This window comes from Magnolia sinica, chromosome 17, assembly GCF_029962835.1.
Source record: "Magnolia sinica isolate HGM2019 chromosome 17, MsV1, whole genome shotgun sequence".
NCBI classification, from domain to species: domain Eukaryota; kingdom Viridiplantae; phylum Streptophyta; class Magnoliopsida; order Magnoliales; family Magnoliaceae; genus Magnolia; species Magnolia sinica.
Genome location: NC_080589.1, coordinates 71,737,446 through 71,847,519, shown reverse-complemented (window position 1 = coordinate 71,847,519; position 110,074 = coordinate 71,737,446). Strand labels below are relative to the sequence as shown.

Here is a 110,074-nt window from a genome sequence, read left to right as displayed (position 1 = left end):
TTTCCGAGTGCCTGCGCATCAAGTACTCCGCCAGAGTATTAAATAATTCTCCTTTCTTCGTGTTCTAGAATACGCAGTGACCCACGGCCGAATTCGCATTTTGGCGACGATTCGTACTCATGCTCACACGCACTCTTCAAATGCTACGTGAATGAGTACGGATTCTCGTACTCTTCCAGTGTATCAAACAACTCTTTAGCTTATGTGATGGAGGAGTTATTTGGTAGAATCCAAATACTGCAATGAACGGTTCGTTGTAAAAGTAGGATCGGTGACCACTAATCAGACGGCTTAGATGAAACAGTTAACAATCCAAATTCAACGGTGGTTAGAATTATCTAATCGATATGATTTTGGAACTGCGGCCCATCTGAAAAGGAGCTCATCATTCAGTCCGTTTGATTTGAGGTAAATTCCACGTGTACATCTACAGTATGCATGCATACCGATGATCATACGCCATCAGAGTAGTCTCTCTCGGTAGATTAGGGGCGACCGTCATCTTAAAAGACAACAGCGCTATCGTGGGTTTGTTGACCGACATGGAGATTTTTATGCTCCGTCAGTGTATGAGACTTGATACGCAGGCGCTCAGACACTATACACACGTCATATATCAACATAAATTAAACCAATTAATTTCTGTAAGCCACTGTTTCTGAGTCACAGCCCCTAAATCAGACTTGTTGAAAATTTCTGATGGCTGATTCGGGTGTACATGTTTGTTGGATGGACCGTTGGATGTTTTAATTTTTAACCGTCCAATAAATGTCGACCAATCCGATTGTATTTTCTTTTTAGAGAAATTTCCTACTGTACGAACCATTTATGGCCCCAGCTATTTGAAGCCCCCCTCTTTTTATGCTTGCAAGAATACTCCCTTGTGTACGGCCGACTTTTCAAGGGACCAAAATACCCCCGTCAGTCATTCCTTCCGAAAGCCGATTGACTGGTGTGCGAAGACGAGCGCTGACGCTCCTTGGCCTTATGTATTTATTATATCCACACCGTTCATCCATATTTCGAGATCATTTCAGAGCATTATCGGAAAAAAAAAATCATATCCAAAGATCAACTGGACCGCACCACAAATAGCAGCGGGAAACTTGATTTTCACTGTTAAAAATTTCATAGGGCCCACCATTACATATATTTTCTATCCAATCTATTCATAAGGTCACGGAGACCTGGATGAAGAGAGAAAATAAATTTCATATTGGTTTAAAACTTCTGTGACCCCGAAAGGATTTCAATGGTAGACGTTCAATCCTCCATGGTGTGGTCCACTTGATAGCTAGATCTGTCTTATTTTTAGTATCAAGCCTTAATACGAGTTTGCCAAATAGATGGACGGTTTGGATATAACACATACATCATAATGGGACCCATAAAAGCGGTATGATTACAACAAGGAAAAAAAATAAAATAAAAATTCAGCCTAACTCGGTCGACCCCGACTAGCTGTCCCGCCTGTGTACTTTTCTTTCTTTTTTTTCTTTTTTTTAAAAAGAAGGTTCTCTCCTACATTTTTTCTCTAATACATATTGATATAAATACGTGTATATAAGCATATAAAAAAAACCTCTCTTTTTATTCATTTTTTTCTTTATTCATTAATAAGCATATCTCTTAAACCAAAATAAGTTACTTGACGTAACATAAAAGATTTTGGGGTAGGAGATGACACTTTAGCTAACCAACTTATTTTTCAAGATTCCATCAGGTCAATGGTCGAAAATCCATTTCACTCACTTCGCAATCAATTTCAATCGGTTCGCGATCAATTTTATTTATTTCATTCAGTTCGTGGTCAAGTTCAATTAGTTTGTGGTCAATTTCAATCATTTCATTTCACGGTCAATTCCTTTCACATTCACAGTCAATTCGCTTCACTTCACGGTCAATTTTAGCGATTCCCCTTCACTTCACGGTCAATTCCATGCATTTCACGATCAATTTCCTTTACTTCACGATTAATTCAATGCATTTCACGGTCAATTTGCTTCACTTTACGGTCATTTACATGCATTTCACGGTCATTCTCGGCGATTCCTTGTTGATTCACGGTCATTTCCATGCATTTCATGGTCAATTCCCTTTACTTCAGCTCATTTCCACCCATTTCACGATCAATTTGCTTCACTTCACGGTCATTTCCATGCATTTCACGACCATTCCTGGTGATTCCGTGTTGATTCATGGTCATTTCCACGCATTTCACAACCAATTCCATTCACTTCACGGTCATTTTCATGCATTTCGCGGTCAATTCACTTCACTTCACGGTCATTCTCGGCGATTCCATGTTGATTCACGGTCATATCCACGCATTTCGCGGTCAATTCCCTTCACTTCATGATCATTTCCACGTATTTCACGGTCAATTCGCTTCACTTCGTGGTCATTTCCATACATTTCACGGTCATTCCCGGCGATTCCGTGTTGATTTACAGTCATTTCCACGCATTTCACGGTCAATTTGCTTCACGTCATGGTCCTTGTCATGCATTTCACGGTCAATTCGCTTCACTTCACGATTATTTCCATGCATTTTACGGTCATTCCCGGCAATTCCGTCTTTATTCACGGTCATTTCCACGCATTTCATGGTCAATTCCCTTCACTTCACGGTCATTTCCACGCATTTCACGGTCAATTCCCTTCACTTCACGGTCATTTCCACGCATTTCACGGTCAATTTGCATCACTTCACGGTCATTTCCATGCATTTCACGGTCATTCCCGACGATTCTGTGTTGATTCACGGTCATTTCCACGCATTTCATGGTCAATTCCCTTCACTTCACGGTCATTTCCATTCATTTCACGATCATTCCCGGCGATTCCGTGTTGATTCACAATCATTTCCACGCATTTCATGGTCAATTCCCTTCACTTCACGGTCATTTCCACGCATTTCATGGTCAATTCGCATCACTTCACGGTCATTCCGGACGATTCCGTGTTGATTCACGGTCATTTCCACACATTTTACGGTCATTTCCCTTCACTTCACGGTCATTTCCATGCATTTCACGGAAATGACCGTGAATCAACATAGAATTGCTAGGAATGACCGTGAAATGCATGAAAATGACCATGAAGTGAAGCGAATTGACCGCGAAATGTGTTAAAATAACCGTGAATCAACACGAAATCGGCAGGAATGATCGTGAAATACATGGAGATGACCGTGAAGTGAAGCGAATTGACTGTGAAATGCGTGGAAATGACCGTGAATCAACACGGAATCGTTGGGAATGACCATGAAATGCATGGAAATGACCGTGAAGTGAAGCAAATTGACCGTGAAGTGGAGGGAATTGATCGTGAAATGGAAATGACAGTGAAGTGAAGCGAATTGACCGTGAAATGCCTGGAAATGACCGTGAAGTGAAGGGAATTGACCGTGAAGTGCGTGGAAATGATCGTGAATCAACACAGAATCGTCAGGAATGACCGTGAAATGCATGGAAATGACCGTGAAGTAAAGCGAATTGACCGTGAAATGCGTGGAAATGACCGTGAAGGGAATTGACTGTGAAATGCATGGAAATGACCGTGAATCAACACGAAATCGCCGGGAATGACCATGAAATGCATGGAAATGACCGTGAAGTTATGCGAATTGACCAAGAAATGCGTGGAAATGACCGTGAAATGCATGGAAATGACCGTGAATCAACACGGAATCGCCGGAAATGACCGTGAAATGCATGGAAATGACCGTGAAGTGAAGCGAATTGACCATGAAATGAATGGAATTAATCATGAAGTGAAGCGAATTGACCGTGAAAGTGAAGGGAATTGACCGTGAAACGCATGGAATTGACTGTGAAATGAAATGAATGAAATTGACCGCGAAGTGAATGAAATGAATTTTCGACCATCGACCTAATAGAATCTTAGAAAATAAGTAGGTTGGTTAGCTAAAGTAGCATCTCCTACCCTAAAATCCTATATGGTACGTCAAGTAACTCATTCTGGTTTAAGAGATATGTTTATTAAATGAATAAAGAAAGAAATGAATAAAAAGTGAGAAATTTTTTTTTGTATATGCTTATATATACATATTTATATAAATATGTATTAGAGAATAATGTAGGAGAGAAAAGGTTCTCCTTAAAAAAAAAAAAAACAAAAAAAGCACACAGGTGGGATAGCAAGTCGGGGTCGACCGGGTCAGTGGGACAGTGACTCGAGGTTAACCCGGTCCAAACCTGGTCGACCCCATCTCGCTGTCCACCCTTTTGCAATCGGTGTGTTATGGTTACAGTTATAACTACGTGTAACACCCTGGAAATCGGGGGTCATGCATACACTTAACTCCCGAGTTCCCGTGTATCACTTATACCGATTTTCATCAATATGCATTTAATCCGGTTTAATTACGCAGTCTGGAATTTCCTAGAACATGAAGCATAACCATACAAGTCCATTGAAAGGAAAGAAGATCAACATATACAGGTCCAAAAGAATGTAAATGGGTCGCACATGGCGTTGCCCAACAAAATCACAAAAAGAATAGTATGTCCAAAAGAATAAAGCTAAGTCCACCACTCAGCGATCCAACGACCCATCTACTGAGCCGGCGAAGAGCCACTCATCAACTGGAACTAGGAGAACTCGTCTTTCTCCTCGAGGCTCGCGTCATCAGGCTCCTCGTACTCTGCATCACCTGCATCTACGGGCGAGTCTGATTGGTATTTCAAAACACCGTCCCAGAGTGGGAGTGAGTGATCAACTCAGTGGGTGCTATTAATCTTAAGTTGTAACAAGCATCAGTTATATTATGAATTTAATGAAAAATAATCATTCATAAATACCTAACTGATCTTATTAATGCGTATGCATGATAGATGATATGATGCATGCCCTCGCCACAATACTCCCTCGAGCGACTCCATCTAATGATCGCGTATAACCAACACTCCCTCAGAGTGACCTCGACTGCCGAGTTGCTAACCTAACTAGTGCAATGCGATGATAATGTTAGCTAAGTTCTTAGTTAATTTCATTCATCCAGCAGGTTGGGAAAACTGATACACTCCACGCATCAAATGCCCTGAACTGGTTGCGGTGCCAAGGCCCCTCAATGTGCGAGGCCCGAGCACCGCGATCCTTGATCCCGTCGGGTTTTCCATCCCCGACTTCAAGCACATGGGGAGTGCCGAGAAGAAAAGATCGCTCGCGGTCACTATGGGGAGGCACGTCACCCCAATGTAGGCCGACAGCTCAGACACTGTCCCATTCCACCATGCCCAGCTCACGAGGTGGTGGATTGGTTGCAATTTGGTTATTGATGGGTTACAACGGTTGCAGGGTGTTCTAGGTTCTATACATATATGAGCAAATAGGATTAACAAACAAGGTTGGTCAACCAGTAGACGAAACCGCATGAGTTTAGACAAGTACGTGGTGGAACAGCATCGGGTACAAGCAACCCATGTAGTCTAACTACTGTCACCCACACGCACTCGCCCAAATTCATGGGTTTAGCCTTAAGACGGTCCTACCAACGGGGCTGCCATCACTCTCCTCGTATTCCTGACCAACCCAAGGGTTTAGGTAGTGATGCATAACATGCCAACTAACAAGGTTATCAACTAGCATAAATATTGTCACGTTCTCATACTTCTCTACATACAATTCATAGTCTACTAGCAAGCAAAGCTAACAATATAATAAACAAAGGTGCATGTGTGTTGTGTTGGTTAATGAGGAAGTTAAGCACTTCCTACACCTCATAGAACCAAAATACACAAGAATCAATAAATCATACATGCTATAAGGCAACATCATATGAGAAATCAAGCAAGACATAAACATATAATCATGCATTTTGTATCAAATCATGTGAGAGGCAAAAACAACATCATGTGGGAAAATCAAACAAGAAGTACAATTCCATGCAATTCCAAACAAACCAAACAATTCCTGGGTTTTCCTTAGATTCTCCATATGCATCATCCAAGCAATCAAAATTATTAGACTCATTCTACAATTGGTGTTAGCCACCTAAGGATAATAGTCTGTACTTTAAGAGGAGATTTTCATTCTTTGAGATCTTAGGGTTTGGGGATTTGGGTAAAATCGCCAATTCCTAAATCAAATCAAGAAAGACAACATTAATACCTAGAAATCTTCACTAGGTTGTTCTATTGAAGGGAAAATATACCATTTTTACCTCCGCTTCTTGGCATGGGTGAGTTTGGTGGAGGTTTTGTAGTAGCCACCGATTTGGTTGAAGAAATACCAACCCTACAAGCATCAAGATTTCCCTCACTCACACAAACACTCTCTCACTTCTTCACTCTCCCTTCCTCTCTTCTTCCTTTTTTCTTTTTTCCTTTTCTCTCTTCTCTCTTTCTCTCTTTCTTTTCTCTAGGGCAAAATCGTATGGGGAAAGGGGGTGCCCAAATGATGCCTTTTTATAATGCCAGATTTGGTGTAAATGGCCCCAAGGGCTAGGTTTTTATTATACTAGACCTATGGGAGGGTCTTTCTAAGCTCTAGGGCCCACTATGGGACGTAGGAGTCGACACTGACCGTTGGATAGTTGGCCCTAATGATGATCTACATATGTATATGATAGGCCCGCCATTTGGATGCGCCGATCGACAGATATGATTAGAAGTCTGTTCAACGGTCATCGATAGTCGATCGAGGCCGCGGCTGTACGGATATGAGTAAGGAAATATCTTTACTCCATGGGTAAAGTTTGGTCGTAAACCAACGGTGCAAAATCTTCAACTTTGCATAAGAGTGAATGACCGAATTCACTTAAGTTTCAGTTCATTCTCTTAGGGTATTTGCACTTCTCATGCACTCGTCCTTTAGCTCAAGTTGAGCGATTCTGAACAGCACCCAGGTCCGACTCCCGCGATGGACGTCAAGCCCAATAAGACGGATATTATTCTATGGTTTTGGAACTAGTGGCCCACCAACGAGCGGTCTAGAGCTTGTTCGAAAAATTGGGGCATTTCTGGAATGAATTAGGTATTGAGATTTCTCGTGGGCAATGATTAGGGTTTGGATTAACTATGTTCATAATGTGGCCTATTTATAACTAGTGAAGTGGAGATTTGGTCATGATTACTCTAAACCGTCGGTTTTAGGCTAAAAGAGTAACGGGATTGATTTGATCTATTAGTCAAGATCCAGGCCTTATCTGACTCGGCTTCGGTTAGATCTTTAATTTAGTTATGATTGTCTTGATCAGTTAGCGATGAGTCAGTTAGATTTGGGCCCAATGTAAGTAAATCATAGGGCTAAAGTTGATGTTCAAGTGATCGGGCGGATTCGTTGGCTTACTACGGTTGATAAACCGGATTTGTGCGGTTCTTTACTGGTTCCACCCGTGTATAAACTATCATTAAGTGCTAATGGTCAGTAAGCAATAATATAAGTTAATTACATTTTAAAAAAATTAAGCATTTTCGGAAATCCAAAACAATGAAAATCAAGATGTTACACTACGGCTATGGCTATGATTATAATCCGTAGCCAAAGGGAGCCCAAGCTTTCACAAATCAAAAAAGCCGAAAAAGCAGGGGCATTTTCGACCTGAGAAATGGGGCCGTACAACTGGGGCTTATTCTTGGGAGCTCAAAATAAGTAGGCTTGTTTTTGGGAATGGGCCATAAATGGGTCGTACAGTAGGAAATTTCTCCTCTTTTTATGATATACCGGAACTGAAAAACATAACTTGGACAGTTTAGTCTAGGGTAAATTTTTACCATGGATGGGACTAATCATTCACTTTTTTTCCTCGACCAAAACAAAACTTACCAAACTAGACATCTAACTGTACAAACGAACCTATAAAGACCAAAACACCCATGATTTTTTCAGCTGCTTACCCTGAGCCTTAGGGGTATTTTCGTCCAAAACACTTTTCCATACCCTAAAACTCTATTTTCGTAACTAAGTTTTCGCCTGACCAAAAAAAAAAGGGCATAGTACAGAAGCATCGACGTGCTAATTTTTTCTTTAGTTTGAATTTGTGGTAGACTAACAAGAGTTTCAACCACTGCAGGGCTAGGTACTTTTTTAGTATAGACTCGACGTATTACCTACCTATTTTCATTCGATCCGAAAAAACTTAAATTACTAAACTAGCTACTATTTGTATGGACGAACTCAGAACCCAGTAAGATAAAGATATCCCTATTTTTTCAGCTACTTTACCCTAATAAATAAGAATATTTTCGTTAAAAAATTTACCTTCATATTCTAAAAATCTACTTTAATGAAATAGTTTTAACGCAGCGAATAAAAAGGACATAGTACTGATTTCTCTGGTATGCTAATTTTTTCCTAGGGCCGTGTGTGCGCGTATTTTTTTTTTTTTTAGGAAGCAAAAAAGCATGTAATTTCCAAGTGACTGTGTACATCAATCACACTCCGCCAGAGTATCAAAGCTTTCTCTTGACCGACATGTGAATCACAAAAGCGGATCGCGCGTGCGCACGGACTAAATTCTGTGGGGCCCACCTTGGATGAATGTGTCTTATCTACCCCGTCTATCCTTTTTTTTCATGTCATTTTAGGGGTTGATCCCAAAATCAAAGCTTATCCAAGTCTCACGTGAACTACGCTACACGAAACAGTGTAAGTTGAACCCCCACCGTTGAAATTTCTTAGGATCCATGAAGTTTTAGATGAAGCTGATATTTGTGTTTTTCATTCATCCATATCTTTGTGACCTATGAGTAGGTTGGACGACAAATAAACAGCACCGTTGGCCCTAGGAAGGTTTCAGACGTCACTATCCCCATTATTTCCTGTGGTGTGGTCCACTTGAGCATTAGATATGCTTCAATTTTCGGCCAACACACTAAAATGATATGGGAAAACGGATGGACGGCGTGGATAAGACACATACATCCAAGGTGGGCCCCACGTAACATATTCAATACGCAATGGGCTTCCCAAAATCAGAGCATGTCCATTTACCACAAGCATTTCAGCCGTTGGATCGGGTTGCTATTAAATGATAAACCGTTGATATGATACGCACATCTGTTGATGTATGATATTGAAAAAGAAAAATCTAGAATTGAAATATCTCAGACTCCTTAATTGTTTAAAGGTTTAAGTAACGGCCATATTCAACGAGAAATAGTTAAATGATGAAAGGGCTGAAAATCTTCCAACTGGGAGTAATATTCTTTACTTATATTTTCTTACGTGCCTATCTGAAGCCTATCATATAAACCGCTTGGATCATTGTATCCTAGCAAACTTGGCCAAGGAAGCGGATTGGGTCCGAAACCCGGGTAGGACAATGAGCCGGCTGACTAGATCTCCTGCGGGCCAGTGTGATTAATCTGTTTATTTATGTGGTCCGTCCGTTTTCTAATATCATTTTAAGATATAAGCCGGGAAGTGAAACAGATCCACAGTTGGAAATATCAAAAAATAAAACGAATTAAATTAAGTTATTTTCTTTCACTAGGTTGAATTCCGTGAACATACAATACTCTTAAAGCATGATTCGCCCCCTTATTAAATTGATAATGGGTTAAAGGCGTATTGCTTCAAGGATAAGACAAACCTATTTGGATCCAACGTTCAGCAATAACGAAGGGTCCACCTAAGAATAATTTTAACATAGTAAATTTTTTAGTAGAATAAAAATGAGAATGTGTTAACAGTATTTAAAAATGGAGATGCAATCCTAAGGATTTAATGGATGAAGAGAGATGTGAGTTTGAGATGATGGAATTTGGACCGAAATGGTCTAGTTTATACAGGCGCTAGGGAATGGACCATTGCTAGGTAGCCATTAATGGTTCAAAACATTTGAAAAATATTTCTAACGTTGAATATTAATTTCAGCTGTTTCTAGTCATCGAATTGGAAGATCTGACCGTTGGATCATCATGGCCTGTCCGTTTTCGGACCGTTGTGGATTTCAAGGCTGCTAGTCACTTTTTAGAAATGGCTGATCATTTCAGATTAATAATCCGACCGTTCTCAGTCGCCTATAAAACCTTGACTTATTCTTGACCCATCGTACCTATGCTCATACTAGACCACTCACACCATCTCGCAACGATTCGTGTAAGGTTGCGAGGAAGCGACCCATATATGCGCACATGCGAAGTGCAAAGTACGCCAACTAACACCACTATAGTTACACTGCCCACGCCCGTGTGCACGCGCACGCAACCCAAGCATCACAATCTTTAAAACTCCAAATACGAATATTATACAAACATCCTCATATAAACCGCGATTTTCTTCTTTTCATTTCTGTCATGGGACAAAAGCACAAATCACACTTTTCGATTTGAATTTTCAAAAAACGTTTTAGTGACAAAATTCTAAAATTTTGAAATATTTGATTTAAAAAAAAAAAAAAAACCCACATATTTCAACATCCACGTAAACCACACTATATCTCTTGCATTTAATGTTGTCCGTTTAATACAACCAAGCTTACTATTTGGTGTGGTACAATTAAGCATTGGATTTGCTTTATTTTTTGGCTTATACCTTAAAATAATATAAGAAAATGGATGGACAGCGTGGATAAACAGATACATTACTTTGGGACCCACAAGAGTTTTGGTTATACAGCTTATTATTTAGCCTGTGTTCGGACGCAATACGCTTCCCTCACATACAAGACAATACTGAGCTCGTGTGCTTGAACATACAAGGCAATCCGATCCCGATTCCCCTGCGAAGATGTTGGATTGCATATAAATGTTTCAATGAGTTATTTTCATCCCTAGTATTTTTGGTGATGTAGCGTGTTTGTATTTTAAACGTAAAGTATATATCACGTGGAAGCCATTTTCATCCCTACCATTTTTGGTGACGTGGCACACTTGTATTTTAGACATAAAACAAATATCATGTGGAACTCTTTGTGATGTTCATGTGACTTCCACTCTATTAGTCACTTTCATTGGTTAACATCAGGACATCAGGCTCCACACCACATGAAACGGAAATGTCCCACCACTGAAACTTCCACAGCCTACCATGGTTTGATATGCCATCCAAGCCGTTTATATAGTTATTTTATTTCATATAAAAAAGGCAAATAGCAATCAGAATATGTATTTTATGTCACACCGTCCATTCATTTTGCTAGCTAATTTTAATGCATCCACAGAAAAAAAAATTTTAAAAAAAAATGAAGCAAATTCATATTTCAAGTGGACCCTATTATAGGAAATTGTGAAAATCAAATACCTACAACTGAAAATTATAAGAAATTATGAAAATCAAATACCTAGCACTGAAAACTTATTGGAGACAGTAAGTTTTGGATGAAGGTGGTGCATGTGCTTTCTTTTGTAAGGGAATAATAGAGATTGAAAGCCAACTATTAAAAACTCCTGAGAGACTACAAAAGTTTTAGACAAAGTTGGTATTTGTGTTTTCTCTTCAAATCAAGGTTTGTGTGACCTAATCACTTGGACAGGTGGCAAATAAGCATTGTGGTGGGCCTTGGGAAGTTTTTAATGGTTCTTAATAAATGTGGTCCACTTGAAATTTAGGCCTATAATAAATAGACAACATAGATATAAAACAAATATACCGCGGTGGCCACATAGCCATGGATCTACTAGCATTGGTGGCTCTCTAAATGGAGTCAATCCGTCTATAGTTTGGCTAGTGCGCAACAACTAGCTAGGTGACTAGTGATGGATACTCTCGTAGGCCCCCTACGATGTATGTGTTTTATGCCTGACCTTATAGTAACATTTCCATATATATATATATATACATATATATGTGTGTATATATATATATATATATATATATATATATATATATATATATATATATATATATATATCCAAAACTTTTGTGGCTGCTACCCAGTTTCTAAGGATAGACATTTAATCAACTATGTTGGATCTATTTCATCTGATTGACGGCACGGATGAAACACATACATCATGGTGGGGCCCACAGAGCACTGACCACACAGGGTCACTAGCCAATCCGGGTGGGAATCTTGTAGAGCCATCCTGCAACAGCAAACATGGCTAGCTGATGTATCATCAGGACCGTCCACGTAGTGGGCTACATCATGGATGAACAAATTTTTAAAAATCACATGTACTGGCCATTATGTTTATTCATCATCTTTGCACTAACAGTCCACTGTTATACCTTTTTGTTGTTGTCCGTCTATTTGAAGATCACAAAACGGTGGCTAGGATCATCCAATTTATATAATCTTTGAATCATTTTCCATCCGGATTACGGGAAACTTGAAGGACGTTCCAGATCTAATGTTTAGCCTTACCTGTGTGCTATGGAGAGATAGCTCTACCATATCTCGGTTCTACTGGGCCCACTGGATGACCGAAAGCATCATCAATGGGCAATGGCTCTGTTAGCGTTTGTCTTCTTCCATCAGAAATCCCTCTGCTGGCGTAGCGTTTCGTCCCTCCAGATCATGTACCATACACGTGGCACAAGCCAATCCGAACCTGGCGTCTTGCAGAAACCCGTATTAGTGGGCCATTAATCACACACTTCCTTAATTAAACTCTCTTAACCATTCAATAATTGGATCCCAGAGCATCTGATCCGTTGGTGACCTCTGTATTTTGATGGTTACGTGTATGTCAACGATCAGAAAGTTAAGTTTGTCCAAAGAGTAAGGATTTTGAAATATGCTCTATTCGATCTGTCTAATGAACGGTCTAGATCTACTTAACATGTTCCAGGTGTGGATAAATGACATGTGAGCACGGTGACTCTCGTGCCTCGAGTGGCACTGAATCCTGTCCCGTCAGCAAGAAAAAATTAGCTCCATAGATTCTTCCCTTTTATGCCTTTTTTATTTTTTTGAAAAACTTATGTCACGAAATTTGATTTTTAGGGCACAGAGAGAGGGTTATGGATAAAAATATTTCTAATTTTTAGGATATAGCAGCTGAAAAAAAAAAAAAAGTATTTTTATATATATTGGTTCATACATATAGAGGTCTAATTCGATAAGATAAGTTTTGTTTAAGTCGAATAAAAAAATCACGTCTACGGTAAAAAAAAAATTACTCGGAGCGGATTAGGTGATACCTTGGGCTCACCAAGGACGGTGTGGCACTTACCGTGGGGCCCACTTTGATGTATGTATTATTTATCCACACCATCCATCCATTTTTTCAAATCAATTCACGGAATTATCCCAAAATTAAAGCAGATCCAATTATAAGGTCATAAGACAACAGTGGTGGAAGACTGTTAATGGGCCACAAAAGTTTTGGATCATTCATCCATGCTTATGTGACCGATTGGATGGAAAATAAAACTAAGGAAACATTAAGGTATGTCCTAGCAAGTTTTTAACGGTAAAATGTTCAATCAGCACTGTTTCCTATGGTATGGTCCACATGGTAATTGAATCTGCTTATTTTTTTGGATAATACCATAAAATGTATGCGCCGCGTGGATACATAATAAATACATTAATGTGGGCCACGCAGTCACCAAATCTGCTCCCTTTCAAATATAGACGTATGGGAAATTGATCCGTACGACTCTCCCATCAAGAGGAGCACTATCTAATAAAAAAAAGATACGGGGTCATTGTAATGATTTGGTTTTTGGCCAACTTGAAAATTTAATAATTTTTAGTGTTATTTTTTATTTTTGATTTGAGTGCATATTACTGCATGTATTCATACGTGTTTGTGACTAATGAGTGAGATCAAGCAGATGTGAAATTTTGAAAACATGAACATCAGCCCGCGGTGCCACCGTGAAAAAATATGTATTTTGAATATTTTGAATAGCGTCCCACAGTGCCACCGTGAAATTTTATATAGCAGTTCACGGTGCTTCTTACAGTAACAACAATGTACAAAATTGATAGCTTAAGTATACTAACTTAAAACATATGTATATATTTTTTTATATAATTTTGATTTAGGTGATTTAAAAGATAAATTAAAGCTTGATGAGTCTATTTTCATATAAAATAAAAATCAAACTCAAATGGGTCGATTTTAAGATGTTTTGCAAACAATGCAAAAAATTATTAATTTCAAACAGTTGGTACTTTTGGAATTTTTATAATTTTTTAAAAACTCGAAATAAAATTAAATTTAGTGGAGCAAAAGTAGACTTGTCGACGAATTACCAGAAAAATTATAAAAATAATTCATTAATTAAAATGACTAAAAAAATTACAAGCAATAAACCTATTAAAACTAAAAATTTCTACAACTACAATTTGCTAATGGGCGGGACGTATCATTTCCATCTTAAAGTTTTAGTATTCGGTGTCTTTTTAAGAATTACTTTTAATCATGCTATGAATCATTTTGTATGATTAAAATAGATTTTCTTTTCTTCTTTTTGTATATTTTACTATTTTGTATGATTTACAGTTTAGTTAAATTACAACTTTTAATTAGGGTGATTAGAGTCAAATCTCCATTTTTGTTAATTGTGAAAAAACCACTCTGTGAACTTAGCTAATTCAAACCCTAGTTGCTGCACATAAGAAAATCTCATGATCCAATTCATTTCAGAAATGATATAATTAGCTAAATCATATTTAGGTCACTGGACTCGAAACTATAAGAAGCTATTTGTCTTGGCGGGCTTGACATTCATAACAGAATAAATTGCAGATATCATGTTTCGAATCATTCAACCTGAGCTTGTAAGGTGAGTATATGCGATGTGCGATTGCCCTTAGAAACTATCATAAACTTAAGTTATTTGTGCACGTATGATCTTTTTGTTAAAATTGTGGCTCTTGGACTGTTAGATTGCGAATAAATTAGGGGCACTAACCTAAGTTAATATCTTACACATATTCATATAGCTGCGATCACGATCGACAATCGGTAACCTTCGAACAGACTTCTAATCATACCCATAAATTGACATGCCTGAATGGCGAGCCGATTAAAGTCCTACGTGGATCACCACTTGGGACAACTATCATACAGCATGGATTGACTTGTACATCTCTTATTAGACCCCCAACAGCTATAAATGACCTCCCATAGGGTTGATATACCAAATACTAGGCCATTAAGGCCATTTGCATCACATCTGACGTTATAAAATAGCAAACCCTCGTACATTTCTCAATTCCATACAAATTTGCTATAAAAAGAGAGCAAGAGAGAAAGAGAGAAAGAGAGAAAGAAGTATGATTGTGTATTAAAAATCTGAATTGTTATTGTAATAGATCGAACCTTGCAAATTAAGTAAGTAGGTGGATAGTCCGCTTTGATTGGTTATTATAGACTTATATGGTTGACTGAGGTTGAATGCGGATGATCGAAAATAATTGAAACTAAACGGGATGCTTTACACCCAATGTTGGTTTTGTCCAGGGTCTTTCGTTGTCAATCATATCAATCTAACGCACAAACTGATCATTTATATGCTTAGTAATTATACAACATTTAATGAAATCAGGGATACTACTGTTATTGTTGTTATAAGTCCATTTATAACCATTAGTGCGTTACGATTTGACAAGACTCGTGAGTCAAGAATGATGGTATGAGACACCGTGTTCGAGTTGTCGACCTATGTTGGGATGATGTGTCTGACATATTGGTAAAAAATCGAGTGACGAACCTATCATATTAGTACAAAATTAGATAACGAGCTTTCTCCTGTTGTGACCACTGAGCACTAATGAAGGTTATGAGCCTACTATATTATTGGTGGATTTGATGTCATACCTTAGCTATATTTGTATTTGGGTGACAACCCTTATATTATTTGTTCGTCATTGGGCTTTGAGCACTTACTGTTGTTTAATTGTATGAGTCGGACTTTTGATGTGACAAACCCAGAACATGATCAAGGGATACTGGTGAGGGGCCACTACGTGTCGCCATGACTCTTGTGATCTGGTTAGTAACTTTTGATAGAATGGAGGTGTCCCAACTTCAACAATGTACTATATGAACTAGGATTAATAATTACTCAGTTAATTATGTATATTATGACAAACATTGGTGGGTTATACTATGGGCCAACTATTACACATATGCCTGACGCCTTTGCTAGTGACAATATTGATGTGGAAAGTTGTTTGGATATAATCGGTGGCTTAACTGACTATTAAAGGCCAGGGCATCATTCATGGCTAACTATTAAATACTAGTGCATGGTTTGAATCTCTTTGTTCTTCTTTCGGGATATACATTCAAATATCATGACATACATGCATCTTAAAAACTAGCTTAGGAAGTTGCTTATTTTGTTATGATATCATTAACTATGCTTGATTGTGTTGATGACATGTGTAACTTATAAAATGGTACAACCAAGTTGGCTAGTCACTCATACCCAGGACGGTGTTTAAAATACAAACAAAATGATATTATTTATGGAGCTCGCTTCATTGCCGATATTTTAGGAGTGTTAATAGAAAAATGAAAATTTTACACTTTTATTCATTTTGAACACGCGCGCGCGCACACACACATATATAAGTCTTCAACTAAGTGGATTTCATGATTTAGTTTTGTAAAATGTATAATGCGGCTTATATAGTTTCCATTTGGGCGGATTCCTTGATTAGTTATATATTTATAGGTTTAATTATCGCCGTTTAAACATTGATATCGCTGATTTAAATCTAATCTAATAATTGAACATGGGTGAATATTAACCGGACTTCGCGGGTACATGGGAACTCACACACATACATTTTTGCTAGGTTCACATTCAAATATTCCGAATTAGAATCTCTATACTCAAGTGCTAATTTTTGAGGCGTAACATTTATTCACACGGTTCACCCATTTTTCCATATGATATTAGCATGAGCCCTAAATAAGGCAAATCCAATTCTTAAGCGGTCCATGCTACTAGAAAACAGTGTTAACTGAATGTCCACCATTAACAACTTCCTTAAGCCCACTGTAATGTTTATTTGCCATTCAACCAAGTCACACAGACCTAAACGAAGGGAAAATACAAATATTAAAAACTTTTGTTTTTCTCTAAAGTTTTCGATCCTCATTTAGCTGTAAGTGCTCAATCCTCACTTCTTCTTTCCTGTGGTGTGGTCCACCTGAGATTTGGATCTGCTTTATTTCCAAATGTATGGACGGTGGTGATAAAACACATACACAATAATGGGACCCACGTAGTACTGACAAGCACGACTGGCGGTCGGTACGCAATCCACGTCTTCGAAGCACAAGAATAATTTATTTTTTTTAAAGCTTTCAAGGGTACATGAACATCCAAGATCCAACCGCAGGAATTTTAAATTCGCGAGTATACACGCACTGTCAGTAACTCACACGTAGTACAGGGACAGCGGGAAATTGGGATGGAAGATGTGAAATTTAATTTAGAAATGCATTTAAAAATCATTTAAGGGTATTTGTAATTTTAACTTATCATGCCGATAGGTGGTAAGAGGGAGTTAAATATTGCAATTTATAGATAGCAGGTTTGCTGATTGCACACGCGTGTGATCACACGTGCCAATATGGGATGCTTGTGCTAGATCGGAGCTTTCCATCTACTTGGAGAATATTTTTAGATCTTCTGCCCCTAAAATCAAGCCTTCCAACTCCTCGAGTGGGCTACAGCGTAGAAAGTAAACTGATGGTTTAAACAAATTTTGCTGGCCGTCCATTTGTTTTGTACGATGGGGATCACTTGATGCTTGAAACGATCAGATTTCCGTCAGCGTGGCACACCTGACGGAACGATCAGATCTTGCACAAGCCTTCCATTTTGGCACGTGCGCCTGCGAGTTGATAGGCAGGGCTCCCACCCACGTGTGGAACTAGTAAAACACTAACAAATGGTTTGGTGCTGCCACTCATCCACCGTCCACGTGGCATATATGCATGCTGATCCGAATCCTCCAAATCCTGGGTCCCAACGTAGATGTAGCATGTTTCAAAAATGTAGAGTGATCGGATGATCCTAACCATTCAATTGGCGAAAATCAAGTAGATGGTTGAAAAGATAGGATCAGTGGTCCAAGTTTAATGAGAAAATTCAGATTGTTAAAATCTTTCAGAATGACTTCTAAGTGGGGCCCACAATTTTGATGGGAAAATCGACGTGCACTTATGCCACGTGAACAGTTGCAAGGAACTTCCGTTGGTACAACTACCAGCAAATGCACGTGAAACGCATGGGATCGTGAAAAGCATTCCCTTTTTTTTTTAAAAAAAATATATATATATTTTTTTCTGGAAGCCGATTTTTTAAAAATAAAATCAATAAAAACAGAATATCCTAAAGAGCAGTTGTCCACCTTAGGAGTGTCCCAAAAAGATGGGTTCCATCGGAACCGTTCATTAGTTGGATGGTAAGATTGGTCCATCATCACGTTCTTGCAACGTTATACTTTCATTATGGGGAGGAGTGTACATCGTGTCGAACCGAGTCGAGTTGGCCTAAGCACGACTCGGCTCGGCAACTCGGCTTGGTTCAGTTGGTAAATCGGGCCAGTTCGAGCCAAGTTCAAGCCAAGATCGAGATGAGTTCGCTATTGCAGCATTCTCACAAAGACCTGTACTGCACCTTCAAAATCTCACTATATTTGAGATAACAACAATGGCTTTACGAATATTTTATCAAACACCTTTTAAGCAATATAAAAATCAAGAAAAAGAGGGTGTTAGTTTCACATACATACCTTCTTTGCCACCGGCCACACTTCTTTGAGTCATTTCATCAAACACTTGGTGAGCAACATCAATATCAAAGTAACCGAGTCACCCAATTGATTCATTCCGAGTTCAATTCAAGCTGGGTTCAATCCAAGTCAAGCCGAGCTAGGGCCAGCTCAAACTCATTTTCAAGCTAAAAAAATCAGCTCCTTTTCAAGTTGAGTCAAGCAAGCTAAACGAGCTAGCTTGGCTCATGTACACCTCTAATTGTGGGCCCCACCAGATTTACAACTCCTAGGGACTAGGCTTTCCTGAGTGATATGGACTAGTTTGAGTTAACTCAATTCGAAACTCGATCTAGTCATATTCGACTCAATCTAAAATTGACTCGACTTGGTTTCAGGTATATATATATATAAAACAGCTCACGCCCACATTGTGTGATATTGTCCGTTCTGATGCGTGTCGACCATCAACATCATGCATTTGATGGGTCCCCTCTAAATTATGAGATATCCCAAAATCAGTGTATACGGAACTCGTGGGCCATACCATCTAAAATCATGTGAAAACATGCCAAAAACATATAAAAGCACTTGGTGGAGCCCACGAGTTTTGAATCTTCTTGAAACTTGGTCTAAACCCTCATCCAAGTGGGACACACATAATGGATGGGTGGATTGGCAAACCACATCTCGATGAGCCCAAAAATAATTATGAATATTTTAATGGTGCACGGTCCCTCCCCACTTTTGTATGTGGTGTAGCCCACACAAGTCACGAATTGACTTGATTTTTAAGACCTAGGCCCACAATGGAATGGTGCATGTGGATGATGGGGTAGATGTTCGAAACACATCATGGTGGGGCCCACACGGCTCGACCTCATGGGAAGGTCCCATCAGCTCAAGTGCATACATATATATATATATATATGGAAAGGTACTATGCACTCGACCTCACAAGACCGTCCCATGAGGTCGAGTTGCGTGGGCCCCACCATGATGCGTTTGAACATCTACCCCATCAGATCAGATGCACCGTTCCATCGTGGGCCTACGTCTCAAAAATCAAGTCAATTCGTGACTTTTGGGCCACACCACATAGAAGTGGGGAGGGGCTGCACCGTTAAAACATTCATAATCATTTTTGGGCCCACTAAGATGTAGTTTGCAAATCCAACTTCATCCATTATGTGTGTCCCACTTGGATGAGGGTTCGAACCAAGTTTCAATAGCATTCAAAACTCAAGTAGGCCCCACCAAGTGCTTTTATATGTTTTTGGCATGTCTTCACATGATTTTAGATGGTATGGCCCACCGAGTTCCATATACGGCTAATTTTTGGGATATCCCATAATTTAGAGGGGACCTATCAAATGCATAGTGTTGATGATCGACATGCATCACGGTGGGGCCCACACTCGACCTCATTTCACCTTCACTGTGTGCACAGTAGCCTGCCAGCCATCTTGGAGCCAGCCTACATATGTACCCGCCCATATTTGACTAAGTGACGGGGCGTTACAATATATGTATATATATATATATATATATATATATACATATTCCGACCTTCCATAAAGTTTCAAGGTAGACGTTCAATTCACACCGTTTCTCACGGTGTGGTTTACCTTATCTTTCGATGTGTTTCATTTTTTTGTTCCATTTTAAAATTATCTTTTAAAATGAATGGACGAAGTGGATAAAAAATATAAGTCACGGTAGACCCCACAGAGTTTACTCACTATGCAATCAGCTTCCAAAATCGCCATCGAACAAATGCCGGCCTCTTCAATCTGAGAACAAATCCACCACGGCCCATACATGCACGTGACGTGAGATCCTGATCATTCATCTGGTGTGGTCCATCAGGCACATGCCATGACTCAAAAATCAGGACGTCTTGTTCAATAGGGGACACACATGTAAGTAAAAAAATAGATGTGTTTGTTGCACGTGTGAAGTCCATCTGATGATGAAACTAACTTTTCCTTACGTCCATGGTACATAACATGAAGGTCCTACCTGATGAACGGTCTGGATCACGCCCACACATGCCACACGAATGTATTCATGGAGAATAGGATTCGATGGCTGCAACCGCGCGTGGCCGTAGCGTGGCTCTCGAAAAATGCCGTTGAAACAACGTTCAAGACATGAATGGCGGCTTGAAGTTATCACTCACACACATCAGATTCGAAGTTTCCAGATGTCTCTAGAGAGGAATTACAAGGCTCCAATCATCAGCAGGTGTACACACGCGCAGCATTTTACACATATGATGGCCATGTTTTAGTGATCCAAACCGTTGATCTTCTTTGGAATCCATTTGATATATGTTTCCCTGATTGAAAACAAAAATCAGTTAGATCTAAGACTAAGGTGGGTCACACAGGAGGAACAATGTAAAAACACATCTAGAACAGATAAATTCACATGGCGTGGCCTACCTTAGTTTTGGATCAGGCTTATTTTCGGCCAGTATCTTAGTCACGATGGTGATCACCGAATCAACGGCTTGGATGGCATAAAAACAACATGGCAGCCCAAGAAGGTTGGTATCCCATCTTCAGTATTCCTTGTGGTCTGGCCAGCTGAGTTTTGGCCAAACCTCGATTCATCACTTCCTAACATTAGGTATCGCAACTGATGGATGGGATGGATCTCAGACACACATCACGGTGGGCCCACGGAGGCAAGGTGCTGCACGCTCCGACGCCTCCGTTCCGACCATGCTTGCTATTTGTGGGAAGCGGATTACCTGAACAGAGATATACCTGTGCCAGGGGCTGTGTGGGGCCCAAAGAGATGTCCGTGACAAATCCAGTCCGTCCATCCGTTATGAAACACCACAAAAGTACAGAATTATAAAAATCAGGAAAATATAAAACTTGGGTGGGACACACCATAGAAACATTGGAAACAAAGACATCTACCGTTGAAACCCTCCTGGAGCTAACCATGATGTTTAAATTCCATCCAAAACGTTCATAGGGTTATTACCACTCATTTAAAGTTGAGGAACAAATATCATTCTTATACGAAATTCTGTCACCCCAGGCGTTCAATCCCCACTGTTTCGTTGGTATGGCCTACTTAAGTTTTGAATCTTACTGATTTTCAGATTCCTGTCTGATCGTAGTCTTTCAAAACAGATGAATGGAATGGATTTGTGACTGACATCTCTGCAGGCCCTATACAGTGCAAAGGTATATCTCTCTCTGCCCGGTTCAGTCATTTGACACTCGGGCATAGTACGACACTTGATACGCATGCATTCAAAACATGTACACGTGGCATAAATTAAAAGTTCAGCCCGGCTGAGTAGCATTCCCAAAACTCTTGATTCGTGGACGTTTGTTTTGTTGACATACACGTGGATTGGATGGGACCGGACCGGATGAAGTCCCTACTGTCGGAAGCTAAGTAGGGCCCACCCTACTGTTCGTGAGAAATCCATCCCGTCCATCCATTTTAACAGCTCATGTTAGGTCGTGTTAAAAAAATGAGTCCAGATCGAAAACTAAAAGTGGGCCACACCACAGGAATAAGCGGGGAGGGAAATCCCCACCGTTGAAACCTTCTCAAGGTCCACCATGATGTTTATGTTCCATCCAAACCGTTAATAAGGTCGTTCTTACTGGAATGAACTGAAAATACAAAAATATTAGCCTGATCTAAAACTTACGTAGCCATAAATGTTTTAATAGTCGGAATTCAATCTCTATTATTTCCTTTGGTGTGGCTCACGTAACTTTTAGATCCATCTTATTTTTTGTTTCATCTCATGTCTTGACATCAACTAGCAAAACAGATGGTGAGGATGGATTTCTCACAAACATCAGTAGCCCCCACCAAACTTCCAACAGCAGGAGCTACAAGCAGTGGGAGTGGGACCCACAATTTTGACCGTTGGGCTTGAATTAATTTTGAGAGTGGATTAGGTGAGACCAGGGAATGGATCCACCGAGGTGGGTGGGATCCCTTACTGTGGGGCTCATGTGCCACAAATCCACACCGTGGACAGTTTTGAAAGTTATAGGGCATGATCCCCAAAGCAAAGCAGATCCAAATCTTATGTGGACCATACAACAGGAAATAGCAGTGATTGAATCTCCACCATTAAAAACTTCATGGGGGCCACTAGAATGTTTATATGCCACCCAACCTGTAGATAAGGTCACAAAGATCTAGATGAAGAGACCACACGAATATCAGCTTGATCCAAAGCTTTTGTAGCTCATGAGAAGTTTTTAAGGATCGATTGCCACTGTTTCCTGTACTGTGGTCCACTTGAGATTTGGATTTGCTTCATTTTTTATATCATGACCTAAAATGAGCTTTCAATATAGATGGACAGTGTGGATGTATTTACATACATCACAGTGGGCTCTACAGTCAGGGTTCCACCCACCTCAGCAGATCCGCAGCAGTTCCTGTAACATGGGCCACATGAGATTTTGATCTACTTCATTTTTGGGCTCATGCCCTTTAATAATCTGGAAAAATGGATGGACGGCTTGGATATATAATACGAAAATCAAGGTGAGCCCCACAGTGATGCCGACAACAAACTTTCAAAGAAGAATTTGTCTATTTGCACATCCGGACAAGTGAAAAAAGGCAGGCTTCGGAGTCCTCCATTGGCAAAAGACCATCACTTGCATGAGGGGGCCGAGTAGAAAAAGACAATTTTGCCATTCCATATTTGAATCTTTCATTAGTGAGAACTGTTAGATTGATGGTTTTAATCACCAAACCATGGGGCTGGCCCCATGTGCACCTAGGGTGGAATGGGTCAAGTTTGATTTGGGTCCTCGAGGGGGGGGGGGGGGGTGGGGTCTAGTGGGGGGCTTTAAGGTTTGTTTGATACAAGGGCAACAATGTCATTTCACATTAGTGAATCGAAAGTCCACTTTGTTTTTTTATTTAATTCTACTGTATGAGGGGTTTGGGAAGAAGCACAACTCTTAGGAATTTCTACAAACATATAGGCTGCATATTTGTGCAAACCAACCCACAAAACCACAACAAGCATAACAACAAAGTTTATAATGTAAAGAAATCAGAGGAGAGAGAGAGAGAGTAGAGAGGGAGAGAGATGCACACTGATTTTACGTGGAAAACTTTCTCAATTTGAGAAGAAAAAACCCCGGTGCCATCAAAGAAGAATCCATTATGCGATGTTTAAAGATTACAAGCTTTCTTTTAAGCCTAACTTGAGGATCTTCTATGTAAAAGTCCCCTTCTAGAATCTCTTGATGCAAGAATAAAAACAAGCCTCTCTAGTTTTTTTTTTTTTTTTCTCCTACACACCTCTCTGCAACTCTCTCACTATTCTTATGTGGGAGATTCGCACACATGTAGAGACACACATGCAAAGATACATAAATGTGAAAACATAATACACATGACTTAAATACTCCACCCATCGAAAGGTGGGTGGAGGATGGACCATAACCAACAAGTATGTGTAAAAAAATCTTTAGTTTATATTTACTACATTTATGCATATGAATATTTGAGAGATTGAAAAAAAAAAATCAAATGCCCATACACGATTCCCCCGCCTGCAAAGGTGGAGATCTTGGGACACAATCTCATGTATAGAGATGGGAACACATGAGCGGTGCTCAGAAAATCATTTCACCTCGTCTTATTACTGAACTATGAGAAACAGTTTCATTTCACAAATGCCTCCTGCCAAATCCCATTTTACTCAGAAACAAAAATCGACCTTAGTCCTATGTTCTGACAAGTGCCAAAGACATAATAACAACAACAGCAGCAGCAGCAACAGCAACAACAACAACAACAGCAACAGCAACAACAACTATATCATTAGTCTATAGCACCTGTTTGGACAGAGCGCTAAATCCTGTTTTCGTTGGATTCTAGGAATCCGAAAGTTGGTGTTTGGGTGTTTGGTTCATTGATATTTGGTGTGTACGGTGAGAACTAAAATAGGCTGATTTCCAAATTTCTTTCCTTTTCATCTCCCGCTTGACATGAAATAGATAAAGGACCATCTGAGCAGATTTCTATGCTGCCCATCTAAACAGGGGCCTTAGTATGCAAGAGAGCTTACCTCGTCATTGCGCCATGACCCCTCCTCATACTTGAACCATCTCATGCTGCCATTGTCATTTACCATCCTCTGGCACAAGACGCATGACTCCTTATGGCAGTAGAAGAAGGTCCGTAACCGGGAGGCCTTTGCCTTCTCGATGATCGCTTCGTTGAGCTCCCTGATGATCCTCCTGGACGCAGGGGGCGGGAGGTCCTCGATGAAGAGGCAGTGGGCCACGTTGAGCACTTCAAGATGCTCCATGCAGTCCAAGATGAGGATGAGGGCCTCCATGAAGAGTGTGGAGCACCGGAGGCTCAGGACCTTGAGCTTCGGGAGGTACTTGGCAATGCTCGACGCGAAGAGGACATTGAAGCAGCCCATGACCTTCAGCTGGGTGAAGTTCTTGCAGTTCATGCCAATCACCTCCATGATGTAAGGAGGAGAGCAGATGTATGGCATCGTCATGGATTCGAGCTCTTCCCATTTGCGGATAGCCTCGCAGATCCCGCCCTTTGTGATCAAATCCCAAGCTGGTAGAACAAGGTGTTTGAGCCGCGGGCACCTGTTAGTAAAAAGAGAGACATGTCAACACAACCCCTAAGAAAGATACAGGGAGTACATATACATGGTGTGCCATAAAGGCCATTATGTAAAGGTAATGGTCGCAACCGTTACATGTTATGGGGTTGTAACAGCTGTTACGGAAAAAATGACTTGTAACAGCCGTTACGGCTCGTTCGCCCCCCATAAAGGCCCCGTAATGGTCAATTACGTTGCCGATCTAGGTTTTTCAGATTTTTTATTTTCAATTAAAAAAAACAAGACCGTAGTGGCCATTATGGAGGGGCCTTAATGGCCATTACAGCCTGTATCATAAAGGTAATGGTGGTGGCCATCACAGCCACCGTTACCATTACAGAATATCTTGTACATATAAGAGGAATTACTTAGGCCGTGATGTGTCAAGCATTGTTCTAAGACTCAGTGACTCGACTTGAAACTCTTATGAATCAACTGGAGTTGGTGAGAGTTCCTGCTCACTCACTATGAAACTCACCCATGGGGTCGGCAGATCGTTTTCCCCGGGGAGTTATTTGATACACTAACAGTGTGATGGTTGAAACACGAGCACTGAGAAATTGTACATGTTGAATAAATAAATAAAATCAGAACATCCAAATTAAGGGATCTACAGTCCACAAGTCGCCATCCCAAAATCAGATTTATTGAACAATTATAATGTCTGATCAGTGGACATTTTTTCATATCTAAAATTGGGCCATTACTATTTTTTATTTTAACGGTCTACTAGATGTCCACAGATCAGCCAGCTAGAAAATAGAACCAATGTTATTTTTTGGGTTATGATCTAAGTAGGGACCCACAATTTAGATATTTTAATTCCAGTTGCTTGTATGCCACATTTACAAATTTTCTTAAATCTTACCTCACATTTCATGTCCCTCTTCAGATGTCCCAAATCGGTGCTGGAAAGAATTGAAAGGCTGAGAGATTTCTTGTGGCAAGGTGCTGCTTCTAAAAGCAAATTCCACTTGTTGGAATGGGAGAAGTTTGTAATCCATATGGGGAAGGAGGCACTAATATCAGGTGCTTGGAGTATGTTAATGTAGCTCTGTGGGGAAGTGGGTTTGGAGGTTTGCAGCTGAAGAAACCAGCTTTGGGGGATTGTCATAGCAGGTAGGTATGGCGTCTCTCCGAGAGGTTGGTGGATTGTGCAATCCTCCATATACAAGGCTTCTAACATCTAGAAGTCAATTGCTCGTTTAGCACATAAAATCAAGGGAGGAATTGGGTTCTCCGTCAGGAACGGAGAAACGATCAGTTTTTAGGATGACATCAAGATTGGGGATTCCCCTCTCAGACTGGAATTTCCCAATCTGGCCAGACTATATCCTGCTGTGGACATTTATGTTGCACAATGTTTTTCTGAGGGAGTGTGGCCCCCGCCTTATAGAAGTAATCTCTCTGGTTCCCTGATTCGGCTGCAGTCTCGTCTTCCTGGGGTTTCCGCTCGTGGGCGGGGGGGCAGATTGGTTTGGCTTAGAGACAAGTAGGGTAAGTTTTCAGTGAAATCCTTCTTCAGCCAGATCCCCCATCCCACTTATGGAGGAAATCACCCCCGAAGGTTGCGGCCTTCGCATGGCTTGTTTGAAGAAAAAGGGTTGTCACTATCGATAATGTGCAATAGAGGGCTATGGTCATCCCGAATATCTGCCTGATGTGCATGATGATGCATAGTCAGTGGATCATCTTTTTATCCACTGTCCGTTTGCTTGGAGCATTTGGGCTGCCCTTCTTGACTTCTTCAAAGTCCGTTGGGTCGTTCCAGTTTCCATTGAGGGGCTTTTCTTTGCCTGGCATGGTGATGGCTCGGGAAAGAAAGGAAAATCCTGGTGGTGGATGGCTCTTATCCAGGGCCTTTGGTCTATCTGGGAGGAAAGAAATAATTGATGTTTTTGTAGTTGTAGCAGCCCTTTCTAGGCTGTCCTTAGGAAGGTTTTTGAATCGCATCAGCAAGTGGATGGCCTGAGGGCTAGTCGCTTTTTGGGATGGTGCCCACTATTGTATTCAGTTGCCTTGTGGCTTTCTTAATAAAACATTTTGCTTCTCAAAAAGATAATTTCTTAATGCCTGTGTATCAACTATTAACACTCCGCTGGAATATCAAAGTTCTTCTCTTTGCCTTTTTCCTAACATCCCATCTACAGTGCGAAAGAAAGACTGTCCAAAATTGCTTATACGAATACCATAGCTTTAAATGATCCGGAATTAGTTGTCCTCTTCTCTTTTTCTTTCTTTTTTAAACCATTGAAATGAAACATGAGAAAGTGGCAACTTAAAAGTCCCCTATAACTATGGAAAAGCTGTGGAGCTATGAGAAATGCAGTGGCTCCTGAAGGAAGTAGGATTTCAAATCCCACTCTCCTCACACATGCGAAGGTGGCATTTGTGTGACTTCTGCATCATTCATTTTTGGGCTGCCATGCATACATTTTGGCCCACAGCTAGGCCACACCAGTCATCATGTGGGCCACTACGCGTACCAAAGATTGATGGTTAAAAGATCAACCAATGGTCCACATCAACATACACATGTAACCAGCCTGATGAGTGAACTGGCCTGGTCTACATGGTGGGCCCAACTGATGAATGACTTAGATCCTACCCACTTGTGACGTCAGCATGCATGGGGAGAGCAGAATTTGAGAGCCTACTCTAGCAGGCCATAGTCAGAATTGGGTTAGAGAATGCATGGTACCTTTCAGCAATGTGGATCAAGTGATCATCCTTCAGGTACAGATTGACATGGAAGATGATGCAAGTCACGCTTCCACAGCTGAGGCCCATTGCAATCTTCAACACGCGTGTTAGCTTCTTATTGGATCTATCATCCACCCAAATATAAGGTAGTGTGGGAATCTGTATGAAATTTGATTTCAATATCCCCAGATCAACGGTTTTCCAAAGCAATGGATCTGAACAAGCCAAGCGCCACGAACTGCAAACCCGAGAAATGCCCGAAGTCAACTCGATGACATCAAATTCCTTGAATATCCTCACCAGAATATCGATTTCCATGTCCTCCCATCTCCTCACTAGGGATTTACTCTCCTCCATCGCTCTGCTCACAAAGAACTGAGTGGATTTCAAAGCATCACACTACCTACATGAAAAGGGCAAATAAGGAAAAAGAAGAAGAAAAAGATTAGGAGTTTTAAATGGGCCACTCAAATTGCTAAAAGATAATGGTACAAGACAATGAAAAATCTCATTCTCAGCAATTTCTCAGCATGGGAATATCTCAGGAGATTTTCAGATTTTGATGTTTTTCTCATGATATTATCAGGAAAATCTAGCATAAAATAAAATACTAAAAATATTTATTATAAATTAATAAATAATTTCAAATTTTAAATATGAGCATAAAAGAATTCTTTTTTTACTTTTAATAATTTCACATTGAATCCGCAATAATTTCGTGATAAAAATCACAAAAAATTAAAGAATTCCAAGGTTTTGAAGATTTTGCAATATTATCGTGATAGTATCATTTTGTCAATTTCCTGCATTGTGTGATTTTAAACATCTTGGCGATATTTGTCACAAGGGTACAAACCAATGCAGAAAATTGGGATTTGCGTCATATTGGTCTTTCGATTTCCAAGTTCAACCTGTCCAACTCATGGAAAAACCCACAAATATGTGTATGCATATGAGAAAGGGAAGGATGACATGAAGTTGGCTATATGGTAAATTTGAGTCGTACGGTCCTGAGTTTGAGTTGCGACTCGCCAAAGTCGGCCGGTGTTTGAACCAGATCGGGTACCACCAAATCTGAGTCACAGCCGACTTGGACGAGTCTTGAAGCCATGGTATCAGAAAACAACTGAGAATCTATAGTTTTTTTTTTTAACACACACACTCGCACCCCACATACACTCATGCACTCACACCAGAGTGGGATTTCACCATAATGGGTACTCGAACCCATGACCTCGTGTTGAAAGTCTTGTGAGTCTACCACCGAGGCATGAGTAAGGACCTGAGAATCCTATAGTTAAGACTATTTAGATTCGCAAGATCTCTAGTCTCTTGGGCCTAGAGATCAGAGGACCCTCCTTTTCCGCTCAGCAATTGGATTTTATTCAAAGCATCAACAAACATGGTTAAAAAGACCAAAACAGAACAAAAGAGGCTACCAGAGGTAGACTCTGACTCCAACACAGAATAACTCCACAAAGTTCCGACTTTTGACCCTGATTGTCCAACCAACGGGACACATGATTCCATTTATGAATATGAGTGGCCCACTGGCCCTTAAATGAGCTGATTAGAAACTAAAAAGAAGATCCCTTTCACAATTTCATGAGGGAATGAGAACAATGTCAGGCCTCCCAGGTTCCATATCTAAATAATGGGCGGATATTTGCAGAGAATACACTCCTCACACACAGGCTTGACAAAGAGGGAAAGATAGTGAGATAAACAACAAGTGCTCAACACTAATTTATCCTCCCGAAGTGGAACACAAGGCCTAACTAGAGGATAACTGAACAAAACCATGTGCTCCAAATTGGAGAATTGAATTTGTTTGCAGTTCACAATTTTCCATTAAATGCATGGATCTTTTTTACTACTTTTTTTTTTTTTCGCAAAAATTCGATCCTCACCAAGATCCTTTTATTGGTACAAAGCTCCCAATCCTTAAATCCACCAATAATCGTTTGTTAATTTGAAGTTCTCATGACATGAATTCACAAGATGGGTTGAGAGATTGGGCCCAAGAAGGCTCGGATATAGAACATGAAATAAGAATCAAAGTGGATAGGAAAACTAAAAGGGAAAAAAATCAAATATGAGAATTCTAATGGATCAATCCGATGAACTAACAAACTAAACATATAACAGCAAACCAAATGTGAACCAGCAGAAGAAGAAGAAGAAGAAGAAGATAGGTCGGACTGACGTGAAAAACGCATAAAGCCCACCCAGAGAGGCATAGATCACTTTGGTATGAATGAAATCAAGACAATCCCCAAGTGCTCCAAGACCCATAAATTTTAGATTCCTGATCTGTAAATCAAAACACCCTAAATGCTGCTTAGAACCAATGTTTTAAATATCGATGATATCAGCCGATATATCTCACGATGTATCTTGTATCCCACTTGTGCGCTACGAAACGCACGGGTAGTGCCGATATATCCCACATGTTCAATCTGGTAAGTATTTTCAATTTCTGATCCTTTTTTTTTTTTTTTTGTTGAAATTATGTTAAATCAAAGTCAAATGGTTACAAATCCATTGGTTCTTCATGTTTTGCATGAAAAATTATGGAGTTGGAGCTTTGATTTCGATATTCATTAGTTCTTTATGTTCTCCAAGTTTCTTTTTTTCCTTCAACCAATTGTTAATTGAGACTAATTTAGAAGTATTAATGTTGTACTCCAAACATGCAATCAAGCATCTATGATGGGTAATCTATTGATTTGTCCTTGTCAATTTTCACAAAATAAAAATTATTTTAATTAAAAATTAATAAAAAATATTAAAATATTATTTTTTTCAAAATTTTCAGAAAATAAAAATTATTTTTAATTAAAAATTATTAAAAAATATTAAAAACATAAAGCTCACATGAGCGTTGCTCAGAAAATCTTTTGTGAGAAAATGCCTATGAAGATACTTTTAAAGCTCATCAATCCCCTTACTATTACTTCTTGTAACAACAATATCATCAACATATACTACTAACACAATAACACTTGAGGTGTCTTTCCATACAAAGACGGAATGATCACCATTGCTTTAAACAAAGCCATAGTTCAGCAAAACTTAATTGAATTTGTCAAACCATGCATGTGGTAATTGCTATAGAGAATGCTAGTGTATTGTATTTATTGTGTGTCCTTTTAGTGTAAGTGCATGTGCACACTTCCCTATTCTCCTGCAGTGTACTATATGCTTTTTCATAATAAAATATTATGTGTTAGGGCATGCAAGCCCAACATATCATCTCTCCTAAACTCTCCTCCTCCTTCTCTCTCAATATTCTCATCTCTTCTTCACATTATCCTCATCAAATCTTTTTCTATTTGGTATCAGAGCAAGTTCAAGGCATTTCGCATCCAACAGGTTGAGAGGCGACACGTCACCTTGCTGACGTCAGCGTTGTACGGACGCATGGGCTCTGTTTGAGCTAAAAGTTTAGGGGTTTGATAGATCTTGATTTTAGAAGATTTGTCATGATTTTTTCAGAATTTATTGGATCTCATTTCATGGTATTTTGGGCAAAATAGAGAAATTCGAAAATCGGTTCCAGATTTCGTTTTTCTTCGATTTACCTCAAATCGGTACGCTTTTCTTCGGTTTCTTTGCTCAAGATGGACCGAAATCTTCCTCCCAAGCTATCCATGGTGGATTTTTTTACTTAAGATTAATGTTTAAGAGGTTTTTAACCTCAAATGGGCGTGCGGCTGGGCCGTTTTTCACTCTGTCAGGCCCTATTTGACTGCGTTTCATAGTATTTTGGATGATTGATATTTGTTTGAGGTTTATCTCTTGTTATGTTGAAGGATTGAGTGAGATAGAGTTGTTTGAATCAATCTTTCTTGGCATAGGGGGTCTCTTGGCATAGGTTTATTTCTCTTGGACTCTATTATGGCTGACAAAGGGCCCTCATCTCTTGGCATATGGTCTCTTGAATCTAACCCCTTACAGATTACCTCCATTAAGTTGAATGGTGACAACTATCTTCAATGGGCACAATCTGTAAAAGTATTTTTAGGAGCCCGTGACAAGTTGTCGTATATTTTGGATGATTCCCCAAGCTCTACAGATGTTACCTACAAGTCTTGGACAAAGAGAATTATCAAGTTATTGCATGGTTGTTGAATAGCATGGATTCCTCGATTAGCCACTCAGTGATGTTTTTATCCTCGGCTAAAGGCATTTGGGATACGCTTCATGATATGTTCTCGGAATCTCAGAATTTTTCACGGGTATTCCAGCTTATTCAAGAAATTGGTCGGTTTCAACAAAACTCCAGATCCTTAAAAGACTACTATTCGATGCTTCGGGGTATGTGGGATGAGTTGGATATGTATCAGCATTTTCCTTCCAAATGTAAAGAGGATCATGAACATGCTCATAAGTAACGGGATGATACTCGTATCATGTAGTTCCTCGCTGGGTTGAGTTCTGATTATCTTCACGTTCGCGATCAGATTGTTATGCAGGATCCTCTTCCCCCATTGACGACAGTCTATGCCATGTGTCAGCGTGCTATGATCTCTACTCTTCCTTCTCATTCATTTATGTCACCCGAGCGTTCGGCACATCTTGTTGGCGATCAGTCCTCCCTTGGTCTTCGGGCACCATCCTTGAGCTCAAGGCGCATTTCTGGTTTTGGTGGTCGTGGTAGAGGCCGCGATCTAGATCACAGTCACGGCGGCCGTAGTCTTCGTGGTCGTGGTGGATGTGGACGAGGACGTGATGGTTCCCGCATTTGTTCACATTGCGGTGGAACTAATCACACTATTGATTATTGCTGGCAACTACATGGCCGTCCTACGTATGCCGCTGCTTCTGTTGCTTCCACTGTTGCTTCTGAGACAGTCTTCTACCCCGACAGCTGAGCAGTCTACTTCAGGGAAGTCTCTTATTATTTCTCGGGCGGCATATGATGCCCTTATGCGGCTTCACATTCGGGATATTCCTGAGCCTTCTCACGCAGCTTCGGCCCAGTCAGGTACCGCCCTTCTTGCGTCATCCTCTCCTACCTCCTGGGTCATTGACTCTGGAGCTTCCTCCTATATGACTGGTAAGTTGCAATTCTTTTCTTCTTATTCTTCTTCTTCTCCCACTCAGTATGTCACAGTCGCAGATGGAACCCAATCTCTGGGATTGGTTCCATCCCTCTCTCTTCTTCCTTGTCTTTGTCCTCCGTATTGCATGTGCCTCGTTTTCCATTAAACTTTGTCTGTTAGCTCTCTTACTAAATCACGCAATTGTTCCATCACCTTCTTTCCTTCTTATTGTTTGTTTCAGGACCTACAGACGAAGAGAGTGATTGGTGGGGGGCATGAGCGAGGAGGCGTTTATCTTCTCGATGATACACCTGTTGCCGCTTCTAGTACCCTTTCTCTAGATTAAGAGTCCATGACTTGGTGGCATTGCCGCTTAGGCCACCCATCCATTGCTAGATTGAGACTTTTATTTCCCTCCTTACCTGTCACTAAACCATTATGCTGTGATATTTGTGAGTTGTCTAAACATAATCGTGCTACGTTTCCTCCTAGCTCTTCTAGGAGGAAATCTCAACCTTTTCTTCTGGTTCACTCGGATGTTTGGGGACCAGCTCCGGTTACCTCGACTTTTGGATTTAGATATTTTGTTACCTTTATTGATGATTATTCCCGCATGACTTGGATTTATCTTTTGAAATCTAAAAGTGAAGTGTTTGATGCGTTTAAAGTGTTTTATCATGAAGTGTGCACTCAATTTCATTGTTCCATCAAATCCCTCCATTCTGATAATGGGGGAGAATACATGTCTACTCCCTTTCTGTCCTTCTTGCAGGAACTTGGTATTTTATCTAGGACATCATGTGCTCGCACTCCTCAACAAAATGGTATTGCAGAACGAAAGAATCGTCATCTTCTTGAAGTTGCTCGCACCTTTCTATTTGGTATGCATCTACCCAAACATTTTTGGGGTGATGCTCTTTTAACTGCTACTTTTCTTATTAATCGTATACCCTCACGTATTCTGTCTTATAAATCTTCATTTACTATTTTGTATCCTCGTGATAATCCATTTCCTCTACCACCTAAAGTTTTTGGTTGTACATGCTTTGTTCAAATTTTGGATGGGAGTAATGATAAACTTAGTCCCAGGGCGATTAAATGTATCTTTATAGGGTATACTCGGAGTCAGAAAGGTTATAAATGCTTTGACCCATTGACTCGCAAGAAATGTCTCTGCCGATGTCACCTTCTTTGAGGATCTTTCTTTTTTCTCCTCTCCAGGTCGATCCCTCTGTGATCCTCTTGCGCGTCAGGGGGAGTAAAACTCTTATCCTCTTTCCACTAGTGATCATGGGAAAACTCCTCTCCCCTCTATTCAGCATCCTGTTGGTGATATGGGTGAGCCTAAGCCTCTACGGGTGTATCAGCGTCGAGATAAATCTTCACAAGCTCAGTCATCTACCCTTCCGCTTACTTTGGATGTTGGTTCAGGTGACTCTCCTAACTTGAGTTTAGATCTTCCCATTGCCTTGCGCAAAGGGTCACGATCTTGTACTCTAACACCCCATTAGTAATTTCGTTTCATATGATCATCTTTCACCGTCTTTTCAGTCGTTTGCAGCTTCCCTTTCATCACAGACTATTCCTAGATCTCTCTCACATGCTCTTCAGAGTCCTGATTGGACAAAGGCGATGATGGAAGAAATGTCTGCTCTTGAGAAGAATCATACCTGGGATCTTGTGCCACTTCCTGTAGGCCATAAGCCTGTTGGCTGTCGATGGATTTATACAATCAAGTTTCTTCCAGATGGCTCAATTGATCGCTATAAAGCCCGTCTTGTTGCTAAAGGTTACACCCAGACTCATGGTGTGGATTACTTCGAGACATTTTCTCCAGTGGCTAAGCTTAATTCAATTCGTGTTGTGCTCTCCTTGGCCGTTAATTTATCATGGCCCTTGTTTCAGCTTGATGTTAAAAATGCATTTCTCCATGGGGATCTTACAGAGGAAGTTTACATGTATCAACCTCCTGGCTTTGTTGCTTCTCACAACCCTGTACTTGTATGTCGGTTGAAGAAGGCTCTTTATGGACTCAAATAATCTCCACGTGCATGGTTCGAAAAATTTAGTCAGGCTCTCTTGGAGTTTGGCTTTGTTCGTAGTCATGCTGATCATTCTCTCTTTATATGTCGTCGATCGACGGGCATCATGGTTCTCATTGTCTATGTGGATGATATTGTTTTGTCCGGTAGTGATTCTGCTGGAATGAGGGAGATCAAAGATTTTTTGAAGACCAAGTTTGAAATCAAGGATCTTGGTCCTCTTCGCTACTTCCTCGGAATTGAAGTTGCTCGCTCATCATCCAAATTGGTCTTGTCATAACGAAAATATGCGCTCGATCTTCTCATGGAGACCGGCATGTTAGGGTGCAAGCCTGCTACCACTCTCATGGATACTTCACAGAAGCTTCGACCAGATGATGGTCCTCTCCTTACTGATCCGAGATGTATCGACGACTTGTAGACCGGCTTATTTACCTGACTATTACTCGCCCAGATTTCTCATTTGCAGTGGGGGTTGTTAGCCAATTCATGCAAGCTCCCTGTACTTCTCATCTCACGGCTGTCTACCGCATACTTCGGTATTTAAAATCAGCCCCGGGTCTTGGCCTCTACTTTCAGTTGCATGGTCATCTTCATCTTTCTGGCTATTCCGATACTGATTGTGCAGGTAATACTTTTGATCACCGCTCTACATCCGGCTTCTGTACCTTCCTAGGTGGCAATCTTATAACCTGGAAGAGCAAAAAGCAACCAGTTGTTGCCCGGTCCTTGGCTGAAGCTGAATATCGTGCTATGGCTCATGCGACATGTGAACTTGTGTGGCTTCGCAATCTTCTTGAAGAACTTGGTTATCCTCCTTCGGGTCCTATTCCTCTTCACTGTGACAATCAAGCAGCCATCCATATTGCTCGTAACCCAGTTTTCCACGAGCGAACCAAGCATATTGAGGTTGACTGTCACTTTATTCGGGAGAAAGTCGCTTCTAAGGAAATTGTCACTCCTTTTGTTCGATCTGGGGATCAACTTGCTGATGTTCTTACAAAATCCTTGAGTCGAGATGCTCTTCATCGTGTTCGTGACAAGTTGGGCATGATCAACATCTATGCTCCAACTTGAGGGGGAGTATAGAGAATGCTAGTGTATTGTATTTATTGTGTGTCCTTTTAGTGTAAGTGCATGTGCACACTTCCCTATTCCCCTGTAGTGTACTATATGCTTTTTCATAATAAAATATTATGTGTTAGGGCATGCAAGCCCAACATATCATCTCTCCCAAACTCTCCTCCTCCTTCTCTCTCAATATTCTCATCTCTTCTTCACATTATCCTCATCAAATCTTTTTCTACTATTGCTTCAGCCCATAAATAACATTTTTTTCAATTTACACACTTTATTTGACTCCCCTTGAGCAACAAATTAGGTAGTTGCTCCATATAAACCTCCTCTATGAAATCACCATGAAGAAAGGCACTTTTGACATCTAATTGGAAGAGAGGCTAGTCACAATTAACTGCCACAAACTTGGCAACTGGAGAGAAGGTTTCAATATAATCAGCACTAAAGGATTTGAATATATCCCTTAGCAACCAAGCGAGCCTTTAAACACTCAATCGCTCCATTAGGATGAAATTTAGTAGTGTACACCCATCGACAACCACCATCACGTTTCACGAAAGGTAAACTAGTGAGCATCCAAGTGTTATTCTAAGAGCAACCATTTCCTCTTCCATTGCCTGCTTCCACCTTTTATGTAACAATGCTTCCTAGTATGACTCGTGAATATAATGAGAGGACAAGGATGAACAAAGCTGTAAAAGGTGGGAGATAAGCATTGAAAAGGAGACATTTGTCAATATGATCATCAATACAAGTATGCTTACCTTTTCTCAAGGCAATAGAAACATCAAGAGTATCTAGATCACTAGTCTCGGAAGAAGATATGGTGGATGGCACACTGTGATTGGCCATACTATCTGTATGTTTTCGTCGTAAGTGGACTCACAGTGGAAGCACAGTGAGAATGGTGGGATCAACGGGGGGAGATTGGATTATATCTTTTTCAACTTGAACAGGGACATGCACAACTTCTACATCAAAAGATTTACTTTCTTTTGAGAAGAACAAAGTGGACTTGAAAATGTAACATTTGCACCTACATATTGTCTTCAAAGAGGACTATAACAACGATAACATCTTTATGTCAGGGTGTACCCAAGAAAAAGGCATTTAATAACTCTAAGATCAAATTTATCATGACCCGATTCCAACCGATGAACAAAGAATACACATCAAAAAGCTTTGGGAGCAAAGAAAATAATTGAGTATTTGGAAGTAAATTTTGATATGGTGATTGACTCATTAGAACGATCGAGGGCATTCGATTTAGCAAAAAACATGCCATGAGCACTGCATCACTTCAAAAACTTTTGGAAATATTCATATGGAGTAATAGAGCACAAGTCACATCAAGTAGGTGATGATTTTTCCATTCTGTGACACTTTTTTTGTAGTGTGGGCACACGATGTTTGATGAAGGATTCTTGTTTCAGAAAAATACTATCTAAAGGCATGTCACATATTCTTTGGCATTATCTAAAGGAAAAACAGACACTTTTGAATTAATTTGATTTTGTACTTCCATGTGAAAAGTTTCAAAATAGAGAATAGTTGAGATCTGTCTTTCATTAAATAAATCAAGTCATTCGTGAGAAATCATCAACAAAGGTAACAAAATACTTGTACCATGACTTACGAGAGATTTTAACCGGTCTCCAAAACATTTGAACGGATTAAAAAGAACGGAACTAAATTACGCTTTTCCACACGTAGAAAAGTAACACGATGATGTTTACTCAACTCACACACTTCACAATCTGAACTTGGCACAGATGACAAGGAAACATTTTTAAGAATCTTCAGTATGGATGACCGAGACGGCAGTGCACTAGTAAGAAGAGATATTCTTCTATACTATTGTACCAACAACATCATGATTAAGATAGTACAACCCATCATGTTCATGTCTTTCACCAATCTTCTTCTGTCTCTATATCCTGAAAAACCCAATGTGGGTATAAAAAGTCACAAAGCAGTTAAGACATTTGTTGAGTTTGCTAACAAATAGGAGACTCAAGGGAAATTCAAAAACATAAAAGACATGAGAACTACAGTGAACAATACACATTCAACTCTAGATTGAGTACCATTTGCCAGAGTGATAGATGAACCTATTAACGTGTGTTAATAGAGGAAGACATTGGACTCACTTGTATGGTTATATGCTCCAAAGTCGATGATCCATGAAGCAAGGACCGCGGAGGAAGGAACTTGGAAACTAAACAAGCCATACTCAGGGTTACAAATGTAGTCGTAGGGGTGGAAGTAATTCCATAAGTAGCAGGAGCAGGCTGATTCTACAGATTTTTCAACAACTTGGAATACTCCTCTTGAGTGAGTATAATTGTCTCTCGTGACTGATGAGTGGTAGAAGTAGAATTAGTCGGAGCAAGCCCACTGTTCTCTTCAATGTAAGATGCCCGATTAGCCCATGCCAACTTCCCATGAAGATCCCAACATTTTTCAACAGAGTGCTCTGTAAGCCTAGATCTCTACCACAACCTCCTCCCACTTCACCACGACCACCTTGATTACCTTTGCCACCTCAACCACCGTCATGGCCTCAACCAGAAAAAGATGCTAAAGCAGTGCAGTCATCGGCTCCACTTGTAAAGACGAGATACCTGTTAGAGGTGAGCATACACTTCATTTAGAGATGGCACATACTTGCCACCCATGAACTGTGTGCAAACCAGTTCATACTCACATTTCGAACCAGATAAGAACTTGGCTACACGAAACTCCTCTCGTTGTTGATGTAGCTTCTCCAAATCAATAGTAAGGACTAAAACACATTCAACTACTCCCGCATTCCTTTAAGTTTGAAATAACATTCACCTAGCGTTTTGTCGCCTTGTTGGAGCTTAAATATTTCTTCCTAAAATTGATACGCATGAGAGAGAATTTTGTCGGAAGAATACATCTCTTGTAATGCATCCTACACTTACATTGCAGTATCTAAAAACATAATGTTGGCACTGATAGATGATTCCATACTATTCCACAACCAGGTCATGATTTGATCATGCTCTTGGATCCATTGTTCATATGTACTAGAACTCTCGTGGGGTTTCTCTACGGTCAAGTATTTCAATTTTCCCTTTGCCGTTAAAAATACTTGAATGGACATGGACCACTGGAGATTGTTCCATTTAATTGAATAAAGGTTGTCTAGACCCCTAAAAACCCAAATGGATTTATGAATCCAGTTCTCGAATCACTTCTTACTTCCATTTGGGATTAGGGACACGATACACTGTAAGCTTATATGAGCACAAGTTAATTTTTTGCAGGTAATGAACACTCAACTTGTACGCTTCACACAGCATGCACGCCACACTTGAAAAGAATAACCAACCCACATGTCTGCACGTTCCAACCAATTACAAAAGTTGATTACCACTAACACAACATCTGACGAAGGCAATCAGTCCACACATTCACACATCCTACGAGGCAATGATCATGAAATCTTCATCCCCTTCTCACGCACAGGCAATTACAAAGGCCCAGCACAACAAAAAGAAAAGAAGCCCTAGTTTTCTTCAAAGATTTTCAACACAAGAAGTAAGAGAAGAAAACAAGGATAGGGTAAATGGGAGAAAGATGGATTAGATAATAAATAAGATTGCTTTGATACCATGTAGAATAGTCTACTCGTTACTGTAACACGGTGCTATAGCATTACTATATCAAACACTATAGCATGTGAAAGAAGAGAAGAAAAAGAGGATAGGAGAAAGAAGAGGAAAGCCCTAATTAAGTCGGACCTCTCCCTCTCCCCCTTTTTATAACTAAACCAATCCCTTCTAAATTGATGCGGACACAAGTGCATTCAAGGTGTACCAACGAAGAAAGCGCCAACCACAAGTGCTGTCCTTGTGGATAGGCGAATATTGAGGAGTTGAAGACCTTTCACATGTGATTGGACATATAGAAGACCCCACTTAGGGAAGACACATGTGAAGGAAGATTGGAGAAAGAGGACCGAGCGCCCAAACTTTCCCATACTTATGTTATTTGCACGTTTTTGACTTAGTTAGCGGTCTTTTAGTAATCTTATATCTTTATTTGCTTATCCTAGGGGTATTTTAGTAATTTTATGTCTTTATGTGCTTATTTAAGTGGGGTAAAGCCCTAAACACGAATTTCAACTATTGATGAATGAAAAGCAAACCCTTTGGTTGCCTCCTTCCTCTCTTCTCTCTAATGGTGCTTCTTCTCTCCCCTTGATTTTCTTCTTCTAATTTCTTCTTGTGCCCTCCAACTTCCTCAAGGTAATAACTTTCTTTCTTCTATTTTTTTGTTTTGGCTAATTCCTCTTCGATCAAAATCTTGAGAACCGATCTAAACCCTAAATCCCCAAATTCTCAAATCCCTAATCCGAGAAACTTCTTGGTTCTTCGGACTAGTGATCTTCATTGATCGATTGGGTGTGACCATGCAAGATCGGGAGGTCTCATCCTTCGCCGGATCCAACCTAAGTAGTAATTGAATTCCATACTCCATGGTTGTACTATATCAAACACTATAGCATGTGAAAGAAGAGAAGAAAAAGAGGATAGGAGAAAGAAGAGGAAAGCCCTAATTAAGTCGGACCTCTCCCTCTCCCCCTTTTTATAACTAAACAGATTTAATATGGCAATTATATCCATTAAGTAACAAAAGCGAAAATAGGAAATTTTCTTCATATAGCCGCATGCCTATTGGGCTATGGACTAAACTACTTTTAAACTATTTCCATGAAATCGTCTACCTTTTGTGCCGTTAGTCAAATAACTGCTTACCACTAGTCTCGCATACAATTCGACCCCCATATTTTTGTATTGACAAAAACAACCTCAATACCCCACTGACCCTACGCTGGTTTGTAGCCCATGTAAAGTAGGTGGGGCCAACATGATTTTTTTGAGAAATCCACCCCATCCATCCGTTTTGCCAACTCATGTTACAGAGTGGGCCCAAAAAATAGGCATATCCAAAACTCAAGTGGGCCACATGGAAGGAAACAGTGAGGAGAGAAATGCCTACCACTGAGACCTTCTCGGGGCCCACCGTGCTGCTTATATGCCATCCAAACCGGTCATAAGGTCATTCCCATTGGGATGAGCTAAAAATACAAATATTGTAGCTTGATCCAAAACTTTTGTGGGCCCACGATTACCCCACGAATGTTTCAACAGTGGGTGTTTAATACCAATTGTTTACTATCATGTGACCCACCTGGGTTTTGGATCTACCTAATCTTTAGGCCCACCCTCTAAAATGATTTAGCTAAAATGGCGGGCGAGATGGATTTCTTTTTAAAAAATCACGATGGGCCAGAAGCGTCTGTATGTCTGAATAGTGGCCATTCAATTTCCATTGTTTCCTACCATGTGGCCCCCTTGAGTTTTGGATTTACATCATTTTTGGGCCCAACCCCTAACATGAGCTAGTAAAAGGATGGATGGAGTGGATTTCTCACAAACACCACAGTAAGCCCCACGACTGTTTCAATGTTGGGAACTTAATACTATTGTTTCCTACTATGTGGCCCACTTGAGTTTTGGATCCGCGTCATTTTTAGGCCCACCCGTAAATGAACTCGCTAAAATGGTGGACTGGTGGATTTCTCAAACACATGGTGGGCCCCATGACTTTTTCAATGGTGGGGGTTCAATGCCCAGCGTTTCACTGGGAAGAAATTGTTTCAATTGTGGATGTTCAATACCCACTGTTTCCTACCGTGTAGCCCACTTGAGTTTTGGATCTACCTCATTTTTGGGACCACCTCCTAAAGTGGTCTGGCAAAACTAGTGGAAAGGTGGATTTCTATATATATAAAAAATCAATGTGGGCCCTAGTGTTTCAACGGTGGTGTCCGATACCAACTGTTTCATGATCTGCCTAATGTTTGCACCCACCCCCTAAATGATCTCGCTAAAATGGTGGACAAGGTGGATTTCTATAAAAAAATCACAGTAGGCCCCCAGTGCTTGAATGGTGACCGTTCAATCTCCATCGTTTTCTGCCGTGTGGCCCATTTGAGTTTTGGATTTGCCTCATTTTTGGGCCCACTCCCTAACATGCTATAAAAAACGGATAGACGGGGTAGATTTCTCAGAAACATCATAGTGGGCGTTCGGTAACTACCATTTCCTGTCATGTGGCCCACTTGTGTTTTGGATATGCCTCGTTTTTGGGCCCACCCACTAAAATGATTTGGCTAAAATGGTGGGCAAGGTGGATTTATAAAAATTTAAAAAAAACATCATGGTGGGCCCCACAACTTATTCAATAGTGGGTTTAATACCCACTGTTTTTGTGGAATGGAAAATAGAGAGAGAGAAAGATGGCATATTCAGGGGGGGCCCCGAGAGGGCATTCAAGTGGGGCCTAGTTCAATGATCTGGACCATTCATTTGTTGGATCCACAATGATCTAGACCGTTGATCTGTTGGCCTCACCTTGAATGGAATCCATGGAAAAATAAGTGGGCTTATGATTCAGTGATCCAAACCATTGCTCTGTTGGGAACCACATGTGGACCATGCCTTAAAAGTTGTCCCAAATTGGAAGATGCCAGCTGCCCATGTCGGGCTTCTTTTTTTTTTTTTTTTCAGTTGAAGCTTGCCATTGTTGCATTTCTTTTCTTGATCGTTTATTTTTCAATTCAGAAAGTGAAAGGTTAGAATCATCCAATCGAGAATATTTTTTATAACATTGTGATGTAGGACATGAAATTCAAATATAATGTACAAGATGGTCAGGCTTTAGATCACGTTAGTTCAGAAACAATTACACAAAATTCCATATCCCACATAAAAGTTCGAGCATTCAATCAAGGGGAATCTATGCAGGCCCATGCCTACACAAGCTACGGCTGGATCAATCAAAATTATAGACTAAACAATAATTAGAGGAGGGTAAATTCATCCACACATGCACAGAAATAATTTTTCAAACCAAGGGATTCACAGATTTCAATTCAAGGAACCCTAAGGTTGAAGAAAGGGCATAAAATTGAAAATTTGAGTAATTTAAGGTTAGGGTTAGGGATTTGGGATGAAAGAGGGGTGAAAGAGAGGAGAGAGACGAACCAGAGATGCTTCACACGCGTGGATAGCAATGAAGGCCCATACGCACGTGCGCTGAAGGTGTCCTGCACGTGTGTGGGGCCCACAAATCAGAAAACAGTCAGCTTGGCCTTGGTCGGCCAGGGGTGGGCCACAAAACCTCCAAATTTCAGCCTGATCCGATGCACAGTCTGTGTGTGGTGCTCCGCCGAAGTTTCAACCCTCCTGCAGAGCCAAATTCTGGAAATCTGTTGTAGAGAGGAAAATGGCTGCAATAGAGGATGAATTTGAAGCGTAGATGATTGTAGGAGATAGATGGTAGAAGGTGGGGGCGAATCGGGATAAGTATGGCTTCGCACCATAGTAGTCAGCGCTTCGAGGAAGGGAGGGTTTCACACCCAATTGGATCTCCACAACTCAAAATTTTAGAGTAGAAAAACGCAGAAATTTTATTAATCTTCAATAAATAATAAGACTACAAGGGGTACCTATTTATAATAAAACCCTATACCCCAAAACTCGCGCCATGCGCGCAACCTATTACTTAGAGAGGAAGTAATAAAAAATAACAATTAATTAAAACAATCTAAACCGTCCATCATATTCTTAATAACAATAATAGGTAAAACCCAAAGTACTAGATTAATTAGAATAGTGGGCCACGATCATGAGAACCCATGGTGGAATTTATATGACTATCGAGCTTACTCCAATGAATCAAAACGCACTCCTCTAACTACGAGGCCCTCCCTGGACGTCGTTATCGATCCAGATCGATGGTGGGGCCCTCCTTGCGTATGTGCGTAGGGGGGAGTGCGTGTGCGCATGATGTCTCCATTAACTCTCCCCGGCTGCGAAGATTTCGCCACTGGCGAAACAAAACTCCTGAACCGCTCCAAGATGTCAGGATTAAGTCTATGAAGCTCCTCCTCAGTGAGCCACGTACTATCTGAAGCTGGGCGTGACTTCCACTTAACCAGGTACTTTTGAAACCCGTCGTCCGACGTTGATACTATCTGATGGTCTAGAATATCCTCTATTTCCTCTCTGGGTATGGGAAGGGTAAGTATGAGAGGTAGAGGCTGGGAAGAAGGGTCGGGAAGAGGCCATGGATCAACGGACAGGTATGGAGAATCAAGATGGGTGGGCGAAAGGCCTGACAAAGTATCAGTGGTCCCCTGAAAAGTAACTAGATCCTCTACATTGAATGTGGAACTAATTCCCATGGAAGGTGGAAGATTTACCACATACCTATTGAGACCATTTCGTTTTATAATTTTGAAGGGTCCAGTATTACGCACGTGTAATTTATGAACGACCCCCTGAGGATACCGCTCCGGCCTAATGCGGACCATCACAGAGTCTCATACGTTAAATTCCTTGAAACGTTTATGCTGGTCTGCAGAAAATCTGTAATGTTCATTACTAGTAGTGATTTTTTGCCTGATTTCTTGATGCAATGAATGAATGTGATGCGCAAAGGACTCTGCAGACTCTGATGGCCTATGGGACAGTGATATAAGGGCAAGATCAATAGGCCTCCTAGGCTTATAACCAGTAACGACTTCAAAAGGACTTAGACCTGTGGACCTATTAAATGCGAACTCGACTATAGGTAGTACGGTGTCCCACGTCTTGGTGTGCTCCCCCATTAAACATCTGAGCAAACTCCCTAGGCTCCTATTGACCACCTCAGTCTGACCATCGATCTGAGGGTGGTAGGCAGAAGAAAATTGGAGCCTAGTATTCATCATGTGTCATAGTCTTCCAAAAGTAACTCATGAATCACACGTCACGGTCAGACAATACAAAATCGTGTTTCCCAATAGTCTTAGGGAGTCCAAGCACGAAGTCCATACTGATGTCTTGCCAAGGGATGAATGGAACCGACAAAGGTGTGTATAATCCTATATTTTGCCTTTTCTGCTTTACCAATTGACAAGTATGACATTGCCCTATAATTTTGGCTACGTCTCGCTTGAGGCTTGGCCAATGCAACATATCCCCCACTAGGGTAATGGTCTTGTCTCGACCGAAATGACCCACGACCCCTCCTGAATGTAACTCCCAGACAAAAAAATCTCGGAGGAAGGTGCGAGGTATGCACAAGCAGTCACTTCTAAACAAATATCCGTCTAAAATCAAGTACTCTCTGCTAGTTACTGACGGACTATCTAACAATGATGCGTACACAACTCCAAAATTTGGACACTCAGAATAATCTTCTTTGATGCGCTCGAGGCCCGTGACTTCGACACTCATGGAATTAAGTAACGCGACTCGACGACTCAACGTGTCGGCAAGCTTATTCTCTACACCGGTCATGTGCTTAAACACAAAAGTGTACTCTTGAAAGAATTGAACCCACTTAGCGTGCCTAGGGTTAAATTTCTTCTGAGAGTTCAGATATCTCAAGGCCTCGTGATCTGAGAATAAAACGAATTATTGCGGCAATAGATAATGACGCCAATGGCACAGTGATTGCATTACCACATAGAACTCTTTGTCATAGGTGGAATATTTTTGTTTCGCCTCATTAAGTTTCTCACTAAAAAAGGCGACAGGGTGCCCTTCCTGACTAAGTACTCCTCCTGTGCCGACTCATGACGCGTCACATGCGACTTCAAAAGCTTTTGAAAAATCCGAAAATCGCGTAACTGGAGCTTCGGTCATCTTGACCTTTATCTCCATGAAGGCCTTTGAGGCTGCCTTTATCCATTGAAACTCCCCCTTTTTTATACAATCTGTGATGGGAGCCATAATGGAACTGAAACCTCGAATAAACCGCCTATAGAAGGTGGTTAAGCCGTGAAAGCTGCGCACCTCATGAATATTGCGGGGTTCAAGCCAATTGACGATGGTCTTGACCTTCTCGGGATCCACCGATATGCCCTGAGCTGACACAACAACCTGAGAAGATAACACTACTAGACAAAAACGCACACTTCTTTAGGTTGGCGTACAATTTATCGGCTCTAAGGATCCCACAAACCTGCCTCAAATGGTTGAGGTGTTGTTCCTTAGTCATGTCATAATCAAGATATCATCAAAGTATACAACCAGAAACTTCCCCTTGAAGGGTTTCAACACTTGGGTAATCACACGCATGAAAGTGCTAGAGGCGTTAGTCAGCCCAAAAGGTATAACTAGTCACTCGTATAGCCCATCCTTCATCTTAAAAGCTGTCTTCCACTCATCACCAGGGCGTACACGGATTTGGTGATAACCACTTTTAAGGTCAATTTTTGAGAAGATAGTGCATTGACCATCATATCCAACATGTCATCAAGACGCAGTATGGGAAATCGATACTTGACTATGATTTTATTGATGGTCCTATTATTAACACACATCCTCCATGTGCCATCCTTCTTAGGTGTAAGAAGGGCGGGCACGGCACACGGGCTCATGCTCTCTCGAATGAAACCTTTTTTTAGGAGCTTGTCAATCTGTCTCTTCAACTTAGCATGCTCCTTTGGGTTCATTCTGTAATAAGGGAGGTTTGGTAGAGTCGCCCCAGGGACTAGATCAATGACATGCTGTATATCCCTCATAGGGGGAAGCTCATTCGGTAGATTATCAGAAAAGACATCACAAAACTCATGCACTACCTGGATGGCCTCAGTGGGTAACTCTACACTAGTCTCCGGTACACTTTCCCTAGCCACAAGGGCGTATACCATCGAGTCCGCCTCCGTTTCTCGCTCAAAGTCTTTGGCATTTGAAATATGGAGAGGTTTGGACTTGAACTTCGACTTCTTCAATTCTTTTGAGCCGCTCACACCACTCTGTGTGGTGGACTCTTTTCCAGTCGCGTTCTTGGGTGGCAGTGGATTTAGCTTGACCTTCTTGCCCTCTAACTAGAATGTACACACATTTAAACGACCAAATGTGGTAACATCCTTGTCATAGAGCCATGGCCTACCCAGAATGATATGGCCAACATCCATGGGAACAATATCATATCAAAGTGTCTTCATATGATCTAAAGTGAATAGGAACAAGACAACGGTGCGAGACTGGAATGGAAGTTTCATCAACCCAGGACACTCTATAGGGTTGAGGATGGTCTTCAAGCTTCAAGCCCAAACGGTTCACAGTGTTAGTCCATGCCACGTTGGCACAACTACCACTATCAACAATCATCTTACAGCTTTTCCCCACATTTTGCATAAGTATAGAAGATCGTGTTGTGGCGCCAATCGTCAGTGTTCTTGGCTTGAGCAAAGGCGCAACCCACAACTGCGAGGGTCGCAGACTCTTGCACTCCCTCTTCCTCATCAGTAGGGGTTTCTACTGGCTCATATTCTACCTCTTCACCGTCACTCTCTGGGGGCACTACTACTTGCCCATCAATAAGGAGCACCTTGGTGCCCTCTCTCGTGCCGCACTGGTGGGGAAAGTGACCAAACCCCTGACACCTAAAACACCTAGTTGCTCCACTTCTACGCGAGCTAGACCCGACAATTTCTTTACCCTTATCATCCTTGCGCTTGGACTGAGAACTGTTGGAAGGTTTGTTTTGGTATCCAATGTTAAGTTTAGCCCCAGAAAGGTTGGCTTTAACACTAGAATCGCGAAAGTCAAACCACCTTCCCACAGATGGTTTGAGGTATTGCTCAACCTCTAATACCACTTGATACAACTGTTCAATAGTGTCTATGTCTTTGGCGAGCAATTCTCTCCTAATGTCAGAACGAAGACCCGTTTTAAATCGAGCAAGGGTGAGTACGGGGTCCTCATCAACCTCACAATGAGTCAAGTACTCTTCAAACTTCTCAATGTATTCAGTAACACTCATAGAACCCTGTCAAAGAGATTGTCATTCCTCAATCAACTGTAAGCGATAAGAGAAAGAGAGGTACTTCTCCTTACGATTTTCTTTCATTTCTCCCCAATGGACTATTGGGAGCTCCCTCGCTCTTTCTTTCTTTCGCTCTACAGTAGCTCAAAGCCTCTTTGCTTGGTCCACAAGCTTCATCTTAGCGAATCGGACTCAACGAGCATCTGACATGTCATCCCACTCAAAATAGTGGTCCATATCTGCCAACCAATCTAAAAAGGCTTTAGGGTCCAAGTGGCCATCAAACGTAAGGGCATCTACTCTAACTCCCTTGAGGAGTTGTGCGTCTGGGTCATATTGATCATGATGTCCCTCGCGGGGTGGGTGCACAAGTGCGTGCCCATGACCAATTCCTTAGCCACCTCCATTCCTTAGTCTAACCTCCTGATCACCTGCCTGAGATTGGGCATCTTCCCCAATGGTGGGGTTTGCCCCGGCGGAGGGCTCTAGTTGGGTAACGCGCATATTAAATTGCTCAAAGCGTTAGTCCTTACGTTGTTCCAAGCGCTTACCCAAAGACTCAAACTGATGAGTCAGCTTGTTCAGTGACTCTTGCAATTGCTCCATATTTAGTGTAGGGTGCAAGCTAAAACCATGACCTGTACATGTGGTCATACAACTACTAACTCAACTTAAGAACCTTCTAATACAACTATATGCGCCTAGATGGGACTAAATGCTCCTATAGGACTCCATATGGGGGAAACAACACAATACTACTCAATTTCCAGCAACCTATCTGTCCAAAGAATCTGTCAACAGGAAATCCAGCAAAGAGATATGCAGATTTTCTGATAGTAGAAAATTCAGCAGTTCATATAAAAAATTATGGACCTCTAAACAGCTCTATATGATGATACTTAATGCATAATGGACACAAATAAACTAAACCCTAAACATGCAATGCATTCTCTTACAAAAACCTTGTGCTCTGATACCAAATTTGATGCATGACATGAAATTCAAATATGATGTGCAAGATGGTCAAGCTTTAGATCACGTTAGTTCAGAAACAATTACACAAAAGTTCAAGCATTCAATCAAGGGGAATCTATGTAAGCCCAGGCCTACACAAGCTAGAGCTGGATTGTTCAAAATTATAGACCAAACAATAATCAGAAGAGGGTAAATTCATCCACACATGCACAAAAATAATTTCTCAATCCAAGGGATTCACAGATTTCAATTCGGGGAACTCTAAGGTTGAAGAAAGGGCATAAAATTGGGGATTTGAGTAATTTAGGGTTAGGGTTAGGAATTTGGGATGAAAGAGGGGTGAAAGAGAGGAGAGAGACGAACCAGAGACGCGTCACACGCGTGGATATCGGTGAAAGCCCAGACACACGTGCGCTGGAGGTGTCCCGCACATGTGTGGGGCCCACAAATCAAAAAATGGTCAACTTGGCCCTAGTCGGCTAGGGGTGGGCCACAAAACCTCCAAATTTCAGCCTGATCCGATGCACGGTCTATGCGTGGTGCTCCGTCGAAATTTCGGCCCTCCTGCAGGGACAAATTCTGGAAATATGTTGTAGAGAGGAAAACGGCTGTAATAGAGGATAGATTTAAAGCGTAGATGATTGTAGGAGGAGAAATATAAATGATAGAAGGTGTGGGCGAATTGGGATAGGTGGGGCTTCGCACCACAGTAGTCAGCCCTTCGAGGAAGGGAGAGTTTCACACCCAATTGGATCTCCACAACTCAAAAATTTAAAGGAGCAGAAAAATGCAAAAAAATTATTAATCTTCAATGAATTAAAAGACTACAAGGGGTCCCTATTTATAATAAAACCCTATACCCCAAAACTCGCACCATGCGTGCAACCTATTACTTGGAGACAAAGTAATAAAAATAACAACTAATCAAAACAATCTAAACCGTCCATGATATTCCTAATAACAATAATAGGTAAAACCCAAAGTACTAGATTAATTAAAATAGTGGGTCACGATCATGAGAACCCATGGCGGGATTTATATGACTATTGGGCCCACTCCAACGAACCAAAACGCAGTCCTCTAACTAGGAGGCCCTCCCTAGACGTCGTCATCGATCCAGATCAATGGTGGGGCTCTCTTTACGTACGTGCGTAGGGGGGCATGCATGTACGCGTGATGTCCTCATCACATTGTCCATCCATGATGGGACCAACGGATCAATGGTCTAGATCACTAAACTATACTCTCCAATTGCACAAAATGACACACGTGTATATGTAGTTATGACAGAGGGAATGGGATCCCACGAGAGGAGAGCACTCCAAAAGAAAATCTTTGGTTTGGATTCAAGTGAAATGGAAAGGTTAAAATACTTGTTTCTTTTGTCCATGTCTCCATGTTTAAGCATGAGCTTACGTGGTGGGGCCCACCGAAGTTTGGGATCAACCTGATTTTGTTTTACACGATGGACTGATTGGATTGGCCCCAAACATGTATAATCGTTACATATTAACTTTCCTAGGGCCCATTGTTGCAGCCTTCCCAACGCCCATAGTTGAAACCTTCCTAGGGCCCATCATGACATCCAACCTATTCAAAAGGTCACACCGACCCGGATGAAGGGAAAACACAAATATCAGCTTGATCCAAAAATTGTGGCCCCAAGAAGTTTTTAACGGTGAGTGTTCAATCCCCACTATTTCATGGTGTGGTCCACCAAAGATGCTTTTGTGACATCCACTCCATCCATCTAATTTACAAGCTAGTGGAAGGGCAGAAGCCCAAAACCTAGGCAGAACCAATGCTCGAGGCCAAGATGGGGCCCGCAAACCACATATTAGGGCTCGCATATTGCCACATGTATGGTAGATCATAAACCACCAAGATGGATGGAGTGGATATCACAATGACTAAACATTGTCCAATGCTCCATCCAAGATGGGGCACACATGTTTGGCACTGTACGGTGGACCATAGACCACCAAGATGGACGGAGTGGATGTCAAAACAACCAAGCAGCAGGAAGGTTCTGCACGTCGAATAGGTAAATAACACTCCACATGAGAGAAACAGGGGTAAAACAGTGAAAATGTTAGTGAAACAAGGGCAAAAAGGTCTTTTCACAAATAAAGGCCAGTTTCCCTAACATTCTGCTAGTCAAAGTTAATAGAGGTGTCTCTTTGTCCATGTAAAAAAGGAAGGTGATTCTATAGAAATAATTTTAAAGTAGGCGGTTTTTTGCCCATAGCCCATAAGGCTGGCAGCTATATGAAAAGGTCCCACAAAAACAGCCAAAATATCTTAATTAACATATTAAAAAAAAGGATAATAAGAGAATAACAGCTAGCGGGACATAAATCCACTTCTGTTAACAAGCACCATTGACTTCGAAACCCAATTTGGCAGTATATCAATTCTATTACCACAAATAATAATAATAATAATAATTTTTTTTAAAAAAAATGTGTTCTTTTCATAAACCATTCAAAAAATGGAAAAGAGCCACCATATGACTTCTCCAACCCTTTTTAGAAAACCAAAGAATCCTAAAAGTAGAGAAATCAGAAACGAGGGTCGAAAACCCAAAAACTAATTGGACTCAAAAGACCCTTCAATCAAGTTGATTCAAAGTCTTGACTGGAAACTCAACTTGACTATTAAAAAAAATAAAAAAATAAAAAAATAAATTTAAAAAAAAAAACTCAATTTAGTAATCATTTTAAATATAAAAAAAGTATTATAAAATGCATAAACTAATAAAAATGAAAATTCATTAGAAAACCCATAACAAACTCAGCTATAACTCGACTGGGTCTAGGTTTTTGCTCCACTCAACGAGACTGTTAAAAAAAATCCATGAAAATGAGTTTCTCATTGAGTTGATTTTACAACTTAAACTATGACTGGAAGGATTAATAAATTCCGATGCCAAAACACTGAGCATAAAAATGTTCAAAAAAAAAAACGCACAGAGCATAAATTTGAATCTCAACAAGAGTGGTCACAAAAGGAGACTAATGATCTAGTATGACTTCTTTGTACCTTATTATGACCGAACTCTAATGTGGGACCCTTGTTTGGATGGATAATCACAGTCATTAAACTAAGAGTGCGCCTCTACTAGTACATGTGCAACAGGAAGCGTATGGAGGTAGCGGGCATATCTAAGGCCCATGTGATGTATGCAAGACATTGTTACCAGTATATCAGATGAGCGACCTCAAGTTAACCGCAAGTCCCAGAAATTGGATCAATCAAAAACTGAGGTCGGCCACAGCAAAGAGAAAAAGTTGGGAGGGAACGCTGACATTGATATGCACCAGGGCTCACCTGAGTTGCGAACCACCTGCATTTTTGGTCAGACCCTCCATCCACGCCAAGAGAAGGGTCTGAATGACCTGGATTTCATATCTAAAAAAAACGCAGCAGACCCCCATGTAAATTAAGGGTGGGCATCCTCTCTCAACTTGTTCTCTGTGGTGTGGCCCACCTGATTCATGGATCAGACTGAATTTTGGGCCTGGACGTAACATGTGCTGAATCTGCTGATGCATCTGATGGATGGGTTGGATACCATGCATGTATAATGTGGGACCCACATATGCCCAGTGCCACCATAGCTTAAGGTGGTACCAGTACCACTAGATTGCACCCCTTAAACTAAAGGGCATGCAAAATGGAGAGTAAAACTGGTCTTACCACCCATTTTGCAAACCCTTATTTGGATGGTTGATCAGATCATCTGATCATGGAGACCTTTGGACCAAGGCGTAATCCATAATGGACCCCTTCCTACTCACTAGTCCAACATGATCATAGGTGGGCCCACTTGTACCCCGTACACATAACTACACAATGCATTAAGGTACGAAGAAATGGAATCAAATTAGATCTCCACAAAACAAAATTTTCCCATCATCTACAAAAACTCTAGGAAGAAGCACACAGAGAACCTATCAAGGCTACGAGCCTTGTCCTCGTCAAAGTTAAAAGAATCCACATTGGCTTCTTCAAAGAAAGGGCCCCAAAACCACGGCGAAAGTAGGAAAGAAGGGTAGAACTTCATTTGCAAGAATGTGCATGCCATCAATAGAGCCTGAGGAGGAAAGATGCTAAAAGAAAACCTAGAGAAGCCTTATTCTAAACAGTCCCAAATCACAAACTCTCATGTGCCAATTTCAGTTTTAGTTGATAACTTGATATGTCTATTCCGCCCCTGCAAAAAGACATGCAATAAAAGAAGAAATTCAATTCAAGGATATTCCTACCAAGATGACCATGCACTAGATGGGGCCGACTGAGAGAGGGAAGACACTTGGAGATGCTGATGGTGAAGGGAATGCAAGAGATGATGCAAAGATCATTAGCGGCCGATTCTATTCCAAAGGCAGGCAGTTCATGCTTCTCTTCATATCAAGAACGCTTCCTCTCTTTTTATATCTTTTGATATTTTGATAAAGTTTGTGTTATCTATTTCTATTAAAGAAGAAAATATCGTAAAGGCCCATTGAGGTGTCACCTCATGAGGATTATCAAATCCTTCCTGATATAATCCCTTGCATGCCGCTGGCTGGAAAATAATTAATGTTATATTCAATAAACCATGCCACGAACTCAAACAGAGCTAGTTATGAAATTCACAATTAATAATTGTTCTCAGAATTACCAGGTCCTGTGCCTCATCAAGATTCTAATTTGTTGAGACAGACGTCCAGTTTCTTACAAATGGGGCCTGTGTTTCCATATTCAGACCATTGATCCATTTTGCCCCATCATGAAGCGTGGATGCCCAAAAGTCTCCCATACTGGGAGATACTAACCATTCGATTAGCAGACTTTAAAAATATGCAGTAACGGGAAAATCCAACAACTGTCCAAATTTAGCAAAGAAAAAGGTCAGTTATAAAAGGGTTTGGACCTTTTGATCACGGAGATACTCAGAGCATCTCCCATCATCAGCATAGCCTGATCAAATACGTATGTGACCCACATGGGACGAGCCAGAAGGCCATGCACTTGGCCAGGCGCAGTATCCACTAATTCCTCTAATTGTTGTTTGTCTACACACAATCTAATGCTTTGTGTGAATGCTAAGAATTTACAGACAGATTACGAACTATCATTTAATGTGTTCGAAGATTATTTGATACAATACACCGCATGCAAATTTTCAACTATCATTTAATGACATGAAGCATTTTCAAATCATGGGTTATTTCTATTCTAAGGCCCGAATCATATTCTTTCATTATTTTCGATTCGCCAATACCATCTTCTTCCCTTTCTCTTTCCTTTTTTGCCCTTCCAATGTCAATGAATTTATGATCAAAAGTTATGCTTCATGTGTATATAAACAAATACGAATTATCATTTAATGAGTTCAAAGGTCATTTGATATAATCCAATACCAAATGCAAATCAAGTATCATCCAATATTTGACGCATTTTCAAAATCACAAGTTATTTCTATTCTAAGACCCCAATCATACTCTTTCACTATCTCCTTTTCCCCCATTTTTGTCCACCTAATGTTATAAATTTTAAGATTAAAAGATATGCTTCAAATGTATAAAACCAATTGGCAATTAATAAGTTCAAAGATCATTTGATATAGTTCAATATTCAAATGCAATTTTTTTTTTCATATCATTTAAAATGTGGCTCATTTTCAAAATCATGTCGTTTACGTTCAAAGACCCCAATCATACTCTTTCATTATCTTTGATTCACCAATCTTCCTTTTTCTTTTGCCTTTTTCACCCTTCTAATGTTATTGAATTAATGGTTAAAATTATGCTTCATACATACACGAACCAATTATGGATTATCATTTAATGAGTTCAAAGATCGTTTGATATGTGTGTGGTGAGAGAGAGAGAGAGAGAGAGAGAGAGGTACAACTGGTTGGAAGATAAATTATTGTCCAATCAGTGGATAGAATGCAACTTGTCATGTGTGTGACATCCAACCCACCCAATCAGGTCGCCCAACCATTTTCTTTATTATATCAATAGTTAGCCATTGTTTTCTACAGTGCCACCCACCTAATGAGTGGATCAGGTTAATTCTTGCATAAGGTGATTCCCATGGTGGTTTTAACCATTCAAATGGTTTGGATGTTGTTGATACATGACAGGACGGAAGTTATCCTCTGGTTGGATGGTAAATTACCAGTCTAACTGGTTGGGCATGAGCAACTCATATACTAGTAAGTGTATAATGTATATATGCCCACGTGTGCACCCTCCCTGATAATTATGTAATTTATAACATAAACCCTCTATTTGGGTGGGTGGGTGGGTAGGTGGGTGGGTGGTATAAACGTATGTATCTAAGTATGTGTGTGTATTTGTGTATGTATGCTCACACGTAAATAACTATGTATTATTATTAAGAGAGGTTTATGTATGTATAAAATGCATATTATTAATAGGGTTTGGGATTCCACGTGCATGTAGGAGTCTACTCCATCCACATGCAGGCACACGTGCAAATATTGAACACCATGCAAGATCGGATTTTTCCATCAAGCGGGCTACACTATTTAGATATTCCCGCCTAAAAATCAGGCCATTTCACACCTTTGGTGGCACACAACATTAGAAACAAATGGATAGCTAAAAATTGTTTTAACCATCAGTTTGCTTTTATATTATGGATCACCACAAGAGTGAAACTATCTGATTTTGAGGCAAAAGGTTTACGCATGATTTCCAACTGATGGAAAGCTTTCATCTCACATAGATGTTCCATATTGGTATGTGTGACTCCGTGTAGCCAATCCTGGCAGCGAACATACCCATATTGGCATGTGTGCCTCCATGTAGCTGATCCTTATACTGACCATATCCATATTGGCATGTGCACCGACATGTTCCTATTTCACCCTTTTAATGGTATCAAATTTATGATTAGAAGTTATGCTTCATATATGTGAGCTGATTACTGATTATCATTTAATGGGTTCAAAGATCATTTGATATAATTTGATACCCAGATGCAAATTTTCAAGTATCATTTAATACGTGTCGCATTTTCAAAATCATGCAAATTTCTATTCTAGGACCCCAATCATACCATTTCATTGTTTTCAGTTTGCCAGAATCATCTTTTTACTACTTTCCCTCCTCTTTTGCTTTCATACGTCGTCGAATTTATGATTAAAAAGTTATGCTCCATGCAAACACTAAGAATATATGGACCAATTACGTATTGTCATTCAATGCATTCAAGGATTAATCAACTACCTAAATGTGATTCTTTTAAGTGTCATTGAATACATCATGCATTTTCAAAAACACGGGCTATTTCTATTCTAGGGCCGCCATCATATTCTCTCATTATCTTCAATTTGCAACAATCGACCTTATCCATTCTTTCCTTTCCCCCCCTTCTAATGTTATCAAATTTGCCAAAATCCAATCAATTACCAAAATGCCATCCTATAAGTATCATCTAATACGCCACGTATTTTCAAAATCACGGGCTATTTCCATTCTAAGATCGCAGGCATATTCTCTCGTTATCTTTGATTCGCAACAATTGATCTTCTCCATTTCTTTCCCTTTTCTCCCTTCTAATGTTATCAAATTTGCACAAATTCAATCAATTACTCGAATGCGATTCTTTAAGTATCATCTAATGCACCAGCATTTTCAAAATCACATGCTATTTCTATTTTAAGATCGCAATCATACTCATTATCTTCGATTTGCAACGACTGATCTTCTCTATTTCTTTCTTCATTTTCTTCGACATGCAGCGATTGATCTTCTCCATTTCTTTCCTTTTTCTCCCTTCTAACGTTATCAAATTCAACCTATTACCCAAATGTGATTCTTTAGTATCATCTAGCATGCTGTGCATTTTCAAAATCATGGGTTATAACTATTCTAAGACCGCAGTCATATTCTCCAATTATCTCGATTCACGACAATCAATCTTCTCCCTTTTTCTCCTTTCTAATGTCATCATATTTGCCAGAATTCAATCAAAAGCCATATAAATTTCATTTTCGTATCAAACCCAACTTCTTTTTATTTTTCTGATTAGGTTACTTTTCAACTTCTTTTCAAATTCAATGAAAAACCATTAAAAAAATCCATTTTTTGTAAGGAACCCAACAAATTTTCAAAATTTTCTAATTTAGGCTCTTTTCAACTTCTATTTAAAATCATTTTTTTGCTAGTTTTCTTCCTAAGATCATTAACAGAAGATCATAGGTTTGTATTTGGAAATAAGAAAAATAAAGTGAGAGGATTACATGATCCAAGCAAAAATATGAAAGAAAGAAGAAAGAGATAGAAGAAAGAGAATTGCATGATTTTGTATTCAAAAATAAAATAAAATAAAGAATCTATTGTTAGAAAAAAAAAAAAAAAAAACGCACCTTTCTCTTCTCCTTGCTCTCCTTTATTTCCTAGAAATCCAAGAAAAAATGCACGAGAAAATGAATAAAAAACAATAAATAAAATATCAAATTACACGAATTTCTCTCTATTCTCCGTCTCTCTATTCTCCTTGCTTTCCTCAGAAACTGGCAGCGAGAAGAAAACCAGCCCACGAGAAATCAGAATAACAACAAGTACATATGGCGATTCGCGCGCGGAGAGTTTGGAGTCAGAGATTCGCGGCACACGTGCTAATCTGGCACACGCATGGACGGCACCTCAACCCGCCCCTGTCGGTAAAATCAGGCTGTGTACTTGTGTTCGCTTGTCTAGTGCGACCGGACGCGGATTGGGTGCTACCCCCACGACCTCCCTGGAGACGGACGGTCAAGGAAGGAGCTCTGTGCGGCCCACCGTGATTCATATGTTTTATCCACACCGTCCATCCATTTTTAAAGATGATTTTATGTTATAAGCCCAAAAATTAGGAATATTGAATACTCAAGTAGACCACACTAAAGGAAGAAGTGTGGATTGACTGCTTGCCGTTGAAAACTTGTTGTAGATCAAGCTGATATTTATTTTTTCCCTTATTCCAGCTCTATGTCTATGTTACCTTATGAATAGATTCTATGGTAAATAACCATCAAGGTGGGCCCAAGGAAGCTTTCAACGGTAAGAGTTCAATCGCCACTGCTTTCTATGGTGTGGCCTACTTGAGCTATAGATCTGCGTCATTTTTTGGTTCTTGCTTTAAAATAACCTTTAAAAATGGGTGGAAGGCGGATATCCGTCCGTCTCTGGCTAGGTCCAATCCGCGAAATCCGATTGCGTACTGAGTTACTCAGTAGGCTGTTGTTATACTGAGTAGACTCTGTTGGCCATCGTGAATGTATGTGATTTATCTACGCAGTTCATCCGTTTTTTCACCTCATTTTAAGCGTTGAGCCCAAAATCGTTGTATATTTAAGCTTAAGTGGACCGCATCATAGAAAATAGTGGGAATAATGATTTCCACCTTCCTAAGGTCGGCAGTGATGATTATTGGTCGTCCAACCTCTTCGTAAGATCACACGGAAATGTATGAAGGGAAAACACAAATATCAGCTTGATCTAAATCTTCTATGGCTCCCAAGAAATTTTTAACGGCAGAGGTTCAATTCACACTCTTTCCTGTGGTGTGGTCCACTAGAGATTTTGATATCCTTTATTTCTGGCTCAAGCCCTAAAATTATCTGATAAAATGAATGGACGGAGGGGATAAAGTACATGAATCACGTTGGGCCCCACAGAGTTTACTCAGTACGCAATCCGCTCCCGCGTCCAGTGCGACTGGAGGTAAATGGACGGTTAAGAAGAGGCTGACCTGTAGTGTCTATTCAACGCACGCGCGAGGCCTACGAGGGATTGTCGGTCCGCACGCGTTTGAAAGAGAACCGATTAGCTGTTACCCGGGTAACAGCTTGCGGGTATTACCCTAACCATGAGGGGCCCACATTAATGTTTTTTTCGTATATCCACTCCGTCCATATATTTTTCCATCTCATTTTAGATAGATATCCTAAAAACTACATAAGATTAATATCTCAGACGAACCATACTACTAGAAACAGTGATGAATGACAATTAAAAAACATTCGTGGGCTAAAATCGTTTTGAATCAATCTGATATTTATATTTTTACTTAATAAATATCTTATTTACATTATAAACAGTTTGGATTGAAAATAAAATTTACAAAAACCTTACGAGGGGCCCTTTGAATTTTTTAACGGTGAGGCACTCCATCACCACTATTTCGCATGGTGTGGTCCACCTGATATTTGGATCTAGATAATATTTTTAGTAACCTTTTTAAATATTCTTTAGAAACGGATTGATGGCGTGGATATACAACTCATTATCATGGTGGGCCCTACGGAAAGAGTAACACCCACTAAGGCGTTACGAGGGTAACACCAAATCCGCTCTCGACTTTGCATGCCGTCGTTCAGGGACGCGGATTGCATGCTAGCTCTACGGTGGATTCCGCTCTGGAAGCGGATTCTGTGGGGTTAACCATGTTCTATGTATTTTATCCACTCCGTCCATTCATTTTATCAGATAATTTTATTGCATGGGACCAAAAATTAAGAATATCCAAATCTCAAATGCACCACACCACCTGAAAGAGTATAAATTGAAAGTATACCATTGAAAAATTCTTGAGTGTCACTGATTTTTGGGATTAAGCTTATATTTGTTTTTCCCCTTCATCCATGTCTTTGTGATCTTATTAACAGGTTGGATGACAAATAGACATCACTGTGGAGCCTAAAAAGGTTTCAACCATGGAAATCATTATTCCACTGTTTCCTGAAGTATGATCCACTTGAGATTTTGGATATGCTTCAACTTTGGGCTCAACCCATAAAATGAGATGAAAAAACGTATGGACGGTGTGGATAAATCACTTATTTTCACGGTGGCCCAACTGAGTTTACTCAGTATGATAAGAGCCTACTGAGTAACTCAGTACGCAATCCGATTCCGCTCTACGGCTACCAGTGCGGACGTGGCGACTGTTGAACCGATCCGGTGGATCCGACCCGATCAGACCCGATCCGACCCGTTCCGAACAGAACCGACGGCCTGGATCGGGTAGGATCGGGTAAGATCATTTAGATCCGACTAGTTTTCGGATCGAGATCGGATAGTGGTTAATCCGGACCGTTCCGATCCGAAAACCCGATCCGAATAGATCCGGACCGTTCCGATCCGGCCAGATCCGGAGTAAAAAACAATATTTTTACTTTTTCTTATGGTGTGGTCCACTTGAGCTTTGAATATTCGTCAATTTTGGGTTCAACAGCTAAAATAATCTGAGAAAACAAATGGACGGCATGGATACACCACATGCATTCATGGTGGGCCCCAGCAGAGTTCACTTATGAGAATGGGTTACTTGCACGGCACGTCAACAGCGGGTAACAGCTGTTTACTTGCTTTACAAGTCAATACGGTAGGTTGTGGGAGTATGTATTAAAGTGGCTTAACCAAGTTACTTGGGCCCCACCATGATGTATGTTATGTATCCAACCTTCCATCCATTTGGAGAGATCATTTCAGGGCAATATCCAAAGAATGAATGAAATCCAAAGCTCCGATGGACCCCAACATAGAAAGTTCTGAACAGTGATGCCCACCATTAAAAACTTTTAAAGGCTACAAAAGTTTTAGATTAACGTGGTATTTGTGTTTTCCCTTATTTCTTTATTTTTCAACTTTTGAATAGGTTGGATTTCAAATAAACATTACGGTGGGCCTTAGAATAGTTTCAACGGTGGAAATCATTCTCCCCACTTTTTTCTGTGATGTGGTCTACTACAGATTTTTATCTACATCATTATTTGGCTCATGCCCTAAAATGATATCTCAAAATTGATCGACGGTGTGGATGTAACACATACAGCATAGTGGGGCCCACAGAACTTGGTGACGTTACGTCAGTAGCCTTGAGAGTTGAGGCTGCCTGCCCGATGGGACAACACATGCAGCATGCATTTATACAAATTTTTTATAGTCATGTGGGGCCCACCTTGATGTATATATGTTATCTAAGCCGTTCATCCATTTTGACATATCAATTTAGGCGTTGAACAAAAAATTATGATACATTGAAAATTAAAGTGGACCACACCATATGAAATGATCCGAATAGTGTCCAACCCGATCCGACTCAATTTCCTTCACCGAGTCAGACTCGGATCGGGTCAAATAAATCAAGTATCGGATCTGTCCGAGTCCAGTGACCTGGACTCGGTCTCGGATCGGATCGATTTCGGGTCCACCTGTTAAAATTTCGGATCTGATCGGGTTAGGCTAAATCCGGTCCGACCCGGACCGTTGCCCAGCTCTACCTAACATGCCCCCCTCCCTGTTAAATCTCCTTTCTTTTTTATTTTTTTGCCCTAGTTGACTCGTATTTTTTTGCCATCATTTTATGGTACGATGTTAAAAATGAGGAAGATTTAAATATCAGGTGAACCACACCACAGGAAAACAGTGGTGATTGAACCCCTGCCATTGGAAACTTTCTAAGGCCCACTGTAATTTTTATTTTCCATCCAACCTATTGATTAGGTCACAAATACCTAGATGAAGTGAAAAAATAGATATCATCTTGTTCCAAAACTTGCATGGGCCACGAGAAGTTTTTAACGGTGGGCGATCAATCACCACTGTTCCCGTGCTGTGGTCTGCCTTATATTTGGATCTGCCTCATTTATGGCTTATGCCCAAAAATAATATGGACGGACGGTGTGGATAAAACACATACATCATGGTGGGCCCACAAAGCACCCACCAGTAATCACGTCGGTGCTGACAGGTCAGTATGCAGTCAGCGTCCGTTTTTCAGTTCTGTAAGGGCGGCCCATCATGGTTTGGTAATCAAGAACGTTGATCTACTGTGGCCCACCTTGGATGGAAAATGCCCAGAAAATCTCCTAGATCGAGAGATCCTAGCCACCAATGTTGGGAGATATTCGAGTGGAGCGTAGACGGCGGATGTAGTCGCGACAATTTGAAGGGCTATGATTCTGCAGCCAACGAGATACTTGGCCATGGTCCACCCATCGTGAGAAAAAAACAGTGGTCCGGATTAATGTACGTGGGTCCCACTGGTATGATAGTTCGTCCGACTGTGGACACGTGTCATTTCTCCTCGCGCGAATCGCCCGGACAATTCAAAGATAAGAGACCGCCATTCATCTCCCCTTTCCATTTCAGGCTTAAATGACCAAAATACCCATCACTTACAGTGTCACAGTGCTACTCCTAATCAGGGAAACACTCTACAGTGGTAGTTAACCACCATTTTTATCTGACTGTTTCATGGATCCTGACCTTACAAATGGTAGCATAATGTTTTTAAATTTTCTAGAAACTTCCATTCCACTGTTGATCATGATATTGACGGTCCAGATTGTCCTACATATTTATCACTTGTGACGGTAGTGGTAAACGCACACTCTACAAAGTGGGCCTGGGTGACGCGGATTCCCTACGACAGGCTTTCACATGAAGTTTCTACACTGGGATGTAAGTGGGGCCCACTGTGATGTTTTTGATAAATCCACTCCGTCCATCCGTTTTTCTAGATCATTTTAGGCATGAGACTAAAAAATCAGGAGGATCTAAGACTCAAAGCGGCTACACGAGAGGGAAAGCCTGGGAAAGAGTTTCCTACCTGGGGGGCATGTTGCCACGACGCGGTTTGGCTACAACTCGTCCCAAACACGGACCAGTTAGGTAGTCACGTGACCGCATATGTGACAGGGCTGAAAGTCGGGCTTGGCGGGTTGGGTCAGGTATGTGCTCAACCCTAACGCAACCCAAGGTTCTTATACTTCAACCCTAAGGCAATCAAACACATTCTAGGGTTGGGAATTCTCAACCCAAGCAGGATCGGTCGGGTTAATCAGGTTGATCGAGTGTATGCATGCTAATATTTTCATTATTATATTAGTTTATTATATTTCAATATAAAGCCTATTTTTTATATTTATGATTTTATTAATTATATATATGATTAACCATCATAAAAACTTCATTTTTTTCTTTAAAAAAATAAATTAAAATATAGGACAATTATAATTTATAAGTAACTTATATATTGATCGGGTTCAGGTTGGGTCAAGCAACCTAAGACCTCAATCCGAGCCTAATCCAAGTTTTATCGAGCTGGTGTTTGTGTAGCTCAGGCTTGAAATCGAACCCGATATATCTTGCTCGAGCCCAACCCAATGTCGGGTTGGTCAAGGGTCGGTCGGGTTGAACCCGCCCAACTTTCAGCCCTAATATGTATGTTCATGAGGTACGTTCGGATTTCAGTTTGTGAAAGTGGGGCCCATGGCTCAATGATCAGAAGCATTGATGTAATAGGAATAGTCATGGATTTTCCATGCACCCAAAAATCATCAACAATGGAAGATCCTAACTTGGCCTTCCGAGCTTGAATTTGAACCATTGCTGCATTTTACTCTCTTAAAAGTCTACTTGCTGGGCCACATATTGCAGAATTAGAATTGCTTCTTCCTATTCGCTGGAGTTCCGTGGGGCACACCAAAATGTCTATGATAAATCCACTCCCTCCATCAGTTTCTCTGGCCAATTTTAAGGCATGATCAGGAAAACCACGTAGATCAAAAAAAAAAAACATAAATCGGGTGGTCCTCATAGAGTTTATTCATTATGCTTAGTATCCCTTCCAAGAAATCCACCTGGTAAATTACATGGACAACATGGATATGTCATATACATCATGAATTTGAAATTGTTATTTATCATGAATTTGAAAAATCAAACATGCCCTTAGGTGAAATCCAAACCATCCATAGAGTCACTCCCATTGGGATGAACTGAACACACAAAAATATTGTCCTGATAGAAAACTTCTGTAGCCCTACCAATGTTTCCACCGTTGGTTTTCAATCTCACTTTTTCCTGTGGGCGGGGTGAATTTCTCACAAACATCATGATGGGCCCACCTAGATTTCGACTTCCTGCCCTTGGGTGTCACAGGCGATCAGCAAAAAGAAAAATGAGAGCCAGACCTGAAAGGAGATGGACCCGAACCCGATCGCCTAGATCCAAAAACTGTGATGTAACCTGAACCCGTCAGCTGACAGCCCTAGATACTCTGGCGGACCGTGATGGATGATAAGCAGGCACTTAGAATTTGCATGCAAAGCATACAAATAATTCAGATTATACTATCCTTGATGAATCATGGACCGTAAATTAAGACCATTTGACTATCGGACTGACTTTTTTTTTAGATGGACAGTTAATAATGAAAAGTCCAACTATCCTATTTCTCTAATTTAGAGAATGTGGGAGCAGGAGTGGGTTCCACAATTTAGCCCGTTCAATGCATTCCACTTGTACAATATCCTGAGAACCTGCGTATCAAGTGTCATCCACTGCCGCTGCTTAAATGTGTTTTCTCAACGAATAAATGTTGATACTCCAGCGAAGTATGATATTCTGTGCACATGCAAATATCCATTAAACACATGCCTTACATGTGTCATTATCCAAGCCATTCAAATTGCTCCCCCACTAGATGGGTCAATCTTACATTCTACCTTGAGAAAATAATTATCTTATACACATGGTTTCCATCAAGAGGGCAATTTACGGTCCAGATTATTAATAGACCAATGTAAAAAATTTCAAAAAAAAATAAAAATAGTAAGAGGTTTAAATGTTTAAGACATTGATCAATCTGATATTGAGAACAGAGAACATGCGGCATCTAGCGGGCCACAAGTTCTACTTGGTCACAATCTTCTGTGTGTAGGCAACCGTCCACACCTTTGCACACGTGTCCTGGGTACAAAATCTGAACGGTCCATGTGATACAGCACCCCATGAAACCCTCAAGGCCCAACTTCACCCTGATCCAAAACTCTGGTGGGCCATAGAAAAAGGATAGGAGAAATTAAGGGAGTAAACTATTTACTTTTGATATGGCCTACCAGAGTTTTGGATCAGAGTGACAGTAGGCCCTGGAGGTTTTATGGGGTGCTACATCATGTGAACGGTTCAGATTTTGTGCTCATATCACGTGTGATGATTTTATTTATAGAGAGAATTGTGGGCTTAAGCTCTCGTATCACGTGTGATGATGAAATCCACCCAACCTTTAAGCCACCATATGATAGACCTAGGGCCCGAAAATCAACCCTATCTATGGTTCAAGAGGACCATATGATGCAGATTATTTACATAGAAAGCTCACCCTCTAAATTGTTTCCCTTGATGTGGCCCACTTATATCATGTATGGGCCCACTTTTTGGTTAGAGTGGATTTCTCATATCATGGAAGGCCCTTTAAAAATTAAGGGTAGATATCTCCCCCAATTGTTTCCATTAGTCTAGCATAGGTTGTTTGGGGTGGATTTTGTATTAACATCACGGTGGGGCCCACCCAAGCTGGGAACTATTTTCTCTTGAAATAACTTTTTATCTCCACAACATTTACTAACATTAATTATTCATTAAAAGCTCTTTGAATTACATAGGCATCCAACTAGTTGTGTGTGAGCATATTTTATATATAGATAGAGAGATGCTCACATACAATTAGTAGGACGTCTAACTAGTTGTCGTGTGGGCCCACCATGGTGTTTGCATGACATCTTATCCATTGAGTGTGGTTGTCCCACCATGAAAAATGGGATGCTCCAAAATTCAGGTCAATCCAACTATCGGGTGGGACAAATCATAGAAAACTATGAACAACCACCCCAAAAAATTCTATATTCAAGTGGAATGCATCTAATGGTGGAACGCATGCAAAAACAAAGAAAAAAAACAAAAAAACAGCCCGAAAGGCTGTTACGGGGCGATACAGGACCTTTTTTTTTTTTTCAAGAAGAAGAAGAAGCCATAAATCATAATGGCAAGGGTGGTGGCCATTACAGCTGCCGTTGCTGTTACCGTTACAGAATACCATGAGCTGAGTAACACTGCAACTATATCAGCTCCCTTGGGCACTGGGTTATATGAATAAACATTTCCAAAAACAAACAAAAATGAAAAGGCCGGAGGGTAACCATGGGTGAATCCAAAATCTCCCTCCTCACTCGGTCTGCAACAAGGTCCGCCTCCCTAGCAATCCTTCCAGCCTACCATCATCAAGAGAACGACCTAAAAATGTCCCTGCAATCGAAAATCATGCAATGGCAAGTACCCCACATGGAAGGTGAAGGGCCAAAAATTAGCATCAATGATACTTTTAGTCTCCCTCCATGATGGTTTGATTCATCCCGTTGTGTGTGCAAGTTGGAGAGCAGGCCAAAGTGTGGCAGCTTCTACCCCATCAGGGGAGGAAGAGATTAGGTAGGAAAAGAACGTTACTTTTCCACCTGAATCAAGGCAAGCTGCACTTTGAGTGGACTTGTGATGACACCCTTCCAACAAATATAGAGCAGATAGCTATAACCCAAGGCACATTTATCTTCGCTAAGGGGTTGTTTGGGGTGAGGGATTTGGGGTAGGGATTTGTGAAATTCATAGATTTTAAATCTCCCGTTTGTTTTTTATTGAGGATTGTGATTTAGGACAATTAACCACTTCCTCTAAAAGCTCGAACTGTTAGAGCATGGCGAATCAATTCCTTTATCTCTAAGCCCCACATCTCATATGTTAGGACCTCAGCCGAACCCTCCTAGTGGGCCCCAAATCACATGCGAACCGCCTTACATGAGCCACCCGCCTTACACGGGCTGCCCACCCCGAGTATGCCCTTGCATCCCACAGGTAACCCCACTCAAGCCCAGTGTGAAAATGCCCCTGCATTAGATTGGCAAATAAATTTGTGAATTTTCTAAATCCAACACCTCCGTAAACCCATGGATTTGGGCAAATTCAAATCCCCAAAAAGATTAAAGAATTGGCAAATCCATAAAATGAGATACTATTTTAAAAGGTTAAAAATAATAATAATAAATAAATAAATAAATAATTTATAATATTTTTTTTTTTAAAAACAATTCTTTTGTTCTATTATGTAATAAAAAATAAATAAAAATAATTTAAGACTTGGAAAATCCTTAAAATGAGAGAGACTTTTAGAAGAAAAAAAACAATTCTTTTGCAATATATGCTCTCTCCAAAACCATGGATTTGCAGATTGATTCCCAAAGAGTAGACTTTGAAAAGGCAGGCTTGAAACCCCCTTCCGAGGAAGTGAGTCCAAACAGGCACATCCCACATTCTGCATTCTGTTGGACGCACAAAATGGCTCCATTTCATCGAAATTGGTAATGGAACATTAGGGCTGCAAGTTGGATTCAGGTCAACCTGAACCCGAATGACCGAACCCAAGTTCGGGTCAGGTTTGGTTAGGTTTTTGAGGCTCATGGGTTGGTTAGGTTGGGTGGCGGTTGAGTAATTCGGGTTAGGTTAGGTTGGGTTGGGAAAAATCACGTGTATCTGGGTTGGGTTAAGATCAGTTCAGGTCGGATTAAGTGCCTCAGGTTGGAATTCGGCACCGGATCAAGTTGCAGTTGGGTCCCCTTGAGGTCGGGTCGACCATCAACCCAGCCCAACCCGCCCAAGTTGCACCCTTTATAGAATGTGCGTCTGATTCCTCATTCTGGCATTGATCCAAACATGCCTCATATGGAATTTTCGGTGCATGTGCGTGCGTGCATGCCTGCATTAAAGCCTGCAAGTTAATGCAGGCATGCAGGTGTGTGGAAGCACATTGTGTTTGTGTGCATGCATAGCAGTTACAATAGAATCATTATTACCTTTCATGACTAATCATTCTCCACTGCCTGTTGATCATCTTCCTCTCCGGGCCTCGGAGGGGGAGGCGGCAAGACTTCAACGACAATGCTCACCAACTCTTTCAGCTTATCAGTGTCCAGGCGTGTTTCACAATCCTCAATAATCTGCACATATCATAACCATGACAACAGAAAAATGAATAGAAAGCTTTAAACATTTTTTGAATGGGTACACTCCAGTGGTAGCAGTACTGCCATAAGCTCATGGTGGCACTGGGCAGACATAGGGCCCATGTGATGCATCCAGAACATCCTACCGGTCCATCATATGCATGACCGCCTATTACCAACAGGTCCCGAAAATAAGATCGACCCAAAGTCAGGTGACCCACAACACAGGGAACAAGTTCGGACGGAAAACCCACCATTGATTTGCACCAGTTCCACCTAAGTTGTAAACCATCCTGAGTTTTGACCAGAACCTTCATCCGTGACAGATTTTTTTTTTTTTTTTTCCAGCCTCCCCTCTCGACTTGTTCCCTGTGGTGTGGCCCACTTGATTCATGGATAAAATGTTGGACCCAAGAGGAAACATGCTCTGACCCATCTGATGGACAGGTTGGATGTCATGCATGCATCACGTGGGCCCAACATCTTCCCTGTACCACAGTAGCTAATGGTGGTACTGGTACTGCTGGAGTGCACCGCTTTTTTAATTGTTAACAGCTTTAAACAAATTTAAAGAATGATTTAATCTCCCTATACATCTTTCACTTTTTTGTTTCATTTTGTTTTGTTTTTGTTTTGTTCCAATTCTCATTCTATTGTCAGGCTAGATTCAAACCACCAACAACTCAACATTGTATCACATGACACTCCACCCAGCCTCTTTTTTTTTTTTTCCCCATGGTGTGTAGAGATATTTAAGGTATCAGTTCACCACAAAGGATATTTATCTTCATAGCAGATGGCACTCAAAGAGATGACAGATTTCTCAAGATATCCATCAGCATTTTAACTATATTTTCAAAATCAATAGACAAAATACACAATCCTCAGCCAGGAGAATAGACATTTTTGTTCGGACCAACATTCCTTCTATAGGAACACACCACCTTCTAGTGACCTAAACACAGCCAGATAGCCTGCAGATGGACCTTTTTTTTTTTTTGAAAGATGAATATTATCACGGCCAAACAGCCAAAAAGGAAAACGAAACAAGACGAAAACTGGAAAGAGAGAAGAAAACACAGAGAAAATACAAACCCACACCCAAGACCAAACAAAAGCACCCAAAGAAACAGAATCTATACGGATCCCACCCAAAAGAGCCCCGTCTGCAGATGGACGGTTAAAAGAAGATATATCCAAAAATCCGTAATAAATGAAATGAGACCACGAAGAGTATCATTTCGATGGAGGTGTGCTCCAGTGGTACCAGTATCACCGTAAGCTTATGGTGGTACCGGGTGGATGTGGGGCCCATGTGATGTATGAAGGACATCCAAATCCATCCATCAGATGTCTGACCTCATGTTAAACTCATGTATAAAAAAATCAGCCTGATCCAGCACAAAGGTGGGCCACAGAACAGGAAACAATATAGAAGAGCCCACCATTGATTTGCACTGAGGCCCACCTGAGTTGAAAAACAGCCTGATTTTTTGACTGACCATTCATCCAGGCCAGATGAGGCGTATGAATGTCCTGGAATGCATATACACTGAAAGGTGGGGCCATCTATTCAAATCAACGGTAGGTGTTTACTCTCAACATGTTTCGTGTGGTGTGGCCTACCTATGTTTTGGATTTGGCTCATTTTTTGGTGCTGGGTGTAAACTGTGATCATGCATTGGATCAGATGGGTTGGATGTCCTGAATGCATGCATCAGGTGAGCCCCCCTTCTGTCCTTACCACCATAGCTTATGGTGGTACCGGTACTGCTGGAGCCCACACCTTTCTGATGAAGAGAAGGTTAAGAATGAACATAGAGAGGAACAATAGAAACCAATACATTCATCAAAAAAGAAAAAGAAGAAAACCAGAACAAAAAAAAAAAGAAGAAAAAGAGTGGATACACGATAGAAACCAAAACCTATAATAAATCAATGTTGGTGCTTCAAAGGTACCGTAGGCTCCAGAAGCGTCAAGACATACATTGGTCCAATGTGCCTAGTCTGTACAAGCACAGCCCATGGTTCAGTGATCTAGAACATTGATCTGATACACCAGATGGTAGATGGGCGATGTCCAAAATATCTTCGAAATTGGAAGATCTTAACCATCCAATCTTTGGTCTTTCTCCATGCTGTTGCTGTATTTCTTAACTGTCTACTTGTAGGTCACTGATTGAAGGTTTAGAATCTTCTAACATAAGAGATTTTTGCAGCATCTCAACCCACAGTGGGGACCATTGATCTGATGGTCTGGATCACCAAACCATGTGCACCACTTGCATGGAAGCGTCAGGATACTACACGTCTTGGTGCATCAAGATGAGGAAGTAGCCCTCAAACTGCAGTTATATTCCTTTATAAATCCAACTTAAAAGTAACATAATTGTGATTTGGAGTGAAATCCCTTAACATGAATGTGACAAAGGTGATAACAGTCTGTCAATAGCACATTCAAGTGCACCCAAGTCTCCTAAAATGCAATAACAAAAGCCATACAAATAGTTCAGCTGATGCCAAGTTCAGTAAACTTGTAATATGATGATTAAAAGTTAAGAATCTGCCATGTTTACCTAAAGCATCAAACCCCCTATTTTTTCCCGTTCCAAATTCAGGGGATCCAGATTATGGATCATTTGTGATTCAGATCACTATTTTTAGTGACCTGAAATTATGATTCTATACTGTTACTGTTGATTAAGTTATAATCCAAATGTATATCTACAACGTAGAGATTCATTCAGCAGCATGCATATAATACTATGCATTGGGGATCTATAATAATAACATTCATCATTTCATACGTAAGTTGCAATATGAATTCAAATATAGAAGTATATTGCATACAATGTGTATGTATAGGAGCGACCAACATGATCCTACCCCTAAAATACCATGTAATGGTGGTAATTTACCGTGTACCTGTTCCCATACCATGTACCATAGCAACCCATGATTCAGGTAACCTTGATCCGGGTTATGGGTCATTTGCGATCTGGATCACTATTTTTGGCGACCTGAAATTATGGTTCTATACTCTTACAATTGATTTTGTAATCCAAATGTATATCTGCAATGTAGAGATTTATACTTCTATCCATTCAGTAGCATGCATATAATACTATGCATAGAAAGAAACAAAAGGAAACAGCACAACTACCAACCCAACAGGAATTGGTACAAATTACCCGAACCTGACACCCATTCTTTAACTAAAGTTTTAGCTCCCCTAAAAGCGTATATCTCTTCCCCCTTCTTATTCTCGAAACATTGACCATTCCTTTCTAACCATAACGCCCATAACCCCGCTAAACAGCTCAGCCTCTGGCGATCAATTATCAAGGGCAAATACGACAGCACTTCTGACGGCTGGATGGAGAAAGACTTACCTACTCACAAAGTCACTCATATATGGCAAGAAATTATGAAAATGAAAAGGGAAGTTACCCCTAACATTGGCTTCCTGCTTGGCAATGGTGCTAAAATCAAATTTTGGGATGATATTTGGATTGGAAATCAGAAGCTTAAATTCAGGTTCCCTCTTTCCCATCGGATCGCCACATCCAAAAATGCTCATGTTGCTGATTTTCTTTACAAATCCGGGGGGAATATTGTTTGGAATGTGTCTTGCAGAAGAAGACTTAAAGATTGGGAACTCTCGGATTACACAGGGCTCCTGGAATGTCTTTATTCTACAAATCCTTATCTTTTCTCTGAAGATGAGTTGTATTGGAAACCGGAAAAGACGTCCCTTTTTTCAGTTCGCTCCCTCTACAATTAGCTACACAAGAAGGAAGCAGACCCGAAATACAATTTTTCTTTCATATGGAAATACGATGCCCCTCCAAAAATTCTTGCGTTTGGTTGGCTGGCAAGGAAAAAGAAAATTCTAAATATAGACAACCTAAGAAAGAAAGGTATGGTCCTTCCCAATATCTGTCTTTGCTGTATGCGCTCAGAAGAATCTGTTGATCACCTTCTGCTTCACTGCCAGTTCGTCCAATCCATCTGGGCCGAGATCTTGATCAGCTTTAATCTATCTTGGTGTTTTCCGGGAGAGGTAAACCAGTTCCTCCTTGCTTGGCATGGGATGCATTTTGGTAAGACGAAAACCACCATCTGGAGGATGGTGGTCCTTGCTGTCTGGTGGTCAATTTGGGGGGAAAGAAATAACAAATGTTTCAGGAATTTATCCAATTCGGTCGGGACTATGACGACGTTGGTCAAACGTCTTATCATTAGTTGGGCTTCAAATGTTAAGGACCTGTCGGGTTTTGATTTCTTCTTTTTAGGCGTGTAATTAGAGGTTTGCTTTCTCAGCAGCCTCTCTTTTGTTTCTTTCTTTCTTTAATGAAATCCTTTCATCTTTCAAAAAAAAAACAACTTAGCCTCCAAATCATTTTCTTTGTTTTTTCCTAAACCCCCTCCGTGCCATGATAGAAGAAAATTATCTATAGAGCCCAGAAGCACCCAAAGCACCCCGAACAGTCGGGGAAAAAAGAACCCACACCTCCCTAGAGAAACAATAATGAATGAACATGTGATTCACTGATTCCGAATACTGATTCTGAATCCTGAAAATAGAGAAGGCATACATTCGGAAGAACCAAATTTCTCTTGCAGATATTATCGATAGTTAGCACCTTGTTCCTACCAACAAGCAAACAAAAGCCACTACCTTCAATGGAGCACCATATTGCAAAACATGTCATCAGAGATATCTCTTCGTTTTCCCCATCTTCGTTTAGGACCTGATACAATGACTGAACTGAAAAATTCCCCGATTCACTGATTACTTGTCATTCATTAATATTGAAGTTTATGTAAAGTATGTATAGAATTACCGAAAAACCCAGGGCCACCATCGTTGTTGTTATTGATATTCCTAAGCATACACCTTTTTAGGCCTATCTGAACTGCAAACCCTGTTACACCATCCACTCGGCAAACTAGGCACTAAAACTCCGACTCAATGAAAAATTATCTGAAAAAGCAGGCTTGAAAACCCCTAGTGCAGAAACCCCCTTTTTTGCAAGTGTGTACAAACAGGACCTTAGGGCCCGTTTGGATGCACTTCCTCAAAGGGGGCTTTCCGAAAAGAGAGGTTTCAAGATTGCTTTCAACTCGGCAAAAACCAATCAGATTGGTTTCTGTTGAGTCAGAACCTTAGGCCTATTTTGTTGAGCAGGGAGATGAAGGAGGTTTGCAAGGTGAATCCAAACACATGAGATAAACTGCCATTTAAATTGAAACAGATTTTAGGCCTCAAACGGCCTTTCAGATGATGCATCCAAACAGGCCCTTAAACTCTCTATAGAAGCAAGTTTCAGGCTAGTTTAGTCCTCCTCAAGATTATGGCCCCCTATTCTATATGGGCACCTAAACTCTCTATAGAAGCAAGTTTTTCAGGCCAGTTTGAAAGTCCTCAAGATTATGACCCCCCATTCACTACTGAAACCAGGAGTGGAACCATCACTTTTCAAGGCAGGCTAGCAGGGTCCTTGCTTCCGGCCAATGGGGAATTACCAACTTTTCCCCCAACTAGTTTTTAGGTCAAATGGAAAATCATCATCATCTAAGCCTTATCCCGGTTAACTGGGGTCGGCTATATGAATCCCGTTCCACCATTCCACTGATGGGGACATCACGCATGCACGCACACGCACGCCGCCCCCCTACGCACGTACGCAAAGAGAAGGAGGGCCCCACCGCTGATCTGGATTGATGACGAAGTCCAGGGAGGGCCTCCTAGTTAGAAGACGGAGTTTTGGTTCGTTGGAGTGGGCCCGAGAGTCAAGTAAAGTCCATCATGGGATCTCATGATCGTGGCCGACTAATCTGATTAATCTCATATTTTAGGTTTTGCTTATTAATATTATTTAGAATACCATAGACGGTTTAGATTTCTTTGATTAGTTTTTATTTTTGTTTACTTCATCGCCAAGTAATAGGTTGTGCACATGGCACGAGTTTTGGGGTATAGGATTTTCTTATAGATAGGCACCCCTTGTAGTTTTTTGATTCATTGAAGTTTAATAAAAAAATTCCTACGTTTTTTCTACTCCTCTGAGTTCCCGAGTTGTGGAACATGCAATTGGGTGCGAAGCCCTCCCTTCATCGAAGGTCTAACTACCATGGTGCGAAGCCACATCTATCTCGATCTGCCCCTACCCACTATCATCCATATTTTTCACCTTCTACACCCATCATAGCTTCGAATCCGTCATCTTTTGCAGCAGTTCTCCCAACAGCCGATTTTCAGAATCTGGCCCTGCAGGAGGGCCGAAACTTCGGCGGAGCACCATGCACAGACCGCGCATCCGATCGACACGAAACTCGAGAATTTTGAAGCCCTCCTCTGGCCGACCAGAGCCAAGGAAGCGCTTTCCGCATTCGGCACCCCCTCGCCCCTGCGCACGTGTGACAGGCCTGACCCGCTGTCCGCGTGCGGGGACTGTCTCCAGGTTTAGATTTCTTGCCTATTTTATTCCTCTCATACCTATTCTCCTTAACCCTAACCCTAGATTGCATTACTTTCAATTTATTTGCCCATTTTCTAATCCTAGGGTTCTCTGAACTGAAATTGGTGAATCCCTTGGATTAGGGACCGATTGTTGTGCATGTGTGGATGAGTTTTACTTCCCTTTGAGTATCGTTTGGCTTATAATTTCTATTGTTCCAGCCCTAACGTGTGTAGGCTTGGACACGCACAGATTCCCCTTGCTCGAATGTTTGAACTTTTGTCTGGAATGTGAAAATTTTATGTGAATGTTTCTAAATTAGTTTGATCTAAAGCCTGAGATATTGCATATCATAGTTAATTTTCATGTCCTGCATCATCCACTATCAAGATTATGTAAAAGGGCAATTTTTTGTTGTTGCCGATCAAAATACACAAAAGGTGATGATATGAGGTTGAAGAGGTGATCCACGATGTGCCAACGAGGCATGAAGTGCAAGATCTTGGTCATTCGTCAGGTTGGACCCACTATAAACGTGCCCTAGTCAGAAAATGCAGTCCACTTACCAGGCAATTTACAGGTGCACATTAAATATAGATAGTAGGTCATTATTTTTAAACCATCAGTTTATCACATACTCATGTTGCCAACCTGATGATTGGACCACATGATTTTTGGTCATCGGACTGTTGACCATGGGCCCCACCTGATGAATAGCCCTGATGTTGCACATATATGCCACATTGTTGCAAATGCTACAAATCACCTCATCAATCTCTCTATGGGCAACTCAACTTCGCATTTCTCAATAGAATAACCATGATGGGACCACTATATGAATTTAAATGTAAGAAATTGAATAAAAGAAATATACAAAAATACAGTGTTGTTGTTTGCCATCTCTAAAACCCAAGTTTTTTTTAGTTTTTTTTTTTTTTAAGATGAAAGGATTTCATTAAAGAAAGAAACAAACAAAAAAACTGTTGCTGAGAAAGCAGACCTCTAATTACACACCTAAAAAGAAGAAATCAAAACCCGACAGGTCCTTAACATTTGAAGCCCAACCGATGATAAGACATTTGACCAACGTCGCCACAGTCCCGGCCGAATTGGATAAATTCCTGAAACATCTGTTGTTTCTTTCCCTCCAAACTGACCACCAGACAGCAAGGACCGCCATCCTCCAGATGGTGGTTTTCGTCTTACCAAAATGCATCCCATGCCAAGCAAGGAGGAACTAGTTTACCTCTCCCGGAAAACACCAAGATAGATTAAAGCTAATCAAGATCTTAGCCCAGATGGATTGGACGAACTGGCAGTGAAGCAGAAGGTGATCAACAGATTCTTCCGAGCGCATACAGCAAAGACAGATATTGGGGAGGACCATACCTTTCTTCCTTAGGTTGTCTATAGTTAGAATTTTCTTTTTCCCTGCCAGCCAACCAAACGCAAGAATTTTTGGAGGGGCATCGTATTTCCATATGAAAGAAAAATTGTATTTTGGGTCTGCTTCCTTCTTGTGCAGCTGATTGTAGAGGGAGCGAACTGAAAAAAAGGGACATCTTTTCCAGTTTCCAATACAACTCATCTTTAGAGGAAAGAGAAGGATTTGTAGAATAGAGACATTCCAGGAGCCCTGTGTAATCCGAGACATTCCAGGAGCCCTGTGTAATCCAAGGATTAAAAACTCGCCTGAACCAGCAGATTAGACCAAGTTCAGCTGACATCAAAACTACCCCTGAAACTGAAACCAGCAAACATGAATAGCTAAGAATTAGTCCAGATCTAGTCCATTTTGAGCAAGTCCATGTGTAACCCACCCATAGTCTCAGACATTGAGACTAGGTTTCTGTCCGTTTCGACAAGGTCACATGCATGAGACTTTGTGCATGCATGATAATTATGGATTGTGATTTGATAATAATATGATATCTATTAATCATCTCTGTCTGTTGGTACTTTCCTATCATTTCTTGTTCTGCTTCTGGGATTTTTCCTTTCATCTTTCTTTTCCTATTTGTTTGTTTCAAGAAAGATACTGATCATTCCAATTCTTTCTTTTTCTATTGATTCTTTCCTGATCAAGATGGATCCATGGATCTATGTGTCTATATAGATCTTGTTCATGGATTAATAATCATGTTCTTTGTTGGACTATGAGAAGTTCTTCTCATGTGAGTCAATTTCAACAAATCATAACAGCTTCGGAGCTGGGTGAGTCGCCTTTTGAAACCTAGAGAAGTTCATGGATTGATAATCATGTTCTTTGTTGGACTATGAGAAGTTCTCTCTTGTGAGTCAATTTCAACAAATCATAACAGCTTCAGAGCTGGGTGAGTCACCTTTTGAAACCTAGATCTAAAACCTTTCTAGTACCTTAATGCTCATGCTAAAACCACAACTCACCTAAATCTGAGTAACAAAGTTTTAAGGATTTATTTGGGGGGAAACACAGAAGCCTTCCCATTTCACATCATTACAGAAGCATGTGGACCCCATCAACAATTCAGCATCTTCCATGGCTAATGAAATTTTATTTCAAAGAAACGGCAGAGAGATCCAAAAACACAACTACAAGGGGGGGGGGGGAAGAGAATCCCCAATAAGAGATGAAAAGCAACACACCCAGGCTGCCTTCTAAGAGGAGTGCCTCACAGATCTCCTGAACAAAATGAACGGGAATCCCTCTGTTTCTTGCCAAAGTGGGCCCTAGCCCCTAAGAGAACATCAACATGAACAGGATTTTTTAACTGCAAATGCAGCTATCAAGGTTCACGGTTAATTGGAACTAGAAACCAAAAGACTGGCATTAACCATGATGCTTGCAGTCTGCAGACTAAAAAAGAGTTACCATCTGTATACTCGAAACAGCATATAGGGAACCAAATACAGAATGCAAATTGCTTTATGTTTCAAAAAAAACAAAAATGTAAATAAAGAATCTATTGAAATGAAATTACCGGAAAGATTTGGGGCTCCGATGATGGCCTCATGTTGATAATATTAAGCTTCTCAGCTCTTGCGAGATTGTACTTTTCAGATCTTTTCAAGAACTCATTGATGATTTCCCTTGTTTGATTGCAAGCAGCGCTGTTTACTAGGTAATTGAAAACCTATACACGAAACCAAGAAAAGCACGTACATGATATTCAAGAACATCATTGAACCTGTATGCACAGCGCCATGCTTCTCATAAACAATGTCTAATAGCAAGAGGATTGCAAATTGAGAACTCACGAGGCTGCATGAGAACACGTGCCAAAATATAAACAATATCCAGACTGGTCAGCTGACGGCCTCGCATATAAGGGCCATGAACCAAAAACCAGGTTGGTCAAAAACTCAACCACCTTATATGGGGATAAAAACAACCACTAGCCACTTTGGCACCTGTTCTGAATCTTCTGATTGATTGTCTGGCCAGATTTATGGGCATGGACCAAATATGGTGGGGGCAAGCAAATGATGAGTCTAGATCTTGTGTTTGGTTGCCACGTGTTCATATGGGAACTCCTGTACAATTTTCACTATGGGTACCTTGCATTCAGATGGAGATACAGCACCAAGAGCTCCCAAAGGATCACTTGTTGCCCCTCTAGATCGTAAAAGGTCGAGGACTTCAAAATTTGTAAGCGCCCCGGCTTTGGCTTCTTTTCTACATGTCAAAGTTACAACCATCATGCATTCATTACATTGCACGCATGTGTGCATCAAGATAATTCTTTATGGCCTACAGATAAATAGGAATTTTGAAATAAAAATCCCATGAAGATAAGCAACTTGTAGTTGGGGCTTGCTCCAATGGTGCCGGGAATATGTGGGATCCACATGATGTTTTCAGGGAATTCAACCTGTCCACATGAAGTGTCACCTCAGAAAACCCATTTGACCCAAAACACAGCCTGATCAAAAACTAAGGTAGGTCCCAGCAGAGGGGACAAGCTGGGAGGCAGTGCTCACCCTTAATTTTGCAAGATCCCGCCGGAGTCACAAAATAACCTTAATTTTGTCCTGACCATTCATCTGGACTGGATGAAGGGTCTGAACAGCCTTTATTATATATACGTAACACAGTGGACCCCCACTCTAATCAATTGTGGGTGTTCCCTCTCAAAATGTTCGTCTGAACAGCCTTTATTATATATACACAACACGGTGGACCCCACCCTAATCAATAGTGGGTGTTCCTTCTCAATATGTTCCCTGTGCTGTGGCCCGTATGAGTTTTGGATTGGGGTGATTTTTGGGCTCTTGGGATTTGCTGAGTTGTAGCATCTTATGGATGGGTTTTGCTCCTGATTGCATTTACATTTCTCTCAAGTTCCCTGAAAGGAACTTAACTGCAATGTGAGGCCTACTTACACATTCTATGAAAGATTGTTATTTTCATCATTTCCTCTTGATAAAACTGAGGTTGTAATTCAATTCACTTGTGCACCAAGATGCAGCCTAAAGGCCATCATGAATCACCAAAGAGTAGGTACATATTCCATATAGAAAAATGCTCTAGTGCTCTCAGAGCACTATAAGTTATAGTGCTCCTAGTTGAATTGGTTCTAAGATGGTCCAATTGATCGATTTGGACTATTCATTAACTACAGAATGCATTTCATAGGTTACTATACAAAAATAGTACTGACCAGATTATCCAGTCCATCTTTGATTTGGCCTTATTTTCCACAACCATCCATTTTCGTAGCCATGAAGGGACTTAGAATTGCCCTAACAAAAAGATGGATCAAATTGTTAATTGGACCTATTTTTGTGAATCATCCATATTAAAGACCATTGATCAAATGGTTCATATTTGTCAGATCAGTGAGATATTTCCATCGTGGCCTACAAAATGTGTGCAGAACCTAATGAACAGTCAATATTAATGGATTGCACTGTTTGTCCCACTGCAACTAGGAGCACCAAAACTTATAGTTCTCTGAGAGCACTGGAGAAGCTCTCTTCCATAAAAGTTAACAAAGAAATAAATAATTGATGAGTTCAAAGAAGCCAATATTATGTGTCAATGCATACATTTTCATCCTCGGAGAATTTGGAGCGCCAAAATCAAACTGCAACAAGATTAATGTCTCTAGATATTACTCCCCAACTCAATCAAACTGTTAGCTGAATTCACATACGCTACCTAAAAGAGGGGGAAATTTTGTTAGAGACATGAAACAGTAGTATGGGTCAAAATATTGGCCAATATACATCATACGTCGGCCGATGTATATCGTATCAGTATTTTGGGAAAACCCCACAATGCACATTCCATATGTATTGCCAATACATGCCTAAATTGGTTGGAATTCACAATGAAACGATTGATGCATAGTCCACATCAGCCGATATGCATCAGCCTTTGCATATTGGCCAATATGTATCAGTCTAGGAGCTGGACGATATGTAGGGGTGGCAACTGGGCAGGTTTGGGCCACATCAGGCTAGGCTAGGCTTAGCCTGGGCCTAGCATAACAAGGCCCGAGCAAGTCCCTCCCCCAAAAAAAGGAGGGGGCCTCATCCTAACCCAGCATGGCCATTTTTTCCAAGGTATTAGAATAGGATGGTCATTTCCTTCCATGCTTCTTCCTCCCCTTCTTGTCCGACTCATACCCAGTGTTTTAAATAATGCGTAGCATTCAGCCCTCAAAAGTGTGTAGCGTAAGCCACACGATACTTCTATTTTTTAATTAAAATAATAGAAAACAATTATAAATAGTAAGAATAAATATAAAAAAACAACAACAAATTCAAAAAAAAAAAAGCCTAAAAATGCTTCATTTTTTTCATATAAAAGCATGTTCAAAACAAGTTTTTTTTTTTTTTTTGAAAAGTGACGATTCTAAATTGATAAGAGGAACTGATTACAAAAGAAGTGGGAAATCAGCCCGCTGAGATAGCGAGCAGATTACCCACATAAAAAAGACAAATTACAACCCTTTAGAGAAGCAACATTAGAGGCCCATTCCACCAAGAGAAATTTCACCCTATTGACTAGAAAATCTGCCGAGTTTGAAATATCTCTGAAGCATCTCCCATTTCTTTCTTCCCAAACTGTCCACCAAAATGGCGAGAAGGGACATTCTCCAAATCTCCTTTCTTTGGTTTCCTAAATCAGTACCTTGCGACGCTGAGAGCAAACTCTCAGTGGAATCAAAGAAAGACCAAAGAATACCAAAAAGAGGGAGGATAGCTGCCCATATATAGCTGACGAGCGGGCAGTGAACAAAAAGATGATGAACAGATTCTGCGTTAGCCATGCAACACAAACAAACATTGGTGAGAACCATGCCCCTTTTCCTTAAGTTATTGATTGTCAGGACCTTCTTCATTGCAACTAGCCACCCAAACACTGCTATCTTGGGAGGAGCTTTGAAATTCCAAATTCATTCTATCAGATTTACACAATTGACAGAAGAGGCAGTTCCCAGAAATCAGTATAGGGATTTAACTGAAAAATGACCAGCTTTGTCAAGATTCCAAATCAGAGAATCTTCCTTTAGGTGATTTGGCTTGCAAATGTTCAAACGATTAAGAAGGGCCATATAATCTTCAATCTCCCAATCCTAGAGATCTCTTCTACACACAATATTCCAGACAATTTCTTCCCCTATCACTGAGAAACAGTCCACCACTTTGCTATTACGATTCAAAGCTAACCGAAATATGCTTGGATAAGCTTCTTTGAGAGTAGCTTCTCCCAACCACAAATCTTCCCAGAAATGGATCTTTTTGCCATCTCCCAACGCAAAACCAATACCCTTAAGGACCCTATTTTTGATAGAAGTCACATCTCTCCATAAAACAGAAGCTTTGTACCGCAATGAATACTTTGTCCACCATCCACCCTCTGAATACCCATATGTGCTTTTAATTAAGGAATTCCACGAAGTCTCATTCTCGGTCCCAAGCCTCCATATCCATTTTCCTAAGAGGGCACGATTCATTATTTTAAGATCCTTTACCCCTGCTCCACCTTCATTCCTCCCTTTGCAAACTTCTTTCCAATCTACCAAATGGAATTTCTTTTTCTCTTCTTTCCCTTGCCATAGGAAGTCTTGTCTGAGTCTTTCTCGAATTGAAAGGATCGAAGCCGGACACTTGAAAAGGGACAAAGTATAAAGGTAAATTCAAGAGCGCCGCTTTGATCAAAGTGAGTCGCCCACCCAAGGATAGATATCTGCATTTCCATCTTGCAAGATATTTCTCGAATCTATTAATGACCTTGTCCCATAGCGATAATGGGGGCTTACCGATACATAGTGGGAGGCCCACAAATGTAGTAGGAAAGCTGCCCATAGGACAATCAAAGAAGTTAGCAAACTCCCGTAGTTCGTTGTCCTCCATATTCACTCCGAACATCTTAGACTTGCCCCGGTTAACTTTCAAGCCCGATACTGCTTCAAAACATCTGATAGTAATGCAAAGATTACTCACTTTCTCTTGGTCATCTGCAAACTGAATGTGAGAGATGACTATATTCATTCCTTTCACTTTAAGCCCATTGATAACACCTTCTTTCTGACCTTTTTTAGCATTCTAGATAGGGCTTGACCAACAATAAGAAATAGAAAGGGAGATATTGGATCACCTTGACGAAGACCCCTTGAGCTACTGAAGAAGCCTTTGGGGGACCCATTAAGAAGAATCGAGAAATAAGCAGAGCCTACGCATTCCTTCATCCATGCTCTCCACTTGACCCCAAATCCCATACGCTGAAGCATATACTATAAGAAGCCCCAATCGACGTGATCATACGCCTTCTCAAGATCTAGTTTGCATATAAGTCCTCTGGCACCGGATTTGCTGCTCGAGTCCAAACATTTGAAAGCAATGAGAGCACTAGCAATGATTTGTCTACCCGATAAAAAGGCACTCTGATTGTCGGCTATAATCTTTACCATCACCCCTCGCAATCTGGAAGCCAGAACCTTAGCCAATATCTTATAAGGCCCCCCAAGTAAGTAATTATCACTTATCAAAAGCCATCTATTTATATTTAAACCAATTGTTGCATGGTGGCCCACATGATGGTTTGATCAACCATAGAAACAATAGATAGCCACAACATAGAAAACAAAACCACCACCATCATCACGTGGACACTTGCACACTACATTACATGCGATAACCACTACACACTACACAAATGGTTGTAGAACAAGCTTATTCAACAATATTGCACAATACCAACCCCCAAAATGGAAAAAATAATAATAATAATAAATCAAAAGACACTCTAAATCAATCACAATAAAATAAAAGTTATTAATTAAGATAATCAAAATCAACAGACGGCCAGCACTCTGGTCGAAATAAAAGGTGTGGCCCGCCTGACCAGTGGATCGGTCGGATTTCCACATAGGGTGATCTTCATGGTGTGGCCCACCTTTTGGCGGGAGAAAGGGACGGAGCATGGGAAGCATACCTTTTCTGTAAAAGATAGAAGACGGAATACCCTTAATCCAAGAGGAATCTGGCCCTCAAAACCCTAAAACCCTACCAGACGTGAGAGCGAGAGAGATAGAGGTGGGGACGAGGCCGTGTGGGCTGGTCCCGTTGTTCGGTATTTATAAGACGAGAATGGCATCCGGTTCGGCGAATATGCCGGCGAAAATATAGCGGTTTGGCCGGAGGTTATGATGGGAGGAAGTTAGGAAAAAATCAGAACTTGAAATTTGAAAGAGAGGGTTAAGAAGATTTCGGCGCCTAAAAGACGAGAGATATGAAGGTGGTGGCGTGAGTCGGAGTTTGGAAGATGAGAGGGAGACGGGACACGGATTAGCTACTGACTGACGACAACGGATTGGCTACTCCCCCTGCCACCAGCCCCATGGCTGGTGGTCAGTGCTCTGTGGGCCCCACCATGATGTATGTGTTGCATCCATTCCGTTCATCCATTTTTACAGATAATTTTAGTTTTGGACCAAAAAATTAGAGGGATATAAATATCAGGTGGACCACACCACAGGAAAACAATAGTGATTGGATATCCACCATTAAAATCCTCCTAAGGCCCACTGTACTGTTTATTTGACATCCAATATGTTGATTAGGTCATACGGACCCATACGAAGGGAAAAAATAAATATCAACTCGATCCAAAAATTCTATGACCCAAAACGTTTTTAATGGTCAACGTTCATTCAACACTGTTTTCTGTAATGTGGTCCACTTGAGACTTCAATATACCATCAGCCATTGTCTGGTGGTAGGGGGAGTAGCCAATCCGTTTCCCGAGACTCGTCACTGTAGTGACGTCACCAAGTTTTATGGGCCCAACGTGATGTATGTTTTGTGTCCACCCCGTTCATCCATTTTGAGATATTATATTTGGGCATGATCCAAAGAATTAGTCAGATTCAAAGCTCGGGAGGACCCCACCATAGAAAACAGTGGGGAGAGTGACGTCACCGCACTTCGTTATGCCCACCACGATCCATGTTTTGTATGCAGGCCGCCCATCCATTTGGAGATGCCATTTATGGCATGTGCGAAAGAATAGGGCAGATTAAAAGCTCCAGTGAAACAGTGGGGACAGTGATGCCCACCACCGTTGAAACCTTATTAGGGCCCGGCATGATGTTTTTTTTAAGATCCAACCTGTTTATACGTTAACCCAGAGGGAAAACGCAAATATCATATTCATCAAAAACTTCTAGTCCTAAGTTTTTAAGAGTAGTGGTTCAATCCCTAGCGTTTTCTAATTTTGTCTCGTGCCTTAAAATGATTTCTATGAATTGAGGGATTGTATGGATACAACACATACATTATAGTGGGCCCACCAAATGTGGCGACATCACTTCAGTAGTGTGTCTGGCTTCTGTCAGGTTTAGTAGCTAATCCGTGTCCATAAGGGTGGGTCGCACCATAATGTTTATGCAAAATTCATCCCCTCTTAAGGGGGTCCTCCAATTTCAGGCCAATGGCCCAAATGTCAGCACAACCGTCATTCACATATACCATACAATTGGAAACAATCTACAGCATAATGGTCGCTTTACATACTATTTTATTGGTGCAGCGGAGGTGAGTTACATATGTGCCTGATTTTTTGACTCATATCTAAATTTTGGTGTAGCATTTAATTGTCGGAGTTAATTTTATATAATCATCATAGTCGGTCATATTAAAATCAATGGTGGACATCTCTCCTAGGATCTTAGTGTGCAGTGAGAGCTTTTTTTTCTTCTTTTTTTCTCTATGCTAATGTTGGATTATACATGTAATGGTTATAATGGATTTCATATACACATCACAGCCTTCACATAAAAGTCAAGGATGGCCATCTCATAAAATTTAGGTAGACTACACAAGTAGATATAATATGCAGGGAAATTCTTACCCATCGCTCAAGTGGTAGACCTGGTGAAAGATACTTCGTTTCAACACTTAGGACTTGGTACCGATTTCCTAGAAGGGGTGGCTAACCGTGAAGTATGAACTTACAGTGGGTGTACTAACAAGCTAACAAAAAAAAAAAAAAAAACCTGGCTGGCTTAATTTAGTTACATGCTTCTTCTTTTCTTTCTTTCTTTTCTTTTCCTCTTTGTTTTTTTAAAGGTATTTAATGTTTTGAGCGGATTCCATGCCATCATTACCCTAGTTGGGAAATAACAAGTTGGCTTAAATTTTAAGCGCAAGCCCAATCGTTGAGTTTGATACACTCGCTCTAGTTCGACTTGAGATGAGTCATGCCCCCGAAGCCCGACAAACCAGCCCAGGGACAACCCCGTAATGCAACAGGATATGATTGGGCCACGTGGTCGTATGGCCACGTTGTGTTCCAATGACTTGTGACTGTCAATATACATCATGATATTGAGGTCTCAAGTACATGTGATGATCTTAGATTATTTTGCGTGCATTGTGGGGTTGTGTATTCCAAAGTATGGTGATGGTGATGGTCATGGCACATCAGGGTACAAATGTCTGTATATTACAACTTTTCTCAGTCAAAGGACCATGAGTCCATTCTCGAATTCCCAATAACATCTAAAGGAACCAGCCTTCTACCCAGCCCATACTCGCATGTATTTTAGGTGACATCATTGATTAATTAAAGCACAATAATAGTCCTTCAAATAAAATTGGTCGCATTTATATGACTAGTGATATATTGGTTTTCTAGCACACCGATCCAATAGCCCAACATATTGATTATGTAAAATCCATTCCAAACTTCAAGTTATATCCTTGATTCTAAGCACCGGGCAAAAAAAGATTGGATATGACGATCGTTAACTTGGAAGTGTCGTGGTCCATGGATTATAGTACCGTGTTAGACCATAACTAACACAAGTGCATGGGACACACCTGTGGACATTAGTTTATAAGACGTGTGGTAATCTTATATGAGAGGATTGACTTGCATCAAGATATACAATTCCATCATCGAGAGTCAACTTGGTATCAGTTTATACCTTGTCCTTACCTTGCACGAGAGTGTGAATGTATTGTGAACAAATGATTTAGGTTCAGACATTTGGTTACTTACATTATTGGATTGATATCAAGTCAACAACCTGGGGGGCCATTAACTTGAACTACGGTTATGAGATCAAGATTTAAGATGTACAAGGGTAGTGATCTTGACTCGTCGGCTTTGACTCTTCATACGAGATTCATACGAGGGACAATGAAGTAAGCGTAGCCATGTACTTCCATCGAGAGGTTTTAATTCTTGCATGGGATAACAAGATATCCACTCGTTTGCCTAATAACATGTTTATGTCTTTAAAATAGGTAGATCATTGATCCATCAAATGGTTTTTCCACTTGTCCCAATACTCTAAAAGTTTTAATTGAATTTTCAAAGGTGGTTAACCGTTTAAGTTTTATTTTAGTTATTAAAATTACTTTTAATCGCGCTTAATAATAACTTAATGGCTCATATTTGATGGTTGACTTCTAATTTGCATGGGATATGATCGTTAGTAGTGGAGCACCATATTGGGTGCACCCCTAAAACCCTGATATCTCTTTATTTATATGATCATGTTCTAAAAGAGTGAAGAGTTAACCTTGGACGTCCCCATACCCATGTGATTTGTGAGTACGAGGAAGAGAGAGAGAGAGAGAGAGAGAGAGGAGATCTACTCCACTTATTTTCACCATCGTTATGTGTGTTCTAGTTTTGTGGATAATACATGTCTTCCTTAGTACTTACTAGATGATCAGACATATGATTATCTCAATTCTTTGGTACTGCGATTCATTGGTTTTGAAAAATTGGCATTGCAAACGTCTCCATTGTGCACAATGCATGCATGTATGTTCTTCATCGTTTATATATATTGCTATATTGTATAATTTTGATGTTATTGTAGATAGAGATTTTTTTAATGAGTTTCATGATAAATATGTATTGTAATATTCCGCTGCATTTAATTGCCAAGAATTCAATTGATCCATGTCCAACAGTTCACCTAATTACTATAAAAGCAGATATGATCTTACCACCCCCATTTGAATCTACAATTGAAATGGCCCCTAAACTATGATCAAAGGCTTAGATCATGGGCCTGATAGAGGTGATACTTCCCATTTTTATAAAGGTATGAATTGAAGAGGACATGAGAAAAGTTTCGATGATGTTGGGCTTATCTCTATCTTATCCTATATCTCTCATTACTTCAATACATTTTAAATTAAAATTTAGTTCAAAATTGATTTGAAAGATCAATTGAGTGGAAAATATGTAGACCATCCACCAGTAATTGCCCACCAACAAACACTCACACGCCCATATCTAGGGGTGATCACCGAGTTGAACCGAGTCGAGCTAGCTTCAGCTCGACTCAGCTCGGCCACTAGCTGACCCTAGCTCGAACTCGGCTCGGCTTGGTCCTCGAGCCTGACTGGCCAGCTCGGCTCGATTCGGTTAGCAGCTCGAGCCAGTTTGAGCTAAGTTCGGGCCAATATCAAGCCAAGTTCGCCTGTGCAATATTTTCACAAACACATGGACTGCATCTTCAAAATCTCACTGTATGTAAAACAATATCAGTGATTTTACAGGTATTTCATCAAACACCTTCTAAGCAACATAAAAATCAAGAAAAAATTGGTATTTGTTTCATATGCATACCTTCCTTGCCATCAGCCACACTTCGTTGAGTCATTTCATCAAACACTTGGTGAGCAACATCAATATCAAAGTAACCAAGTCACCGAACTGGTTCAATCCGAGTTCGATTTGAGTTGGGTTCGATCCAAGTCAAGTCGAGCTTGGGCAAGCTCGAACTCTATTCGAATTTTTTTGCTCAAAAAATCAACTCAAACTCAACTTCGAACCGAGTCGAATCGAGCTTTTTTTAGTCAAGTCGAGTGAGCTAACCGAGCTAGCTCAGTTCATGCACACCCCTACCCATTTCCAACAGGGACACTATGGTGTTTATCTTTAATTGTCAGATAAAAGTGAAAATTACAAAGTAAGCCCATCCAATTATAAGTAGGTCAAGCTGTGTGAATATATGAGTTTTTAGGAGCAAATGTACACTATGTCCATTGGCATAGCTCATTGGAGTTTTTTCGGACCGATCTTTTTTATGTGTGTTTAAAATAATGGACAACCTACAAAATAGGGTAGGCCACTTAGGCATGGTGTTTATATTTCTTTGTAATTTAATGCTTGCCACTTACGCATTCAACTGAGGCGTAGTTGCAAACAATGCTTAATTTATCTTCTTAGTGATATTTTTGAGCTATGATCTACCAACAATCGGGTCAATGAGTTGGACGATCGAGATTTGTTGAGTTTTTATAATAAAAATAAATTTTAAAAATAAAAGTTATTTTTAGTATGTAAATATGAATACTTGAAATCGGTGCCCATACTTTTTATCTTTGTTTTGAGACTGTATGGGCTGATTTAGATTGATGATATAGTAGACTTGGAGTCACCACTAGCCAATTAACTCAAAATTTCACAGTCGGTTAAAACTTTCAGAATTTGTAAAAGTTAGGGAATCTGTGGACTCTCTTGCTTTCAGCTGACTCATGATCTGCGACCTGGGATTCCGAACAAGAAACCTCAGTTACAGAGAAGGAAAGTGTTAGGCACTCTCTCCGCCCATACTAGTGTACGGTATCTATTTCGTGTAGTAAGCTAATCGTAGATGATAAAATGATAGGATAAAAAGTATTAAAATGAGATTAGGTAGACTCAAATTTCTGATGTGGTAGGGTTCGGAATTCCAGCCAATCACGAAGCATATGTCCAGAGAATGTCTATAAATGAGATTTAAGAAAAGATATTATGATACTATAATGACATGTAAGGGGACCAGAATACCATGATTTTATGATATGATAGGATCTGAAGTTCCGACAAGTCATAGAGATGCATTCAATGAAAACCTAGAGAAGCAGGAGATTTGAGAAGGGAACTAATGATGTGATTAGTGGAAGTGTGAGTGATAGTGATGATGGCATGATCTTCAGCTTGCACTTAAAGTGACTTGGATATTTATATGCATCATAGTTAGAAGGGTTGACCTAAGTTGAACTTAAGGGGGTTGAGAGAAGGTTGGATGAGGCTATAGTGGGGCTAAAGAAGATGGGAGCTTGAGAACTCCAACACTCCCTCTCACTCTCACTCACTTACTCTCTTTCTCTCTCTCCCACTCACTCTCATTCTCTTTGTTAGTCAGTTTGTTGTTGGTGTGAAGTGAATAGAAGAGGGGGGTATTTATAGCCCCTTAGGATGATTTTTTGGTAATTTTAGATATTATGGAGGGTAAATGATGATGTGACAACTTATGATTGGTGGAGGGAAGGGAGATGCCACATGCCACTTTCTCACGGGTCGAATGACTTGGTAAAATAGTAAATAATAGGGTAAAATAGATCCAACATAGTTGACTTTCAAGGGGAGTCACAGTTGTAGCTCCGGGCACATCTTTTAAGGTAATCAGATTACTGCCGGTGGTAATTGGATTACTGCCTCGCTTCAAGGCACATTTTTCAAGAGGATCGCCTTTGACCATTATCCTTCGAAACTCAGTCGACTGACTCATTCTTACCCGGAGAGCGGCTAAAGGCTTGGGTTTGAGACTTTAGCTTGGAAACAGCTCGGGTATGGCTCGGCTTAAGTAATTGCTTGGGTATGGCTCGACTTAAGTAATGACTTGGGTTCAGCTAGGGTCTGGCTTAAGCTTGGAAATAGCTGAGGTTTTAAGTAGGGTTTAGGGTTTAAATTTAGTTCAAAAGGATTATCCATGTTTCATCAAGTTGCCAGACTGGGTGGGGTGTCTACAGTAAATAAATATATTAATTAATTAAACTTTTCATAAAAAGTGCGTATAGTCAGTCGATAAAATAATAGGTTTTTGCTCCTGCAACCAGGGTTCAAATCTCCTTACTGTTCGTGCGTGCGCGGTGTGGGCTGCTCGAACACTTTATTAGGAATATTTAGTACTTCACACGTGCGCATCATCGCATGGAGAAAAAAGAGCCTTAGTCTTTTTGGCACATGGTTCAAACTTTTTGGGCTATGGTGCAACTTGAATTGAACTATAATCTACCCTGAAATATTATATTTGTGTTGATTGAGAGTAACTGTGACATGGTTGTACATGTGGCACCTATGCCACATGTCGCTCACATGGAAACAATTTTAAACTGTTGGATATTTTTCCTATCTAAAAGGATACTGAAATAACTACTATTGGACAATAGGTCATGTCATTTCATGAAAGAATGTTGTTTGCTGTGAATTGGTGTGTAAGTCTTGAAGAGGCACATTGGTATCTCTTCACGAAGAACTCCATGACCATTTAATTGCTATAAATCCTAGATACTATAATCCAGAAAAATAATTATATTTTTTCCATTTTTTAGATAAACCATCCATTGTAAAGTACTCTTGAATCTAATCACTTACTATGTTTATTCAAAACTTTTAAAAGCCATATTAGTGTCAAAACTAGAGACCTGTTCAACACTTAAATGTGCAAATATTCGTGTTGAAATTCGGATTGAAAGTTCGTTGTATCCTTAAGACAATTTGCAGATTTCATTCGTTTGCACTTGCTGTAACTATCAGAAAAATGACAGCAAATCTGTCTTGAGAAATTAACTATTCAAGTCAAGTCTTAAACTCAATAGATCTAATTGCTCATTATCTTTTTCCTCTATCCTCTTTGTATTCTACATTGTTATTTATCCACCAAGATTACTACAAAACTATTTTTATACAGTTAAGAGAAACACTTTGAGAGGGACCACTATTAATAATTTTACATCTTCCATCTATTCTAAATAATTGTAAAAGCTCCATTTTTTTTATAATCTTAGATTGTTACATATCACTTCTTTGCTCGTTATAGATGTAAGAGGAACCATACCAAATGGTAAAAATATATTTACCTAATTAGTTCGTCTTGCATGCATGTGAGAACCACCATTCATGTATAAAATGTGGGGGTGTCAATGGGTTGTGCTCGGGCTTGAAAATTTAAAATTTTAAATAGGGATGACCCGAAGGCTCAACCCGAGATAATTCAAAATCTAGGCCAAGATCTACTCCAGTCTTGGCTTGTTGACAACCCTATATAAATAACATCCAACCCATCCAAAATTGTGGTCCACCATAAAAGTTGGAGGCCCATAATATCTGGCCATTCTAACCAATGAGAACATCACACCATAGGATCACAATAGACAACCACCTAAGAACCTCCTGATTCGGATGGTGGGCTACCTTATAGTTGGAATGACAACTTTAGGGGTCATTTGGATGCCCGTGAAGTCATAAAGTTGTAATTCGATTACAAGTAATTTGATTAACACGCATGGTTCTGTTTGGCTTTAAGTTGTAATGTGATTAGTGAAAGCAATTGTCTGTACTTTGATAACTTCGATATTTTTTTCGGTTGTATTGTACTTTGATAACTTTGATATGTTTTTCGGTTGTATTTAGGTATTCACTTATAACGGAGTTTGGAGTGATAAATCATTTAAAAATAATTAAAAGACATGTAAAGTTTTTAGATAAGATATATCATTGAAATAAGCCCAAATCAATAAAGTATATTGTCGATTTTTAAGATAAATAAATCAATTAATGAGTCATAGAAGTGAACTACTAATTCAAACACAATACTAAAGTCCGACAATATACCAATTTATGAGAAGTTTCAATCATAACAACATGAACAAAGAAAGATAGGAAAAATGTTTATCTTCTGTTTTCTTCTTCACTTTTTTTACTTTCATTTTAGATCATTGTAACCATTGGAAGATAATATGACTTTTTCACAGGTAATGGAACATGATATGTAATTGAATTACAGTCCACGATCTTATCACATGAGGGCGGATATATCCATCCAAGCAGCCCTGTAATCTCACTACTTATGGACGTATTCCTACTTAAGCACTATGCACTGTACAGGCGTCCAAACGACACCCTTAGTTCTTAGGAGATTGCATTTTCGCAATGGAGTGACTAAGCTGAAGAGGGGGGAGTTGACAATTAATCCCTCAAACAGAGGGGAAGAACAAATGCCGTACAATAGAGGGAGTGCGTTTACAATTACATGTTCTTTGAACGGTGTGAAACTGGCACACATGTCAGCCAACGATTTATGGGAGTGATCTCTCACACGTGTGCAACGATTAATCTCTCCTCTCCTCTCCTCCATCGCGCGCGCACCCTCAGTCGAGAGCATTACTCATCGCCATCTCTACATCTGACAGTGACAGAGATGTCTCGGAAGCGAGTGCTGGTCGTGGGAGGCAGCGGCTACTTGGGCCAGCACCTGCTGCAGGCATTTGCAGCCGTAGATCAGAAACCCTACGATCTGGCATTCACCTACCATTCAAGTCCTCCCCAAACGCTCTTAAATGCGATTTCTCCAGCGCTCTCCTTCCACGTAGATCTCCAAACGGGCCATGGATTCGATTCCATCTCCAACACATTCGGTCAGGTCTGTTCCCTCTCAAAAGAAAGAAATATCGGATTTCTCTCATCACATCCTTCCATCAGGTGGGCCACAGCACGAAAAACAAACGGACTGTTAGAAAAAAAAAGTTTCAACCGTCCGTTTTACTTCGTCCATTGTGGTCGCCGTAGGAGTGAAATTGCATGATTTTTGAGGGAGGATATGTAAGCATTATTTCCAACCAGATGGAAAGCTCAGATCTCGCGCTTGTATGGAATTAGCAAATCCCATGTATTTCCAACCAGACGGGGAATGCAGAACAGAGAAAACATGGGCCCATCATACATTTCTTGGACTCCCATTTCAAAATCATCCTGATCTGACTGTTCTTACCGTCAGATCAATAGGCCATAAAATGGACGGTCAAGATCATTTATGTAGAAATATGCTGAACCAGCAATTATTTGCTGGGACTCAAATATGAGGGATGTACAAAGCTGCATCAAATATAAGGGATCAAACTGATGGGTCAAGCTGTGAAATTGGAAGACGGTGCAACAAAGAATAAAACAAGAAACAAGGAAATCGAAAAATTAACATGGCTTCAATTTGGGAGAAAAAGGAGGATCTTATGGTAGCTTGTATTTGGTCAATGTGGTTTAACAATAGGACTTTTTGGGAAAAATTGAGGCTGACAGATGATTTCTTTTTTAAAGCTGAGTGGCTTCTCCTCAAGGAAAAACTATTGAATTGGTTAATACTAAATGGGCAGTTTGGAGGAAGGGTGACGCAGGACAACTAACCACTTAAAAGAGAGCTTGAACTGATAGAGCATGGCGAATCAATCCCTTTATCTCATATGTATTAGCCACCCCCGGCGAGGAGTTCTTGTGACGCATGACAACTAACTACTTGCTCTAAAAGCTCGAACCATGACAAATCAGTCCCTTTATCTCATAGCTTAGGCCCCATATCCCATGGGTCAGGTCCTCAGCCTAACCCCTTCGTAGGCCCCACAACACATGGGTTCTGCATCACACAAGCCACACGCCTCACACCCACCACCCACTTCGAGTGTGCCCCCACATCCCACAGGCTACCTTACTCGAGCCTAGTGTGAAAATGCCCTTGTATTAATGACTTTAGATTATCAATATTTGAAATTAGCAGAACCAAGACATAAAATTATTTGGAATTCAGTGCTAGTCATAGATGTGAGGCTTTAGTTAAAGTCAACAACCCAGAAATTTCTAAAAGTGATATTGTCTGTTATCATGGCTCTGTCATCTGAAGTGACGGAGAGTAGAATGAGAGTTTGGTGGATAAGTTGGAAATGTGCCTTTGTACCCATGTTGTGGTCAGTCGTCAAGGGTTATTATAGAAACACATGTTGAAAAAATACCTTTTTGTTTATAAATGCAGACTTATTTCTGTACATGCATATATTATTCCATGGCCTTTCTTGGTTTCCTGTAATTTACTTGTTGGAGAGCTGTTATGAATCATTTGATACATGATATCATTTAACAATTGCCAGTGATTTTCTTAGGAATCCTTGCTAATATTGCCAGCAATCATGACATGTATCTCCATGGCCCACCTGGATACATATAAGACATCTATTCTCAGGCCCTGTCAGGGATGGGTTTACACCAATGACCTGTCAGGTGATCCCAAGAATTCAATCTGCGGATGTTTGAGCAAGAAAGGAATGTTTAAAGAAAGTTGACCAATGATGCACATTCAGGGGACACAAGTCCTCCATTCGAGCAATTACGGTTGTTTGATTGGTGATTTTTTTTGCATTCTGATCCATGCATGGCAGGGCCTGCTGAATAACTGTCCAGATTTTATACACTGTACCATGTTTCACCAGCAGGTGCATATGTGATGCATGTGATGTTCCGCGTTCCTTTGTTTTTATGCTTTTTCTCCCTTCTATGGCTTCATACTGATGACAATTATTCTTCTTTACTTGATGCCGAGTTACAGCTTCTTCTTTTTTTCTTTCTTGTCAGCCTCACATCGTTGTTAACTGTGTGGCCCTCTCCATCCCTCGTGTCTGTGAAGTGGACCCCACAGCTGCTATGGCTATCAATGTACCTTCTTCTCTTCTAAAATGGTTGTCAAGCTTTGGCGATTGTGATACGCTTCTAATTCATCTCTCAACTGATCAAGGTAAAGTACACCTGATCAAATTTAAGTAGATGTACATTTTACAACTATGCAAAATTGCAAATACATGCCTAGAATTTTACTCAATGAAGGTCTTTTATGCTTTTATCATGGGCACACCATCATCATCATCATCATAGTCTATCCCAACTATTTAAGGTCAGCTTTAAGAATCCTGTTTCCACCAGTTAGATAGTTCATTTTGTAAGTGGATTTTCATCATGACATATCCTTGCTTTTGCCAAATTGTACCATCCGTATATGCTCATATCATGCTTGTTACGTTCAGCATATAGGAAACTGATTTTTAAAGCTTATGGTGCATCTGAGATAGTTTAACCTTTTAACACAATGTTAAGAAATACTGCAATTGGCTTGGGACTTGGATTGAGTTGGCTCGGTTTTGGTGTGCCCGCAGTGTGGAGGCCGAGATCCGATTTTGTGAAAATTTGGGTGAATGGCGATTTTTTCACCGAGTCAGACAAGTCAAACATGGACATTGAAAGACCAATTTCTAAATGAGTACAAGTGTTTGAACATCAATTAAACCATATCGCATGCCTCGTATATTTCTTTTAATAATGCAACTGATATTTGCCTGTTCCCATTATAGAATACCATAAATATTGATTTTATTTCACTTGAGAATCCCTAGCGATCACCATTGTTGCCCTCTTGGAATTTAATTCAGTTATCAACAAGGAATTACCCGCTGATTTTTCTGAAGTTGGAGTTTGAACTTGGTAATCAGAGCCTGACTGTACCGAGTCAAACCGGTTGGGTTTTTAACTGATCAATGGGTTTTTTAACATGTATATGGGTATTGGAAACAACATCCTCTGCTCTAAAATGATTTCTTCTATGCCTTCAAACTCAAATGCATTATGCTCAATTACTTTATTAATTAAAAGGGGTAATCTTGCCTTTCAAAAAAATAAAATCTCTAATCCATCTGCTCTCTTTGTAAATCCATTTGCGCCAGATTGGGAAGTTAAATAAAACCTGATGTGACTTCTTTATACTGTCAGTTTATGAAGGGGTAAAATCCTTTTACAAGGAAGAGGACGAAGTGGTTCCTGTAAATATGTATGGGAAATCAAAATTGGCAGCTGAGCAGTTTGTTTCATCAAACTGGCCAAACTATGCAATTTTGAGAAGTAGTATCATCTATGGGCCGCAGACCATTTCGCCTGTTGCAAAGTCTCTTCCAATCCAGGTGCACAATTGATAGCTCCCATGCTTTCTGTTCTTGAACTTATGTCTGCCCGAATAGTTACAGGGAAAAGCTCTGGTGCTCTTTTTTTTTTTTTTTCTTTTTTTTTTTTCAAAACATGGGAGTCCCATTGTTGCATAACTTCCAAGCAGTCACCTTAGTCTTTGTGTTGTAGTGGATGGATGGTGTCCTATCTCGAGGTGATAAAGTTGATTTCTTCCACGACGAGTTTCGTTGTCCAGTTTATGTCAAGGATGTGGTGAATGTCATACTAGCTCTGACTAAGATGTGGATTTCAGGTATGGATACAATAAGGCATTTTACTCTCTCTCTCTCTCTCTCTCTCTCTCTCTCTCTATCTATCTATAACATTTCGATTTGAGGTCTTTACTTGCTCCTTGGTAAATGCCATAACTATCTTATACTCCCTAACAGAAATAATATTAAAGTTCACATCCTCTCTCAAATTTGAATTTTCCCCGATCTCCTATCCACTTCTTTAATCATTTCACGTTCTTGGATTAGGGCATCATCACAGGAGGAATGTGTGGACACTGGTTAGATGGGCTTCATAACACATGCTAAAATGGCCCATGAGTGAGAGATTTGATCCAAGCATCCGCTTGCCCAAAATTCAAACCAATGTACTTGTCATGTGAGCCACACTTTTATGAGAAAATGGAAAGTAAGAAGAACTAATCATTGGTCTATGTTTGGATATTCAACATGTTTATGGCCTACTTTATGTGTGGACTAGCTTGACTTTTGGTCCAATTGATGCTTGCACCTTACTTGATGAATGGATAGGATCTCAGGCATGTGTCCCTCATGTGAGGGAGTACAATTAGCACCCCTCTTGCACCTTTTTTCTTTCTTTCTTCCCCTGAAGGGCACACTCTTGCACTCTACTGCTCCCATAAAAAACACAGATGAACGGAGGAATTATGTGATACATGTCCCCCATCTTTCCGCATTATACATGGGTTTTCAGTTTTAACTACTGGGGCCCATGGTTTGGTAATGCATACTGTTGGTTTGCTGAGTCCCACGTGCACAGAGCATTGGCTCAAGAATCTACCAGCTTGAAAGGTCTAAGCATCCAACATTAAGACCTTTTTCAATTGAATGTGGATTGTTTCTGCATTTCTCTGCTTAACCGTCTACCTATAGCCAAAAATTGATAGGTTAAGATTCCTTGTCAAGGAGGTTGTCGAGGCATAGTACATCCACAGTGGGACATTACAAACCAATGGTTGGGATTACGTGAACATGGCCCTTCTCAAAACTAAAAACCTGTCTATGCTCCACAAAGATGAGGGCAAGTGGTGTAAATCCTCAAGGGAACAGGTACACAATTGTCAATTGTGTCCAGCTCGTCATTAACAGCCATGGAGAAAATGATTGATGTTCAAGACTGGCTATGATGGGTACAGTCCAAGTTCCTAACCATCAATTCAGTTGTTTCCAAGTGGACAGTTAGAACGAAAAGAAAGTCTTTTTCTAGTTAATAACACAGATGGATTCAGGATCGATCTATGCAAATTTTTTATCATGGCCATCAGCGGGTGGCAGGATACATCAAAGTGCTATTTTAGTAGGTAAAATCAACATCAAAAATCAAAATCAACGTCAAAAATCAAAATACTCCACAGACATCATAGTCCATTTACTGAGAAGAAATGAAACAGTTGCTCTAACACTAGAAGAACCACTGTCTTGAACTTTCTCCCTTCTATCATTTTTATATATATGCAAACTCAAGGGTCTAGATAACTGTTAGTGAATTGTTTCCTTCTTTAATTAAAGAGCTGTTCTCCTTGTTTTTTTAAAGGCAAAAAAGAGGGGCTTTTCATATGATGGTGGAGGGAGCAGAAGAAAGGGCAATTTTGGAAACTGAAATAATTAAAAAAAGAGTATAAAGGAGGTGCAGCAATTTTGATTTTATAAGATCGGTGGCATTTAATTTATGTTTGAGACGGGAGATGAGGGTAGTCATGTTATTTTATGGGACTTCAAGAGGCAAATGCCAGACACTTAAGATTATCTGACCAGTGCAGTTTGCTGGCTGTTCTCCATCCACAGTGGGGCCCACTTGGATGGTCTTACCTGGTGTGCATATACACCACGGGTACGGTGTATGAGTTGTAGCATGCAAGTGGTGTCCCATATATGCAGGCATATGTCCTATGTATTTTTCCATCCATTATGAACATTACATTTGCTTGGCTGACCAGTCTTCTGCAAAATATCTTCTTCTAAATCTTGAATACTTAATTTCTTCCTTCAGATTGTAAGCAAATGCAGCTGCTTTTAAATGTTGGTGGACCAGATAGAGTGTCACGTGTGCAAATGGCTGAGGCTGTTGCAGAATTTAGAGGATACAGTACATCTCTAATCAAACCCGTGTCCGCATCATCGGTATGTCCACCTTAGCTCAACAATCTCGCAAGTTCCTAGCATTGGCTTAAGATGATCTTTGACATTTTTTATTTTTATTTTAATCTTGCTTTTAATAAAATTTCAGTTTCCATTATATGTATGGCACGTATCAACAGAAAAAAAGAAGAAGAAACTGAAAAAAAATATATATTCAGTTTCTGTTCAAGAAAAAATAGAAAAAGAAAAAGAAAAGAAGATTCTAGTGTCATATTTCATTTCCTAGGAACTTTGCCCTGTTGGAGATGTAAGCTAGTTACATGTTGATGGCAGTGTCGATGGGCTGGTTTAGGGTCTGTTCAAGCCCAAGCCTGCGGTGGATGGCCTTGATCGGAGCCTGACACACGCACACAAAAAAAATATTGTGCCCGAGCACAGGCTGGTGCCGTTTTCCATCTCACAGAGCAATGGTACAGCAACTTGTGCGAGGAAAGATTGAAGAGGTGAGTTGTGTCACATGTCAATGTCGCACATGCGTGCCAGAGTAGTGCTAATAATTAGGTGGGGCATATTGGAACTATGCGCCTTTACCAATGAATGAGGCTAATCTACTCATCTGGAAAGATTGAAGAGGTGAATTGTGCACACTGGCCAGTGTGGGACGTGCGCAATAGCAGGGCCGATAATTAGGTGGGGCATACTGTGACTGTTGCTTTGCCTATAAACCAGGCTAATCCACTCATCAGGTGGGCCAACACTGGTGTGAGGAAAGTGAATAGTTAGAAAATCATCTAAGGTCCATCTTCAAATACGCGTGTAGCCTACCTGATGCAAAGACCAGCTTGAATTTCGTGAAAGGGCATGTTCGCATCAGCCTTCGCCTGGTATGCTCTAGATCTTGCACACACGTGCCACATTGGCACCTGTACTATAACTCATCTCTTCAATATCTCCTATTTCACATAACAAATAAACACATGTAATTGACATACAACGCTAGTACTGGGGTCTGATCCAACCCAACTCGAGCACAAGGGACCTCAACCTGAGACTGGCCTGACCCATCGTGTCTTGGAGTCTATGCCCAAAGCCAACCCATTGCAGTGCTCGAAGATCCGACTTACGCCTTACGTTCTTGTGATAATCATGTTTATACTCTGATCTTTCACTTGCAGGTTAATCGTGGTGTCATCTCCCCGGCTGACATATCGATGAATATCGGCAGATTGATCCAAGTACTTGGTATAAACCCGATTCGATTCAAAGACGGCGTGAGACTTACGCTCGGAACCGATGGCAGTTCTTAATGTATTCGAAGGGAATCATAAAATGTCAGTTTTCTCCCACTCATTTAGTTCTAGATGAATTTTAAGGACCCTCTCATCAGCAAAAGTAAAATCTGCTGACACGCAGGATTCTGTCCATGTGGGGCTGATGGTTCGCGATCATGGCCGTTAATCTTAAGAACCCCAGTCTATGGGGTTTCCCCTGCAAATCTTTCAGATTGGAAGTACCCAACCCTTTGGACTCCTTTCCGTCGAGTGTTTCCTCACGGTTGCATTTTGTCATAACCCTCTGCTTGTTGGCCACAGATAGAAGGTTAAAATCTTCCACTCAAGGAGATTTTTGAGGTATCCCTCTCCCACATTAGTGTCCACTCGCCGGCCCATGGCTCCACATGCACAGAATACATGTTTCTGCAGAATGTATGCTTGTTGAAGGCATGATCCTACAATTCCCATTCTCCATGCCTTCTTGTTGTGTTTGTACGATTGAGATTATAAGACAATTCATACTATTAATACATGGGAAAACCATGAGTTTGTTCCAGTGGTGTAAGAACACTAGCATGCCTTTGGTTGCATTATCGAATTAAATTCCACTTTTATTACTGGAAATAACCAAATTGTGATAAGATTTTTTATCGAATTACGTTGCAATTTATCAGTGTGATAAAACCCAAATAATTAATTTTTACTTACCTCCATCATCATTTATATTGTGGGTGTTGAAATCATCATCCTTTGGGGTTGGCTTACATATCATATCTTGCCAATCAATGTTATCCAAGGCCCTCTGCATGTTAAGTGAGCAAGCCTTCGTATCCCTTCCAACCACCTCATCGAATTCCTTCTTTAGTAATTAATCTCCCTCTTTTTTAACGCCTTTCAATCTTAATTAATGTTCTCCTACTTTCAGAAGCTGTCTATAGTGTTTGTTATATGACTGAGCCATCTCAAAATGGCCTGTGTCTCTTTTCACCATCTCATTCAAGTTCTTTTTTCTTGGACTTCATTGACTTCTTTTCATTCCCTTCAGTTCTAATCAATCTTCCACTCCTTATGGGAACTGTCCAGTCTTTGATGTATGACTAAGCCATCTTGATCTACACCCTTATCGAGCCTACTCTAGGGCTGCCTATGGCCTATTCGGCTATGAAGAATCCCCGGTGTGGACGCAAATAATTTTAATTTTAAGGATTACCTTTTTCAGCACTGTAGCCTTAATGGGTTCTAAAAATAAATAAAATAAAAAGCATATTGTTTGAATAGTAAGTGAAAATTCTGGATTTATTAGACAAAGGTCATTCTGCATCTTGCAACAAATAACTCTTATTGTGAATAAGGGTAATGATTGTTTTGTAAAATTTATAGTTTTCTTTATAAATGGTAATAATTGTTTTATGAAATTCATAGTTTTCTTTGTAATATAAATAGCAAGAAATAACACATCAAGAGAAAATATTTTCTTTGTTTCTCAGATACCTTGTATCCAAACAAGCCTCCAATTCGATCAAAGAAATACAAAGACCCAATGGAATTGGGAACTCTTGAATTTCATCATGCTGCTGTTCTCGCTCTCACAGATGGTTAAATGACCTGGTCGACTCAGTTGGTCTTGACTCAGTGACTTTGATCGACTCATTTAGTCTCGAGCTGAGTCACAATTTGGGTTGAACTCGCTTGAGTCAGCGGTGTCTCTGGGTCCAAGTTGACTCGGACGAGTCGCATGAGTCTTGTCCAAGTCTTAAAACCATGCTCTCATAACGGTGTGTGTGCATGCATGGCTTGGACGTTGGTCTGGGCACAAGTGAGAACCGGAATATGGTAGACCCATCCCTCCAGAGTACAATGGGAAGGCTGATTTGTCATTAGGGACCGGCCATCTAGTTATTATCTCTTTTGTAGATAGCAAATTGTTCAAAAAACACATGAATTGGATGATCCTAACCATCCAATCAGTGGCTTCCATGGTGACGATCGGAGATGATATATTGCCTTCATCCAGGTCTTTATGACCTAATCTACAGGTTGGATTTCAAATAAACATTACAGTGGGCCCTAAGGAGGTTTTTAATGATAGACGTTCAGTCACTAGTGTTTTCCCATGGTGTGGTCCACCTTAGATTTTGATCTGCCTCATTTATGAAATACATTATTAAAATGATGTGTAAAAATGGATGGACGGTGTGGATAAAACACAGAGATCATGGTGGGCCCACATTGCACCGACCACTGGCGCTGCCACTAGCCAAACCGCATCTGGCTTCACGCATGCACATGGTGCCAGACTGCCAGTGCCAGTTAAAAATTCACGATGATATTGTAAAAAAGGGTTCTACTAAGCCCACATGCATGGGCAATAACGCTCATGTACCAGCCACAAGCCAAAAATCAGGGTGATCCAGTAGTCAGGTGGGCCACACTTAGTAAAATAAATGGATGACTCTGAAATTTTTGGTTGAAGCTTTCATATCCATCCATACATTTCCAATATTGAGGCTTGCATGCTGAGTGGATCAGTTTTATTTTTGGGAAAACATGTACTTGGTCCAACCAACCTAATGGATGGATAAGGTTTTACATCAAGCCGAGTTAAGATGGGCCAAACTTTAGACCTTGATGAAGGGAAAACACCAATATCGGCTTGATCCAAAAATTCTGTTCGCTCCAAATTTTAGACCTCGATGAAGGTTTTAATCCTTGTTATGTTGTCCACTTAAGCCTCGGAACTGTCTCATTTTTTGCCTATTGTCTTAAAATGATGTGTAAAAATGGATGGACTGTGTGGATGAAACCCATATATCAATGCAACCCCTCAGAGATCCTCTACATTTTCTAGCTATGGACAGGCACAGTAGTACCCAATCCGCGTCCCGTGGATCTCAAAGGAATTGCTGCGAGTAGAGCTAAGCACCAACCAACTCGTCTCATCCTACTCGAATTGGCCCAAACCGAGTGGGCTTTGCCCAATTTGAACTCAAACTGAGTTGAGTTCGAGTTACCCAGTAACTTGACCCTCGACCCGACTTGACTCGGGTTATCGAGTGTGTGTGTATAACTTAATTCCTAATTCTTTATACTCTACCTGCCGCACGCATCGATTCAAAAAACTTAACCTCTTCTCGTCCGGCACCCATCGGCTCTCTCATCCCGTCTGGTAGGCAACAACAACCCTCCGGCCTTCCTCTTCCTCCTCCTCCTCTCTCTCTCTCTTCTCTCTTCTCCTCTCCAGCAGGTGGCAGCCAGCGGCCCAAAAGAAGAAGAAAAAAGATAAAGAAATAAAAACAATGGACAAATAAAGCGCGTAGTCCAAAAAAATAAAAAAATAAAAATAGCCCTCTCCTCTTCACATTTCACACACACTTCCCATTCCTAAAGAATCCAAGTGAGGGAGAGGAGAGAAAGGAAGAGAGTGAGGGTGAGAGGGAGCTCATAAGCCTTAAATTCCAAAAATTTTTAGCCACATCTTAGCCTCACCTCAACCATCTCAACCCCTAGGCCTAGCCTGGATTAACTATAGTTCGGTCCATGTTTTAGCCTATTCAAGTTCAAGCCAAGGATCCGTACATCTCATACACAAGCATTCATCATGACATTTATTCCCTTCTCAACCCCCCTGCTCATCTAGATTTCTAGTGAACGTATGCTCTGTAACTTGCCGTACATCAGATCCTATCACATTAGAAATTCCTGGTAGTCTAGTCCACTTTTCTTACTTCGTTTGCATAAGCATTATTTCATCTGTCTTCTAGACACACCGTTGGACATATGCTCTGTAGCTTGCCGAAATCTCAAATCTTGCTACATCAGAAATCCGCGTGTGTACCTAGTCCCATCTCGACCATAGCATCCATCATCCCTTGAGATTATTTTACCACATCAAGTAGAGACCGTACCTTTGTACAGGCAAAGAGGGTGCTTAACGCCCGAAAATCGGGGTCGTGCATATACTCAACTCCCGAGTTCCCGAGGTCACTTATAGCCAATTTTCATTAATATGCGATCCAGTCTAAATGCGCAGCCTGAAATCTCCTGGAACATGAAGTACATCCACACAAGTCCACTGAAATGAAAGATACTGAATACAAATATATATATATATACATGCCCAAAAGAATACATGGGTCGCATAAGATGCTACCCAACAAAATCGTAAAAGAATAGCAAGACCAAAAGAATAGGACTGAGCCCTCTGCTCAGTGATCCAATCCCGCCTCTCAAGCTGGCGGAGAACCGTCCATCAACTGGAAGTAGGACAGCTCGCCTCCTCGTCCAGGCTCGTCTCGCCAGGCTCCTCCAGTCCCGAGTCACCTGCATCTATGAATGGGTCTGGTTGGTGTTTTAAAACACCGTCCCAGAGTGGGAGTGAGTGATCAACTCAGTGGGTGCTATTAGTCTTAAGTTATCACAGGCATCAATTATAATATGATCTTAATGAAAAGCATGCAATCACATACATCTAAGTAATCTTATTAATGCGCATGTATGCAGCATGACATGATGCATGCCCTCACCACAACGCTCCCTCGTGCGACACCATCTAACGATCGCCAATGCCAACACTCCCTCAGTGCGACCTCGACTGCCGAGTCGCCACCCTAACTAATGCGATGCATGTGATCGTGTTAGCCGTGTGATTAATTAGGTCCATTCATCCAGCAGATTTGGGAATCTGGTACACCCCACGTATCAATGCCCTAAACGGGTTGCGAGGCCAAGACCCCCCAATGCGTGAGGCCGAGACCCCGCGGTCCGTGATCCCGTCGGGTTCCTCATCCCCGACTTCAAGCACATGAGGAGTGCCATGAGAAAGGGATCGCTCGCGGTCACTACGGGGAGGCGCGGTACCCCAGCGTAGGCCGACAGCTCGGACATAGTGTCCCATTCCACCATGCCCGGCTCACGAGGCTGTGGACCAAATTTCAAGTGGGTTATTGATGAGCGACAACGGTTGTAGGGTGTTCCAGGTTCCATACATGTGTGAGCAAACAGGGTTAACAAACAAGGTTGGTCAGATAGTAGGCTAGACCACCCGAGTCGGGCGAGCATGAGGCGAGTGACATCGGGCACAAAGGACCCATGTAGTCGAACTACAGCCACCCGAACACACCCGCCCAAACGCATGGGTCTAGCCATAGCATAGTCCAACCGATGGGACTACCGTCACTTCTCAAATTCCTGACCAACCCAAGGAGGGTGAGGGGATTCATAGCATGCCAACTATCCAAAAATCATCAAGCATAATAGTATCCTATACTTATGCATTCCATCCATACAATACGGACATCCTCGCAAGCAAATATACATTGTTAATAACTAAGGTGCGTGTGAGTGTGTGAGTGTGTGAGGAAGTTAAACACTTCCTCCATCCCAAGAAATCATGTGCACAAGGTTATGAATCATACGCATATAGCAACACCACATGTGAGGAAAAGAATCAAGCGACCATGGGCATATTGTCAACCATACATCAAGTCATGTGAGAGGCAAAATCAATCATCATAAGAGTCAAGCAACAATTCCATATTATTTCAACAAACCTACAACTCCTAAGGTTTTTCTAAATTCTCCAAATATGACATCTAAGCAACCAAAATCATTAATCTCATATTAGAATTGGTGCTAGGCCACCTAAGAGCAATAGTCCGCACCTATGGATCGTTGAAGACTTGGAAAACGACCTAGGAGTGTGGATTTTGGGTCGATTGGCCGGAATCCCTAAAACAAAGCATTGCATGTTAGAATCTCATGCAAACCCCTTCTCAATACATGGATTTCAAGAAAAAGGGGGGAGGGATTTTACCTAGATGACCAACGGACGATTCTTGTGGTTGTGGTGGAGGTTTTCTTGGAGAAGAGGTGGAGAGTTGCAAGGTTGAGCTCCCTTGGGCCCCACCATGAACACCACCTTCCTTCACTCTCTTCTTCCTCTCTCTTTCTCCTCCTTTCTCCTCTTTCTCTTCTCCTTTTCCTCTCTTCTCTCTTTCCTTCTCTAGGGCAAAATCGTATGGGGAGAGAGAGAGCCCAAATGAGGCCCTTTTATAATGCCAGGTTTGGTGGAAATGGCCCCAAGTGTTGGGTTTTTACTATACTAGACCTATGGGAGGGTCTTTTCAAGATCTAGGGCCTACTATACGGTATACATATTGATATACACCGTAGGATAGTTAGCCCTAATGATGATCTACGTATGAACATGATCGGCCCGCCATTTGGATGCGCCGATCGACAGATATGATTAGAAATCTGTTCAACGGTCACCGATAGTCGATCAGGGCCGCGGCTATACGGATATGAGCAGGAAAATATCCTTACTCCATGGGTAAAGTTTGGTCGCAAACCGACGGTCCGAAATCCTCAACTTTGCATAAGAGTGGACGACTCAATTCACTTAAGTTCCAACTCCTTCCTTTAGGATATTTGCACTTCTCATGCACTCGTCCTTCGGCTCAAGTTGACCGGTTCTGTACAGTACCCAGGTCCAATTCCCACGATGGACGTCAAGCCCAATGAGACAGACATTATTCTATAGTTTCGGAACTAGTGGTCCACCAACGAGCGGTTTAGAGCTTGTTTGGATTACCGGGGCAATTCTGGTGGCCCTCTGACCATGAAACTTATAGGATAGGCGCTTCATGGCCCGATGAAGGGCCATGCAAAATTTGAGAATGATCAGATATGGGGTTTGGTCGCACGAGTCTGATTCGCGATCAACGGTCACCGTGCCACGATCGGGTCCCAGAGTTTGTGGACGGGTGTAGAAAATTTCATTAGACCTCCACCGTGAATGTAGAAGAGATTCGATGGCTAAGTCTTGTATCTCGGCTTCATTTGCGAGTGCCATTCGGTCCTGGTATAAGTGGGGTGCATTTAGTCGGTGCCAGATCCCACTGGGTGTCCACTCGGTCCGTGGTCCGCGATGGTCCACAAGCCCGGTGAGCTCTCTGGTTCCTTAAATTTTTAGATTTTTCGACCTTCCCACGTCGCGGTATAGCCCGCACTCGTTAGGTGTAAACGGTCATCGGCTTGGAGGCCCGCTCCGGGTTCTATCGGGACCGTCGACCTAATCAATTGGGCAAATCTTGGTCTAATTTATTTATGATACATCACTACGAGTAGCTTAAACGAACGGTCTTGTGGCAAATCCTACGTGGACGCCTCAGGACACTGTTCTGGTTGGCGGGATGTTACACTACACCTGATGTTTAAGTGATCGGGCGGATTCATTGGCTTCCTATGGCTAATTAATCAGACTGGTGCGGTTCTTTACTGGTACTACCCCTGTATACACTAACATTGAGTGTTAATGGTTAATAAGTAACATTATAAGTTAATTAAATAAAAAAAATTAACGAAATTTTGGAAATCCAAAACAGTGAAAATCCGGGATGTTACATGATTGGCTCTAAGAAGTTTTTAATAGTAGGCGTTCAATTACCATGTTTCTTGTGTTGTGGTCCACTTGAGATTTGGATCTGCTTAATTTTTGGGACCACTTCTTAAAATATCTCATCCTACTCGAATTGGCCCAAACCGAGTGGGCTTTGCCCAATTTGAACTCAAACTGAGTTGAGTTCGAGTTACCCAGTAACTTGACCCTCGACCCGACTTGACTCGGGTTATCGAGTGTGTGTGTATAACTTAATTCCTAATTCTTTATACTCTACCTGCCGCACGCATCGATTCAAAAAACTTAACCTCTTCTCGTCCAGCACCCATCGGCTCTCTCATCCCGTCTGGTAGGCAACAACAACCCTCCGGCCTTCCTCTTCCTCCTCCTCCTCTCTCTCTCTCTTCTCTCTTCTCCTCTCCAGCAGGTGGCAGCCAGCGGCCCATCAAGTGTGTTTTATTTATTTATTTATTTATTTATAATGTTAAGACACACACAAAAAATGATGGAGATGGAAAGAAGCAGGTTGTGTACTAAGTAACTCAGTACGAGTAAACTCTTGGAGCTCCACCATGATTTATGTATTTTATCCCCTCTGTCTATCCATTTTATCTAAATTCAAATTGGCGCCAACTTGATCCAACTCGGTATTTTTGATTAGGTTGGACTCGGTTGGGATCAGCCTATCCCAAACCTGGATTCGGATCGAGTCTGGCATGCTGGACTTAGTACCGAGACAGATCGAAATCATGTCATCATTTTTCAAAGCCGAATTGAGTCCGGTTGGACCTAACTCGATCCGACTAGACTGGATACCCACCTATAATTGCAGGTTACATGGGATAGAGATATTCCCGCATGGGGTTGTGTCGGCCCAAAGAAATGTCCATGACAAATCCACTCCGTCCATCTCTTTTGCAGGACCACAGTAGGGAAGGACTCTAAAAATCGGGCACATTCAGAACTCACGTGGGCCATACCACCCAAAACGTTGGGGATTGAATGCATGGGGTGAGAAAAGTTCCGTATAAGGATGATATTTGTGCCTAGAGTTTAACCCTAAGAACGGTTTGGATTGCATGTAAACATCATGGCAGCTCCAAGAAGGTTTCAATAGTGGACGTTTCCATTCCCACTGTTTCATTTGGTGGCATTGTCACGAACATCCACCTGGCCCCAAACAGCCCCGGAACAGGAATATGTCTGTGCCCGGGGACAGGCCATTCGGGTCGTGGATCCTACAACGGGCGACCGCGCGGCCACATGGATTTATCTATTCTATATCCATACCGTCCATCCGTTTTATCAGATTATTTTATCATATGATCTAAAATATAAAGCAGGTCCAAATCTCAGGTGGACCACACCACAGGAAAAAGCTAGTGATTGACCTTTAAAATTTTCTTGTAGGCCACGAAAGTTTTGTATCAAGCTGAAAATCTTTTTTCCTGTGACGTTGTCAACATGTCCGAGGCAAATAAACAGTAAGGTGGGCATTACGGTGGGCCCTAGGAAGTTTTTAATGGGTGGCGTTTAATCACCACTGTTTCCAATGGTGTGGTCCACTTGAGATTTTGATTCCTTAATTTTTAAAATCATGCCCTAAAATGATCTGATAAAACCGATGGACGGCCTGGATGTACATTACATATATCAAGGTCGGCCCCACGGTCCCTGCTCGTGCTGCCCGTCCTTCTTCCGGGCAGCTTCAACCGTCTTCCGTTCTACTACCATCCCGCCTGTCCCGGTGTCCCCTTCCCACCTCTTTTTCGGGCAGATCTTCTCTTACCCGCGTTTCGCTCTCTCTTTCCTTTTTACTGTTTCAAATGCTCCCAGAGAGAGAGAGAGAGAGAGAGAGAGAGAGAGAGAGAACAGTGGTAGAACAGCTTCGATTTCTTCTTCACAGATCTTGAAATCCTTGCGATTTCGATTTAGATTTCAACGATCGAGAAATGTGGAATCTTGCCCGCTCGGCGGCCGCAAGCTTGCGCCAGGCGCGGCGCCTCTCTGCCTCGTTGTACACCCTTAGAATCGTTCAAAGGGCCGGCGTCGACATCATCCACAATCCGTGGTTTAATAAGGTTAGACTCGCTCTCTCAGATCATTCATTTTTTTATTTTTTATTTATAATTTCAGTAGATTCATTGATTCATAGGTTTGATTTCTTCGAACTGACAATCAGCAGTTCGTGAGGTCTGCCAATTCCGTTGATTTTTATAGGCAGAGATTTCAGTGAGGAATTTCAGTGATTTCGTATCTTTGAATAGCGAACGGTTGAGCTGTCTATCAGGTGGGCCACACTATGGGTGGGGCCGACAGATATGTTCGTGACAAATCTACTCCGTCCATCTATTTTAAAAGACCATAATAGTACTGAATTCAAAACATCAGGCAGATCCAAAGCTCAGGTGGGCCATATCACAAGAAAGAGTGGGGATTGAACGTTTGGGGTGACAGAAGTTTTGTATCAGGATGATATTTTGATAATAGTTTATCTGAGTGGTAATAACCCTATGAACGGTTTCGATGGAATATAAATATCGTGGTCAGCTGCAGGAAGGTTTCAACGGTGGATGTTGCAGTTCCCACTGTTTCATGTGGTATGGTCCACCTGAGTTTTTGATCGGCCTGATTTTTAGGATCCTGTCCTATTGTGGTCTTTTAAAACAGATGGACGGAGTGGATTTGTCACTAACGTCTCCGTGGGCCCCATGCAGCTCCGGGCATGTCACAGGCAATCCGCTCCCCCGATGGACATCTCTTATGTTCTGAAATCGTGCCACGTGGCAATTTGATAGTGTGGATGACGTTCGGGTTATTATTTTTGTGGAATTGAAAAATCCCTTCAACTTAATTTAAGGGCATTTCAAGCGTACTTCTCTTATGTAGATGAGTTCAAATGGATAACTGTTTATTTTTGGCTGACAACCATTCCCATTTGAATTATTTCTTAAATGGTGGAGACTCCCATGCACATGACAATTGGCATATAAACAAATCAATCGTACTCATTGGCCCAAATGTAGATGTGGAGTATTTTGAAAATCATTTTACAGGGATATATTAGTGATCTCTGAATTGGATTCTTCCAATGAATCATTTGATTTATCATCATTCTGAATTTCAACATATTAACATTTCTTTGTATGCCCATAATTCCAACACTTATAATTTGCCTTTGACTTTTGATTTGGATTTAAATTATAACTTTTCATTCTCTCGCTCAGATAATCTTTCCTAAGTAAACAACGCATTCACAGAGGTATTTTCGCCGATGCTTTTTTTCCTCAATTGTTTTGGCTTGAGATAATTGTCTCGATATCTATGATATCCCTACCATAGTAGGAAGTATCAACTAGATACTAATAGGACTCCATGAGAGATGTTAACAAAATTAAGGGTTTTTCTTCTTCATTGATCTTCATTTTCACGCTTGTCAACTTATAAACTAGCTTATTGAATATGTTAATGTGCTTAGAGAAATCTGACC

General features: G+C 40.8%; 3 protein-coding genes across 15 annotated transcripts; 1 reads left to right on the top strand and 2 right to left on the bottom strand.

The window, feature by feature from the left end:
- Positions 1-24,231: 24,231 nt before the first annotated feature.
- LOC131230371 (F-box/LRR-repeat protein At3g48880) lies at positions 24,232-57,528 on the bottom strand. Of its 4 annotated transcripts, none has more exons than XM_058226259.1 (4): positions 57,347-57,528; positions 36,885-37,179; positions 27,952-28,356; positions 24,232-25,233 (listed from the first exon to the last, which is right to left on the bottom strand). In XM_058226259.1, the coding sequence occupies exons 3-4, from the start codon at positions 28,308-28,310 to the stop codon at positions 24,669-24,671; spliced, it is 924 nt and encodes a 307-aa protein (XP_058082242.1). In that variant the 5' UTR covers positions 28,311-28,356; positions 36,885-37,179; positions 57,347-57,528; the 3' UTR covers positions 24,232-24,668. The 4 variants fall into 4 exon arrangements, with proteins under 4 accessions (XP_058082242.1, XP_058082243.1, XP_058082241.1 ...); XM_058226260.1 differs by having other exon boundaries at positions 36,885-37,091; XM_058226258.1 differs by lacking the exon at positions 36,885-37,179.
- Positions 57,529-65,854: 8,326 nt separating this feature from the next.
- On the bottom strand, positions 65,855-83,057 carry LOC131230692 (uncharacterized). Of its 5 annotated transcripts, none has more exons than XR_009164060.1 (7): positions 82,691-83,057; positions 79,294-79,405; positions 77,803-77,995; positions 77,226-77,378; positions 69,428-69,591; positions 67,652-67,795; positions 65,855-66,056 (listed from the first exon to the last, which is right to left on the bottom strand). XR_009164060.1 is itself a non-coding variant. In XM_058226614.1 (6 exons), the coding sequence occupies exons 3-5, from the start codon at positions 77,974-77,976 to the stop codon at positions 67,661-67,663; spliced, it is 462 nt and encodes a 153-aa protein (XP_058082597.1). In that variant the 5' UTR covers positions 77,977-77,995; positions 79,294-79,405; positions 82,691-83,045; the 3' UTR covers positions 65,855-66,056; positions 67,652-67,660. The 5 variants fall into 5 exon arrangements, 3 of the variants coding, with proteins under 3 accessions (XP_058082597.1, XP_058082598.1, XP_058082599.1); XR_009164061.1 differs by having other exon boundaries at positions 77,803-77,920; positions 82,691-83,055; XM_058226614.1 differs by lacking the exon at positions 69,428-69,591 and having other exon boundaries at positions 82,691-83,045.
- An 8,616-nt stretch (positions 83,058-91,673) lies between these two features.
- LOC131230927 (uncharacterized) lies at positions 91,674-100,809 on the top strand. Of its 6 annotated transcripts, none has more exons than XR_009164137.1 (7): positions 91,675-92,192; positions 94,166-94,325; positions 95,351-95,538; positions 95,711-95,834; positions 97,823-97,953; positions 98,245-98,414; positions 99,087-99,257. XR_009164137.1 is itself a non-coding variant. In XM_058226954.1 (7 exons), exons 1-6 carry the CDS (start codon positions 91,803-91,805, stop codon positions 99,216-99,218), a joined length of 1,125 nt encoding a protein of 374 aa, XP_058082937.1. In that variant the 5' UTR covers positions 91,682-91,802; the 3' UTR covers positions 99,219-99,242; positions 100,673-100,809. The 6 variants fall into 6 exon arrangements, 4 of the variants coding, with proteins under 4 accessions (XP_058082938.1, XP_058082937.1, XP_058082936.1 ...); XM_058226954.1 differs by lacking the exon at positions 98,245-98,414 and adding an exon at positions 100,673-100,809 and having other exon boundaries at positions 91,682-92,192; positions 99,087-99,242; XM_058226953.1 differs by lacking the exon at positions 98,245-98,414 and adding an exon at positions 99,325-99,741 and having other exon boundaries at positions 91,682-92,192; positions 99,087-99,242.
- Positions 100,810-110,074: the final 9,265 nt, after the last annotated feature.

Bases quoted from the DNA above. Each gene is read 5' to 3' on its own strand.
- LOC131230927 (XM_058226954.1), top strand. From the start codon at position 91,803: ATGTTCTTTGAACGGTGTGAAACTGGCACACATGTCAGCCAACGATTT. The intron at 94,326-95,350 runs GTAAAGTACACC...TTATACTGTCAG, and splicing joins TCATCTCTCAACTGATCAAG to TTTATGAAGGGGTAAAATCC. The intron at 95,835-97,822 runs GTATGGATACAA...TTCTTCCTTCAG, and splicing joins GACTAAGATGTGGATTTCAG to ATTGTAAGCAAATGCAGCTG.
- LOC131230371 (XM_058226259.1), bottom strand. From the start codon at position 28,310: ATGGAGGAGAGTAAATCCCTAGTGAGGAGATGGGAGGACATGGAAATC. The intron at 25,234-27,951 runs GTACCATGCATT...TTTTACTAACAG, and splicing joins TTGATCCACATTGCTGAAAG to GTGCCCGCGGCTCAAACACC.
- LOC131230692 (XM_058226614.1), bottom strand. From the start codon at position 77,976: ATGCACACATGCGTGCAATGTAATGAATGCATGATGGTTGTAACTTTG. The intron at 77,379-77,802 runs GTACCCATAGTG...TTTCGTGTATAG, and splicing joins TATCTCCATCTGAATGCAAG to GTTTTCAATTACCTAGTAAA. The intron at 67,796-77,225 runs GTAATTTCATTT...TGATATGTGCAG, and splicing joins CGGAGCCCCAAATCTTTCCG to ATTATTGAGGATTGTGAAAC.